At 32.9% G+C, this 129,040-nt stretch overlaps 2 protein-coding genes across 3 annotated transcripts; one reads left to right on the top strand and one right to left on the bottom strand.

Annotated features, from left to right (window-relative positions):
* Window positions 1-16,964: 16,964 nt before the first annotated feature.
* Window positions 16,965-27,101, bottom strand: LOC139492015 (chromosome partition protein Smc-like). The gene is made up of 2 exons (XM_071280050.1): window positions 27,054-27,101; window positions 16,965-18,668 (listed from the first exon to the last, which is right to left on the bottom strand). Exon 2 carries the CDS (start codon window positions 18,662-18,664, stop codon window positions 16,994-16,996), a length of 1,671 nt encoding a protein of 556 aa, XP_071136151.1. The 5' UTR covers window positions 18,665-18,668; window positions 27,054-27,101; the 3' UTR covers window positions 16,965-16,993.
* A 16,810-nt stretch (window positions 27,102-43,911) lies between these two features.
* On the top strand, window positions 43,912-123,040 carry LOC139492030 (kinetochore protein NDC80 homolog). 2 transcript variants are annotated; one of them, XM_071280092.1, is made up of 18 exons: window positions 43,912-43,992; window positions 45,766-45,846; window positions 95,162-95,406; window positions 97,183-97,193; window positions 97,598-97,698; window positions 98,553-98,639; window positions 100,000-100,185; window positions 101,957-102,037; window positions 102,452-102,545; window positions 102,823-102,917; window positions 104,210-104,354; window positions 107,972-108,177; window positions 113,292-113,411; window positions 114,418-114,507; window positions 115,135-115,227; window positions 117,866-117,996; window positions 118,527-118,629; window positions 122,793-123,040. In XM_071280092.1, the coding sequence occupies exons 3-18, from the start codon at window positions 95,183-95,185 to the stop codon at window positions 122,856-122,858; spliced, it is 1,833 nt and encodes a 610-aa protein (XP_071136193.1). In that variant the 5' UTR covers window positions 43,912-43,992; window positions 45,766-45,846; window positions 95,162-95,182; the 3' UTR covers window positions 122,859-123,040. The 2 variants fall into 2 exon arrangements, with proteins under 2 accessions (XP_071136193.1, XP_071136192.1); XM_071280091.1 differs by lacking the exon at window positions 97,183-97,193 and having other exon boundaries at window positions 97,587-97,698.
* The last annotated feature ends 6,000 nt before the right edge of the window (window positions 123,041-129,040 follow it).

Raw genomic sequence — 129,040 nt, 5'->3', positions numbered from 1 at the left:
AAACAGTACAAGACACGAGTTGAGTTTATGTGCATAATAATCAATTAAAGCAATAGAACTTTTGAAAACGGATTTTTAGCATGCTTTTGCAAGTCATTGGGTTCAAGTTGCTTAGTCTTCAGTTTTATATGTTATTGGTTTTTAGTTGATTGAGTATAAAATAAACAATACAATAAATAAGTAATAATCTTTAATTTGATACTTTTGAAATGATAAGAGCGTACGCTTGGTGTGTGTTTGTCATGATTAGTTAAATGTCCGTCGCAGATTTTCGATGATATAATATTTTTCATATACATATAGTACAAAGGAAATATACAATACAATTCGGCAATTTAATAGGATTGGGGAACAAAGGGGCGGAAAAGAAGAAGGTGACATATAAAAATTGATACAACTGACATTGCCGTGGAAAAAACGAAGTTTAAATGTTGAGTTTCTCAAATATCTGAATTAAAAGCAAATGGAATGAACTAAAGGAGTATAACTGGAATCTTTATCAATTAAGTCGATTTAACCTACCGTTTACATTGAGTAGTCAAGTATGAAATCTTTCCGCACCCCTGGTTTGATGTCCCCTAAAAGTTGTTGTTTAAATTTGTTTGGTGTTGTCAATTGGATTTCGGCTTATGAGTTTGAATGCAATCGGGTATCGTTGGCTTCTCTTTTTCAGTTTAATATAATCTTTAAATCAAACAGAAAACATTGAGTCTAGAACAATTCTGAAAAAAATGCACTCATTAATTTCTCTCCACGTCTAACATGAATGTACACGAAACTCGAATTTTTAATACAAGACTAGTACCCTTACCTGCTCGTAGACTAGTTTAATTTGTCAAACATGTTACCAAGTAAATTGCTTACAGTTAAAACCGGTTGATAAAATATGTCGGATGATAATTAAGGCACATTATCGAATTTGTGATGGTGTGTTAAGCACATATTGTAATCTACCTAGTAAGAGAAATGAATAATTATGAGTCAAAACATAATTATCGAAACTCGCCGTTCACAGTTTGACATAATTCAGGCAGAAACCAACTCTCTCCAGCAAAGTTATCCCTAGAAGAAATTTACTTACTCTCCATTTAAGTGTGTTTATAGTTGGGTACAAAAGATTCCGAAAATTCGGCCAAATTGCTCAAATACATTCTATTGAGTAACAAAACAAGATTTCATTGTAATCTGGAATATCATATTCGATTGACTTTATGTGTCCACTTATTCATCGAATAGTCTGACCAATATTAAAAAAAACAGGTATCTAAATGAATATTATCAATGAAACTAATTCCAGCAAAACACGAAGATGAGGAAAATGTCTTTTATATTTGTATTCCATTAGTGTTTGATAATTGATTTTGCAGTTAGTTTTTATCATTTACATTATTCACAATTTGTTACAATTAAAGAGTTATATAGCTGACTACGCAGTAAAATTGTTGCTCGAGGTTGAATGCAATACGATGACCTGTAAAGGCTTACATCCGCGTTCTTTTCAAATTTGACTAAGTTTGTATTGTCTCATTGGCAATTTTAATACTTCCTAGTTTGTTAATTGATGCAATATCTATATCAGGTATAATGGTATTGGTTTTGTTTTTGGTATAATGTTTTCATTGATAAAAGGGTGCTTCTGACAATTAAGACCAATAATACCATAATTGAAAATGACATAGTTGTGTTGGAGTTCTTATTTTTATAAACTTTTTCTATTGTTTTATCTATCTTGTACTTATTGGGGATACGAATTTCAGCTTTTGTGTCTTGAAACTCAGAAAATAAACAGTTTCTTACCTTTTTGTTCCGACCCTTATATTTGCAGATATGGTAACAGTGATATCTTGCTGGGTTGTTATTCTTTAAAATTCTTATGTATAAAAGCAACACATTTCATTGACCGTTGACACTAATGCGTATAGGAAAGAAGTGATAATGATAATACTCTGTCACATTATTTGCATGTGACTGGGTCAATAATTAGATCATCAGAATGTGTTACAACGAGTGCAATACAAATACGAATATCTGTTTATCTATAAAGTACAATCTAGCATTTAAATCTTAAATATATACAACACCCAACATACGTTCACATATGTTTCTATGTTATCTAAATGTATCTTATCAGTTAAAGTTGTCGGTACATACATAACTTTGCCCACTTTTTGGACATTTTTTTTTATCTATCAGTCAATAAGATGATCATTATAATAGATTTTTTCCCTGTTAAGAAAATAGAAAGTAAATTTTTCACCGATGATCTTGGTATCATTTCTCCCATTTTTTAAGATATATAAATAAAAGCAACAGTAGTATACTGCTGTTCAAAACTCATAAATCCATGGACAAAAACCAAATCGGGGTAACAAATGAAAACTGAGGGAAACGTATTAAATAAAAGAGAACAACGACACAACATTAAAATGTAACACAAACACACACACAAACACAGAAACGGACTAAGCATTAGACAAAATCCTTTGAGAATAACAAATATAACATCAAAACCAAATACATGTATTTGGGATAGATAAGTACCGTGACACGTCTTATAGTAATGTGAATTCACACTCAAAAATAAGAGAGAGAAAAACGACACAACGGAAACACAACGTTAAAATGTAACACACACAGAAACGAACTATAATATAACAATGGCCATATTCCTGACTTGGTACAGGACATTTTTAAAGGAAAAAATGGTGGGTTGAACCTGGTTTTGTGGCATACCAAGCCGAAACAAGTACAAAGTTGAACAGCATCCAGGACCAAAAGTTCAAAAAAGCCGTGCCAAAAACGGCCAGGGTTTTCTGTTAGGTACCAGAACATCTCTATTATTTAGAACAATTTATACTTTTGCAAAAAGTAAATTTTATAAAATGCCTATACAAAAGATGGAAATGATAAAACTGAAGTATTAGCTAATTACAGGAAATAACCGAAATACATTACATAATCCAACAAAATGCAACAAATCCGAATAAGTTTAAACCTCAACGCCAAGTGACGTCATATTAGAAATTGTAAAAAATGACAAAAAATGACGTCACATTTGAATTTGAAAACAGATCATCAAAAAATGAAAAATGACGTCACATTTGAATGAATAAGATAGAATTAGGATTGATTTAAGATTATATTTGAACTAAATATTGATATTACATTTAATAACAATGCACATTTCAATACTTATTGATAGCAAACTACGGTAGCAATTAACTGTATTATATAGCAATGTTCCGTTTGATTTGAATCTAACTTCAAACGTAAGATATAAAAGATTCGTAATAATTATGAGAATTTCCTGTTTTTCATTTGGCCGTCGTGTTTACTGTTTTTCGTTTGACCGTGGTTTTTACTGTATATCTTTTGATTCTCGTGATGACTGTTTTCCTTTTGGTTATAATGTTGATTGTTTTTCTTTAAGCTGACCTTTGATTTTTCTACTATCGCCTTACAATCTCCTGGCTCTTTTAGCTCATTGGTCTCCGACGGGCACCATGAAAGTTTATGACAACACTTGGCGTAAACTATTTCAAGAATAATCTCTGAAACTACATGGTCAAAATACCTTCAAAGTTTAACTGAATTTTCCTTATGGTATCTATTTTATAATTAGTTTCCGAAGTTTTGATCATCAAAAAACATGGCCGTCATGGCAAAAAACATAGAACATAAGGTCAAACCAGTTTTGGGTTTGATGAGTCTTATGTAGACGAAACGCGCGTCTGGCGTATTAAATTATAATCCTTGTACCTTTGATAACTATTTACACCACTGTGTCGAGGCCACTGCTGGTTGACGTTTCGTCTCCGAGGGTAATTTGAAGATAAGGTACACTATATAAAGCAAACATGTACACTAATGAAAATTAAAAAAGTTAATATGACCAAAATTTTCAATTGACCCCTTAAGAAGTTATGGCCCTTTGGTCATTCTCCTGTTGATACCTTTACCTCGGCAAGAAAATCCTTAGTTTTTCAAAAAGTTAAAAGTTTTGTATACAGGAAATTTATAAAAATGACCATATTATTGATATTCATGTCAGCACCAAAGTGTTGACTACTGGGCTGGTGATACCCTCGGGGACGAAACGTCCACCAGCAGTGGCATCGACCCAGTGGTGTAAATAGTTATCAAAGGTAAAAAAAAAGATAAAAAAAATCCTTAGTTTTCGGTAACTTCAAAGTTTTGTCAACAGGAAATTTATAAAATGACCACATAATTGATATTCATGTCAACACCGAAGTGATGACTACTGGGGTGGTGATACCCTCGGGGACGAAACGTCCACCAGCAGTGGCATCGACCCAGTGGTGTAAATAGTTATCAAAGGTACCAGGATTATAATTTAGTACGCTAGACGCGCGTTTCGTCTACATAAGACTCATCAGTGACGCTCATATCAAAATATTTATAAAGCCAAACAAGTACGAAGTTGAAGAGCATTGAGGGTCCAAAATTCAAAAAACTTGTGCCAAATACGGTTAAGGTAATCTATTCCTGGGATAAAAAAAAATCCTTAGTTTTCAGTAAATTCAATGTTTTGTCAACAGGAAATTTATAAAAATGACCACATAATTGATATTCATGTCAACACCGAAGTGCTGACTACTGGGGTGGTGATACCCTCGGGGACGAAACGTCCATCAGCAGTGGCATCGACCAAGTGGTGTAAATAGTTATCAAAGGTACCAGGATTATAATTTAGTACGCTAGACGCGCGTTTCGTCTACATAAAACTCATCAGCGACGCTCATATCAAAATATTTATAAAGCCAAACAAGTCCGAAGTTGAAGAGCATTGAGGGTCCAAAATTCCAAAAAATTGTGCCAAATACGGCTAAGGTAATCTATTCCTGGGATAAGAAAATCCTTAGTTTTCCGTAAATTCAATGTTTTGTCAACAGGAAATTTATAAAAATGACCACATATTTGATATTCATGTCAACACCGAATTGCTGACTATTGGGCTGGTGATACCCTAGGGGACGAAACGTCCATCAGCAGTGGCATCGACCAAGTGGTGTAAATAATTATCAAAGGTACCAGGATTATAATTTAGTACGCTAGACGCACGTTTCGTCTACATAAAATTCATCAGCGACGCTCATACCAAAATATTTATAAAGCCAAACAAGTACGAAGTTGAAGAGCATTGAGGGGTCCAAAATTTCAAAAAATTGTGCCAAATACGGCTAAGGTAATCTATTCCTGGGATAAGAAAATCCTTAGTTTTCGGTAAATTCAATGTTTTGTCAACAGGAAATTTATAAAAATGACCACATATTTGATATTCATGTCAACACCGAAGTGCTGACTATTGGGCTGGTGATACCCTCGGGAACAAAACGTCCACCAGCAGTGGCATCGACCCAGTGGTGTAAATAGTTATCAAAGGTACCAGGATTATAATTTAGTACGCTAGACGCGCGTTTCGTCTACATAAGACTCATCAGTGACGCTCATATCAAAATATTTATAAAGCCAAACAAGTACGTAGTTGAAGAGCGTTGAGGGTCCAAAATTCCAAAGAATTGTGCCAAATACGGCTAAGGTAATCTATTCCTGGGATAAGAAAATCCTTAGTTTTTGGTAAATTCAATGTTTTGTCAACAGGAAATTTATAAAAATGACCACATATTTGATATTCATGTCAACACCGAAGTGCTGACTACTGGGGTGGTGATACCCTTGGGGACGAAACGTCCACCAGCAGTGGCATCGACCCAGTGGTGTAAATAGTTATCAAAGGTACCAGGATTATAATTTAGTACGCTAGACGCGCGTTTCGTCTACATAAAACTCATCAGCGACGCTCATATCAAAATATTTATAAAGCCAAACAAGTACGAAGTTGAAGAGCGTTGAGGGTCCAAAATTCCAAAGAATTGTGCCAAATACGGCTAAGGTAATCTATTCCTGGGATAAGAAAATCCTTAGTTTTCGGTAAGTTCAATGTTTTGTCAACAGGAAATTTATAAAAATGACCACATAATTGATATTCATGTCAACACCGAATTACTGACTACTGGGCTGGTGATACCCTCGGGGACGAAACGTCCACAAGCAGTGGCATCGACCCAGTGGTGTAAATAGTTATCAAAGGTACCAGGATTATAATTTAGTACGCCAGACGCGCGTTCCGTCTATATAAGACTCATCAGTGACGCTCATATCAAAATATTTATAAAGCCAAACAAGTACGAAGTTGAAGAGCATTGAGGGTCCAAAATTCCAAAATTGGAAGTGTAATGATTAATATTTTAGACTGGGAAATAGAATGAGATAACCGTTTAAACATGTGACGTCAAATATTCTAAGTAACGAACACCGGTCAGATATCGCCTATGCCAACAACTTTTTCAAGAATAATCTCTGAAACTACATGGTCAAAATACCTTCAAAGTTTAACTGAATTTTCCTTATGGTATCTATTTTATAGTTTGTTTCCGAAGTTTTGATCATCAAAAAACATGGCCACCATGGCAAAAAACATAAAACATAAGGTCAAATCAGTTTTGGATTTGATGAGTCTTATGTAGACGAAACGCGCGTCTGGCGTATTAAATTATAATCCTTGTACCTTTGATAACTATTTACACCATTGTGTCGATGCCACTGCTGGTTGACGTTTCGTCTCCGAGGGTAATTTGAAGATAAGGTAAACTATACAAAAGCAAACATGTACACTAATGAAAATTAAAAAAGTTAATATGACCAAAATTGTCAATTGACCCCTTAAGAAGTTATGGCCCTTTGGTCATTCTCCTGTTGATACCTTTACCTCGGCACCTCAAAAGGTGGCACTGTTTTATTTTTGTATATAGTCTTAAACACTTAATATGTTGGAAGTGTAATGATTAATATTTTAGACTGGGAAATAGAATGAGATAACCGTTTAAGCATGTGACGTCAAATATTCTAAGTAACCAACACCGGTCAGATATCGCCTATGCCAATAACTTAGAATGATCCTGGCTGTGGGCCGCCATACGAAAAAGTGGGCTACATACATGTACACGGTTCAGCCTGGATATTTTCCGGCAGTTTTCAAGTTAATTATGAAAAAGTACCTTTTTCGACGTTTCGTAGTACAGCAGAGAAATATTGTAGTGCAAGGTTCATCAAGACTAAGTGTTTCAGAAGAAAATGTTCAAAGTGTTTTATGTTTGGTGACAAATGTATTAAGGTCTAGCCGTGGACGTTCGATAACAAACAACATAATGGACGATCCGGCGATTACATAGTTGATAGCAAGCGATGTTCAAAAGGCTGTACCGAGTTCTCAGCATTCCATGCTTTCCAGAATATACTATTTTATAAGCAATAAGCTAGAGTCTTTGAAAGAATCCAAGAGACAGCTCTCTAACGGACAAATTGCAAAAAATGAAATCTTAAAACAGACATTTACGATGAATTAAATGGAAGGGTAAAAAAGAACTTGTTAGTCTTGTATTATTTTAATTTTAGTTTCTTGTGTACAATTTGGAAATTAATATGGCGTTCATTTTCACTGAACTAGTATATATTTGTTTAGGGGCCAGTTGAAGGACGCCACCGGGTGCGGGAATTTCTCGCTACATTGAAGACCTGTTGGTGACCTTCTGCTGTTGTTTTGTTCTATGGTCGGGTTGTTGTCTCTTTGGCACATTCCCCATTTCCATTCTCAATTTTATTAACAACATAAAATTAACACCAAAATCATGAAAAAGATGAAAGAGCCCTCTTCTAAGTGTAACCTAAAAAAAACAGCCTAATGCACAACGAACAGATAAATTCAGCACCTCAAAGAACTGGTAAATTGATTGATTAACTAACAAAGTCAGATAGTGTGTAGAAGACGGTAGAAGAATACCAGACGAATAGTCTAAATGATAATTCCGAAGATCACCATATTGAGATACTTTCTGAACATAAAACATACCTCGAATCCTGAACGCTTTAAAATTAATTCTTAGTGAAATTTTCTGCAGAAAACTGTTAGTTTATAGTGTGCTCAAGGTTATTAGCTTCATAAGTAGGTCAGATATTTTCTATGAAGGCAGCTATGAGAATTTGGTTAGATTGAGAACTAAAGGTCCTTATGAATGCATAATTCAAAAAGCTAGTTGGGATTTGACAGTTTTAATTAAAGAATTGACATTTGATGCTTTCGTTTTCTGGACGAAAAACTCAAAGTCCCTCAATGGAAAGGAACTATTAAATTAAAACACGTGCACCAGTTTGGTGTACACCGATGCATCTGATATAGGCTTCGATGGGTATATAGTAGATTACGAACAAAGCGGTGTAAAAGGTTCATGGAAACCGGAAGAACAAGTGAAAAATTTAACATGGCATGAACTTGAGGCAGTTTACAATGCTTATGTCGTAATTGAACTTCATTGGAGGTCGAAAAGTTCTAAGGAAAACTGATTATCACATATTGCAGAGAGGTAGTTTTAAGTCAGATCTACAAAGAATCGTAATAAGTGTTGCAGGCATATGTACTAGAGTATACATTCAGTTAAGCCCACAATGAATACACAGAACTGATAATGTAATGGCTGATTTTTTTACTAAAAAATCAGATTGTTATGGCAATAAGATAAAAGAATATATTTTTAAGTATCTTAATAAAAAGTGGGGTAGATAATCAATTGACAGATTTGCGTCAGATAACAATAAAAAATGCATATGTCCAGTCGTTTTTTATGTGTTTTATCATTTCATTTTGCCATGTGATTAGAGACTTACCGATTTGATTTTCCTCTGAGTTCAATATTTTTGTGATTTTACTTTATAATTCAACATATTGGTGCATAGATACCAAATATAAAGCTGTGTTAAATTATGCATGGGTAATAGATATTAATTGGACAGTTCCACCTCTTAGTTTGATTGCAAAATGTTTTTTGAAAAATGCAAGATCAGGTTACATGTATATTAGTAATTCACAACTGGACATCAGCAGCCTTTTGGACATTGTTAGTGACTGAAAGGGGGAGGCTGAAAACTTTACTTTTAGAGTCGGTTACTTTTTCCACAAATCATACTTTACGAGGAAGAAGTAAAACACGGAATTAATCTGTGTCTCTATAGTTATTGCTGAAGGTCAATCCACAGCATGTCATTTTCTTTTACTTAAGGTAGCACAATACAAAGATTTTTTCACTCCCAATCAGACAACTTTAAACTGATGTAATTCATTTCATCCTTCTTTATACTTTATAAATGAGGTACCAAAAGAAAGAAGAAAGATTAATCTTTCAAATTGTGATAATTTCATTATGACATAATTATTACATAATCAATTATTATGTAATTAGTTGCTATATTGTGATGTCCACACTTGAATGAATTTAGCGTCTTTGTTCTTCGTAGCATCCCAAAATATTTTATAGATTCTTGTACAACACAGCTTGACCTCCAAAACTATGTCTCAGATTTCTAAAAACATCAATAGAACAAATTTTATACCCAATTGAATTTAGTGGTCTCTTATGAATCGATGTTGCAAACTTCATTGAAGATTTATGAGAGAATGAAATGCGATAGGAAAAATCTGAGACATAGTTTTGGAGGTCAAACTGTGTTGTGCAAGAATCTATAAAATATTTTGGGATGCAAGGAATAACAAAGAAGCTAAATTCATTCAAGTATGGACACCACAATATGACAACGTATTACATAACAAATAATTATGTAATAATTATGTCATAATAAAAATTATTACAATTTGAAAGATTAATCCTTCTTCTATCTTTTGGTACCTCATTTATAAAATTTAAAGAAAGATGAGTGGAATTACATCAGTTTAAAGGTGTCTGATTGGGGATGAAAAATCTTTGTATTTTGCTACCTTAAAAGGTATTTGAATAAATCAAATATCATTTGGTCTAATGAATTCATATTTAGACCCCTTTTAAACCAGGCAGAAATTATAGTTTGATATTTACAGAATAACTCATCAAAGAACTGAAATAGAGAAAAGTACCCAACGAGTGACCAAACAACACAGTATTGCGAATGCCTACAGTTTTTTTTTGTCAAGATTTGAATATTTTTTCGATTTTGTTATTTGATTAGTTATTTTTTATATTACATTGGAAAACGTCCTTTTTTCTGAAATTAAAGTAGAAAATGTAAGGAACTATATCTTTTTCTAAGCATTCACAATTTGTTTTGACCCGACGTCATGACAACGCCTATTGTTGTATGACGTCAGAGGAGTGAACTAACCACGTGTGTTTCACATGTAAATTAATCGATTTTTATTTCACTAGGAAATTAATACAATTTGTTGCAACCAATGTAATAAATAAAAACAAACCATTAAGTTACACTAGGACTAGATAATGTATTGTCAATCGTTCGAAGGAAGTTTTTGGAAATTTCAATATTAGTTTGCATTCACTGAGGAATAGTGGTGCTACAAAAGCAGCGAATTAAAATGTACGCGACAGGTGTTGGAAACCTCATGGTCGTTGTAAGAGTGACTCGGCATAGGAAGGATATGTCGCTGATTCATAAGAGCATATATATATAGATTAGGTATTTGACACTTTTGGGGATTTTATTTTACTAGAATGTATTTTTCGAACTATTCTGCGCCAATTCTTTGGGAATTTCTATAGCTCGTGCGCACTGCAAATCTTTGAGTAATGTTATTTTTATCTCTATATTGACAATTCTAAACATGATCACTACTCTTTAATAAATTATTAAGGCTTATTACATACGCTGTACTCAAAAGTGATTGCAGGTTAGAGAAAATTGACATGTTATATATTTTCTTTTTAATTTCCAGCATTGCAATATTTGAGTAGTTAAAAGAAAGCAGATTTTTTTACGAAATATATTAAGTATGAATTATTTGTATAGTCGAGTACGGTTAAGACTTGGGTCGAGTTATATCAAGTAAAATTCAGACCGATACAGACTGGTCTAGTAAAATCTGGTACTGTCGAGTACAGATAAAGGTCATTAAAGACTCTTCCTGGTTTGTAGTGTATCTTATGTACATATGCTAATGTTCTGAAGTTTCTGTCTGGAATATATGTCTGTTCTTTATGACCTCATGTTCTTGGTTCAGTGACTGTTAAAAAAAAAGAAAAGAATACTATCTAGTACTTTGTTCACTTGTAAATAGTAATAGAGAAACTATATTTTTGATATAAAATTATTCATGGAACACATGCATATTAGACAAAGTTCAGTTGAACATGAACTCATTTCACGGTTTAGAGGACTAAGTTGAGTTTCTAAGATACTAGTATTGTAAGCAGTTATAGATAAAGGCAACAGTAGTATACCGCTGTTCAAAACTCATAAATCCATGGACAAAAAACAAAATCGGGATAACAAACTAAAACCGAGGGAAACGCATTAAATATAAGAGGAGAACAACGACATAACACTAAAATGTAACACATATAGACAAAATCCCACGAGAAAAACAAATATAACATATATATATATAACATCAAAACCAAATACATGAATTTGGGATAGACAAGTACCGTGACACGTCTTATCGCAATGTGAATTTACACTCAAAAATAAGAGAAAACAAACGACACAACGTTATAATGTAATACACACAGAAACGAACTATAATATAACAATGACCATATTCCTGACTTGGTACAGGGCATTTTTAAAGGAAAAAATGGTGGGTTGAACCTGGTTTTGTGGCATGCCAAACCTCGCACTTTTATGGCCATGTGAAATATAACATCAAAATGACAACACAGGACTACAATATAAATAAATTGGAGAACACAATAGACAAAGAATCACACGAACAACAGCCAACAAGTTCAAAATTTTAATACGCCAGAAGTGTATTTTGTCCACACAAGACCTATGTGTGACGCACAGATACAAAAGTTTGAAAGCCGAAACGAGTACAAAGTAGAACAGCATCGAGGACCAAAAGATCAAAAAGGTTGTGCCAAAAACGGCAAGGGTTTTCCGTTAAGTTACCAGAAAATCCCTATAATTTAGTGTAATTTATACTTTTGCAAACAGTAAATTTAATAAAATGAATATTCAAAAGATGTACATGATAAAGCTGAAGTATTAACTAATTACAGGAAACAACTGAAATACATTTAGGTCAATGTAATGAAAATATGTAAATTATAGGTCATCCATAGTTGATGAATTAAATGTATTTGAGTACTGAATCTGATTTATTTTTGAGTGTGAATTCACATAACTATAAGACGTGTCACGATACTTATCTATCCCAAATTCATGTATTTGGTTTTGATGTTATATTTGTTATTCTCATAGGATTTTGTCTAATGCTTAGTCTGTTTCTGTGTGTGTTACATTTTAATGATGTGTCGTTGTTTTCCTATTATATTTAATGCGTTTCCCTCAGTTTTAGTTTGTTACCCCGATTTTGTTTTTTGTCCATGGATTTATGAGTTTTGAACAGCGGTATACTACTGTTGCCTTTATTTAAAGTAGTTGTCGTTTGTTTATATTATTTATACGCGTTTCTCGTTTCTCGTTTTTTATGTAGATTAGACACTTGGTTTTCCCGTTTGAAAAGTTTTACATTAGTAATTTTGGGGCCCTTTATAGCTTGTTGTTCGGTGTGAGCCAATCATCCGTGTTGAAGGCAGTACATTGACCTATAATGGTTTACTTTTATAAATTGTTATTGGATGGATAGATGTCACATTGGCACTCACATCACACCTTCCTATATCTATTGACGTTAACATGTCTGTCTGTCTGTTAAATTGTCATGGTTTATTTTGCAATGTTACGTTTTCATTGTTATGTCGTTATTGAAGATATAATTCGTCTTTGTTTCTATTGTTTTGTATGATTTCATTTAAGGGAAGTAGGTTGGCTAGTGGCTACATGTAGTGTATATCCTTTAAAAATCAAGCTGGAGCAGTCGGCTGTATATTTTATGTGTCAGTTTAAACCTGATCAAAACATTTTCACTCTACCGAGTACTTTATCTCTGTACCAGGTTTACATTTCAACCTATCTAGCAATACACACTTATGGTTATATAACATCACAGTATAAAAATTACACTCAGTAACCAATTTGCACATTTTCAACAACAAAAAAGCTGCGTAAATCTTGCAAGTTTTCTTTCACCATGTGAAGTTATCTAATTATCATCTTTTTAAAATGAGCAAATTAAATTTGTTACCAGCATCCATTTTTTTCCAAAAATAATAGTTGAAGCATGGAATTATTTCAAATTGTTTGAAATATTTGAAGAAATAAAACAAAACATCTGTTTATATTCCAGTTTTAAAGATTTGAAATTAAACATGCTGTGATGTATGGAATTTGGGTAGTGACCTCCTTACAGAATCAATTACAGTTCAAACCACTTTTTCTATGACTCTACATGGACTCAAAATCAAATTGGTGTAACTATATTGTAAACAAGAATAGTCTACAAAATATGCACAGAATGGACTTTTGTCTGGTTCATAAAAAAAAGTTGGTGAAAAAACTGACAATATATCTGCAATTTAGGTACTCTCATGTTAGCAATTTCACAACTACAAATTTATTTTCATGACAGTTGAAATCAAACATATTTTAATTTTGGACCCTTCAAACTTCAATATGGACTCATTTGAAAACAGGTATCAGGTGAATCCAAACATTTCTATTCAGCAGCAGTCTCTAACTACATATCTCCTTAATATTATATGATAGTCCAACAAAAATATTGAAAATATGTAAATTAATTTTTTTTCTAGCTTCCCTTGTGTGAAAGCGGGACTTTTTTGGTCACTATTTATGTGTTGCGTCTGAATAAGAATTGTAACACTTTATAGTGATTGAACAGGTTAAACAAAGTACTTCTCGAGAAACAGAAAAAAGGAGACAACTTGGAACAGCACCAGCCATACTAGTATATGTATGAATAAAAACTCAGATCAGAATAGCATTGAAGATATGTTAGTTATATGTCCTTGTGAATATATAGTGAAGAAAGTTATCAATAATTCTGCAGACAATGCAATTTTATCAAGTGTTTTGTACATTTTCTGTTAAAATTTTCACACAATCAGTGAAACATTCAAAAAGGCTTAATTTTTATGACTGAAAGTTTCAAACAATGACAAGTGTTTTATTTACCAAATAACTCGTGTTTTTTTTGTGAAAAAAAAATCATGTGCAATTTGGGAAATTAAAGGGAAAGAAGATCCCTTTGAGGCACACTGGGGCATGTCAATTGTGAATATACTTACCAACTATATTTTCTTTATCATAATACTGACGTCGACATTATCAAGGAGTACGCATCGTAGGACAAATGCACAAATTACAGATAAAATAATTAAACCACCCTATTTTGTGTGCATCTCCTGCCAAGTCAGTAATTGTTGCTTCTTTATATACTAGATGAGTAATAATCAATGTAAATATGGTAAAAAAATTTAAGAAAAACCCAAAATTTTGTAAAAAAAAAAACATTATTGTACCATAATTACCCCAAAATCAATTCTAATCTTCCTTTTGTGTATTGAACCTTTCAGGACAATTTCATAGAGATCCATTCAATTTAAGTTATTATCTGAAAACAAAATGTGTCTTCTTGAAAACAACTACAACATGGTTAAGCATTACTCGAAAGCAAATTTTTGACATGCTTGTATTTCCCATTGTCATGCTCAATTTTATTTTGCTGTCATAACCAAAACGATAATGCAAATGTAAATATTAAAAGAAGGGATATGTGGTTTGAAGCCTATTAGATAACAACAACCAAGAGTATATTTTGATAGATGTAAGACATGAAATGTAATCGTACGCCTTCAAAAATTGAAAACCTTATGCCGTATAGTACTTTTTTAAAGGCCCCAACAATAATATCTGAAACAATTCAAACGAGAAAACAAACCAACGTCAAGAAAGAGGGACGAAAGATTCCAAAGGGACATTCAAACTCATAAATCTAAAATAAACTGACAACGCCTTGGCTAAAAATGAAAAAGACAAACAGACAAACAATAGTACATATGACAAAACATAGAAAATTAAAGAACAAACAACACGAACCCCACCAAAAACTAGGGGTGATCTCAGGTGCTCCGGAAGGGTAAGCAGATCCTGCTCCACATTTGGCACCCGTCACGTTGTGGTAACAAATCCGGTAAATGGTATAATTCGATAGGTCACATTCATGAAATGGAAGGGGATTGTATTTACGACGTAAGGAACATATCCGATATCATTTGTTTAACGGTTATTCCATAACAGTCAACCAAGTCGTGATGGCGTCCGTAAAATTTACGAAGGTATGATTTCAACTGCACCATTTGGAACTCTTGGTTTAATAGTTACCTTGTGAGCAGCAACCCTCTATCAAGAAAATCATGATAGGAAATGCAAGCACGGAAATATCGTATCAATTGGGAGATATATATTTCGTATGCAGGTGCTGCTGGAATGTTGCTACTAAGAAATGGAATGTTCACAATTGGAAAGCTGAAATCATCTCTTTTGTCGTAAAGTTTTGTTTTCAACCGACCCTCATTGTCAATTTCTAGGTGAGGGTCAAGATATAAGGCCGACTTAACTGTATCTGTAGTATCCTTTATCTCTAGTTCGATGGAGAGATGCGTTCCACTTAGTCACCAAATTTTGAATTATTTAGTGAAAGAACATCATCTATATAGCGGAAAGTAGAGTTAAAGGATATTGCTAACTTCTTTTCTTTCTTCCTAAGAAGTTCCTGCATGAAGTCAGCCTCATAATAATAAAGAAACAAGTCGGCAAGTAGAGGGGAACAGTTTGTTCCCATATCAATGACAAATACGATTAAAAAAAAGCAATTAATCACATTCTCTTATATATGTCGTGTACATGTTGCAATTCTGTACAGGTTATAAAAAGTGCAAAAATATTATGTTATAATTTGTACAATGCCAAAATACAAATATAACATGTACAGAAGTACCTTGTACATGTTATAACATTTACAAAATATTGGTTAAAAATGGTTTCAACATGTACAAAATTTAATAATAATAATAAAGCAGAATATACATTCACGATTGAAATTTATCAAATAATAAAGAAAACAATCAATTGTAAAAGAAGGTGCATTATTTAAACTATGCACAAAAATACCTCATTTTCATACATTTAAGAAATAAGTTGTTTTACTTTACACACAACTTTCATTCTTTTACATTTTCAACTGCCTTTCTGACACTGACAATGCGCAAAACTGTGCCCTCCACGTAATGATATCTTACGCACCATCTCTTTCAAACTGATATCACTCATTGGGACTTCAGACAACTTTAAAGTTTGTAAGAAATTGAACCTGGTTTCTATTCAAGTATCACTTTATTGTGCAACTAAGTCTTTAGTTCCAATTTTATAGCCGCCATGTACATTCACATTCATCACCACGCCTGTTATGTTTTTTTTTTCTCATCGGCAGGGCCCATATCATTGGACGGAATAGGAATGATAACGTTATCGCATTGGAAAAGAACAGTTTATCTATTTATTTTTTTTGGTTTTTTGAGGCCTCAGCTTTTACCTGCTGGCCAGAAAAGGCCCTCTTTCGTGCACGCTTGATGTCAATATTAAAATTTTAGACAAACCCTCACTGTTTGCAGCAGTTATATCACCACAAGAAAGCACCCTCTTTGGAGGAAATATACCAGAAGTTGGCATGGTGATACTTCCTCACCAACCATGTTAGCATCACTTCATTCAGTTACCATTGTTTCTGTTTCTAACTCAACAGTTTGTTCAGGTACTTTTGTACATGTTGTAACATTATGAGGTACTTTTGTACATGTTGTACCTTGTATATTGGCATTGTACAAATTATAACATGTACAAAAACATTGTACATGTTATAACCTGTACAAAATCGCAGCTTGTACACGACATATATAAATACAATGATGTTTCGAACAAAATCATACCAATTTTTTGGATTGAAATATAATTCAATTCAATAATCTTAATGTTTTGTTAGGTAAGCTGATTATAGATTATAATTAACTTCAAACAAATACGCTTCATTGGTTCTTAATGCGACTAATAAATTGTTGGTAGATTGGTCATAGTGCAGAGCCTGAGGATTATCTAATCCATCTTTACGGGATAAAAGTTGTCTGAAGCTTTGCCCATCAGGAGAAATAACGACGACATTGCGAGAACCCAATCCCACAACAAACACGTTTCCATTCTTGTCTACAGATATACCGAAAGGAGACAGCAGGATACTTATATGACAGAAAGTCCACAGTATGTTACCATGATAATCACAACAAGTTACACTGTGAGTGTCACTGTTTGTGTAGAACAGTTTATCCCTAAATGTTGCAACGTACGAAAAGACCGAAAGTTTGTTACTAGTAACATTGGTAATGGATTCGTCTTTGAGACTGATCATTTGTAGTCCCTTTTCCTTGGCACAATAAATCAAATGTCCGTCTTTGTATACTACTCCATCATTGTCTGAATTTACTTTTATCGTTTTCTCGAGATTTTTGTTCTTTATGTCGATTATGTTTATCCTATCTGAATGGCCAGATGTTACAGCAATAGAACCATCACCGATAAATACTACATCAAATGTATCACCGATATTATTTATTTCAAAATCTTTTGATCCGTCTGTTTTCAACACTCTTATTAAGTTTGGTACACAACAGGAGAATACCGTCCGACCATCAGGTAGCAATGAACAACCTCTGACTTCTGACAACTCGGTATTGATACGTTTCTTTAACTTCAGAGTAAGACTTTCAATACTTCTGGTTGGAAGAGCTAGAATACTCTGGGCTTGACTATTTTTACGTTTCAGAGTTGGCCAATCGCATCGTTCAGAACTTATACTGACTCCTCCAAACTCCTGAATGCTGGCTGTAATTTGATCTAAAGACTTGTTAATCACAAATGAAATTTTGATTTGATTCAAAATGTGTTTTTTGTTCATTGATTGAATAAAGTTTTCTTCATCTATAATATCTTTTTCGAGTTGTTTCATGTACATAAATGCTTTTATGTCTGATGCATACTTTTTGATATTATCAAATCTAGCTTGGTATTTTGCTACCTCTTTCTTTTTCTTCCTAAGTGAGGTCAATGATGTTCTTATTTTTATGCTTTCTTTTTGTTCAATTGTACATAATTCATTCAGCAAATCATCCTGAAGTTTATCGAGGTGATTATTTACCTTTGTCCTGGTTAGTTTTATTTCTTCTTCAATTTCTCTTTTCTTGTTTTGTAGCGATTTTAAATTTTCTTCCCGGCTAGTACTGATTCGTTTAACATTTTCGACAATTTCAAGCAGATTTTGTTCGATTTCATAAAAGGCATTTGAACTTTTGATGTTCTGTATCATTTCATTGATGTCGGTCAAACCTATACAATCTTTGTGAGTTTTCCCACATATTTTACAGCATGGACAATCATGTTCTCTGCAGAATAGCTCGTATTTCTCATTATGTAGAATACAGAATTCAGCGTTTTGTAATTCCCTGTACTCGGCGATGGACACGGTTTCGTGTCTTTTTGTTCCATTGGAAATACTATGATGTTCGTTACAATCTGTACATAATCCTTCGTCACATTCGGAACACCAGACTATGGCTAATTTGATAAGTTGACGATTATCACAAACACCACAGAGACTCCAATTACTGGCCATGATTCTGCAAAACAAAAATCAAAACGATATTGTGTATACATATAATGATACGGTATATTCAAACATGAATTTATTATTAAACGTGCTTGTTATAGCTGACAAAGTAGTACGTGTTTTGCTCATTTTAAAGGCTGTACGGTGACCTATAGTTGTTTATTTCTGTGTTAGTTTGTCTCTTTTGGAAGGTTGTTTCACTGGCAATCATACCACGTCTTCTTTTTGATATTGTAAGAATGATATTTCAATTTTATTTACGTGTAGTCCAAGATTTAATGCATTTAAAGGATTTAAAAAAAAGAATCAAATAATCAAATAAAAGGATTGCCTAAAATGTTTCATCAACAACGGAGATACATCTATACAAAACCTAGACGTATACCATGCAGAAATGAGAGATTCATACTGTCATCATGTTTGTTTGTTTCTGTGAGGTTTCATGAATCTGAGTTTACAGTGTAGGAGACAATTTATTGATTTTGCAGCATTGGTACTATTTTAGTAAAATTTTCTGAAACAAAATCCTTCAAATAATGAAACAATTCAATAAGATAAGATGTTTTGCAACACAGAAAAAAGATAACAAGGGTACATTTTTATATCCAATAAAAAAAAAACAGATAACGTTATGACAAAACAACAGCAAGTCAAACAACAAAAAAATAGAAAATTAAAGAGTTTAATGACAACAATGGCAATATCGATATACAGGTTTAATTCAGGTGCTCTTGGAACAAGAGAGGCGAAAGATACCAAAGATATATTCAAACTCCTAAGCCGAAAAACAAACTGACAATGTCATGGTAGAAAGAGAATATCGACGGAATAAAATACAACAATTCACAAGAAGCAATCAACATGGACAACTAAGGACTGTGCAACACGAACCCCAAAAAAAACCGGGGTGAATTCAAATTCGAGAAGATTAGGATGGGATTGTGTTTACGAAAGGTGGGGGGGGGGAAATAATGAACATACTGAACTCTAAGAAAAATTCAAAAGGGAATATTCCTTAGCAAATGACAAAATCAAAAGCCAAAACACATCAAACAAATCTAAAACAACTTTCATGTTCTGTTATGTATAGATTACGGTATTTGCATTAAGCAAAACGTTCAGGAATATGGGTCCTCAATGCTCTTCAACTTTGTACTTCTTTTAGATTCGAGCGCACGTAAAAGCATTTTTTACGTACGTGTGCATAGATATTAATGATTTGTTTTTTATTTATATAAAATTGAGAATGGAAATGGGGAATGTGCCAAAGAGACAACAACCCGACAATAGAAATAAACAACAGCAGAAGGTCACCAACAGGTCTTCAATGTAGCGAAAAATTCCCGCACCCGGAGGCGTCCTTCAGCTGGCCCTTAAACAAATATATACTAGTTCAGTGATAATGAACGCCATACTAATTTCCAAATTGTACACAAGAAACCAAAATTAAAATAATACAAGACTAACAAAGGCCAGAGGCTCCTGACTTGGGACAGGCGCAAAAATGCGGCGGGGTTAAACATGTTTGTGAGATCTCAACCCTCCCCCCTATACCTCTAGCCAATGTAGAAAAGTAAACGCATAACAATACGCACATTAAAATTCAGTTCAAGAGAAGTCCGAGTCTGATGTCAGAAGATGTAACCAAAGAAAATAAACAAAATGACAATAATACATAAATAACAACAGACTACTAGCGGTTAACTGACATGCCAGCTCCAGACTTCAATTAAACTGACTGAAAGATTATGATTTCATCATATGAACATCAGGCACAATCCTTCCCGTTAGGGGTTTAGTATCATACCATCATAACATATATGAGAAGAACACAACCCGTGTCATGCCAACAACTGGTTTTTGAATAAATGTGTTTAGTTCCGATGCAAAGACCCTATAAGTGAATCAATATTAACGCCAAAATATGCAATATTTCATATTATTAATTTATGTTCTATAAAAATATTTTTAAGACTATTCATTGAAGAAATTAATAGATTAATAGCAATGTTATTTTGCACTCGATAATGTACGCGTGTTTATAGATCGTTAACCAGTTAAAAACGAAAGTTACGCAAGTAGAAATATCTGCGGCAACAATGCATCGGAATGCCCTCACGGTCATCGCGATGTAAAAATGGAAAATTCTATAAAAAGTTGATTTCAGAGTAAAATTTCAGGAAATGAAAGTAATATCTGTAGTTTGAAATGTTCATAACATGTAACTGGACTTTACACGTGGCACTTTGACACTTTGGCAAGTATCTATAAATTATTTCTAATTAATGTTTTGTAATATTTTTCTGATTACAGGTAAGGTAAGCGACTTTTGAAAGTTATTCTTCTTTATTAAATATTTTCAAAAAAAGGGTATTTGTTTTCAGTTTTGCTACTTCAGGAAATTTTCAATAATTTTGAAAATTAAAAAAAAACAGTATTCTGGATAATGATTCATTGCGATTATAATTTTTTTTTTAATTATTTACTTTAAACATATTTTACTTTTAAAAAACATGTACATGGCATATACATATAAATACAGTGATACAATGATACTAAGGGATTCGGAAACAAGGTTTCCCTTATATTAATCCGTCTCCCTGTAAATAAAAGGTAAAGGGAAATAACTGCAAATAACAAAGTTGATTTTTTCCCCGTCAAATCTTTCCTATATATATATGTACCGGCGACAGAGTGTGTTTTCATGACATTGCCAAGACTGTCTCAACAAACTACGATCCTAATCATGCCCGAAGGATGCTATAAGCCAAATCGCTTCGAATCTACGACAAATTGTTGCACTTGTTTAAACTCGAGTAGATTTTCCCATAGATTGAGGTTATTGCAGCCAAATAGGAGTGTTTCTATATTGTATGGGAACGGAATTTTTTCTATCGTACGTTGACGGACAAGGGAGTAATTATTCCACTTGAGAAGAAAATGCTTACTGCTCTCGATTCTACCACAGCTACAGTTTTTACTTTCTACAAGATTTCTCTTAAATAAATGATTGTTCAAATTACTAATATCCATCCGAAGTCTGGCATGAAGTATTTGTCCTTTCCTGTCTCCATAAAAATAATAATTTGGTATTTTACTTACATTTTGATTAAGGTAACTTTGAAGTGTAAAATTAGATGAACTTAGATGTTTATGGCTTTCTACTTCTGAAATCATATCATTATTCATATAAAGAGGTAGATGATGGGGTTTTACTGATTTCTTGGAAATTGTCATAGCTTCTTTTTTTTGCATTAAAGTGTACTAGCCATAGGACTGGCCAATTGTTGATAGTCTCTATATAAGAATTATGTTTGCTCGCTGCTGCATATTCATCTTCAACTACTATGAAAAGGGAAGTATCATCAGCATATAGTTTTATATTGCAGTCTTTGTCGTTTACAATGTCATTTACATATACTAAAAAAAGTAAGGGGCCTAATATTGATCATTGAGGGACGCCAGCATTATACCAAAAGTATCCGAGGATTGACCTGAAATAACAACTTTTTTGTATGTAACCCCGTTCACCAGTTTACATATTACTGCCAAAAAAATTAAAAATAAGCCCTATGTTTTTGTAGACAAATATATAACTTGGATTCGAGCGTCACTGGTGAGTCTTATGTAGACGAAACGCGCGTCTGGCGTATATACAAAATTTAGACCTGGTATCTATGATGAGTTTATTATACACATAAACTCACCCACACATCCACACACATTGTATAGACACATTTATTCCCAATTCAATATGTAAAGGTCCACTCGACTGAGTATCAGAGTGCATTATGTTTTAACAAATTATATGTCTTTTGAAAGTCTCAAATTTTATACAGTTTATACAGTTTTTTGTGCATGACTTACTAATTCTTTTCTGTCATTGGATAATTCAAAACAAAATGCTTATTCACATTATTTTACTGAAGATTCGACCTGATATATAAACACGTCTTTCCCATCCGAGCATGCGCGTTCATAGCATTATAGCATAATTATTTTACTGCTATCACTAAATTTCATTTAACTTGTCGGATTGACATGAATTTAGGCGAGTGACTTTAACCCTGAAATTAAATTTTTAGTGCACCTACTTAACACACGGCTAAATTATATATCATTTGAAAGCTACAAATCTGTACTATCTGTTTTGCCCGGTCGTAAAAAAATCGTACGGTGCAATTTCCGTCAAATCAAGATCAAAGGCCAAGGACGAATAAGGGCATATTGTCTAAGATTTCAGCTTGATTGCATAATATGACTTTTATATACTTAATTCACATATGCAAACAATTTAAACTTTTAGCAGAGAGATTAACAGTCATTAATCAAATGCATTTTATATATTTAAAGCGTGTTTTTAATAGACAGCACATGTTTCCTGAAATTCGAGTAAAAGTTAATAAAATGTGCAAAAACACAAATTTTTCTTTCTGATGCAACTGCTAATCACTTTAAACTAAGTAAAACCCTGTAATGACTATCAAAAAAGTTTTTGACATGATAAATTTCCTAAAATTATGCTTACTTCTAATCAAACAGCAAATCAAAACAACTCATACAGTTGCCCCAAATACCGCCATCTGCGAAAAACAGCTTTTAAGCATTTCTTGCAATTTAAACATTGTATGTGGTCACAATAAGATTTAATAAGCAAATTCTTAAGAATCTGAAAATTCAAGTTAAAAAATATGTGCGCGAATCATACTATTGCTTGAAATAAAGGGGGCGAAACTAAGAGATTGCAATCTGCATTGAAACTACTCGACTGAAATGAACATTTTTCGACTTTTCTAATTGTTTAATTTGTAGCTTCATTATAAATATTGATTTAGTGAAAAACCCTTTTATTTATTTAATGTGAACCATAAAAAAGAAATTGACAATCTAGACAAAAATAAATAGAAAATTAATTGATGAAAATATAAATTTCAAAGAATTAAAAAACCAGGAAACAAATTATAAAACTTTACTTCTTGAATGATTAAATTGCGTTGTTTATTGTTTAAATGCATTAATTCAGCAAATAAGAATAGTTTTAAAGAAAAAAAATCCATTTATACGCAATGATTCTAGTTACAACTAGACATCCTGAATAGCTTGAATGACTAGTGCATTTTTCATACGAGGATGAATTCATGCAAGAGTTTCTGATGACGACTGGAAAGAAGCACCATTATCTTGAAACTTCACTTTCAACTAATATATAGATGATGTCATCTCACTGAATAGTGCCAAATTTGTGAAAATGTTGGACTCATCATTTCCATTGAAATTGAAAATAAAAGACTCAACAGATATAGTTTACTCTATCACGTATCTTGAAAACGACGATGAGGGTTGGTTGAGAACAAGTTTAACGACAATAGATATGAGCATAAATCAACCAATAAAAACACTCCTTACTACCAAATTATAAATTAGTCATTTCTATGTTGCAACATTATATCAACGCCTGCATATCTCAACTACTAAAGGAGGAGACCGATTTCATTGAGCCTCAACTCCTCTGAGACAATAACAAGTCGGAAATATTTATGATATGTCGTATAAATGTAGGATTTTTTATTTCCTTAATTTGTCTTTGCATGCTCCGTCGACGTACTGCTCGCGAAATTAAACGAAACTATCTATCTAAACACTTGCCAAATTGTAACGCGATTTCGCGGCACCTTCCTGTGGAGTATATTTCTCCAAGTTGATACAATTTTCCAGAGCTTGCATGTATGTTCATGATTTATTTTCGTGATAATGCGTAACTGCTCACAATGAAGATGTTAAATAAATGCAACTATAGTATACCACTATTCAATAGTCATCAATTGATTTACTAGAAACTAAAACAAATCCGGGTCACAAACCAAAACCGAGGAAAACGCATCAACTATATATATATACAAGAGGAACATAACGATATAACAGAAACACTGAACTGCTACAAAAACAAACGCCAACATACAAAGAAACAGATTATTCGATACCAACTGCCATGTGCCTGACTTTGTACAGGACATTTGAAGAAAAGTGGTGGTTTGAACATGGTTTTAAACCAGAGTTCAAATGCAAAGTTGGAATCATCCCTTTGAAAATTTTATGGACGCCACTACGAGTTGTTTGACAATTATAAAATACTTGTTTCGCCAGATGACGACTTATAAGTTCCAATCGACGTTACCAAAATACCGTCATATCTGCCTTGAATGACACATACCCACTAAGACTTGGCACCGAGTTAGGAATTAAATGAGCCACAAGACGGGTGTCACATGTGGAACATGATCTGCTTACCCTTTTGGAGTCCCTGAATTCACCCCAAATATTTTTGGGTTTTTTTTGTTACTCAATCTGTAGTTTTATATGTTGTGTTTTGTATACTGTTGCTTTGTCGTGTTCGTTTTTTTGGCCGTTTTGTCAGTTCGTTTTAAATTATGAGTTTGATGTCCCTTTGATATATTTCGTCACTATTCAAGTAGTCAAAGGTTTTTTTGTTTTTTTAGATCATTGTAGCTAAATGTATCATAATAACGATTTTGTTCTATATATACATCACCGTGAGCAAATTAAGTTATTTTCGAGGATATTTGTCTTATTGCGTTATTCTTCTTCACATTACTTTGAGGCGATTTTTTTGCCGATTTTCATTACTGCAAGTTAATGTCTTTAAAGTAAATTAATACCAAAAGGACAACCAACATCTTAAACCATGAATCAGATAAACTTAATTAAAACCATGAACAAAATTAAATTAAAGTCTAAGAGACGAACAACAGTTCACAAAATACAGCACACCATGAAAACGATCACTGCCTAAAGCAGCGAATGAGCTTATGAGGTCAGGAAGGGTATTCAAGTTTTTAATTTTTTTATTTCACAACTGCTTATAATGTTTTACATACACAATGACCTGCATTTGTATTTTAAAAGTTTATGTTGAAAATACTCAAAGCATCTTTTATTCAAATAATTAAAGCGATTAAACTTTTAAACACACTTAATATTACTAATACGATTTTAGACTAAATAAGAAGCAGCAGCATTATATTTTGTTCGTTTACCTCCCGCTTTAGACAACCAAGTGTTTCTAAGCAAGGTCACTTTTTTCAATGTTACCTACGATTTAGTCGCAAAGTCATGTTTGCGTTTAAACATGATTACAAAAAGTTAATACGTTTGACTTCGTAAAAAACACATTTTTACCTCAATAAGCTCGTATATATTCTTTTCGAACTTTAAATACCCCTATTTTTATTATGGAACACCATTTTCCTCCCTGATATTGACAATAAGCGATGTGCTATCTTAACATAGAATAACAAAAAGATCGCTATTTGCAGATGGCAGATTTTTGGGCAACTGCAAACACTTCAATAGAAGGCTGTTCTATGAAAAATAATTATTAATTGCATCTTAAAATTCAAAACAAATATTCCCTGACCGAAGACATGTACATTTATCTATTTTTTTAGCATATAAATATCGATTCCCTAAGATATATTTTGCTTTTGGAACAATTTTTCATTTTTTTAAGATTTGCGATAAATTTCAATTTTCGGGAAGTATTGCGCATCTAACCTCTATTTTTTGTTTGATTTGGAAATAATGTATCAATGTTCCATAAAATTCATATGATAAAAAAAAAAATTATGGTACAAGAATTAGAAAATGGCTTTTTGTCTAGTAATCGCAAAAAATGGAATGTTTATTCATGACCTTTGACCTTGATTTAACAGAAAATGCACCGTACGATTTTTTTACGACCGGGCAAAACGGAAAGTACAGATTATTAGCTTTCGAATGATATATAATACAGCCGTGTGTTAGGTGGGTGCATTAAAGTCGTTAACTAAGCGTCTTTTTGAAATAAGTCACTCGCCTAATTGTTGTATGCTGGTTCGATATGAAATAAGGTTAATAACAGCACTTACGTTTCCTTCAATCATTGTGCACTTTTTCTTTATATCTTTTGTTTTCCTTCCTCATTCATTTCTATGTTTTTTATGGTTTTTGAAAATGTAGGTTGAGTTGAAAACAAAAAGAAAAAAATGTTTTGAAATGTCATCACCAGTAGGGGTGAACTGGCTTCATTTGTAAACTAGGTCAGTTCCATTTTATTATTTAATTAAAAAAAACCAAAATAAGACAAAAGTCCATGAAAATTCGAAGGTAACAAATAACTAAAGCTGAAATTGGCAACATTGTAAAAAATAGTAAAACTTTAACGTGTCGAAACATATACATGCTGGAAGAATTAAAACGAAAGTTAATAAAGAGAAAAGTAAAAAGTAAACAAACTCGACCATGTCGACATTAATTGTATTGTGTGCGTATTTTGTTTTGTATGTGTGTTTTTTATCAAATTGTTTTATACAGATACACGATGAAACAAATAACATACCTAAATCGACCTTATGAATAAGACATTTCTTTGGAATAGAAAGGTAAATGGTCACATGATTAAGCATGTTAAGCTAGTAGATATTATGTTTTAAATAAATCTAATAGATATAATGTTTCCTTTATAAATCACCAGTGCACAACCAGTTAAACATACTTTTAAAGTGATTGAAATGGTTCACTTTAGGTCAAATATAATGAGTTTTTAATCAGTTGATTTAAGATTTTTTAACAGTTGATTTGTAATGTATCAGGTGCACTTTTTTTTCATATTAACCGGAATCGGTTGTCTTTCGGCCTCGCTTTCTTATAAGGTTTTATTTAAGACAATCATTGTCTTTTCTTTTGTTTTTGTCGGCCCATTCTTTCCTGATCTTCGTATTTGAAAATATCCGCTTATCTTTTTTTATAGCCAAAATTTTAAATGGGTGAAATGAAACAACAACGATACCCGGCTTATATCCAGTTGAAATTTAACACTTTATTAGAGCAGATAAAAATTGCCTTGTTGGTATATTTTGATTGTTTATATCTGGTTATATGGCTTATAAAGTCAAATGTAAGTGCATAGTTTAGGATTTTATGCAGATAATGAACTTGCTTAAACTCAAATTATAGTATTAAGCTGAGAGATGTTCGGTAAACCTTTTTTTTCCTGAGAAGTTACTCGTATAGGTCAAGTGATATACCATACCTTTGGGTGACAAAAACAAATGTCTGAATAAAAAAAAATGCTTCGTACAACATTTGATCTTAAACTGTAAGTTATTTCTTACTGATATTCATTTCTGAATTAAAATTAACAGGACATTTACAACTTTTAGATGGAAGTTCGAGCCCTTGTTTAAGCTCCTCCGTTTCTTTGTTATTCATATGAGAAGCGGTCAACGGCGGGCTTTCGTTGTACTATAATTAAAAATCTGTCAAGTTAATGCACTATTCTTTGATAAAAAGTTAAGTCATACGAAAAACTAAGGCAAAGAGGGGCGAAAGATACCAGAGGAACAGTCAATCTCATAAATTGAAAATAAACTGACAACGCCACGGCTTTGAAAAAGACAATCAGACAAATAATAGTACAAAAGAAACAACACAGAAAACTAAAGACTGAGCAACACGAGTCCCCCCCCCCCTTTTTAAAAAAACTGGGGGTGATCACAGGTGCTCCAGAAAGGTTAGCAGATCTTGCTCTACATGTGGCACCCGTCATGTTGATCATGTTATTACAAACCCGGTAAATAGTCTTATTCGGTATGTCACATTTATGAAAAGGGAAGGGATTGTAGTTACGACGTTAGAAACATATCCGATATCATCTGTGAAACGGTTATTTCATAACGGTCAACCAACTCGTAATAGCGTCCGTAAAATTTACGAAGGGATGACTTCAACTTCACCATTTGGAATTGTAATATTGTAATATCAAAAGTAGGGATATGTGGTTTGATGGTAATGAGACAACAATAAATAAGAGTATAATGTTGGTCTTCAATGCTCTTCAACTTCGTAATTATATATTCAAGTGAACTTGAAATTAAAGATACTACCGACACAGATAATAGTTATCAGGATTATAATTTAGTACGCCAGACGCGCGTTTCGTCTACACAAGACTCATCAGTGACGCTCATATAAAAATATTTATGAAGCCAAACAAGTACAAAGTTGATTACGGCTAAGGTAAATAAATCTGCTTCATATCTAGACCTTTTTCTCGAAATGACTACTGATGGTAGGTTAAAAACTTTCCCATTCTGTGTAGCAACATCCCAGCGGCACCAGCATATGGAGTATATGTGTCTCAATTGATACGTTACTCTAGAGCTAGCTCAAAGTACGTTTATTTTGTTGAACGAGGAATACTGCTTTCTCAAAAGTTGCTAAGACAGGGCTATGAATCAATCAAATTAAGGTCATCACTTAAGTAAGTTTACGGTCGCCATCATGAGCTGGTTGGCCATTATGACAAAAGTGTGTCCGAAATCATATCTGATATTCTTCCTCAGTCATAATAACTTTCTATCATTACTATCTATCGAACTGAACAAAGAAATAACACGACTGGTGCCGTTTACGGTGCAGGAAATGCTTACCCTTCCGTAGCACCTGATTTCACTCCCGGTTTATAGTGGAGCTCGTGTTGTTTCTTATTTATTATTTATAACTGTCGATGTAAATGTCCTTTGGTTTTGTGAGTCTTTGTTCACTTCTTGGTTTTGATTATTATTAGGTCTTTCCACTTTTCTGTGGAAAGACCTCTTGTTTTTCTTCTGATTGGTTTTTTTTTTCTTTTTTTTTTTCTTCTGCCTAATTTTGTTCTTACGCTAAATATTTGTTTCGCAATATGTCGCTTAGATATTTGGTATATGATATCGAACAGTTTATGCGCTTTTGAAATTAACACTGCACAACCGAATACTTTTCTTTGTAGGAGTTATCTCCCCAAATTTGCACTGTTTTCCTTGTGTTCACTTCTCTTTTGCAACCGTAAAAGATTACAACAAATTTATTTTATGAAATTGCTCATTATATCCTTCGCATGATTTGTCCTATTTTGACCGAAGCAATATGAACACTCCATATGAGAGTAATTTTCCCTTATGCATTTGATGACAATAAAATATTTGATTTGATTTGATTTGATATAAGTGATATAAGTGATATGCATTTCTATCTTGTACACCATAAGTGATAGAGACCTAGGATCTTTTGATTTGAGGTCCTTGGTCCAAAAAATGAAAATTAGGTCAAGGTCAAAGTCAAGGTCATATTCTAATTTTTGAATTTGGCTTATTTTCACTTATTCCCAAACACCGTATAAGATATCAACAAATTATGTTTACTTAATTGTTAGTTGCGACATGTCGTAACACGTAAATTTTGATTGCAAGGGTACGTTGAACATAAAAGGGAGTTTTCTCCCCTCTTGTATTTAAAAATATGCGTATGGTGATATAACTCATTAACCAAACATAATTATGACCTATGGTCTTTTGATTTCAGGTCATTGGTTTATGGCCTTGAAATTGATCTCAAGGTCATAGCTCAATTTGACGTTCTAGATTTTGACCTTTGCTTTTACCTCATATGTATAAATGATAAAGCCATGAGACTTTTGGCTAAAGGTATCAAACCATTTAACCTTGAAAAAAATAACCGGAAGTGACCTTGTGTTAACCGGAAGAAGCAATTTTTGTTCTTTATTAACATAAAAGTATATAAAATAAGATATTTTTGGAATAGAGTGTCAAGTAAATATTCAAATATTATCGGAAGTAACCTTTTTCAAACCGGAAGTAACAAATTATCTCCCTTATATAAAAAAATATTGTATAGAAACCATATATTTATGAAATCAGCGTACAATAAGCTATCATTTGACGATTGAAATGACATTTTAAACTCAATTTTACAACTTTCATATTAAAATGCATTGTTTTTTGGTGGAAAGACCTTCAATTGTTCTGTGAACAATTGGTTATTAATTGTCTTTTTTGGGCTTTTGAATTTTTTTGGATTCGAGTGTCACTGATGAGTCTTTTACTTTGTTTATATTCTTAACAACGTGTTATATTGTTCTTTCATTTGTCTTTGTTCTATTATTAATATTACTTTTACTGTTGGATTGTTTTATGTGATATCCGTTTAACGTGGCTCGGTACTTTCATTTTTTGCTGATGTGTTTTGTATATGCGACTTTTTGTGTTTCTTTGGTTCTTATAACGTGACTCGGAAATTTAAAAGATCCCGTCAATATGGTATTGTTCTATGATATGTCATTATGATATATTTCTATTATGAATTAGAAAATACGTTGAACCACAAACGTCGCAATTATTCAATCGCGTAGTGGAATGAACTATTTGTGGATTCTTAAACATTCTATTTAACTTTTGGACTATTTTAAATCTCGGTATATTTCTGAAATTATTTCTTACATACTTTGATTTGTTAACCCTTAATGCTAACAATGCACATGTGAAATTTTTAAATTGTTCGTATATACATTGAACGACAAATTTATGTGATGTATAAAATTTTCTGACGTCAGACACGCGAATCAATTAATGTGTTTGTAGATAGATGTTTTCGTTGTGTTCTGTTAAATTGTTCCTTTTAAAATTGTTACACGATGATGACTGCTGTACCCATATTTTGACTATTGTATTTATTGTATTGTATTTATTATGTCTGTTTAGTTCATGCATCATTGTAAATATAACGGAATTTGATGAGACTGTCACCAAAGGGAGAGGTTTAGCGCTTTAAAACCAGGTTTTATCCACCATTTTCTACAATTGAAAATGCCTGTACCAAGTCAGGAATATGACAGTTCTTGTCAATTCGTTTTTTATGTCATTTGATTTTGCCATGTGATTATGGACTTTCCAATTGGATTTTCCTCTGAGTTCAGTATTTTTGTGATTTTACTTTTTATAGACGAAAGGAGCGTCTGGCCGCCAGGCGTAAATACAAAATTTAATCCTGGTATCTATGATGATTTTATTTTGATATCTGTAGGAAATGAAATTTAATCGTAAGCCTTCAAAAATTGAAAACTCCATGCCGTATAGTCATAAATTTTTAAAGGCCCCAACAATAATATTTAAAACAATTTAAACGAGAAAACAAACGAACGTCATGAAAAATACAATTTTATTTTAAAGAAAACCACTTAATTACATTCTCTTATATATATAAAAAAAAATGTTGTTTTTAACACAATCATATTAATTTTTTTTATTCAAATATAATTTAATACAATAATCGCAAAGGTAAGCTGATTATAGGTTATTTATATATAATTAACTTCAAACAAATACGCCTCATTGGTTCTTAATGCGACTAATAAATTGTTGGTAGGTTGGTCATAGTGCAGAGCCTTGGGATTCACTAATCCATCTTTACGGGATAAAAGTTGTTTAAAGCTTTGTCCATCAAGAGAAATAACGACCACATTGTGAGAACTCCATCCCACAACAAACACGTTTCCATTCTTGTCTACAGAAATACCGAAATACCTTTATTGATATAATCATAAACTGATTCATGTAAACTATGCAAAAGTTAAAAGACCATGACTGAGGGGTGGGTATAGAAATATGAGATCATACTAAATATCCTTGGCCTACCATGCACTAATGGTTCCCCTTAAACTGACCAAACCACAAACTTGTGTATGTAGACCAAGTGTAATTTTCAAAGTCCATAGACAACAAATCGGGGTGGGGCTAAATAATATATATGGAAATGAGATGTGCCAATGCTAAAATTACATCTGCAAACAGAGTATCATTGAGCTACCACTGTGTTTCCCTATAAATCTGACGTTGGGGGAGAAAAGGCGATTTTTGAAACGGTTTACGCACACAACAGACCCAAACACTGCGAATGCTCATAACAGTTTCGCTAAATAAGTAGCCACATATTTCATTTTTTTTACACTTCATTCCTCTCATATATACTTCCGTTCGCATTCGTTCTTTCATATTTTCTTTTTTTTTTTTTCTTATATTTTAAACTTTAATAATAAACAAACAAAGAAAAGCATGTTCGTTGCATATGTTTATTACATAAAAGCGTAGGAAGCTTTTGTCATCAAACCAAAAACATGATAAAATTCATCGCCCAGTGCAGCCTGATAAGACCGCAGAAGTCGAACTCTGAACAGCTTGTGCACGTTTGGACACAATATTCAAGTTTGAATTTTGTTTATGTAGTTCATACGTGTTTCTCATTTCTCGCTTTTATATAGACAAAATGATAGATTAGACCGTTTGAATGGTTTTACACTAGTAAGTTTTGGAGCCCTTTATAGCTTTCTGTTCGGTGTGAGCTAAGGCTCCGTGTTGAAGGCCGTACCTTGACCTATAATGTTTTACTTTAAATTATCACTTGGATGTAGAGTTGTCTCATTGGCACTGGCTTTTAATCATCATACCACATCTTCCTATATCTATTGATACTGTCTGAATTTGGATTGTGATCAAATTTTTTACATAATATAGGTTTCTGACACAAAATAAGTGTGGTGAAGATCTTAAAAATTTGAAATGGGTTGAAATATTTGTAATAATTTGCAATTGAAGATTTCTTGCTATGACGCAATTGGATATTTCTTGTTATTGCGTAATACTGAGCAATTGAAGATGTCTTGCTATTGCCAAATACTGTGCAATTGAAGATTTCTTGCTATTGCCAAATATTGTGCAATTGAAGATTTCTTGCTATTGCCACATACTGTGCAATTGAAGATTTCTTGCTATTGCCAAATACTGTGCAATTGAAGATTTCTTGCTATTGCAACATACTGTGCAATTGAAAATTGTTATAAAAAAAACATGCAAGTGCAAACATATATATTTAAGCGGAAAAGAATAAAGAATTTTGTTTGATCCAGTTATCAACAGCCACTTTAAGCGACAATGCCAAGGGATGAAGTGTAATAAAGATTAAATCGTTAGCGCCGGACTGTCTACTTCATACATTGCATTAATTAGGCAAAGTTAGCATCGTCCGTGCTGCTACATATATATGTACTGCTTTCACGAAAATAAACGCGCTGACAAGACAGCCTTGCCTTAAACCCCTATGAATATCTTTATAATTCTCCATGAAATCCTCAACGTCCCATGACTATAGGTGGCACCAAGACCCCTGCCTCACTGCCTGAGCACCTTCCTCCTGCAAAACTTACGTCATAGCCAACAGATAAAAAATATCAATGTGTTTTTTTTTCTTTCTTTTTTCCTGTCATTTTGTTTTAATTAATTAAGGCATTTATTACAGGCGTCAACATTTCTTTGCTTTCTAGCTATAAACAGGTTACTATCCATATCGGTACAATGAAAAAAACATTTTGGATTGCACAAATTAACCTACAGCCCGTAACAGAGAAGTGATCGAATTCGAGTTTCTTTACCGTCAGAATAAGCTACATTATCGACAAACTTATTTCAGAAGTGACATAATTCAATGTTCTTCATCAACAAAATATTTCATGTCTAACGTGTAAGTTTTCATTGTTTAAGTCGAAGTTTTTTTAACACAGTAGAACATTTTTTATAATCAACCTCTGTCATTGGCATTTTCATTTTAACGGTAAAGGATCAAATACGGGATCTTCGAAATTTCATCATTTGTTACGAGGAAATCATTATTTCATCGAACATATGTCTTTGTTCATGACACATATTATGAAATACAAAGGAGTCAAATGATCAAATACTTTCGAACTGACAGAAACAAAAATACATAAACTAGAATGTGTGTTCTGTCATTAACAATGGCTTCGTCTCGTGCGAATCGACGAGATCGTGTTACATGTAACTGATCTAAGCTGTAGAAACAGTTGGTGCGACCTCGATAAAATCTTTATCAATTTAATATAAGCGATAAATATTCATGACTACAATGATAACGAATTTATTGGAGTCACATCCACTGTTTCAACTGTAAACATGAACTCGTCGGTTAGTGCAATGAAGACACTTTTAAAGATTGAGATTGTTGGTTTACTCTTAACACCTTCGAGGTATTAAAATTATTTCAGTGTTTATTAAAAGTTAAATTTATTTTCAAATCTCTTCTGTTTAAAATTGTCGAAACTTCCGTTTAAGATTTCTGTGGTAAACTATCTATTCTATAGTGAGTACCATTTTATAATAAATACCCTTTTGTGCAAGAATACTTTCTTTATAGAAGTATAGATCTGCTGGTTATAGATTTTTTTTTTTATAACTTTCATTATTGTGACGACGCGCTATGAAATTTAGATTAATTTATAAATGAAGTTGTATAAAAATTGTTGGTCATAAACACAAATCTTTTAAACAGTTCGACGAGTGCGTCAATGTTACAGTAGTCTGTTTACTGTAAGTAACTAAGCTTGGCCCGATTCATCTGTCATTTATGGAAACTGATTCACCACTTTCTGAAAAAAACATTCATTTTTATTTTACCTTCAGACATGGAGCTACATTTGTAACTTAAGGAAAACTCGATCTCAAATTAAAGAAATTTGACATGATATACTGAAACTTTCAATTAAGCGACTGCTTTTCTTAGATTTTTTATGGTCAAACTTTTTCATTGTTAACGGACATGTTGAAATTTTTTATTGTAAAAAAATGGTGTTTTTTTAAAGAAATCAACATTTTTAGAACTTCGTGAACATGTACAGGAAGCTGAATTATTGCACATCTATGTTCTTCTTAAAATTGTACTTCGATCTGTTGCGTCCTTAAATGTTCTGACCGTCCTAAGATTTAATGTACGGAAATGTTTCGGTAAATTAAATTCAAATCCGTATTGAATGTTTATGACACACAAAAAGAGAAACCAGAATCTCTTGATGACCAAACGTATGTACACGTTGAGGCGATTTAGAGCTTTTCAGAAGGAGTGAAATTCCACCCTTGTTGAAAGCCTTGTGGAGACTTATAGATTTTTAAATTCCCTCCGTTTTTCTCATGGATGGAGTGTGGTCTCTCTGTAAATTACCCCATATCTTTTCATTTACCTATTTACCGAAGGTTCCATGTGAAAATTTCCATTGGATCATATCTGTTAAACTAAATGTACAAAACAGGCTCAAGAAAAGGCGAAATTTCTTTTTCAAACCCGAACTAGAAATCCATGTTTTTCTAATAGAGCACCTTACATTATCGTCAATGAGTTCAGGCATGTGAAAAATTATATAATCATACACAAGAAAGAAACCCTGAACAAGCTTTCAGCAATAATTTTACCTATTTATATTAAGTAAGTATTAACATGTACATGTATTTGATAAAGTACAGATATAACAAAGAAACTGCCCGGTATCCGACGTAAGAGTACACTTTTTACTGCACGCGTAGTCGGGTGCGTTCACTACGAGGACACTTGTACTCAACTACGCGTGAAGTATGAGTACAGAATCGTTCCATACAGGACATTTTCTATGTTATCCTAGTATATTATCCGACAGTTAAGAATAGAATCTGGTCAAATTTTGAAGTTGAACATGTGGGAATTTTTTATTTTTGCCACGGACCATTTAATTTTCATGGAGGAAGGGGCCTTATAGTTTTTAGAAAACAATATTCTGAAAATTCAGAAATACGGAATATTATATGTGAATGGTTAGGAAATCCGTTTTCCCTACATGTTTTAAAAGTCAAAGAAAAATGTTTTCCCTGATACAAACGTTTTAAGAACCAGCTTTGTATAACCTATAGACGAATTCGACTGTATATAAGGAAGTTAATATGTTTACTCTGATTTGAAATTATCTTTTAGAACTTTTTTTAGTAATTGAGAACCTATGTTGTTTATGGGTAATGGGTGAAATGTTGCATGATCCCTCAAAATGACAGCAAGCGCAGTTTTCCGAATGATTTTCATTTGTACACTGCTAAAAACTGTCAGGTCCTGGCCATGGTATATTTGGAAGAAATTTTGTTTTACTGATTTTTGCTAAAAAAAAATATTCTCTGTGTGTGCCATTGCAAGAAATAGTTTTGCTCTTTATTTTGTCATATTAAAAAAAAATCTTAACAAAATTTTCCCGTTTAAACTGTAATAGAAAAAGTTTGGCATGTGAAACGGACGAAGACATATTCTAAGAAGTACAAATACCAGTCCTCCCTTTTGTGTATACATATGAGAAAACATTTCAAAGTTATTGATTGAATTCAAATTATCACACATACGGTACACATTGTAGTCCGAACAAATAAAGGACTTCATTCCTATCAAACACCTTTTTAATTGTTTACCAGTATATTTCTTTTAGTTTAGGGTAAAATTGTGAAGGAAATAATACTATCAAGACGTCCTTCCATAAATCCTTTTTTTTTTCTGTTCTGACTTTGAAGAAATGACTACTTTTCGCCAAATCGAAATGGTGCATGGACATATTTTGTTTCATATTATTAGAATTATTTTCAATATTATCGGTATTAAACTTGATTATCGACACATGAAAGTTTGTCAGCATTGTCAATCTTTTTAACGTTAAAGTACCAATAGTTCGGTCACTACTCAATTAAGTTTGTCGATAACGTAGCTAATTTTGACGGTAAAGAAACATCAATTCGATCACTTCTCTGTTACGGGCTGTACCTTCTTTTTAAAAATACAACAATATTAGAATTATTTCTATATACCTTACGGAGACACCCATTTTACTTCCAAGACGACTCTTTTATCGGACATGCATAATTATGTTTTCCGATCCGTAACACAGTTGTTTAACTATCCTTTCTTCTGGTCAAAAACTCAAAATTCCATTATATACATGACTTTTCTTGGAAAAGGAAGGGAAATGATCACATGGTTGAAATAGTCTAAGTCAGGTGACATAGTGCTTTGCAGGATTGAATAGAGATAATAGTTCGTCTTAAATTCATATATTACATACATTTTACAAGTGTGGACACAGATGAGTGTGGATAGTATGTGTGGATGTTTGACAGTGTCTTATGACAAAAGGAGTTCTATGTTTTTCCTATATGGTGTTTTTAACTGTGTTGCACGGTGACAACCGATCTGAACATTAGGAGTGTTATTTATTAAATATTTTTTCAAGACAGGCATGGAGGAGACAGTAATTACATTAGTTACCAAATGGTTATGATAGAATATGTTCTACATCTTTGACTTATGATACATTTTGTAGCTAGGAGAGCAACACATAATAGGTTCATTTTTTTATTAATAGTCAAATTACACTTACCTGGTGCACTGGTGTCAATTTCAACATAGTATAACTATGTGATGTTGTTATTTCAGTGTGTGATGTTTTTTTTATAACATTACTTTCTCATTAATTGTCTAGATTGCATTACATATATTATGGTTTCTGCAAATGTAAAAGATTACATTGTTTATATGTTATATGCCCTCCTGTGGCATTAATTTAGTTTATACAAACTCTATAATATATAGACATAAGAAGATGTGGTATGAGTGCAAACATGGAAGTAATATTTAAATATTACTTCCATGGTGCCAATAAGACACAATTTGTAAAAGTAAACCATTATAGAACAAAGTACGATCTTCAACAATTACTAGTGTAAAACCCTTCAACGGGAAAACCAAAGGTCTAATTCGTGGCTTTCGGCTCTTGTCTGCTCTATGATCGGGTTATTGTCTCTTTGACACATTCCCCATTTCCATTCTCAATTTATTTATAATCTATATAAAAACATACTTCAATGAGAAGCAACCCAACGACAAAAAAAAAGATTTATATACATCCAGTTCATATGATGAAATCATAATCTTTCAGTCAGTTTAATGAAGTCTGGAGCTGGCATGTCAGATAACGGCTAGTAGTTTGTTGTTATTTATGTATTATTGTCATTTTGTTTATTTTCTTTGGTTACATCTTCTGACATCAGACTCGGACTTCTCTTGAACTGAATTTTATTGTGCGTATTGTTATGCGTTAACTTTTCTACATTGGCTAGAGGTATAGGGGGAGGGTTGAGATCTCACAAACGTGTTTAAACCCGCCGCATTTTTGCGCCTGTCCCAAGTCAGGAGCCTCTGGCCTTTGTTAGTCTTGTATTATTTTAATTTTAGTTTCTTGTGTACTATTTGGAAATTAGTATGACGTTCATTATCACTGAACTAGTATATATTTGTTTAGGGGCCAGCTGAAGGACGCCTTCGGGTGCGGAAATTTCTCGCTACATTGAAGACCTGTTGATGACCTTCTGCTGTTGTTTTTTCTATGGTCGGGTTGTTGTCTCTTTGGCACATTCCCCATTTCCATTCTCAATTTTCATGAGGGGAACATACAGCTGTGAGTCAACAGCAATAGTCAAGTGTCTATGTAGTGTCAAGTTATCTATATGGATAATAGCCTCACATCGCATTTACGTCACGAGAGGCTAGACGAAATTGAATGGTACTTATTGGAGCAGGAACACCTTGGGACCCTAACTAGCCTTTATTAGGGCTCCCGAGTGTACTTAAGAGCGTGACAGGGTACTTATACACCCTACAGCAAGACTGATACTTTTTGGAGGAACACCTCGGTACCAGATGGAACAGAAATATCGCATTCACGTATGGTTCTTGCTACTCTTTTTTTGAAGTTTTATGATTCTATCTGAACCTTTATAAAACTGAACTACAATACTCTATATGTAGTCGAATATATGCATTTTAATACTTTTCTTGTGTGTTATTTAAATTTATACCAAAGTGATATTCTAGATGTGATATAATCTTACAGATACGATCAACATAATCGTTCAAGTTTAAATTTTCATCAGGCTTCTGACTTGGGACAGGAACATACACACAGAATGGGCAGGGTTAAACATATTATCAGGATCTCAACCCTCCTCTAACCTGGGACAGTGGTGTAACAGTACAATATAAGAACGAACTATAAAAAACAGCTGATAAAGGCTTAATTCATCAGATGGATAACAAGAACTATCTTTAAAAAAAGATATCCGACGTATTTAAATTTGAGTATATGTTTAAAACTATCATTTCGATAACCTTCAGAAGCACAAAGATACCATTTAAATAACGTTATCTCTGTTTGTGTTCAGTATTCTCGGTCCTCGTATCTTTCTGTTTACATTTGTAGAATTTAATAATGTCCCCAATGAAACAATATCCATCGGACACATTTTCCTAGTAAATACTGTCCATGGACAAAATTTACTTATTTAAATGTGTTCTGGGCAAAATTTCCTATGAAAATATGTCCTTAGTTATGAAAAAGTGTCCATGAACATAGACATTATTCACTACCATAATATTGTCCAGGTGGACATTTTTTCACAGGATATTGTGTCCGCCTGGGCAATTTTTGATATGCTTTAAATATCAAATGATATCCATTGCCTTGTTATTACTGGACGCATTTTAACTTTAATTGTGAACTTTAATTAATTGTTACTTTGACATAGAGTTGTCTCATTGGCACTCATACCATCCTTACGTTCATATTTATATCTTTTAATATAATTATATACATGTATAATTCAAACTCAAATAAGTAACAGATGCTGTACAGTATTATTTTCCTTGTAGGACACAATCTGATAACATTGACTACGAAAATTTGTTCTGTAGATGGACCATATTTGATAACTGTTGCTGTAAAATGCTGTCCACTTAGGAGACAATATTTCATGGCAATGGACATTATTTATTTTCTATTGCCTTCTTCTCTGACATAATAAATATAGTAAAGTTCTTCAGATTTGATTATGCACTTCCTTCTTCTTGTTATTATTTCATTGTCATTAAGATTTGCTGGAAATTTTTTAGAACTTAAATTTCTCTATATTCACTTCTATCCATTATTGGTTTGTTTACATTTGTATATTTATCAATTTCTCATCAATCCTTCATATTTTAATTATAATTTAAGTATAATAAAACTTTTTAATGACCTTTGTATTACTTCCCTTGGAGGACACAATTTAATAGCAACTACTATGAAAATTGGTCCTGTGGGTGGACACTATTTCATTTCTTTTGCAGTAAAAATCTGTCCATTTGAAGGGACACTATTCCATGGCAATGGACATTATTGAATACCAAAATTCTATGAAAAACTGTCCACATGGACATTTTTTCACAGGACACTATTATGTCTTACACATTCACCAAAACCCCGCGGAAATCTCACATGCGTAGGTGCGTTCTAAAAGTCATGTACGTTCGTACAACAAAGTTTACATTAAAAATTATATAATTGTCCCGAATAAACAGCTGTCACGGATGCAAAGAGCTATTGAAGAAACAATTATTTTAATAAAAATATAAATCTTTGTCAAGATCCAGTTCAAATATTTATAGTTTTTCACTTGCTTTCCATCACGATATAATTAACGAGACGTTTTTTCAAACACAACCAAATCACCCACCATGACAGTATTTTGTCCAATCACAGAAAGGATTTTCGAGCATGCGTATTCTGTTGCCATAGTTAAGCTTCCTTGAGTTCGAAGGGCACAAACCGAAACTATACCGACTACGTCGGAAAAATACAAATACTACAAATACAAGTGGACGAGGCCGGGTAGTTGTACAACCCAACAACAAAAAAGACACTAAGTAAATATCTGAGAGTACTCGCAGTTACTGACAGCTAGTTCAAAGCTATTAACAACTAATAAAAAAAATCATGCATCTAAGACTAAATCATCAATCAGTAAACATCCAACATCAAATGGCTTAATTTAGTGTAAAGACGTCATAAACAGTCAGAAACCAAATGAAACCGAAATAAACAACTATAGTCACCATAGGACCTTCAACTATGTGCAAAACCCATACTGCATAGTCAGCTATAAAGGCCCCGAAATGACAAATGGAAAACAATTCATTTTATGAAAATGTTTTTTCTAACTGAAGTCTGTTGAAAACTTAAAAAGCATGGTAAAAGTCGACAAGCAGAGGTCGATTTAGTGTTTTCCGGCTTTTCAAACCTCTTCTCATTCGTAGATTAAAATACAAATGAATACACATCTTTAATAAAATACAAATAAAGTGAGTCGTTTTAAAACACTTTACCGGCCATTTCTCAATAATGTGAGTCCAGCAATCCGCCTGGGTTAACAGACTTGTCATGCTTGTGATAGACTCATAGATATAGGAAGATGTGGAGTGAGTGCCAATGAGACAACTCTCCATCCAAATAGGTCAATGTGCGGCCTTCAACACGGAACCTTGGCTCAAACCGAACAATAAGCTATATAGGTCCACAAAATTACTAATGTTAAACCATTCAAACGGGAACGTCTTATCTATATAAAAAACGAGAAATGATCGAGGAACATGGTGAGTTTTACATTGTATGACCGCTAGGGTCATTCTGGTGTATTTTTGCCACACTCATTTCTACAAATGTGAATTTCGTTTTTGCAGGGCCGTAACTACATTGAGGCAAATGAGGCAAATGCATCATGTTAGAAATCCCTCCCCCCCCCCCCCCCAAAAAAAAAAAAAAAACGTGCAACAAAAGATTGTTTTTATATCAAATTGTTTTTTCACGGAAAGTGTCTTTCTGCACTCTTTGGTGTCGCCCCTAGCTGCATGTTTTTTTTGTTGTTGTTATCCATGTTTCTATTTTCCTTTTAGTTTTCAGAGTTGATGGTCAATTGTTTGTACTTCTGTGTCCCGGGTTTGTCTTTTGTTCATTTATTGTCCTACTTAATGACTATAGTCTGAGTGTTGATTTTCATTTGCAAACGTGGTTTGCAATGTTGCATGTCCACCGATGTCCAGACATTGTGCGAGAAAATATTTTTAAAATATACGATGCTACTGGACACAAAAAAATGGTCCTTTCTGCATGGATAATTGATACCAAAGAATACGAAATAGTTTTTTTGTAAATAAAACTAGATAGCTGACATGGTTTGAATTAAAGTAAGGTCACCTATTACCCGGTATCAAATAATTAGAAAAAAACCAACAACAAGGTATTGCCATATATGACCTTTTACATTGAAGGGTTAAACTTGCATTCAGTCGTGTTGAGAAAATAAAGGAATATGGGGTACACTTTCAGAGGACCTAATCGCACACAAAGTCAATGCATAGAAAAAATACAAATGATCAATAGTCAAAGATTTTGATCCTGTTCTTCATCTTGATAGTTGCTGGAGGGTCTTCAACAATACTTTGAGAGAATCATTAATACCGTAAAACAAAGTGAAGAATTGTCCCTAGTGTGGACTTAAGCAGAACTAGTACTGAAATTATAATACTGCACTATATTTAGATCTAGTCATAAAAAAATCACCAAAGTCTAAGCACAATACAAGACAAGAACAGACAGACAGATCCGGTATTTAATAATTATCAGAATTACAATTTTTGCTTTATCCTACATATCGGTCTTTTAATGTTGTATCTAGAACCTTAAAGTCTTAAATTACAATGAATCTATGTTTTTGCTTTGGGACCAGAATATTATTGAAAAAGAAATAGCCAAAAAAATTAGCCAAAAATTAATTAAGCCGTTTCAATGCAAGGAGAGTCTAGGAAACGCTCAGAATGCACGATTTTGCGTTATTTTTCTCAGAGCTTCGCCAAAATTTTTTCGCCTCGCTATGCTCGGCTAAAATTTATTTGGCCTCACTATGAAAAGAGGCTAGTTACGGTCATGGAGAGGAACAGACTGTTTTCGCTCTGCCTGTAGGTAATTTGTGTCACAGTTATTTGTGCTCTTTATGCTGCATTAACAGCTTGCATTGCAACTAAAATTTACGTTTTAATAATTCATGCCAAGAGTTGAACATGTTGAAGTTTTAATCATTTTAAATTTAAAAAAAAAAAAAAATTTAGCTGCAATGTTTTAGAATTATTTCTGTATTAGTGCTTCATATTTATGTTTTGATATTAGCAAGCTACATGTATATGCTAGAGTTAAATGTGGTGCTGTTTTATGAATTACTATTCAAGTTATTTGCATGCTGTGCCACGGCCGGTTTTATTTGTTATTGCCGCCGATATGTTTTTATATTCGGTGTTGTAATATGTTTGTCAATATGCCGAATCAATATAAATTTTACTTAATTACTTACTTATAATATTGATATTAAATAACAGTATCTAAAGTAAAACCTGTTCTTCTCAAGTCAAAAGAACGACCAATAAAATCACATGTTTTCCCCATATAGGCCATGATTTGAAAATTCGTATATACAATTTTTTCTAGAATTAGAATAATGATTTAAATTCTATGTATTATATCAATGAGAGTTTAATGATCTTCTTCCAAGCAAGGATCGCAGATCGTACACTATACAGCACGGTAGCGAAAAATATATATGTACTATTTAAAAATATAATCTGTGGGCTATTTCCGGAAATTAAAATATCCGTCATACATTCTGAACTTTACATGTTTATTGTTGTTTTTAGTATAGCGCCTTTTTTGAAAATCATCAACAGATTTCTGTTTATACGTAAGTTATAAGATTGATTTAACACAGTTAAATACCATTTTTGATCATATCACTTATGCACATGATAGATAGGAAATTGCAGTGCTCGTCGCAGCTTCATTGACCGAAATAGGTGACCCTTTTAATTCAATAAATTATTCGAATATCAACTGACCAACACCCATTCATTAGCTCAGGAATAACAATTAACATTCAGTTGATGAATTATCCTTAATGCCCCCTTAATTCTGGTAAAATCTACCCGCTTTCATGTAACGTGAAGGTACCTAAATTAAATTGCACCCACGTTTATTTTCTTTTTTTTTTTTTTTGCATTTGAACACTGTGAACTTGTAACGGGAGTGGAAGTTTCCACTGGCTTCGTTTTCCCGTTGTCTATACCCAAGTTCTGGGATATTGGACAACTACGTAAAACTACGTGAATATAAACAAGATGTTTATTTTAAAGACATATATGGTTGAACATACAATTACATGAATAAATATACTAAAATACGGTGGTGGCTAGTCTACTTGTATAAATAAAGGTTCCATATTCGTAAGCCAAAGTATGAGCGTCTGCTCATTTCAAATCCTTAGTGTAGACTGCCCCGAACCCGGTGAGTGACGTCATACTTATAGTTCCTAGGGACAACGAGCCCGGCCGGGCACATGCCAGAACAGGAAGTCCCGACAAGGATAATTTCATGGCCGGTCTCGGAAGAAAGAGTTACGGAACTATAAGTAATTCTAAAGTTAACCAATATCCCCAAATAAATAGAATATAGACAAGTAAACAAAGTGACCACCATTACACTCTGAATTGAATATCTAGTCCTCAATCCTCAATCTTATGGCCTTATGGCACAACTCTTCTCATTGGTGCATATTACGCCCTATGTGTATCTTCCTCCATGTACTTTAATTTTGTTTTTGCTGTTACGATTGAGGTTGCGGATGTTCGGTTAAGTCGAAACGTCCTGTTTTTGAAATAAAGGCCGAAATGATTTACAAGACTAGCATGACTAGTGTAAATTATGATTCCAACAAAAGACAAACATGACAAAGTGCTGTTTATTTTGTATATGGACATGATTTCGTATGAAATCCTATTATGCATGCCTTTTCAACATAAATTGTGAAGTCACATTTGCATTCTTACACTAAATATTATGAAAACCAATGAGACAATGAAATTAATATATAACTAGTGATAACGTTATTTTGCATTCGATTATCAGTCAAAAACATGAGAAATGTGGGTAGAAATATCTGATTTTATAACATTTCATAAGACGGGAATTTAGAAATTAAAATTCAGAAAGTAGAGTTATTTTAGTTTTTATGTTTCTCTAACAAATTGATGCATAATGTGTCAGAATCAATTACATGTCATCACTAACATGACTAAATGGTCATCATACAAATGTACATTGTAGCTTGTTGTGGTAATTGAAAAATATGCTGACATATTTTTTTTGGGGATAAAAACTGCATTATACCTCAATTGGTGTATCTTACTGTATGTAAAATGGTAAATATACCTGAATTGAGGACTTTGAGGTATAACCAAGTATTTGTATAGTAAGGCTATACAAATCCTTGGTATAACCCTTCAAATAATTGTATACATTTTTTGTACCTGTTCATGTCAGTAGAACTTTAATCATTATTTCCCCCTTATATCTGATTCCTTACCAACTGTTTGGTTTGGGAAGATCATGATGAAGATACACTTAAATTAAAAATCAATTAATTTATATTTGTATATACAAATTTCACTTTTTGCCACAGAATAAAAAAGATACCACAGTCTGGTACAGAACTACCCCAAAACAAATACAGACAGATATAGTTCTACAGTGCATGGAATAAGTGAGTATTCATCACAGAAAGTTTGTTTCTATTTATTTCATATCAATTTCAAATTGCATTTTTTCAAAAAAAATATTTTACAAACCAAAGCTGTGTGGAAAATGCTGAATTTGTCTAAATTGTCTAAATTTATTTGTTTATTCGACTTTATTATATTGAGAATGAGTAACAACAAATGACCCTTGAGGTCAATCATCATGAAATACATCATTGAAAAATTGTATCTTTTATCATGTTTATGACTTGATAAGTTTTGCATGTATGGTGTGACAGCTGAAAACATACATTGTACAAATTTGAAAGTTATCTATATCATTTTCTTAAGGTTTAATCATATTAATCATGTTCATGATGTTAATAAAACATTTTGATTAAATCATGTTTTGGAAAATGACAATGGTTCATATAACAAAATTACAACCTAAACATGCATGACATGTTTTAAAATATTCCATGAGTAAACATGGTAAAAATGCAAATTTATCATGTTAATCAAAATTTCACCGGAAATTCAAAATGACCCCATACTATAAATAATAGATTTTTTTTATTGTCTACTGTAACATGTGTAAAGAAAATTGCAGTATGGGAGACATGGTGATGATTATTTGTGTAAAACTTTGAATTTCAGAAGGTACAATGTAGATTAGAAGACTATATATAATGCTTCAAACTTCGTGTTGCTAAGTTTCTGTATGTCATAATTCCAATGGCAATGTCCTTGACCTCGTTTTCATGTCCTTGTTTCAAAAATTCCAATAGGGAACATATATTACATTATTGTAGTAATAAACCAAAAGATGTTTCAGCCAATGTTGGCCTTCTGCAGTTTCTTTATTTTTCTTCTTAACTACATGGTAGACATTTTTCCTTTCACAATGATTAAGATTTTATCATAAAATTGAGAATGGAAATGGGGAATGTGTCAAAGAGACAACAACCCGACCAAATAAAAAACAACAGCAGAGGGTCACCAACAGGTCTTCAATGTAGCACCCGAAGGCGTCATTCAGCTGGCCCCTAAACAAATATATACTTGTCCAGTGATAATGAACGCCATACTAATTTCCAAATTGTACACAAGAAACTAAAATTAAAATAAAACAAGACTAACAAAGGCCACAGGCTCCTGACTTGGGACAGGCGCAAAAATGCAGCGGGGTTAAACATGTTTGTGAGATCTCAACCCTCCCCCTATACCTCTAGCCAATGTAGAAAAGTAAACGCATAACAATACGTTATATACATTGTATATATAATTTTATGGTTCAGTGACTTGACTTCTTGTATTTTTTTTTATTAAGTAAACCCTTCAATATTCTTGATTGGCTGTATTCAAGGTCCCTTTTCCTTTATGATTTACATTTATGTTTATTTCCTCTTCCATTTCTTTCACTACTACAGTAATTTTAGACATAATATCAAAAAAAATTTATGCAACAACATTTTTGTTTCAATACTTCTCTTTCAAATCATGATCGTGTCAAAATTTTTGTAAAAAGAACTTAAGGAATCTTTGGGCAATTAGAAATGATTAAATACATTTTTTTAGTAAATATATATTATAATGAAATAAAACCTCAACTTCAGTGTCATACAATTTTTCATCAAAAATTAATTAATGATCCTAGAGGAGGACCTTTCTAGGGCCTTCAGAGTCTGGTGTTTTGAAGCTCAAATTTTGGAATTGATCCTTTCCGGAAATGGGAATTCTATTTTTCAAATTTAGGGATTTTGGGATTTAAATTTCTTTAAAATCTGAACCTCATGATTCCATTTTTTACATCATAAGATAAGTGAAAAAACTAACATAAAATTGAAAATGGGGAATTTGTCAAAAATACACTAACCCCGAAACAAGAGCAGAAAACAGCCAAAAAGTCTTCAACACATCAACAAGATGTATGTGTTGTAAGTTTGCAGTAAATATAAGATAGCAGCTATCTTGTGTGAGCAGTCCAAGTAAGCACCTTATTCCAAGCACATGTAAGTGCTAGTACTATAATACAGACCAGCACAGTACATGTACTAAGTATAAGACAGCTTTGTAACTTAAGTCTCTCATTAAAACAATGAAAAGAAAAAAATATGAAAAAGCAGCTATATTTTGCAAGAATTTGAAGTAAGCACCTTATCCCAAGCACATGTAAGTGCTAGTACTATAACACAGACCAGCACAGTACATGTACTAAGAATTAGACAGCTTATTGACTTCTGTCTTTAAAAAAAAAAAAAAGAAAATATTGAAGAGCAGTTTTCTTCTTTTGCATGTGTTGTAACTTTGCAGCTCATTGCTAGCACATGTAAGTGCTAGTACTATAACACAGACCAGCACAGTACATGTACTAAGAATAAGCCAGCTTAGTGATCAGAAAAAATCAATTAGAAAGAAAGGGAAAAGTAAAATAAGATCAGATTTCACCTTTTGCATGTAGCTTCAGATAGCAGCTTATTCCCAGCACATGTAAGTGCTAGTAATATAACACAGACCAGCACAGTACATGTACTAAGAATAAGACAGCTTAGTGACATATTTATTTTATTAAAATATTAAAAAAGATAAATATATAAAATAGTAGCTATCTTTTGATATCCCATGCACATGTAAGTGCTAATACCACAACACCAACCAGCACAGTACATGTACTAAGAATAAGATAGCTAAGAAACTAAGAAAATAGTTAATCAGATAGAAAGGAAAAAGGGAAAAGTAAGAGATCATATTTCTTCCTTTGCATTAAGTTTTAGATAGCAGCTTATCCCAAGCACATGTAAGTGCTAGTAATATAACACAGACCAGCACAGTACATGTACTAAGAATAAGACAACTTGGTTACCTTAAGCCGTGTATCAAAATATTGAAATAGGGAAAATATTAAATAGCAGCTATCTTTTTCAAGCAGTTTAAGTAAGCACCTTATTCCAAGCACATGTAAGTGCTAATACTATAACACAGACCAGCACAATACATGTACTAAGAATAAGATAGCTTAGTGGCTAAGGTCTTTATTACAAAAATTTGAAATAGGAAAAATATTGAAGACAGCTTACTTCTTGTGAATGTGGTGTAAGTTTGCAGCTCATTGCTAGCACATGTAAGTGCTAATACTATAACACAGACACAGTACATGTACTAAGAATAAGACAGCTTGGTTTACTTTTACCTTGTATCAAAACATTGAAATAGGGAAAATATTAAATAGCAGCTATCTTTTGCAAGAAGTTAAGTAAGCACCTTATTCCAAGCATATGTAAGTGCTATTAAATAATATAACACAGACCAGAACAGTACATGTACTAAGAATAAGATAGCTTAGAGACTAACAAAATAGTAAATAGAAAAAAAAAGGAAATGTGAGTAATTAAAGATCAGATTTCTTCTTTTGCATATAGCTTCAGATAGCAGCTTATTCCCAGCACATGTAAGTGCTAGTACTATTACACAGACCAGCACAGTACATGTACTAAGAATAAGACAACTTAATGAATAAGGTCTTTAAAAGAAAATTTGAAAAGGGAAAAATACTGAAACAGCTCACTTCTTTGGCAAGTTGTGTAAGTTTGCAACTCATTGCTAGCACATGTAAGTGGTAGTACTATAACACAGACCAGCACAGCACATGTACTCAGAATAAGACAGATTGGTAACTTAGGTCTTTTCTTGAAACATTGAAAAGGGAAAAAATACAGGAAAGCAGTCCTAAGTACTAAGAATCAGACAGCTAAGTAACTAAGGTCTTTTATCAGAACACTAAATAAGAAAATATTGATAAGCAGCTTACAGCTTGTGCATGTGGGGAAGTTTGTAGCTCATTGCTAGCACATGTAAGTGCTAGTACTATAACACAGACCAGCACAGTACATGTACTAAGAATAAGACAGCTTAAGGACTTAATACTTAAATGAAAGTTTTAAAAGAAAAATATTGAAGACCAACTTTTTTCTTGTGCTTGTGGTGTAAGTTCGCAACTCATTGCTAGCACATGTAAGCGCTAGTACTATAACACAGACCAGCACAGTACATGTACTAAGAATAAGGCAGCTTAATGACTTAAGTCAAAACATTGAAAAAGGAAAAAAGTATAAGATAGCAGCTATCTTGTGCGAGCAGTCCAAGTAAGCACCCTATCCCAAGCAGATGTAAGTGCTAGTACTATTACACAGACCACCACATTACATGTACTAAGAATAAGATAGCTTAAAGACTAACAAAATAGTAAATAGAAAAAATGGAAAATGTGATAAATTAAAGATCAGATTTCTTCTTTTGCAACAGCTTCTGATAGCAGCTTATTCCCAGCACATGTAAGTGCTAGTACTATAACACAGACCAGCACAGTACATGTACTAAGAATAAGACAGCTTAGTAACTTAGGTCTTTTATCAGAACACTAAATAAGAAAATGTTGATAAACAGCTTGTACATGTGGGGAAGTTTGCAGCTCATTGCTAGCATATGTAAGTGCTAGTACTATACCACAGACCAGCACAGTAAATGTACTAAAAATAAGGCAGCTTAATGACTTAAGTCAAAACATTGAAAAAAGAAAAAAATATAAGATAGCAGCTATCTTGTGCGAGCAGTCCAAGTAAGCACCCTATCCCTAGCACATGTAAGTGCTAGTACTATTACACAGACCAGCACATTACATGTACTAAGAATAAGATAGCTTAGAGACTAACAAAATAGTCAATAGAAAAAATGGAAAATGTGATAAATTAAAGATCAGATTTCTTCTTTTGCAACAGCTTCTGATAGCAGCTTATTCCCAGCACATGTAAGTGCTAGTACTATAACACAGACCAGCACAGTACATGTACTAAGAATAAGACAGCTTATGGACTTAATATTTAAATGAAAAATTTAAAAGAAAAATATTGAAGACCAACTTTCTTCTTGTGCATGTGGTGTAAGTTTGCAACTCATTGCTAGCACATGTAAGTGCTAGTACTATAACAAAGACCAGCACAGTACATGTACTAAGAATAAGGCAGCTTAATGACTTAAGTCAAAACATTGAAAAAGGAAAAAAATATAAGATAGCAGCTATCTTGTGCGAGCAGTCCAAGTAAGCACCCTATCCCAAGCACATGTAAGTGCTAGTACTATTACACAGACCAGCACATTACATGTACTAAGAATAAGATAGTTTAGAAAGTAACAAAATAGTAAATAAAAAAAATGGAAAATGTGATAAATTAAAGATCAGATTTCTTCTTTTGCAACAGCTTCTGATAGCAGCTTACTCCCAGCACATGTAAGTGCTAGTACTCTAACACAGACCAGCACAGTACATGTACTAAGAATAAGACAGCTTAGTAACTTAGGTCTTTTATCAGAACACTAAATAAGTAAATATTGATAAGCACCTTACAGCTTGTGCATGTGGGGAAGTTTGTAGATCATTGCTAGCACATGTAAGTGCTAGTACTATAACACAGACCAGCACAGTACATGTACTAAGAATAAGACAGCTTATGGACTTAATATTTAAATGAAAAATTTAAAAGAAAAATATTGCAGACCATCTTTCTTCTTGTGCATGAGGTGTAAGTTCGCAACTCATTGCTAGCACATGTAAGTGCTAGTACTATAACAAAGACCAGTACAGTACATGTACTAAGAATAAGGCAGCTTAATGACTTAAGTCAAAACATTGAAAAAGGAAAAAAATATAAGATAGCAGCTATCTTGTGCGAGCAGTCCAAGTAAGCACCCTATCCCAAGCACATGTAAGTGCTAGTACTATTACACAGACCAGCACATTACATGTACTAAGAATAAGATAGCTTAGAGACTAACCAAATAGTAAATAGAAAAAATGGAAAATGTGATAAATTAAAGATCAGATTTCTGATAGCAGCTTATTCCCAGCATATGTAAGTGCTAGTACTCTAACACAGACAAGCACAGTACATGTACTAAGAATAAGACAGCTTAGGAACTTAGGTCTTTTATCAGAACACTAAATAAGAAAATATTGATAAGCAGCTTACAGCTTGTGCATGTGGGGAAGTTTGTAGCTCATTGCTAGCACATGTAAGTGCTAGTACTATAACATAGACCAGCACAGTACATGTACTAAGAATAAGACAGCTTATGGACTTAATATTTAAATGAAAAATTTAAAAGAAAAATATTGCAGACCATCTTTCTTCTTCTGCATGAGGTGTAAGTTCGCAACTCATTGCTAGCACATGTAAGTGCTAGTACTATAACAAAGACCAGCACAGTACATGTACTAAGAATAAGGCAGCTTAATGACTTAAGTCAAAACATTGAAAAAGGAAAAAAAATATAAGATAGCAGCTATCTCGTGTGAGCAGTCCAAGTAAGCACCCTATCCCAAGCACATGTAAGTGCTAGTACTATTACACAGACCAGCACATTACATGTACTAAGAATAAGATAGCTTAGAAACTAACAAAATAGTAAATAGAAGAAATGGAAATTGTGATAAATTAAAGATCAGATTTCTTCATTTGCAACAGCTTCTGATAGCAGCTTCTTCCCAGCACATGTAAGTGCTAGTACTATAACACAGACCAGCACAGTACATGTACTAAGAATAAGACAGCTTATGGACTTAATATTTAAATGAAAAATTTAAAAGAAAAATATTGCAGACCAACTTTCTTCTTGTGCATGAGGTCTAAGTTCGCAACTCATTGCTAGCACATGTAAGTGCTAGTACTATAACACAGACCAGCACAGTACATGTACTAAGAATAAGGCAGCTTAATGACTTAAGTCAAAGCATTGAAAAAGGAAAAAAATATAAGATAGCAGCTATCTTGTGCGAGCAGTCCAAGTAAGCACCCTATCCCAAGCACATGTAAGTGCTAGTACTATTAAACAGACCAGCACATTACATGTACTAAGAATAAGATAGCTTAGAGACTAACAAAATAGTAAATAGAAAAAATGGAAAATGTGATAAATTAAAGATCAGATTTCTTCTTTTGCAACAGCCCCTGATAGCAGCTTATTCCCAGCACATGTAAGTGCTAGTACTATAACACAGACAAGCACAGTACATGTACTAAGAATAAGACAGCTTAGTAACTTAGGTCTTTTATCAGAACACTAAATAAGAAAATATTGATAAACAGCTTGTACATGTGGGGAAGTTTGCAGCTCATTGCTAGCATATGTAAGTGCTAGTACTATAACACAGACCAGCACAGTACATGTACTAAGAATAAGACAGCTTATGGACTTAATATTTAAATGAAAAATTTAAAAGAAAAATATTGCAGACCAACTTTCTTCTTGTGCATGAGGTGTAAGTTCGCAACTCATTGCTAGCACAAGTAAGTGCTAGTACTATAACACAGACCAGCACAGTACATGTACTAAGAATAAGGCAGCTTAATGACTGAAGTCAAAACATTGAAAAAGGAAAAAAATATAAGATAGCAGCTATCTTGTGCGAGCAGTCCAAGTAAGCACCCTATCCCAAGCACATGTAAGCAGACTTGGGGTCAATTACATTGGAATGTAATTAATTAAATTACACATTACATTGCAAAAATGATCAATTACATCAATTACACATTACACTGTTTTTGAAATGTAATTAATTAAATTACAATTACTTTACTAAAGTAATTAATTAAATTACACATTACATTTCATCATAATATTTTTTAACAATATTATATATACATGTATATATAATGCATGTGTAAACTATTCATGTAAGCATAGTAAGGGTTGCATTTGATGAACATTTGTAATTTTAATGTTATTTTCATTTAGTTTACAACCCCCTGGTCTGAACACTTTGACATCACTTCTAAATAGTCTTTTGACAGGAGCTAATGTGACAGATGTTGCTTTATTAGAACATGGAAGTAATCCCGCTGCAAATGTTTGCACCTGTCCTAAGTCAGGAATCTGATGTACAGTAGTTGTTGTTTGTTTATGTAATTTATACGTGTTTGTCGGTTTTTTATTTTATATAGATTAAACTGTTGGTTTTCCCGTTTGAATGGTTTTACACTAGTAATTTTGGGGCCCTTTATAGCTTGTTGTTAGGTGTGAGCCAAGGCTCCGTTGTGATGGCCGTACATTGACCCATAATGGTTTACTTTTTTTAAAATTGTTATTTGGATGGAGAGTTACCCATTGGCACTCACACCACATCTTCCTATATCTAATTAATATACTTCCATGATAAAAAAAAAATGTGTTGATTGCACATGGAATTTGTTCATATTAACTTGCCAATACATTAAGGGGTATTTTGATAACTATTGACATCTCAGAAATGAAGTCATTTAAATTAAACATAATATAAATTCAGAAATGATAAATAAATCATTTTTTTTCTTTTTTTTTACTATGAAAATATTTAAAAGTATGCTTGTTACAATATCAAAAATATTTGTAGTGCAAACAATGTAAATAATGTCTAAATATTAGCAATATTTTGCTAATTAGATAAAATACATGTAATAGTGACATTGTCCCTTGGCATTTTAATCTGATTAATTGCTGTTTGTTTTTACAGCGGTTTATTTTTATTTTCATAATCCTTTTTGTGTCTATTAATTTGACAAAATGATTGTATACAGTGATTTTAAATTCTAAATGAACTGTCTAAGAAAGATTTTTCACACATTTTGTTTTGTTTTTGTTTATATTAACAAGGTGATTAGTTACTTATCAATCTATTTAGTTAAACATCTTTCTTAAAAACTGAATAACACTGTTATAAAATTCTCACATTTTTTTTTAGATAATAAGGCTATATATTCAGAAAAAAAAAATCTGTAGATTAAAGAAAAAACTTCAGAATAAATTACAGACTTCATATATTTAAAAAGTATGTGATATCAAGATTTGAAAAATAAAAATAATTTTACCATTCATATTGTAACCGGAGAGCACGAATTTCATTACAAAACTGCTTGTCTCCACCGGGACTCGAACCCGGGACCTCTGTGTTACAAGGCAGCGCGTATACCGACTGAGCTAAAGAAGTACTTCCTTAGCTCAACCGCTTACGGCTGACTAAGTATCTACTAAGTTTTTTCTAAGGGAAGCAATCCCGTCACACTTCCCCCACCTCAAGAGTCATCATACCATTATGACTCTCACACAAACATACCCTAGCTAGAATTCCTCTCTAACTACCGTGGGTTTTTTAGTTGGGCGCCAATGTAACCGGAGAGCACGAATTTCATTACAAAACTGCTTGTCTCCACCGGGACTCGAACCCGGGACCTCTGTGTTACAAGGCAGCGCGTATACCGACTGAGCTAAAGAAGTACTTCCTTAGCTCAACCGCTTACGGCTGACTAAGTATCTACTAAGTTTTTTCTAAGGGAAGCAATCCCGTCACAATATTATTGAAAATAAATCTGTATCATTAACACCATAAAAGTACATGTAATTGAAATGTAATTCAAAAGTAATTGAGCATTACATGCTTTTTAGCTCACCTGGCCCGAAGGGCCAAGTGAGCTATTCCCATCACTTTGCGTCCGGCGTCCGTCGTCGTCGTCGTCGTCCGTCGTCCGTCGTCGTCCGTCGTCGTTAACTTTTACAAAAATCTTCTCCTCTGAAACTACTGGGCCAAATTTAACCAAACTTGACCAAAATCATCATTGGGGTATCTAGTTTAAAAAATGTGTGGCGTGACCCGGTCAACCAACCAAGATGGCCGCCACGGCTAAAAATAGAACATAGGGGTAAAATGCAGTTTTTGGCTTATAACTCAAAAACCAAAGCATTTAGAGCAATCTGACATGGGGTAAATATGTTTATCAGGTCAAGATCTATCTGCCCTGAAATTTTCAGATAAATCGGTCAACCCGTTGTTGGGTTGCTGCCCCTGAATTGGTCATTTTGAGGAAATTTTGCCGTTTTTGGTTATTATCTTGAATATTATTATAGATAGAGATAAACTGTAAACAGCAATAATGTTCAGCAAAGTAAGATTTACAAATAAGTCAACATGACGGAAATGGTCAGTTGACCCCTTTAGGAGTTATTGCCCTTTATAGTCAATTTTTAACCATTTTTCATAAATCTAAGTAATCTTTTACAAAAATCTTCTCCTCTGAAACTACTGGGCCAAATTAATCCAAACTTGGCCACAATCATCTTTGGGGTATCTAGTTTAAAAAATGTGTGGCGTGACTCGGTCAACCAACCAAGATGGCCGCCACGGCTAAAAATAGAACATAGGGGTAAAATGCAGTTTTTGGCTTATAACTCAAAAACCAAAGCATTTAGAGCAAATCTGATGTGGGGTAAAAATGTTTATCAGGTCAAGATCTATCTGCCCTGAAATTTTCAGATGAATCGGTCAACCTGTTGTTGGGTTGCTGCCCCTGAATTGGTAATTTTGAGGAAATTTTGCCGTTTTTGGTTATTATCTTGAATATTATTATAGATAGAGATAAACTGTAAACAGCAATAATGTTCAGCAAAGTAAGATTTACAAATAAGTCAACATGACGGAAATGGTCAGTTGACCCCTTTAGGAGTTATTGCCCTTTATAGTCAATTTTTAACCATTTTTCGTAAATCTTAGTTATCTTTTACAAAAATCTTCTCCTCTGAAACTACTGGGCCAAATTAATACAAACTTGGCCACAATCATCTTTGAGGTACCTTGTTTGAAAAATGTGTCCGATGACCTGGCCATCCAACCAAGATGGCCACCACGGCTAAAAATAGAACAGGGGTAAAATGTAGTTTTTTGCTTACAACTCTGAAACCAAATCATTTAGAGGAAATCTGACAAGGAGTTTAATTGTTAATCAAGTCAATATATATCTGCCCTGAAATATTCAAATGAATTGGACAACCTGTTGTTGGGTTGCTGCCCTCCAATTGGTAATTTTCAAAGAAATTTTGCTGTTTTTGGTTATTATCTTGAATACTATTATAGATAGCGATAAACTGTAAACAGCGATAATGTTCATCAAAGTAAGATCTACAAATAAGTCCACATGACCTAAATGGTCAATTGACCCCTTAAGGAGTTATTGCCCTTTATAGTCAATTTTTAACAATTTTCATTAATTTGGTAAATTTATGTAAATTTTTACCAAATATTTTTCTCTGTTACTAATGGGCAAAGTTCATTATAGATATAATTGTAAGAAGCAAGAATGTTCAGTAAAGTAAGAACTTCAAACACATCACCATCACCAAAATACAATTTTGTCATGAATCCATTTGTGTCCTTTGTTAAATATGCACATAGACCAAGGTGAGCGACACAGGCTCTTTAGAGCCTCTAGTTTCATTGTAATTAATTAAATTACCATTACATGTAATTGAAAAAATGCTCAATTACACATTACATTCAATTACATGGAAAATTGTAATGCATTACACTTAATTACCATTACATTTTCAATTACCCCATCCCTGCATGTAAGTGCTAGTACTATTACACAGACCAGCACATTACATGTACTAAGAATAAGATAGCTTAGAAACTAACAAAATAGTAAATAGAAGAAATGGAAAATGTGATAAATTAAAGATCAGATTTCTTCTTTTGCAACAGCTTCTGATAGCAGCTTATTCCCATCACATGTAAGTGCTAGTACTATAACACAGACCAGCACAGTACATGCACTAAGAATAAGACAGCTTATGGACTTAATATTTAAATGAAAAATTTAAAAGAAAAATATTGCAGACCAACTTTCTTCTTGTGCATGAGGTGTAAGTTCGCAACTCATTGCTAGCACAAGTAAGTGCTAGTACTATAACACAGACCAGCACAGTACATGTACTAAGAATAAGGCAGCTTAATGACTTAAGTCAAAACATTGAAAAAGGAAAAAAATATAAGATAGCAGCTATCTTGTGTGAGCAGTCCAAGTAAGCACCCTATCCCAAGCACATGTAAGTGCTAGTACTATTACACAGACCAGCACATTACATGTACTAAGAATAAGATAGCTTAGAAACTAACAAAATAGTAAATAGAAGAAATGGAAAATGTGATAAATTAAAGATCAGATTTCTTCTTTTGCAACAGCTTCTGATAGCAGCTTATTCCCAGCACATGTAAGTGCTAGTACTATAACACAGACCAGCACAGTACATGTACTAAGAATAAGACAGCTTAGTAACTTAGGTCTTTTATCAGAACACTAAATAAGAAAATATTGATAAACAGCTTGTACATGTGGGGAAGTTTGCAGCTCATTGCTAGCATATGTAAGTGCTAGTACTATAACACAGACCAGCACAGTAAATGTACTAAAAATAAGACAGCTTATGGACTCAATATTAAAATGAAAAATTTAAAAGAAAAATATTGCAGACCAACTTTCTTCTTGTGCATGAGGTGTAAGTTCGCAACTCATTGCTAGCACAAGTAAGTGCTAGTACTATAACACAGACCAGCACAGTACATGTACTAAGAATAAGGCAGCTTATGGACTGAATATTTAAATGAAAAATTTAAAAGAAAAATATTGAAGACCAACTTTCTTCTTGTGCATGTGGTGTAAGTTCGCAACTCATTGCTAGCACATGTAAGTGCTAGTACTATAACACAGACCAGCACAGTACATGTACTAAGAATAATGCAGCTTAATGACTTAAGTCAAAACATTGAAAAAGGAAAAAAAATATAAGATAGCAGCTATCTTGTGTGAGCAGTCCAAGTAAGCACCCTATCCCAAGCACATGTAAGTGCTAGTACTATTACACAGACCAGCACATTACATGTACTAAGAATAAGATAGCTTAGAAACTAACAAAATAGTAAATAGAAGAAATGGAAATTGTGATAAATTAAAGATCAGATTTCTTCTTTTGCAACAGCTTCTGATAGCCAGAGGCGGATTTAGGGGGGGGGGGGCCTAGGGGGCCCGGGCCCCCCCTTTTTGGGAAAAACTTTGGTTGCTTATATAGGGAATCACTGAAGCATGACTGGAGCGGGCCCCCTCTTAGGTCAGTCAGTGGGCCCCCACTTATGAAATTTCTGGATCCGCCACTGATAGCAGCTTCTTCCCAGCACATGTAAGTGCTAGTACTATAACACAGACCAGCACAGTACATGTACTAAGAATAAGACAGCTTATGGACTTAATATTTAAATGAAAAATTTAAAAGAAAAATATTGCAGACCAACTTTCTTCTTGTGCATGAGGTGTAAGTTCGCAACTCATTGCTAGCACATGTAAGTGCTAGTACTATAACACAGACCAGCACAGTACATGTACTAAGAATAAGGCAGCTTAATGATTTAAGTCAAAACATTGAAAAAGGAAAAAAATATAAGATAGCAGCTATCTTGTGCGAGCAGTCCAAGTAAGCACACTATCCCAAGCACATGTAAGTGCTAGTACTATTAAACAAACCAGCACATTACATGTACTAAGAATAAGATAGCTTAGAGACTAACAAAATAGTAAATAGAAAAAATGGAAAATGTGATAAATTAAAGATCAGATTTCTTCTTTTGCAACAGCTTCTGATAGCAGCTTATTCCCAGCACATGTAAGTGCTAGTACTATAACACAGACCAGCACAGTACATGTACTAAGAATAAGACAGCTTAGTAACTTAGGTCTTTTATCAGAACACTAAATAAGAAAATATTGATAAACAGCTTGTACATGTGGGGAAGTTTGCAGCTCATTGCTAGCATATGTAAGTGCTAGTACTATAACACAGACCAGCACAGTAAATGTACTAAAAATAAGACAGCTTATGGACTTAATATTAAAATGAAAAATTTAAAAGAAAAATATTGCAGACCAACTTTCTTCTTGTGCATGAGGTGTAAGTTCGCAACTCATTGCTAGCACAAGTAAGTGCTAGTACTATAACACAGACCAGCACAGTACATGTACTAAGAATAAGGCAGCTTAATGACTTAAGTCAAAACATTGAAAAAGGAAAAAAAATATAAGATAGCAGCTATCTTGTGTGAGCAGTCCAAGTAAGCACCCTATCCCAAGCACATCTAAGTGCTAGTACTATTACACAGACCAGCACATTACATATACTTAGAATAAGATAGCTTAGAAACTAACAAAATAGTAAATAGAAGAAATGGAAAATGTGATAAATTAAAGATCAGATTTCTTCTTTTGCAACAGCTTCTGATAGCAGCTTCTTCCCAGCACATGTAAGTGCTAGTACTATAACACAGACCAGCACAGTACATGTACTAAGAATAAGACAGCTTAGTAACTTAGGTCTTTTATCAGAACACTAAATAAGAAAATATTGATAAGCAGCTTACAGCTTGTGCATGTGGGGAAGTTTGCAGCCCATTGCTAGCACATGTAAGTGCTACTATTACACAGACCAGCACAGTACATGTACTAAGAATAAGACAGCTTATGGACTTAATATTTAAATGAAAAATTTAAAAGAAAAATATTGAAGACCAACTTTCTTCTTGTGCATGTGGTGTAAGTTCGCAACTCATTGCTAGCACATGTAAGTGCTAGTACTATAACACAGACCAGCACAGTACATGTACTAAGAATAAGACAGCTTATGGACTGAATATTTAAATGAAAAATTTAAAAGAAAAATATTGAAGACCAACTTTCTTCTTGTGCATGTGGTGTAAGTTCGCAACTCATTGCTAGCACATGTAAGTGCTAGTACTATAACACAGACCAGCACAGTACATGTACTAAGAATAAGGCAGCTTAATGACTTAAGTAAAAACATTGAAAAAGGAAAAAAAATATAAGATAGCAGCTATCTTGTGTGAGCAGTCCAAGTAAGCACCCTATCCCAAGCACATGTAAGTGCTAGTACTATTACACAGACCAGCACATTACATGTACTAAGAATAAGATAGCTTAGAAACTAACAAAATAGTAAATAGAAGAAATGGAAATTGTGATAAATTAAAGATCAGATTTCTTCTTTTGCAACAGCTTCTGATAGCAGCTTCTTCCCAGCACATGTAAGTGCTAGTACTATAACACAGACCAGCACAGTACATGTACTAAGAATAAGACAGCTTATGGACTTAATATTTAAATGAAAAATTTAAAAGAAAAATATTGCAGACCAACTTTCTTCTTGTGCATGAGGTGTAAGTTCGCAACTCATTGCTAGCACAAGTAAGTGCTAGTACTATAACACAGACCAGCACAGTACATGTACTAAGAATAAGGCAGCTTAATGACTTAAGTCAAAACATTGAAAAAGGAAAAAAAATATAAGATAGCAGCTATCTTGTGTGAGCAGTCCAAGTAAGCACCCTATCCCAAGCACATGTAAGTGCTAGTACTATTACACAGACCAGCACATTACATGTACTAAGAATAAGATAGCTTAGAGACTAACAAAATAGTAAAAAGAAAAAATGGAAAATGTGATAAATTAAAGATCAGATTTCTTCTTTTGCAACAGCTTCTGATAGCAGCTTATTCCCAGCACATGTAAGTGCTAGTACTATAACACAGACCAGCACAGTACATGTACTAAGAATAAGACAGCTTATGGACGTAATATTTAAATGAAAAATTTAAAAGAAAAATATTGCAGACCAACTTTCTTCTTGTGCATGAGGTGTAAGTTCGCATCTCATTGCTAGCACATGTAAGTGCTCGTACTATAACACAGACCAGCACAGTACATGTACTAAGAATAAGGCAGCTTAATGACTTAAGTCAAAACATTGAAAAAGGAAAAAAAATATAAGATAGCAGCTATCTTGTGTGAGCAGTCCAAGTAAGCACCCTATCCCAAGCACATGTAAGTGCTAGTACTATTACACAGACCAGCACATTACATATACTTATAATAAGATAGCTTAGAAACTAACAAAATAGTAAATAGAAGAAATGGAAAATGTAATAAATTAAAGATCAGATTTCTTCTTTTGCAACAGCTTCTGATAGCAGCTTCTTCCCAGCACATGTAAGTGCTAGTACTATAACACAGACCAGCACAGTACATGTACTAAGAATAAGACAGCTTAGTAACTTAGGTCTTTTATCAGAACACTAAATAAGAAAATATTGATAAGCAGCTTACAGCTTGTGCATGTGGGGAAGTTTGCAGCCCATTGCTAGCACATGTAAGTGCTACTATTACACAGACCAGCACAGTACATGTACTAAGAATAAGACAGCTTATGGACTTAATATTTAAATGAAAAATTTAAAAGAAAAATATTGAAGACCAACTTTCTTCTTGTGCATGTGGTGTAAGTTCGCAACTCATTGCTAGCACATGTAAGTGCTAGTACTATAACACAGACCAGCACAGTACATGTACTAAGAATAAGACAGCTTATGGACTGAATATTTAAATGAAAAATTTAAAAGAAAAATATTGAAGACCAACTTTCTTCTTGTGCATGTGGTGTAAGTTCGCAACTCATTGCTAGCACATGTAAGTGCTAGTACTATAACACAGACCAGCACAGTACATGTACTAAGAATAAGGCAGCTTAATGACTTAAGTAAAAACATTGAAAAAGGAAAAAAAATATAAGATAGCAGCTATCTTGTGTGAGCAGTCCAAGTAAGCACCCTATCCCAAGCACATGTAAGTGCTAGTACTATTACACAGACCAGCACATTACATGTACTAAGAATAAGATAGCTTAGAAACTAACAAAATAGTAAATAGAAGAAATGGAAATTGTGATAAATTAAAGATCAGATTTCTTCTTTTGCAACAGCTTCTGATAGCAGCTTCTTCCCAGCACATGTAAGTGCTAGTACTATAACACAGACCAGCACAGTACATGTACTAAGAATAAGACAGCTTATGGACTTAATATTTAAATGAAAAATTTAAAAGAAAAATATTGCAGACCAACTTTCTTCTTGTGCATGAGGTGTAAGTTCGCAACTCATTGCTAGCACAAGTAAGTGCTAGTACTATAACACAGACCAGCACAGTACATGTACTAAGAATAAGGCAGCTTAATGACTTAAGTCAAAACATTGAAAAAGGAAAAAAAATATAAGATAGCAGCTATCTTGTGTGAGCAGTCCAAGTAAGCACCCTATCCCAAGCACATGTAAGTGCTAGTACTATTACACAGACCAGCACATTACATGTACTAAGAATAAGATAGCTTAGAGACTAACAAAATAGTAAAAAGAAAAAATGGAAAATGTGATAAATTAAAGATCAGATTTCTTCTTTTGCAACAGCTTCTGATAGCAGCTTATTCCCAGCACATGTAAGTGCTAGTACTATAACACAGACCAGCACAGTACATGTACTAAGAATAAGACAGCTTATGGACTTAATATTTAAATGAAAAATTTAAAAGAAAAATATTGCAGACCAACTTTCTTCTTGTGCATGAGGTGTAAGTTCGCATCTCATTGCTAGCACATGTAAGTGCTCGTACTATAACACAGACCAGCACAGTACATGTACTAAGAATAAGGCAGCTTAATGACTTAAGTCAAAACATTGAAAAAGGAAAAAAATATAAGATAGCAGCTATCTTGTGTGAGCAGTCCAAGTAAGCACCCTATCCCAAGCACATGTAAGTGCTAGTACTATTACACAGACCAGCACATTACATGTACTAAGAATAAGATAGCTTAGAAACTAACAAAATAGTAAATAGAAGAAATGGAAAATGTGATAAATTAAAGATCAGATTTCTTCTTTTGCAACAGCTTCTGATAGCAGCTTCTTCCCAGCACATGTAAGTGCTAGTACTATAACACAGACCAGCACAGTACATGTACTAAGAATAAGACAGCTTATGGACTTAATATTTAAATGAAAAATTTAAAAGAAAAATATTGCAGACCAACTTTCTTCTTGTGCATGAGGTGTAAGTTCGCAACTCATTGCTAGCACAAGTAAGTGCTAGTACTATAACACAGACCAGCACAGTACATGTACTAAGAATAAGGCAGCTTAATGACTTAAGTCAAAACATTGAAAAAGGAAAAAAAATATAAGATAGCAGCTATCTTGTGTGAGCAGTCCAAGTAAGCACCCTATCCCAAGCACATGTAAGTGCTAGTACTATTACACAGACCAGCACATTACATGTACTAAGAATAAGATAGCTTAGAGACTAACAAAATAGTAAAAAGAAAAAATGGAAAATGTGATAAATTAAAGATCAGATTTCTTCTTTTGCAACAGCTTCTGATAGCAGCTTATTCCCAGCACATGTAAGTGCTAGTACTATAACACAGACCAGCACAGTACATGTACTAAGAATAAGACAGCTTATGGACTTAATATTTAAATGAAAAATTTAAAAGAAAAATATTGCAGACCAACTTTCTTCTTGTGCATGAGGTGTAAGTTCGCATCTCATTGCTAGCACATGTAAGTGCTCGTACTATAACACAGACCAGCACAGTACATGTACTAAGAATAAGGCAGCTTAATGACTTAAGTCAAAACATTGAAAAAGGAAAAAAATATAAGATAGCAGCTATCTTGTGTGAGCAGTCCAAGTAAGCACCCTATCCCAAGCACATGTAAGTGCTAGTACTATTACACAGACCAGCACATTACATGTACTAAGAATAAGATAGCTTAGAAACTAACAAAATAGTAAATAGAAGAAATGGAAAATGTGATAAATTAAAGATCAGATTTCTTCTTTTGCAACAGCTTCTGATAGCAGCTTCTTCCCAGCACATGTAAGTGCTAGTACTATAACACAGACCAGCACAGTACATGTACTAAGAATAAGACAGCTTAGTAACTTAGGTCTTTTATCAGAACACTAAATAAGAAAATATTGATAAGCAGCTTACAGCTTGTGCATGTGGGGAAGTTTGCAGCCCATTGCTAGCACATGTAAGTGCTAGTACTATTACACAGACCAGCACAGTACATGTACTAAGAATAAGACAGCTTATGGACTTAATATTTAAATGAAAAATTTAAAAGAAAAATATTGCAGACCAACTTTCTTCTTGTGCATGAGGTGTAAGTTCGCAACTCATTGCTAGCACAAGTAAGTGCTAGTACTATAACACAGACCAGCACAGTACATGTACTAAGAATAAGGCAGCTTAATGACTTAAGTCAAAACATTGAAAAAGGAAAAAAATATAAGATAGCAGCTATCTTGTGTGAGCAGTCCAAGTAAGCACCCTATCCCAAGCACATGTAAGTGCTAGTACTATTACACAGACCAGCACATTACATGTACTAAGAATAAGATAGCTTAGAAACTAACAAAATAGTAAATAGAAGAAATGGAAAATGTGATAAATTAAAGATCAGATTTCTTCTTTTGCAACAGCTTCTGATAGCAGCTTCTTCCCAGCACATGTAAGTGCTAGTACTATAACACAGACCAGCACAGTACATGTACTAAGAATAAGACAGCTTAGTAACTTAGGTCTTTTATCAGAACACTAAATAAGAAAATATTGATAAGCAGCTTACAGCTTGTGCATGTGGGGAAGTTTGCAGCCCATTGCTAGCACATGTAAGTGCTAGTACTATTACACAGACCAGCACAGTACATGTACTAACAATAAGACAGCTTATGGACTTAATATTTAAATGAAAAATTTAAAAGAAAAATATTGAAGACCAACTTTCTTCTTGTGCATGTGGTGTAAGTTCGCAACTCATTGCTAGCACATGTAAGTGCTAGTACTATAACACAGACCAGCACAGTACATGTACTAAGAATAAGACAGCTTATGGACTGAATATTTAAATGAAAAATTTAAAAGAAAAATATTGAAGACCAACTTTCTTCTTGTGCATGTGGTGTAAGTTCGCAACTCATTGCTAGCACATGTAAGTGCTAGTACTATAACACAGACCAGCACAGTACATGTACTAAGAATAAGGCAGCTTAATGACTTAAGTAAAAACATTGAAAAAGGAAAAAAAAATATAAGATAGCAGCTATCTTGTGTGAGCAGTCCAAGTAAGCACCCTATCCCAAGCACATGTAAGTGCTAGTACTATTACACAGACCAGCACATTACATGTACTAAGAATAAGATAGCTTAGAAACTAACAAAATAGTAAATAGAAGAAATGGAAATTGTGATAAATTAAAGATCAGATTTCTTCTTTTGCAACAGCTTCTGATAGCAGCTTCTTCCCAGCACATGTAAGTGCTAGTACTATAACACAGACCAGCACAGTACATGTACTAAGAATAAGACAGCTTATGGACTTAATATTTAAATGAAAAATTTAAAAGAAAAATATTGCAGACCAACTTTCTTCTTGTGCATGAGGTGTAAGTTCGCAACTCATTGCTAGCACAAGTAAGTGCTAGTACTATAACACAGACCAGCACAGTACATGTACTAAGAATAAGGCAGCTTAATGACTTAAGTCAAAACATTGAAAAAGGAAAAAAAATATAAGATAGCAGCTATCTTGTGTGAGCAGTCCAAGTAAGCACCCTATCCCAAGCACATGTAAGTGCTAGTACTATTACACAGACCAGCACATTACATGTACTAAGAATAAGATAGCTTAGAGACTAACAAAATAGTAAAAAGAAAAAATGGAAAATGTGATAAATTAAAGATCAGATTTCTTCTTTTGCAACAGCTTCTGATAGCAGCTTATTCCCAGCACATGTAAGTGCTAGTACTATTACACAGACCAGCACATTACATGTACTAAGAATAAGATAGCTTAGAAACTAACAAAATAGTAAATAGAAGAAATGGAAATTGTGATAAATTAAAGATCAGATTTCTTCTTTTGCAACAGCTTCTGATAGCAGCTTCTTCCCAGCACATGTAAGTGCTAGTACTATAACACAGACCAGCACAGTACATGTACTAAGAATAAGACAGCTTATGAACTTAATATTTAAATGAAAAATTTAAAAGAAAAATATTGCAGACCAACTTTCTTCTTGTGCATGAGGTGTAAGTTCGCAACTCATTGCTAGCACAAGTAAGTGCTAGTACTATAACACAGACCAGCACAGTACATGTACTAAGAATAAGGCAGCTTAATGACTTAAGTAAAAACATTGAAAAAGGAAAAAAAATATAAGATAGCAGCTATCTTGTGTGAGCAGTCCAAGTAAGCACCCTATCCCAAGCACATGTAAGTGCTAGTACTATTACACAGACCAGCACATTACATGTACTAAGAATAAGATAGCTTAGAAACTAACAAAATAGTAAATAGAAGAAATGGAAATTGTGATAAATTAAAGATCAGATTTCTTCTTTTGCAACAGCTTCTGATAGCAGCTTCTTCCCAGCACATGTAAGTGCTAGTACTATAACACAGACCAGCACAGTACATGTACTAAGAATAAGACAGCTTATGGACTTAATATTTAAATGAAAAATTTAAAAGAAAAATATTGCAGACCAACTTTCTTCTTGTGCATGAGGTGTAAGTTCGCAACTCATTGCTAGCACAAGTAAGTGCTAGTACTATAACACAGACCAGCACAGTACATGTACTAAGAATAAGGCAGCTTAATGACTTAAGTCAAAACATTGAAAAAGGAAAAAAAATATAAGATAGCAGCTATCTTGTGTGAGCAGTCCAAGTAAGCACCCTATCCCAAGCACATGTAAGTGCTAGTACTATTACACAGACCAGCACATTACATGTACTAAGAATGAGATAGCTTAGAGACTAACAAAATAGTAAAAAGAAAAAATGGAAAATGTGATAAATTAAAGATCAGATTTCTTCTTTTGCAACAGCTTCTGATAGCAGCTTATTCCCAGCACATGTAAGTGCTAGTACTATAACACAGACCAGCACAGTACATGTACTAAGAATAAGACAGCTTATGGACTTAATATTTAAATGAAAAATTTAAAAGAAAAATATTGCAGACCAACTTTCTTCTTGTGCATGAGGTGTAAGTTCGCATCTAATTGCTAGCACATGTAAGTGCTCGTACTATAACACAGACCAGCACAGTACATGTACTAAGAATAAGGCAGCTTAATGACTTAAGTCAAAACATTGAAAAAGGAAAAAAAATATAAGATAGCAGCTATCTTGTGTGAGCAGTCCAAGTAAGCACCCTATCCCAAGCACATGTAAGTGCTAGTACTATTACACAGACCAGCACATTACATGTACTAAGAATAAGATAGCTTAGAAACTAACAAAATAGTAAATAGAAGAAATGGAAAATGTGATAAATTAAAGATCAGATTTCTTCTTTTGCAACAGCTTCTGATAGCAGCTTCTTCCCAGCACATGTAAGTGCTAGTACTATAACACAGACCAGCACAGTACATGTACTAAGAATAAGACAGCTTAGTAACTTAGGTCTTTTATCAGAACACTAAATAAGAAAATATTGATAAGCAGCTTACAGCTTGTGCATGTGGGGAAGTTTGCAGCCCATTGCTAGCACATGTAAGTGCTAGTACTATTACACAGACCAGCACAGTACATGTACTAACAATAAGACAGCTTATGGACTTAATATTTAAATGAAAAATTTAAAAGAAAAATATTGAAGACCAACTTTCTTCTTGTGCATGTGGTGTAAGTTCGCAACTCATTGCTAGCACATGTAAGTGCTAGTACTATAACACAGACCAGCACAGTACATGTACTAAGAATAAGACAGCTTATGGACTGAATATTTAAATGAAAAATTTAAAAGAAAAATATTGAAGACCAACTTTCTTCTTGTGCATGTGGTGTAAGTTCGCAACTCATTGCTAGCACATGTAAGTGCTAGTACTATAACACAGACCAGCACAGTACATGTACTAAGAATAAGGCAGCTTAATGACTTAAGTAAAAACATTGAAAAAGGAAAAAAAATATAAGATAGCAGCTATCTTGTGTGAGCAGTCCAAGTAAGCACCCTATCCCAAGCACATGTAAGTGCTAGTACTATTACACAGACCAGCACATTACATGTACTAAGAATAAGATAGCTTAGAAACTAACAAAATAGTAAATAGAAGAAATGGAAATTGTGATAAATTAAAGATCAGATTTCTTCTTTTGCAACAGCTTCTGATAGCAGCTTCTTCCCAGCACATGTAAGTGCTAGTACTATAACACAGACCAGCACAGTACATGTACTAAGAATAAGACAGCTTATGGACTTAATATTTAAATGAAAAATTTAAAAGAAAAATATTGCAGACCAACTTTCTTCTTGTGCATGAGGTGTAAGTTCGCAACTCATTGCTAGCACAAGTAAGTGCTAGTACTATAACACAGACCAGCACAGTACATGTACTAAGAATAAGGCAGCTTAATGACTTAAGTCAAAACATTGAAAAAGGAAAAAAAATATAAGATAGCAGCTATCTTGTGTGAGCAGTCCAAGTAAGCACCCTATCCCAAGCACATGTAAGTGCTAGTACTATTACACAGACCAGCACATTACATGTACTAAGAATAAGATAGCTTAGAGACTAACAAAATAGTAAAAAGAAAAAATGGAAAATGTGATAAATTAAAGATCAGATTTCTTCTTTTGCAACAGCTTCTGATAGCAGCTTATTCCCAGCACATGTAAGTGCTAGTACTATAACACAGACCAGCACAGTACATGTACTAAGAATAAGACAGCTTATGGACTTAATATTTAAATGAAAAATTTAAAAGAAAAATATTGCAGACCAACTTTCTTCTTGTGCATGAGGTGTAAGTTCGCATCTCATTGCTAGCACATGTAAGTGCTCGTACTATTACACAGACCAGCACAGTACATGTACTAAGAATAAGGCAGCTTAATGACTTAAGTCAAAACATTGAAAAAGGAAAAAAAATATAAGATAGCAGCTATCTTGTGTGAGCAGTCCAAGTAAGCACCCTATCCCAAGCACATGTAAGTGCTAGTACTATTACACAGACCAGCACATTACATGTACTAAGAATAAGATAGCTTAGAAACTAACAAAATAGTAAATAGAAGAAATGGAAAATGTGATAAATTAAAGATCAGATTTCTTCTTTTGCAACAGCTTCTGATAGCAGCTTCTTCCCAGCACATGTAAGTGCTAGTACTATAACACAGACCAGCACAGTACATGTACTAAGAATAAGACAGCTTAGTAACTTAGGTCTTTTATCAGAACACTAAATAAGAAAATATTGATAAGCAGCTTACAGCTTGTGCATGTGGGGAAGTTTGCAGCCCATTGCTAGCACATGTAAGTGCTAGTACTATTACACAGACCAGCACAGTACATGTACTAACAATAAGACAGCTTATGGACTTAATATTTAAATGAAAAATTTAAAAGAAAAATATTGAAGACCAACTTTCTTCTTGTGCATGTGGTGTAAGTTCGCAACTCATTGCTAGCACATGTAAGTGCTAGTACTATAACACAGACCAGCACAGTACATGTACTAAGAATAAGACAGCTTATGGACTGAATATTTAAATGAAAAATTTAAAAGAAAAATATTGAAGACCAACTTTCTTCTTGTGCATGTGGTGTAAGTTCGCAACTCATTGCTAGCACATGTAAGTGCTAGTACTATAACACAGACCAGCACAGTACATGTACTAAGAATAAGGCAGCTTAATGACTTAAGTCAAAACATTGAAAAAGGGAAAAAAATATAAGATAGCAGCTATCTTGTGTGAGCAGTCCAAGTAAGCACCCTATCCCAAGCACATGTAAGTGCTAGTACTATTACACAGACCAGCACATTACATGTACTAAAAATAAGATAGCTTAGAAACTAACAAAATAGTAAATAGAAGAAATGGAAATTGTGATAAATTAAAGATCAGATTTCTTCTTTTGCAACAGCTTCTGATAGCAGCTTCTTCCCAGCACATGTAAGTGCTAGTACTATAACACAGACCACCACAGTACATGTACTAAGAATAAGACAGCTTATGGACTTAATATTTAAATGAAAAATTTAAAAGAAAAATATTGCAGACCAACTTTCTTCTTGTGCATGAGGTGTAAGTTCGCAACTCATTGCTAGCACATGTAAGTGCTAGTACTATAACACAGACCAGCACAGTACATGTACTAAGAATAAGGCAGCTTAATGACTTAAGTCAAAACATTGAAAAAAGAAAAAAAATATAAGATAGCAGCTATCTTGTGTGAGCAGTCCAAGTAAGCACCCTATCCCAAGCACATGTAAGTGCTAGTACTATTACACAGACCAGCACATTACATTTACTAAGAATAAGATAGCTTAGAAACTAACAAAATAGTAAATAGAAGAAATGGAAATTGTGATAAATTAAAGATCAGATTTCTTCTTTTGCAACAGCTTCTGATAGCAGCTTCTTCCCAGCACATGTAAGTGCTAGTACTATGACACAGACCAGCACAGTACATGTACTAAGAATAAGACAGCTTATGGACTTAATATTTAAATGAAAAATTTAAAAGAAAAATATTGCAGACCAACTTTCTTCTTGTGCATGAGGTGTAAGTTCGCAACTCATTGCTAGCACATGTAAGTGCTAGTACTATAACACAGACCAGCACAGTACATGTACTAAGAATAAGGCAGCTTAATGACTTAAGTCAAAACATTGAAAAAGGAAAAAAATATAAGATAGCAGCTATCTTGTGCGAGCAGTCCAAGTAAGCACCCTATCCCAAGCACATGTAAGTGCTAGTACTATTAAACAGACCAGCACATTACATGTACTAAGAATAAGATAGCTTAGAGACTAACAAAATAGTAAATAGAAAAAATGGAAAATGTGATAAATTAAAGATCAGATTTCTTCTTTTGCAACAGCTTCTGATAGCAGCTTCTTCCCAGCACATGTAAGTGCTAGTACTATAACACAGACCAGCACAGTACATGTACTAAGAATAAGACAGCTTAGTAACTTAGGTCTTTTATCAGAACACTAAATAAGAAAATATTGATAAACAGCTTGTACATGTGGGGAAGTTTGCAGCTCATTGCTAGCATATGTAAGTGCTAGTACTATAACACAGACCAGCACAGTAAATGTACTAAAAAAAAGACAGCTTATGGACTTAATATTCAAAATGAAAAATTTAAAAGAAAAATATTGCAGACCGACTTTCTTCTTGTGCATGAGGTGTAAGTTCGCAACTCATTGCTAGCACAAGTAAGTGCTAGTACTATAACACAGACCAGCACAGTACATGTACTAAGAATAAGGCAGCTTAATGACTGAAGTCAAAACATTGAAAAAGGAAAAAAATATAAGATAGCAGCTATCTTGTGTGAGCAGTCCAAGTAAGCACCCTATCCCAAGCACATGTAAGTGCTAGTACTATTACACAGACCAGCACATTACATGTACTAAGAATAAGATAGCTTAGAAACTAACAAAATAGTAAATAGAAGAAATGGAAAATGTGATAAATTAAAGATCAGATTTCTTCTTTTGCAACAGCTTCTGATAGCAGCTTCTTCCCAGCACATGTAAGTGCTAGTACTATAACACAGACCAGCAGAGTACAAGTACTAAGAATAAGACAGCTTAGTAACTTAGGTCTTTTATCAGAACACTAAATAAGAAAATATTGATAAGCAGCTTACAGCTTGTGCATGTGGGGAAGTTTGCAGCCCATTGCTAGCACATGTAAGTGCTAGTACTATTACACAGACCAGCACAGTACATGTACTAAGAATAAGACAGCTTATGGACTTAATATTTAAATGAAAAATTTAAAAGAAAAATATTGAAGATCAACTTTCTTCTTGTGCATGTGGTGTAAGTTCGCAACTCATTGCTAGCACATGTAAGTGCTAGTACTATAACACAGACCAGCACAGTACATGTACTAAGAATAAGGCAGCTTAATGACTTAAGTCAAAACATTGAAAAAGGAAAAAAATATAAGATAGCAGCTATCTTGTGCGAGCAGTCCAAGTAAGCACCCTATCCCAAGCACATGTAAGTGCTAGTACTATTAAACAGACCAGCACATTACATGTACTAAGAATAAGATAGCTTAGAGACTAACAAAATAGTAAATAGAAAAAATGGAAAATGTGATAAATTAAAGATCAGATTTCTTCTTTTGCAACAGCTTCTGATAGCAGCTTCTTCCCAGCACATGTAAGTGCTAGTACTATAACACAGACCAGCACAGTACATGTACTAAGAATAAGACAGCTTAGTAACTTAGGTCTTTTATCAGAACACTAAATAAGAAAATATTGATAAACAGCTTGTACATGTGGGGAAGTTTGCAGCTCATTGCTAGCATATGTAAGTGCTAGTACTATAACACAGACCAGCACAGTAAATGTACTAAAAAAAAGACAGCTTATGGACTTAATATTCAAAATGAAAAATTTAAAAGAAAAATATTGCAGACCGACTTTCTTCTTGTGCATGAGGTGTAAGTTCGCAACTCATTGCTAGCACAAGTAAGTGCTAGTACTATAACACAGACCAGCACAGTACATGTACTAAGAATAAGGCAGCTTAATGACTGAAGTCAAAACATTGAAAAAGGAAAAAAATATAAGATAGCAGCTATCTTGTGTGAGCAGTCCAAGTAAGCACCCTATCCCAAGCACATGTAAGTGCTAGTACTATTACACAGACCAGCACATTACATGTACTAAGAATAAGATAGCTTAGAAACTAACAAAATAGTAAATAGAAGAAATGGAAAATGTGATAAATTAAAGATCAGATTTCTTCTTTTGCAACAGCTTCTGATAGCAGCTTCTTCCCAGCACATGTAAGTGCTAGTACTATAACACAGACCAGCAGAGTACAAGTACTAAGAATAAGACAGCTTAGTAACTTAGGTCTTTTATCAGAACACTAAATAAGAAAATATTGATAAGCAGCTTACAGCTTGTGCATGTGGGGAAGTTTGCAGCCCATTGCTAGCACATGTAAGTGCTAGTACTATTACACAGACCAGCACAGTACATGTACTAAGAATAAGACAGCTTATGGACTTAATATTTAAATGAAAAATTTAAAAGAAAAATATTGAAGATCAACTTTCTTCTTGTGCATGTGGTGTAAGTTCGCAACTCATTGCTAGCACATGTAAGTGCTAGTACTATAACACAGACCAGCACAGTACATGTACTAAGAATAAGGCAGCTTAATGACTTAAGTCTTAAATTAAACATTGAAAAAGGAAAAAAATATAAGATAGCAGCTATATTGTGCGAGCAGTCCAAGTAAGCACCCTATCCCAAGCACATGTAAGTGTTAGTACTCTAACACAGACCAGCACAGTACATGTACTAAGAATAAGACAGCTTAGTAACTTAGGTCTTTTATCAGAACACTAAATAAGAAGATATTGATAAGCAGCTTACAGCTTGTGCATGTGGGGAAGTTTGCAGCTCATTGCTAGCACATGTAAGTGCTAGTACTATAACACAGACCAGCACAGTACATGTACTAAGAATAAGACAGCTTATGGACTTAATATTTAAATGAAAAATTTAAAAGAAAAATATTGCAGACCAACTTTCTTCTTGTGCATGAGTTGTAAGTTCACAACTCATTGCTAGCACATGTAAGTGCTGGTACTATAACACAGACCAGCACAGTACATGTACTAAGAATCAGGCAGCTTAATGACTTAAGTCAAAACATTGAAAAAGGAAAAAAATATCAGATAGCAGCTATCTTGTGCGAGCAGTCCAAGTAAGCACCCTATCCGAAGCACATGTAAGTGCTAGTAGTATTACACAGACCAGCACAGTACATGTACTAAGAATAAGACAGCTTATGGACTTAATATTTAAATGAAAAATTTAAAAGAAAAATATTGCAGACCAACTTTCTTCTTGTGCATGAGTTGTAAGTTCACAACTCATTGCTAGCACATGTAAGTGCTAGTACTATAACACAGACCAGCACAGTACATGTACTAAGAATAAGGCAGCTTAATGACTTAAGTCTTAAATTAAACATTGAAAAAGGAAAAAAATATAAGATAGCAGCTATATTGTGCGAGCAGTCCAAGTAAGCACCCTATCCCAAGCACATGTAAGTGCTAGTACTATAACACAGACCAGCACATTACATGTACTAAGAATAAGATAGCTTAGAGACTAACAAAATAGTTAATAGAAAAAATGGAAAATGTGATAAATTAAAGATCAGATTTCTTCTTTTGCAACAGCTTCTGATAGCAGCTTTTTCCCAGCACATGTAAGTGCTAGTACTATAACACAGACCAGCACAGTACATGTACTAAGAATAAGACAGCTTAGTAACTTAGGTCTTTTATCAGAACACTAAATAAGAAAATATTGATAAGCAGCTTACAGCTTGTGCATGTGTGGAAGTTTGCAGCTCATTGCTAGCACATGTAAGTGCTAGTACTATAACACAGACCAGCACAGTACATGTACTAAGAATAAGACAGCTTAATATGGACTTAATATTTAAATGAAAAATTTAAAAGAAAAATATTGCAGACCAATTTTCTTCTTGTGCATGAGGTGTAAGTTCACAACTCATTGCTAGTACATGTAAGTGCTAGTACTATAACACAGACCAGCACAGTACATGTACTAAGAATAAGGCAGCTTAATGACTAACAAAATAGTAAATAGAAAAAATGGAAAATGTGATAAATTAAAGATCAGATTTCTTCTTTTGCAACAGCTTCTGATAGCAGCTTATTCCCATCACATGTAAGTGCTAGTACTATACCTCAGACCAGCACAGTACATGTACTAAGAATAAGACAGCTTAGTAACTTAGGTCTTTTATTAGAACACTAAATAAGAAAATATTGATAAGCATCTTACAGCATGTGCATGTGGGGAAGTTTGCAGCTCATTGCTAGCACATGTTAGTGCTAGTACTATAACACAGACCAGCACAGTACATGTTCTAAGAATAAGACAGCTTATGGACTTAAGATTTAAATGAAAAATTTAAAAGAAAAATATTGAAGACCAACTTTCTTCTTGTGCATATGGTGTAAGTTTGCAACTCATTGCTAGTTCTATAACACAGACCAGCACAGTACATGAACTAAAAACAAGGCAGCTTAATGACTTAAGTCTTAAATTAAACATTGAAAAAGGAAAAAAATATAAGATAGCAGCTATATTGTGCGAGCAGTCCAAGTAAGCACCCTATCCCAAGCACATGTAAGTGCTAGTACTATAACACAGACCAGCACATTACATGTCCTAAGAATAAGATAGCTTAGAAACTAACAAAATAGTAAATAGAAGAAATGGAAAATGTGATAAATTAAGGATCAGATTTCTTCTTTTGCAACAGCTTCTGATAGCAGCTTATTCCCAGCACATGTAAGTGCTAGTACTCTAACACAGACCAGCACAGTACATGTACTAAGAATAAGACAGCTTAGTAACTTAGGTCTTTTATCAGAACACTAAATAAGAAAATATTGATAAGCAGCTTACAGCTTGTGCATGTGGGGAAGTTAACAGCTCATTGCTAGCACATGTAAGTGCTAGTACTATAACACAGACCAGCACAGTACATGTACTAAGAATAAGACAGCTTATGGACTTAATATTTAAATGAAAAATTTAAAAGAAAAATATTGCAGACCAACTTTCTTCTTGTGCATGAGTTGTAAGTTCACAACTCATTGCTAGCACATGTAAGTGCTAGTACTATAACACAGACCAGCACAGTACATGTACTAAGAATAAGATAGCTTAGAGACTAACAAAATAGTAAATAGAAAAAATGGAAAATGTGATAAATTAAAGATCAGATTTCTTCTTTTGCAACAGCTTCTGATAGCAGCTTCTTCCCAGCACATGTAAGTGCTAGTACTATAACACAGACCAGCACAGTACATGTACTAAGAATAAGACAGCTTAGTAACTTAGGTCTTTTATCAGAACACTAAATAAGAAAATATTGATAAGCAACTTACAGCTTGTGCATGTGGGGAAGTTTGCAGCCCATTGCTAGCACATGTAAGTGCTAGTACTATTACACAGACCAGCACAGTACATGTACTAAGAATAAGACAGCTTATGGACTTAATATTTAAATGAAAAATTTAAAAGAAAAATATTGCAGACCAACTTTCTTCTTGTGCATGAGTTGTAAGTTCACAACTCATTGCTAGCACATGTAAGTGCTAGTACTATAACACAGACCAGCACAGTACATGTACTAAGAATAAGGCAGCTTAATGACTTAAGTCTTAATTTAAACATTGAAAAAGGAAAAAAATATAAGATAGCAGCTATATTGTGCGAGCAGTCCAAGTAAGCACCCTATCCCAAGCACATGTAAGTGCTAGTACTATAACACAGACCAGCACATTACATGTCCTAAGAATAAGATAGCTTAGAAACTAACAAAATAGTAAATAGAAAAAATGGAAAATGTGATAAATTAAAGATCAGATTTCTTCTTTTGCAACAGCTTCTGATAGCAGCTTATTCCCAGCACATGTAAGTGCTAGTACTATAACACAGACCAGCACAGTACATGTACTAAGAATAAGACAGCTTAGTAACTTAGGTCTTTTATCAAAACACTAAATAAGAAAATATTGATAAGCAGCTTACAGCTTGTGCATGTGGGGAAGTTTGCAGCCCATTGCTAGCACATGTAAGTGCTAGTACTATTACACAGACCAGCACAGTACATGTACTAACAATAAGACAGCTTATGGACTTAATATTTAAATGAAAAATTTAAAAGAAAAATATTGCAGACCAACTTTCTTCTTGTGCATGAGTTGTAAGTTCACAACTCATTGCTAGCACATGTAAGTGCTAGTACTCTAACACAGACCAGCACAGTACATGTACTAAGAATAAGACAGCTTAGTAACTTAGGTCTTTTATCAGAACACTAAATAAGAAAATATTGATAAGCAGCTTACAGCTTGTGCATGTGGGGAAGTTAGCAGCTCATTGCTAGCACATGTAAGTGCTAGTACTATAACACAGACCAGCACAGTACATGTACTAAGAATAAGACAGCTTATGGACTTAATATTTAAATGAAAAATTTAAAAGAAAAATATTGCAGACCAACTTTCTTCTTGTGCATGAGTTGTAAGTTCACAACTCATTGCTAGCACATGTAAGTGCTAGTACTATAACACAGACCAGCACAGTACATGTACTTAGAATAAGGCAGCTTAATGACTTAAGTCAAAACATTGAAAAAGGAAAAAAATATAAGATAGCAGCTATCTTGTGCGAGCAGTCCAAGTAAGCACCCTTTCCGAAGCACATGTAAGTGCTAGTACTATTACACAGACCAGCACATTACATGTACTAAGAATAAGATAGCTTAGAGACTAACAAAATAGTAAATAGAAAAAATGGAAAATGTGATAAATTAAAGATCAGATTTCTTCTTTTGCAACAGCTTCTGATAGCAGCTTCTTCCCAGCACATGTAAGTGCTAGTACTATAACACAGACCAGCACAGTACATGTACTAAGAATAAGACAGCTTAGTAACTTAGGTCTTTTATCAGAACACTAAATAAGAAAATATTGATAAGCAACTTACAGCTTGTGCATGTGGGGAAGTTTGCAGCCCATTGCTAGCACATGTAAGTGCTAGTACTATTACACAGACCAGCACAGTACATGTACTAAGAATAAGACAGCTTATGGACTTAATATTTAAATGAAAAATTTAAAAGAAAAATATTGCAGACCAACTTTCTTCTTGTGCATGAGTTGTAAGTTCACAACTCATTGCTAGCACATGTAAGTGCTAGTACTATAACACAGACCAGCACAGTACATGTACTAAGAATAAGGCAGCTTAATGACTTAAGTCTTAAATTAAACATTGAAAAAGGAAAAAAATATAAGATAGCAGCTATATTGTGCGAGCAGTCCAAGTAAGCACCCTATCCCAAGCACATGTAAGTGCTAGTACTATAACACAGACCAGCACATTACATGTCCTAAGAATAAGATAGCTTAGAAACTAACAAAATAGTAAATAGAAAAAATGGAAAATGTGATAAATTAAAGATCAGATTTCTTCTTTTGCAACAGCTTCTGATAGCCGCCTATTCCCAGCACATGTAAGTGCTAGTACTCTAACACAGACCAGCACAGTACATGTACTAAGAATAAGACAGCTTAGTAACTTAGGTCTTTTATCAGAACACTAAATAAGAAAATATTGATAAGCAGCTTACAGCTTGTGCATGTGGGGAAGTTTGCAGCTCATTGCTAGCACATGTAAGTGCTAGTACTATAACACAGACCAGCACAGTACATGTACTAAGAATAAGACAGCTTATGGACTTAATATTTAAATGAAAAATTTAAAAGAAAAATATTGCAGACCAACTTTCTTCTTGTGCATGAGTTGTAAGTTCACAACTCATTTCTAGCACATGTAAGTGCTAGTACTGTAACACAGACCAGCACAGTACATGTACTAAGAATAAGGCAGCTTAATGACTTAAGTCTTAAATTAAACATTGAAAAAGGAAAAAAATATAAGATAGCAGCTATATTGTGCGAGCAGTCCAAGTAAGCACCCTATCCCAAGCACATGTAAGTGCTAGTACTATAACACAGACCAGCACATTACATGTACTAAGAATAAGATAGCTTAGAAACTAACAAAATAGTAAATAGAAGAAATGGAAAATGTGATAAATTAAAGATCAGATTTCTTCTTTTGCAACAGCTTCTGATAGCCGCCTATTCCCAGCACATGTATTTGCTAGTACTCTAACACAGACCAGCACAGTACATGTACTAAGAATAAGACAGCTTAGTAACTTAGGTCTTTTATCAGAACACTAAATAAGAAAATATTGATAAGCAGCTTACAGCTTGTGCATGTGGGTAAGTTTGCAGCTCATTGCTAGCACATGTAAGTGCTAGTACTATAACACAGACCAGCACAGTACATGTACTAAGAATAAGACAGCTTATGGACTTAATATTTAAATGAAAAATTTAAAAGAAAAATATTGCAGACCAACTTTCTTCTTGTGCATGAGTTGTAAGTTCACAACTCATTGCTAGCACATGTAAGTGCTAGTACTATAACACAGACCAGCACAGTACATGTACTAAGAATCAGGCAGCTTAATGACTTAAGTCAAAACATTGAAAAAGGAAAAAAATATAAGATAGCAGCTATCTTGTGCGAGCAGTCCAAGTAAGCACCCTATCCGAAGCACATGTAAGTGCTAGTACTATTACACAGACCAGCACATTACATGTACTAAGAATAAGATAGCTTAGAGACTAACAAAATAGTAAATAGAAAAAATGGAAAATGTGATAAATTAAAGATCAGATTTCTTCTTTTGCAACAGCTTCTGATAGCAGCTTATTCCCAGCACATGTAAGTGCTAGTACTATAACACAGACCAGCACAGTACATGTACTAAGAATAAGACAGCTTAGTAACTGAGGTCTTTTATCAGAACACTAAATAAGAAAATATTGATAAGCAGCTTACAGCTTGTGCATGTGGGGAAGTTAGCAGCTCATTGCTAGCACATGTAAGTGCTAGTACTATAACAGACCAGCACAGTACATGTACTAAGAATAAGACAGCTTATGGACTTAATATTTAAATGAAAAATTTAAAAGAAAAATATTGCAGACCAATTTTCTTCTTGTGCATGAGGTGTAAGTTCACAACTCATTGCTAGCACATGTAAGTGCTAGTACTATAACACAGACCAGCACAGTACATGTACTAAGAATAAGACAGCTTATGGACTTAATATTTAAATGAAAAATTTAAAAGAAAAATATTGCAGACCAACTTTCTTCTTGTGCATGAGTTGTAAGTTCACAACTCATTGCTAGCACATGTAAGTGCTAGTACTATAACACAGACCAGCACAGTACATGTACTAAGAATAAGGCAGCTTAATGACTTAAGTCTTAAATTAAACATTGAAAAAGGAAAAAAATATAAGATAGCAGCTATATTGTGCGAGCAGTCCAAGTAAGCACCCTATCCCAAGCACATGTAAGTGCTAGTACTATAACACAGACCAGCACATTACATGTACTAAGAATAAGATAGCTTAGAAACTAACAAAATAGTAAATAGAAGAAATGGAAAATGTGATAAATTAAAGATCAGATTTCTTCTTTTGCAACAGCTTCTGATAGCCGCCTATTCCCAGCACATGTATTTGCTAGTACTCTAACACAGACCAGCACAGTACATGTACTAAGAATAAGACAGCTTAGTAACTAAGGTCTTTTATCAGAACACTAAATAAGAAAATATTGATAAGCAGCTTACAGCTTGTGCATGTGGGGAAGTTTGCAGCTCATTGCTAGCACATGTAAGTGCTAGTACTATAACACAGACCAGCACAGTACATGTACTAAGAATAAGACAGCTTATGGACTTAATATTTAAATGAAAAATTTAAAAGAAAAATATTGCAGACCAATTTTCTTCTTGTGCATGAGGTGTAAGTTCACAACTCATTGCTAGCACATGTAAGTGCTAGTACTATAACACAGACCAGCACAGTACATGTACTAAGAATAAGGCAGCTTAATGACTTAAGTCAAAACATTGAAAAAGGAAAAAAATATAAGATAGCAGCTATCTTGTGCGAGCAGTCCAAGTAAGCACCCTATCCGAAGCACTTGTAAGTGCTAGTACTATTACACAGACCAGCACATTACATGTACTAAGAATAAGATAGCTTAGAGAGTAACAAAATAGTAAATAGAAAAAATGGAAAATGTGATAAATTAAAGATCAGATTTCTTCTTTTGCAACAGCTTCTGATAGCAGCTTATTCCCAGCACATGTAAGTGCTAGTACTCTAACACAGACCAGCACAGTACATGTACTAAGAATAAGACAGCTTATGGACTTAATATTTAAATGAAAAATTTAAAAGAAAAATATTGCAGACCAACTTTCTTCTTGTGCATGAGGTGTAAGTTCACAACTCATTGCTAGCACATGTAAGTGCTAGTACTATAACACAGACCAGCACAGTACATGTACTAAGAATAAGGCAGCTTAATGACTTAAGTCTTAAATTAAACATTGAAAAAGGAAAAAAATATAAGATAGCAGCTATATTGTGCGAGCAGTCCAAGTAAGCACCCTATCCCAAGCACATGTAAGTGCTAGTACTATAACACAGACCAGCACATTACATGTACTAAGAATAAGATAGCTTAGAAACTAACAAAATAGTAAATAGAAGAAATGGAAAATGTGATAAATTAAAGATCAGATTTCTTCTTTTGCAACAGCTTCTGATAGCCGCCTATTCCCAGCACATGTAAGTGCTAGTACTCTAACACAGACCAGCACAGTACATGTACTAAGAATAAGGCAGCTTAGTAACTTAGGTCTTTTATCAGAACACTAAATAAGAAAATATTGATAAGCAGCTTACAGCTTGTGCATGTGGGGAAGTTTGCAGCTCATTGCTAGCACATGTAAGTGCTAGTACTATAACACAGACCAGCACAGTACATGTACTAAGAATAAGACAGCTTATGGACTTAATATTTAAATGAAAAATTTAAAAGAAAAATATTGCAGACCAATTTTCTTCTTGTGCATGAGGTGTAAGTTCACAACTCATTGCTAGCACATGTAAGTGCTAGTACTATAACACAGACCAGCACAGTACATGTACTAAGAATAAGGCAGCTTAATGACTTAAGTCAAAACATTGAAAAAGGAAAAAAATATAAGATAGCAGCTATCTTGTGCGAGCAGTCCAAGTAAGCACCCTATCCGAAGCACTTGTAAGTGCTAGTACTATTACACAGACCAGCACATTACATGTACTAAGAATAAGATAGCTTAGAGAGTAACAAAATAGTAAATAGAAAAAATGGAAAATGTGATAAATTAAAGATCAGATTTCTTCTTTTGCAACAGCTTCTGATAGCAGCTTATTCCCAGCACATGTAAGTGCTAGTACTCTAACACAGACCAGCACAGTACATGTACTAAGAATAAGACAGCTTATGGACTTAATATTTAAATGAAAAATTTAAAAGAAAAATATTGCAGACCAACTTTCTTCTTGTGCATGAGGTGTAAGTTCACAACTCATTGCTAGCACATGTAAGTGCTAGTACTATAACACAGACCAGCACAGTACATGTACTAAGAATAAGGCAGCTTAATGACTTAAGTCTTAAATTAAACATTGAAAAAGGAAAAAAATATAAGATAGCAGCTATATTGTGCGAGCAGTCCAAGTAAGCACCCTATCCCAAGCACATGTAAGTGCTAGTACTATAACACAGACCAGCACATTACATGTACTAAGAATAAGATAGCTTAGAAACTAACAAAATAGTAAATAGAAGAAATGGAAAATGTGATAAATTAAAGATCAGATTTCTTCTTTTGCAACAGCTTCTGATAGCCGCCTATTCCCAGCACATGTAAGTGCTAGTACTCTAACACAGACCAGCACAGTACATGTACTAAGAATAAGACAGCTTAGTAACTTAGGTCTTTTATCAGAACACTAAATAAGAAAATATTGATAAGCAGCTTACAGCTTGTGCATGTGGAAAAGTTTGCAGCTCATTGCTAGCACATGTAAGTGCTAGTACTATAACACAGACCAGCACAGTACATGTACTAAGAATAAGACAGCTTATGGACTTAATATTTAAATGAAAAATTTAAAAGAAAAATATTGCAGACCAATTTTCTTCTTGTGCATGAGGTGTAAGTTCACAACTCATTGCTAGCACATGTAAGTGCTAGTACTATAACACAGACCAGCACAGTACATGTACTAAGAATAAGGCAGCTTAATGACTTAAGTCAAAACATTGAAAAAGGAAAAAAATATAAGATAGCAGCTATCTTGTGCGAGCAGTCCAAGTAAGCACCCTATCCGAAGCACTTGTAAGTGCTAGTACTATTACACAGACCAGCACATTACATGTACTAAGAATAAGATAGCTTAGAGACTAACAAAATAGTAAATAGAAAAATGGAAATTGTGATAAATTAAAGATCAGATTTCTTCTTCTGCAACAGCTTCTGATAGCAGCTTATTTCCAGCACATGTAAGTGCTAGTACTATAACACAGACCAGCACAGTACATGTACTAAGAATAAGACAGCTTATGGACTTAATATTTAAATGAAAAATTTAAAAGAAAAATATTGCAGACCAACTTTCTTCTTGTGCATGAGGTGTAAGTTCACAACTCATTGCTAGCACATGTAAGTGCTAGTACTATAACACAGACCAGCACAGTACATGTACTAAGAATTAGGCAGCTTAATGACTTAAGTCTTAAATTAAACATTGAAAAAGGAAAAAAATATCAGATAGCAGCTATATTGTGCAAGCAGTCCAAGTAAGCACCCTATCCCAAGCACATGTAAGTGCTAGTACTATAACACAGACCAGCACATTACATGTACTAAGAATAAGATAGCTTAGAAACTAACAAAATAGTAAATAGAAGAAATGGAAAATGTGATAAATTAAAGATCAGATTTCTTCTTTTGCAACAGCTTCTGATAGCCGCCTATTCCTAGCACATGTAAGTGCTAGTACTCTAACACAGACCAGCACAGTACATGTACTAAGAATAAGACAGCTTAGTAACTTAGGTCTTTTATCAGAACACTAAATAATAAAATATTGATAACAGCTTACAGCTTGTGCATGTGGGGAAGTTTGCAGCTCATTGCTAGCACATGTAAGTGCTAGTACTATAACACAGACCAGCACAGTACATGTACTAAGAATAACACAGCTTATGGACTTAATATTTAAATGAAAAATTTAAAAGAAAAATATTGCAGACCATCTTTCTTCTTGTGCATGAGGTGTAAGTTTGTAACTCATTGCTAGCACATGTAAGTGCTAGTACTATAACACAGACCAGCACAGTACATGTACTAAGAATAAGACAGCTTATGGACTTAATATTTAAATGAAAAATTTAAAAGAAAAATATTGCAGACCATCTTTCTTCTTGTGCATGAGGTGTAAGTTTGTAACTCATTGCTAGCACATGTAAGTGCTAGTACTATAACACAGACCAGCACAGTACATGTACTAAGAATAAGACAGCTTATGGACTTAATATTTAAATGAAAAATTTAAAAGAAAAATATTGCAGACCATCTTTCTTCTTGTGCATGAGGTGTAAGTTTGTACCTCATTGCTAGCACATGTAAGTGCTAGTACTATAACAGCACAGTACATGTACTAAGAATAAGGCAGCTTAATGACTTAAGTCAAAACATTGAAAAAGGAAAAAAATATAAGATAGCAGCTATCTTGTGCGAGCAGTCCAAGTAAGCACACTATCCGAAGCAAATATGTAAGTGCTAGTACTATTACACAGACCAGCACATTACATGTACCAAGAATAAGATAGCTTAGAAACTAACAAAATAGTAAATAGAAGAAATGGAAAATGTGATAAATTAAAGAACAGATTTCTTCTTTTGCAACAGCTTCTGATAGCCGCCTATTCCCAGCACATGTAAGTGCTAGTACTCTAACACAGACCAGCACAGTACATGTACTAAGAATAAGACAGCTTAGTAACTTAGGTCTTTTATCAGAACACTAAATAAGAAAATATTGATAAGCAGCTTACAGCTTGTGCATGTGGGGAAGTTTGCAGCTCATTGCTAGCACATGTAAGTGCTAGTACTATAACACAGACCAGCACAGTACATGTACTAAGAATAAGACAGCTTATGGACTTAATATTTTAATGAAAAATTTAAAAGAAAAATATTGCAGACCAATTTTCTTCTTGTGCATGAGGTGTAAGTTCACAACTCATTGCTAGCACATGTAAGTGCTAGTACTATAACACAGACCAGCACAGTACATGTACTAAGAATAAGGCAGCTTAATGACTTAAGTCAAAACATTGAAAAAGGAAAAAAATATAAGATAGCAGCTATCTTGTGCGAGCAGTCCAAGTAAGCACCCTATCCAAAGCACTTGTAAGTGCTAGTACTATTACACAGACCAGCACATTACATGTACTAAGAATAAGATAGCTTAGAGAGTAACAAAATAGTAAATAGAAAAAATGGAAAATGTGATAGATTAAAGATCAGATTGCAACAGCTTCTGATAGCAGCTTATTCCCAGCACATGTTAGTGCTAGTACTCTAACACAGACCAGCACAGTACATGTACTAAGAATAAGACAGCTTAGTAATTAGGTCTTTTATCAGAACACTAAATAAGAAAATATTGATAAGCAGCTTACAGCTTGTGCATGTGGGGAAGTTTGCAGCTCATTGCTAGCACATGTAAGTGCTAGTACTATAACACAGACCAGCACAGTACATGTACTAAGAATAAGACAGCTTATGGACTTAATATTTAAATGAAAATTGAAAAGAAAAATATTGCAGACCATCTTTCTTCTTGTGCATGAGGTGTACGTTCGCAACTCATTGCTAGCACATGTAAGTGCTAGTACTATAACACAGACCAGCACAGTACATGTACTAAGAATAAGACAGCTTATGGACTTAAGTTTTAAATGAAAAATTTAAAAGAAAAATATTGAAGACCAACTTTCTTCTTGTGCATGTGGTGCAACTCATTGCTAGTTCTATAACACAGACCAGCACAGTACATGTACTAAGAATAAGGCAGCTTAATGACTTCAGTCTTAAATTAAACATTGAAAAAGGAAAAAAATATAAGATAGCAGCTATATTGTGCAGAAGTCCAAGTAAGCACCCTATCCCAAGCACATGTAAGTGCTAGTACTATAACACAGACCAGCACATTACATGTACTAAGAATAAGATAGCTTAGAAACTAACAAAATAGTAAATAGAAGAAATGGAAAATGTGATAAATTAAAGATCAGATTTCTTCTTTTGCAACAGCTTCTGACAGACACAGACCAGCACAGTAGATGTACTAAGAATAAGATAGGTTAGTGACTCAAGTCTTTAAACGAAAATTTTGAAAAAGGAAAAATATTGAAGAGTAAATATCTTCTTGTGTCTTTGATGTAAGTTTGCAGCACATTGCTAGCACATGTAGAAAAGGAGACATCTTTTGCTAGCAGTCTGAAGTAAGCAACTTTTTAAATAGAGAGAAGGAAAAAGAGAAAAATTAAAAAGCAACTTTGATCCTGGAACAAAGCACATGTAAGTGCTAGAACTATTTAACAGAACAACACAAATTTAGACAACTGATTGACTGTAAAATTAGAATTGATATTTGCAATTTAAATTAAAATTGATATTTTCAATTTAAATTAAAATTGATATTTTCAATTTAAATTAAAATTGATTAATATTTAAAGACTTTGAAATATTTTTTAGTATCTGGTTTTTTTATTAGTGTTATTTGCAAATAGATAAATGCAAAAAAAAATAAGAAATGATAAGAATAAATAAAAATGGAATAAACACTCTCTGTTGTAACAAAGAGGTCAGCAGTACAAGTTCTGGATAGAAAGGCTACATTTAGAAATATTTTGGTTTGCCCAAACCCTACCCAAAGGTTGAGACACAGAAAGAAATTGAAGTATAGGGTGTAACCCGTGTTTATTTTTCTTCATGCCTATCTAAAAAAAAATAGAAAAAAAAAATTTCCTGGGTAGGTAGGGTTTGGGCAAACAAACCTATTCTTTTTTATGGCCAAATATACAATAAATAGCATCAGTTTCAGTACAATTATAAGTTGAATGTAACATTGAAAATGTTTTTTTGTATTGTGAAAATGTTATACTACAAATGTATAAGACAGCATTGTCCACTAGAGAACATTTAAAGAAGTAAGGAGCTATAGGTTTATACTAGGTTATTGTAATCTTCAATAGTGAATAATGCATAAAATCTGACCCTGATAAAACTAAATTTCAGTTTAAACCAAACAATTTCTTAAATTGTATAAATGTAAAACTTACTTAAAATCTTTGGAAATACAAGTTGCTATTATGATTTTAGCCTCTCTCTGGCTTAATTACAAAAAAAAATGGTGTGCATGAAGCACATGTAACAGCAGGTGAAAAAACACTTTAAGCGGAATCGATGGTACAATTCAAATATGTTTTTTTAAATATAAATGTTTCTTTTTTTCTTTAACCCTTTCCTGCATAATGACGCCTTTTGACGCCACCCCCCTTACTACATAATGACGCCTTTTGACGCCTGTGTAGTACCTCAGTTGAAACACTTTGACTACAAAGTGTCTGCAGTTGACTTAAAAAAATTTGTATCCAATTTGAAAAGGAATATCATTTCAATGGAGGAAAGGGTTAAATAAACTTTATCATATAATTAATAGAAAAATAAAATTAAAAAAAACGGGGTAACCATTCATTTACGCTCACAATCTGCCTTTGCATTTTTGTTCAAGTTATTTTTTTCTGTTGAACTAATAGGAGAAAAAGAGGTAATTTCAAAAATAAAAAAATAAAAAATGTTTACTTTAAAAAAAAAAACATATAGGTCATTGGCATTTTTGCACCATAAGTGATATGATTTTGAGCTTTTTCATTAATATGAACATTATAAAAGTCATCTCATGCCAAAACAATTTATTTTGGTTGATTTATATACCATAAAGTAACTGACTGATAGTGTAATAAATAAAAATTTTAATAAAAAAAAGTTTTTGATGAAATTCTTGTACCAGCAAGCCTCCTTTTATTCAGAAGTACATATAATATAGACATTTCGTATGCCACAACACAACTCATCATATAAGACAAGGATTAGGGCCAAGTTGAAATTAGGACAAGTTTTTCATTAATAGGTTGTAAAAATGAGAAATTAAAGATGCATTGTTTTTTTTTTGTCATATATTTTTTTTCTTTTTTGTAATGTCTTCAATTTTTTAGATTTTTCAATTTTCAATACAAGTTTACATGAAATTTTTGGGTTATATTTTTTTATGCTAACCTTCGAAACAATTTTGTATTTTCAGAAGAATAATCTTTTTTGCCTTTTACAGAGAAATCATGTATCACAAATTATTGAAAAATAACTAAAAAAAGTTTCTGCAGGAAAACATTTGTCTTTTGAAAGTTTTGGTTAAAATTATTGACTTATCTCCCTTGATGCAATGTTTTAGAAGAAATTTAAGGATATCTGATATTGACTACAAACTGAAACGAGGTAAACTCTCTGAAATAATTAAATAAGCATGAAATCTGGACCTTTCTTTTTTATGCAAAAGGGTTTAACAGCTTACATATTTTTATCATGTAATTTATTTGAAGGCTAATTTAAAAAAAAATTGTTTCAATGTTAAGGATGTACAGGTGAGGTGAGGTAAAAATTAAGAAATTAAAATGAATTCTTTACGCTGGTAGGGCATCAATTAAGGACAAAGATAAGCTAAAAATATTCATAGGTCATGGACCTCCTTTTCGAGATATTTGAGATTTAAAATATGGCAGCAAAAGGCTGACTCAGACTTTTACTTTATATTTGCATTGGTACTATTTTGGTCTCAAAACAAAAGAAAGAAAATCAAGGATCTTCTAAAAATTTAGTAAATGACCTTTCATGAGCTGTTAAGTCTTATATTAAAAAATAAATGGGTGTTATGGGGCAAAATATTTTACATTGTATTGTATTGAAAAACACCAAGGAGTCTGAACATTTGACACAAATTCCAAAACCTCACCTAAGTACATTCTGAAGGTGAAATAATATGAATTTTATGATGATTAAAAAAATACATTCTATTCTAATATTCTTAGTATAAACCAAAAAATTAAGATTTTATTAAATTTTAAAAATAGATACTTTATTCTCTATATAATATAATAAGGATATAGTTCCTACCTTGATCAGCAGGTCTTCAATCTTCTCTTGAACAATTAAATGTACCAATTTTTTTAAATTTATAATATTATAATTAGTAGCAGTAGGTCAGGTGATTTCTATCTGATTGGTCATGTGATTTCTATCTGATTGGTCATTGTTATTTACTCAAACTAATTAAGGTATGGCTTGGGAAAATAACAACCAATGGAAAAAAAGACAAAGAAGCCATAATGTCTTTTTTAGTAAAAGAAATCAAGAAGAAGCCATACCTAATAATAAAATAGAATTTGTGATTTGAAAAAAAAATAAAAAATTAATAGTTTAAATAATTCATGTTAGAATAGATAACAAATGAGAAAAGCAGAAAACAATGAAACCTAAAAAAACAAAAAAATAAATCTGCCATAAAACATTTAAAACAACCAACCAAAAAATTGTTTATAAAAAAATAGTTATTTTGTGCATCATCACAAATTTTGGTATTTTTTCTATGACTTTGTTTGTCTGGGACAATTACACTAGTATTTATAAGAATTAGTGACCATAATTTAAATATAGAAAAAGGCAGACATACTAATATTCCTAGAGAGCAGAGATTATGCCTTAAATGTAAAACATTAGAAAACGAAAAACATTTTATATTAGATTGTAAATTAAATATGGAACTAAGAAATAACTTTTTTAACAATTTGGATTTTAATTTTTCTGTTAAAGATTTATCTGATGAAGAAAAGTTGATTTTTATACTCAATCCATCAACACCATCACAAGTAAATAAATTGGGGTCCTACATCAAAAGGTCATTAGAACTGAGGACAGGGGACACTGGAATATTTACTGTAAATGAATGATTGTGTATATATATATATATGTGAAATATAGTTATATTGTTTATTATTTTGTATGTCACAAACTTAATGTTTAAAGTTTACATGGCAATAAATATTTGAATTTGAATTTATTATAAGTGCATGTGATGTTTCGTGTTTCAATTTGTATACTAGGTACAATCTGGTCAATTTATATAAACCAAAGTCATATGTACACTATCATAAACTTTAGCTTATCTTGTACTCATGTTAAAAGCCAAGTAATTAAATTAATTTCGTGAAAAATATTTTATTTTATATTTGAATTTTCCAAAACCATTCAGTCTTAACCCTCTCCTCCATAATGACGCCTGTGTAGTACCTCAGTTGAAATGCTTTGACTACAAAATGTCTGCATCAGACTTGGAAAAAATTGAATACATGATGAAACGGATATTCATGAGAATTATCTGATTTGAATTTCATTGATGAAATATTGGTTTTCACAATGCATTAACACTTTAAAACTGATGATTTTTTTTAACTGAAAAAAATCCTATGCGAATTAAGTATATTAAAAAAAAAATCTATGGAGGAAAGGGTTAAACATGTATATGTATATATGTTAACTTATAATAGTTTTATTGATAATATATCATAAAGTTTTGAAGAACAAATGGAACATTTGATATGTGAAGTTGAAAATTCTCTTCTCCCCTTTTAATTAAGATTTTTTTATGGTAGTTATACCTTATTGATTTGTTATAATTGCTTTCATTATCTAAACAGTAATAATATTTGCCACTGAACATACAGCAAATAAATGTCAATATAAAAAAGAAGATGTGGTATGATTGCCAATGAGACAACTATCCACAAAAGACCAAAATGACACAGACATTAACAACTATAGGTCACTGTATGGCCTTCAAAGCAAAGCCCATACCGCATAGTGAGCTATAAAAGGCCCCTATAAGACAATGTAAAACAATTCAAACGAGAAAACTAACAGCCTTATTTATGTAAAAAAATGAACGAAAAACAAGATCATATTTATAATGTTAAATAGTGTTGTGCTGTATACTTTTTCATATCCATGCCTGTCAGTAACCTTAGCATGACCAACATAACAAGATATCCATTACTGCATTAGTTATCTATAATTTCAGTTCTATATATAGATATGGTTATGAAATATGCAAAAGGGAGTAACAGATTGAAGTGTTACATTGTTTTGGATGGCAAACTTAGCCCTAAGAAATTTTCTCTCTTGGCTTTTGAAAAGTCTTTAACGCTTTCAGTTGCCCCATGTTCATTTATACCTGTGTCTTTACCTTAATCACATAATGACAAACATTGAACATTATTATATTTTTTGATAAACAGAGATGTGCACAATGTCACAGAGAAATTATCATAAAAACTGAGAAAACTTTCCAAAACCCATCAGATTTAAAGAACATTGATAAGATTGGAGATGTTGAGGGATTGACCATGATACAACAGTCTACCAATTTGTATACCAGGGTCCAAATGAAAAGCATGTAGATAGGTCACTGTATGGCCTTCAACAATGAGCAAAACCCATAAATTTTTTAGTCAGCTTTATGATTATATATGAAAAAATTCAATAGAAAATACTAGCTGCCTAATTTATGACTTAACATTCTAAACAGAAAACATGAATACCAGATGACAACAAAAGATGTCTTCTGATCTTTTTTTCATGTGTAGCACTCTTGTTGTCAGGTGCTGAAACTTACGTTGGCTTTATTTGAATCTTTAACATTGGAGAATTATCCCTACTTCCATAATTTGAATACTTACAATTTTTCATTATAGTTTAAATCTAAGTCATAAAAGTTATTTTTTGAATTTAGAAATTTTACAGTTGGGGAAAAATGTATTCATGAATATAAAATATTAGTATTGAATAAAATAAATTCCACACCTTTAATTTTGATAGAATTGTATGTTTTCATAGTATTGGAATCATGGTGATAAAGTTTTTTTCTAATATTAATGTTGGTGAATGTTTTATTTAAATCAATTCTTGATCTTCAATGTTTTTATCAATTTGTTCCTGTATGTGTTTTATTCATTTTTTTTTTTTTTTTGTTATTAATTTGTAAATGTTTTGTACACATTTTAATTTGCTTGTATTGTCATGATTGTTGTAATGCATAAGTTTCTTGTAAAACTTATTTTTGTAATTATTGTTTTTTTTTAATTTATTTCCATAAATTTTATTTGTTTTATTAAAAATTGAAAACAAGAAAAAAATATTTGAAACAACTAAACAATACATGGCTTCACAATTTGTGTTTTCACTAGTATGTCTAATTAAAAAGGAAACTTGTAGGGTTTGGTTATTTTTGATTTGTATGGTTTCAGAAACAAAGAGAAAGTTTATTATGGCTTCATTAGGGCAGTGATGGGTATAGTATGGGCTTGGGGTCAAAAGACAAGCTTGTGATTGAGTAAAATGGCTTTGGAATGGTAGCTTGTATCTTGTTAAATTTAGGGCTTTGTGGTTCAAAGAAAATTACTTTTTCTCAAAATTTAGGGCTTGAAAGGAAAAAAAAACATGTTTATCTAACCTAAAGAAATTTATGTCTTGAAAATGCAGTTTGTTAGATTAATTAATATCAAGGAAAACTTGAATAAACTTATGTTTGCACATAACATAATTAATTTTGAAAATAGAATACAAACTGAAATAAAAATGAATATTTTTAAAGATTTATAAAAAAATAATAATAATAAAATTATCAATCACAAAAATTTGAAAAATAAATGCATTGGTATTAATTATAATAATTTCTAAATAAAACTCAAGCTTTGAATATGTAGAAGTCTTAAACCAACTATTTATTTCTTAAAGCAATTAAAACAAGTAATGTGTTGCCTTTCTTTGCCTACCATTTTGTTTTGTTTAAAACTTGTTGAGAATGCAGTTAATTTTTTACATATATGTGGATTATAGTAAGCATTGAACTATTAGAGCAATCCAATCAAATATCTTTCAGTGTCCCATTTTGATTTTTAAAAAAAATCTGCCAGATTAAATTGTGGAAAGTGACATATTTTATATCTTCACAATACTTTTCCTTCAAATTTAGATATTTTTATGATATTTAAAAATGAGTCTAAAATGTAGTTTTCTATTTCTCCACTCTTTTTATTCTAGTATAAAATGTTTGCTGGATTTATATAAAGAGTCAGATGGTTCACATTTTTTGGAGAGCTGCCAACTTCTCAATTACAAATTTAAAGCAATACTAGAGAATCTGGAGCTTACTGTTTATACTGTAAATAAAGATTTTATACAATGTTTTTATCTATGCGAAAAATGTAACATGTAACACATATAGATTTCACTACTGCAACAAGTGTGTTACAATATTTCTCACCTCAAGAAAGTTGTGCACTTTATATGTGAAGTTATCCGTCATGGTCGCCTTATTTCCTGCCGTCACAATAGGAAAATTCAGAAGAAACCATGAAAATTAACGTCACTATTAAATTACAACTATAAATCAGTACAATTCATTCTTTTTTCCGCCTTTATTTTTATTAGAGAATCCTCCCAGACCAGAGCTAAATGTGTTACAATTTGGAAAAATGATTTATTTTTTTTTTAAATGTTTGCTTACATGGTCTCATGTTGAGTTATTTCCCTTTTTCAGATTGCCTGTATAAGTTTATAGAATTACTTGACTGTATAATGGGACCTGTTGTAAACTACAAATGTTTACAACAGTCAATTACTAAAAATGACAAGTCATATTGATAGAACATCAATTTAGGAGATTAGAGAATATATCATTTTTATGCCCCACCTACGATAGTAGAGGGGCATTATGTTTTCTGGTCTGTGCGTCCCTCTGTCTGTTCCTCCGTCCGTTCGTCCCACTTCAGGTTAAAGTTTTTGGTCAAGGTAGTTTTTAATGAAGTTGAAGTCCAATCAACTTGAAACTTAGTACACAGGTTTCCTATGATATGATCTTTCTAATTTTAATGCCAAATTAAAGTTTTGACCCCAATTTCATGGTCCACTGAACATAGAAAATGATAGTGCAAGTTTCAGGTTAAAGTTTTTGGTCAAGGTAGTTTTGGATGAAGTTGGAAGTCAAATCAACTTGAAACTTAGTATACATGTTCCCTATGATATGATCTTTCTAATTTTGTATTAATTAATCCAATTTAATTTTGCTGTATATATTCCTTTTTATGAAATAAGACTGACCCTGGTAAGAAATTGTTCTCAATATTTTGATGTCTTTCAGTAAAAAATTATCTATTGTGATTTCAGCTGTTTTCCAGCTTGAACCGTCTTTGGAATTTGATTCCCAAACAAAAACTCACTCAAAATTTGAAGCATGCCTGAAATATCAGTAATAAGTCCAAAATCATCAATTTTCCGTTAACCTTATAAGAGTACCTGAGATCAACCCCATTTTATTTTTATTTTGAGTTTTGTGTGACTCAGTCTTTATTTTTATAATGTAGTGTTTGGTTTACTGTTCTTGTCTTTTAGTAGATTTATCATGTTTGTCCTCTTCTTTTTTTCAAAGTTAATTTTATAATAGCTATAAAATAGCAAGTGAATTTTGCCAAGCATGACACTTGTAAAAACTCAAAACTCTAAATCAAAAGACCGACAGGGCATTGTTTTAAAGAACGAAGTGACAAACAAGTCCTCAATTTTCAACTCACCAATAATGATGGTATGAGCAACACCAACATATCCCATAAAAACCGTGGGTAACCTCAGGTGCTTAGAATTGTTTTATCACTTCCTTTTACATTTATGACATCAGTTTAAGGACTTTTTGAGCTGATGCAGCGTAAACCAATTAATCCACTAATGACGTCCAATTTTCTACAAATATCACATGACATTGTAACAAATTAAACAACAATCTTCCATATTTTTCAGTTCTTAAACAAGTATCTTAAAATGAGGAAATCCAGTATTGGAGGGAACCGACTGAGTAGTCATGGTAGTAGTAGTAGCAGACGGTCATCTTCTGTGGCCCCTCTCAGAGTTCGTAATGACAACACACATAATACACAGCACCAGAGCAGACTGTCCTCCGGAACATCTCGGTTGTCATTCGGCAGGTCTGCTAGCAGTGGTTCAGGGAAGAGTCCTTTAGGCAAATTTGGAATGCCAATGGGCAGGTATGTAATATTATTATACGACCGCAAAAAAACTTTGGGATCATATAATGGTATGATGTCATTGTCGTCCGAAGACACATTGGTTTCCGGACAATCACTTTAGTTTAAGCAAATAGATCTTAATGAAATTTTTTCAGAAGGTTCAATGCCACAAAAGGAAGGTTGGGATCTATTTCTTGGGATGATGGTCCCAACTGTTTAGGAATTAGGGGCCAAAAGGGGCCCAAAACAAGCATTTTTCTAGTTTCAGGCTAATAACTTGTGTCTAAGTATTTCAATTGCTCTGAAATTATACCACAATGTTTAAAACCACAAGTAGGTCTGGATTCATTTTAGGGGTTATGGGGCCGAAGTTTAGGATTTAAGGGCCAAAAAGTGTCCAAAAACAAGCATTTTTCTAGTTTCCAGACAATAACTTGTGTGTAATTTATGGATATCTCTGAAATTGTACCACAGTGTTCCATATATCAAAGGGGAGGCTGGGATTAAGTTTTGGGTTAATTGCCCAAAATATATAGGAATTAGGGGCCAAAAAAGGGCCAAAAAGAAGCATTTTTCTAGTTTCCAGGCAATTACTTGTGTTTAAGTGTATGGATCTCTCTGAAATTGTACTACAATGTTCCATACTACAAAGGAAAGGATGGGATTGATTTTAAAGGTTATTGCTCCAAGGGGGGTTTCATTAAGTGGGGGGGGGGAGGATTTTTTGTTTACAATTTTTTTAAGGGATTCCTTTTTTTCAAATTTCGAAATAAGATTTTTACCACATTTATTTTGTGACAAAAACCTATATTATGTAAAAAAATTGGATCACAATCCAAATTCAGACAGTATCAAGCATGAATATTGTGACCAAATTTGCCCCAACTGTTCAGGGTTTCGACCTCTGCGGATGTATAAAGTTGAGCCCTGGGGAGCACTTGGTTTCCTACATTTATTGTATGTTAAAAGAGAGAAAAAAGATACTAAAGGGATATTCAAACTCACAAGACAAATAAACTGACAACGCCATGGCTAAAAACAAATAAACGATGGAAAGACAAACAGTACACAAAACACAACCTCAAAACTAAAGACTGAGCAAACTAATTGTTTGTGTCATTGGGTTGCTGTCTCAATTACAAATATCCCACTTCTGTATTTTCATATCAACCTGTAAGAATCTTTGACCTTATTTTGATAATTGTTGCACAAGTATTGGCGACAAAAAAAATATGTACTTTCATCCAGTAAGAGCAAAGTTTTTATTTGACCCCTGAACACAGACCGCATGTCATACTGTAGATTCATTTTTTTTCGTGGGCACCAATTTTTTTGTGGACAGATAAAAATCTGCCTTTTCGTTGGTATTTGATTTCTTGGTTATGCCAAAGACCCTATAGAAAATTTCACCTGAACCCATGACATCCACAAAATTTTGTATCCAACGAATAATAAGGTATTCACAATACATTTGTACTATTCTACATACATATTTTATATTTTCAAATTTTTATGTGATTCACTTGACAAAACCAAGCTTACAAGAAGAGAAGTCCCATATTATACATAGATATCTTCTGATGTTTTTCCAGGTTGTCCAGAGGTAGTAGTGTTGGTCTCCGTGGACAGAACTGTGTACCAAAAGACCCTAGACCTGTATCTGATAAATTATTATGTTCTGATGTTTTTCCAGGTTGTCCAGGGGTAGTAGTGTTGGTCTCCGTGGACAGAACTGTGTACCAAAGGACCCCAGACCTGTATCTGATAAATTATTATGTTCTGATGTTTTTCTAGGTTGTCCAGGGGTAGTAGTGTTGGTCTCCGTGGACAGAACTGTGTACCAAAGGACCCCAGACCTGTATCTGATAAATTATTATGTTCTGATGTTTTTCCAGGTTGTCCAGAGGTAGTAGTGTTGGTCTCCGTGGACAGAACTGTGTACCAAAGGACCCCAGACCTGTATCTGATAAATTATTATGTTCTGATGTTTTTCCAGGTTGTCCAGAGGTAGTAGTGTTGGTCTCCGTGGACAGAACTGTGTACCAAAGGACCCCAGACCTGTATCTGATAAATTATTATGTTCTGATGTTTTTCCAGGTTGTCCAGAGGTAGTAGTGTTGGTCTCCGTGGACAGAACTGTGTACCAAAGGACCCCAGACCTGTATCTGATAAATTATTATGTTCTGATGTTTTTCCAGGTTGTCCAGAGGTAGTAGTGTTGGTCTCCGTGGACAGAACTGTGTACCAAAAGACCCCAGACCTGTATCTGATAAATTATTCCAGAGAAATTGTATAAAGAAATTAGTAGAGGTAACATAATTAAAGGACTCTTTGTTTGAATAATGGCTTAGTTAAAATTTGTCTTCATCACCTACCTAGCTTTGCATTCCCACTCAAATTGAACCCTCAAATTTGTCAAAAAGTTAGTTTTAGAATCATAAGTTCAATTATTACCTGCCCCAGAACTTTTTCAATCGAGAAGCTGTATTCATTTAATAGCAAATATAAATATCGCAAAAATTTGAAACTTGGATCTTTCCTTTTCTAATTTATACATAAAGTATTTTTGAAAATCATAAAATTAAATTGCTGCAATTTGGGCAGAAAAGGCTAAACAAGAAATAAAGTGTGGAAAGTAAGTTGGTTTACAATAAACCAAAGTCTCAATATTATCATATTTTTTGTAACCTTGATAAGTCATATGTGTGAAACTTGAGTTACAAAATTGAAATATGTATAAAAGGGGATGATGGGTATACATTAATTTAAACTCCTATTTTAATTGACTATTATTGCCAGTTTTCCTGTTTGTGGTCAGCTGATCTCTCTGGGCACTCAGGACCCTTCCAACAATAAACAAAAGTGGTGAAAGTGGCATTAAACACCCAAAATCAACTAATCAGTTGTTAAGATTATGAAGTGTATTAGATATTAGATTTACCGTAACATGCCAAAATGTTTACTGTATCATGAACTTAACTGAACCACCAGATCACTGATATCCGCTGGTTACCATGGCTACCGTATCTATATAAATAGGAAACAAACATTAATTCAACATTCTGCCTCCGATGAAGGTCCCTTTTGGACCGAAACCGGTCAGCCTATGAAGCGTACAAATGGTGTATGACAGTCCAATGTTAATCCTTGTTATTATATTTCAGTTTTTATCTGAGAAGTTGTACCCTCACAGTATATCTGATAAATTACTGCAGTCTCCGACCAGCAAAGACTTCTTCAGGATATTTGAGGTATTTATATTGTAGACAAAAAGTTCTGGAAGAGTAGGTTTAAAATATGTCATCTTACTTCTTAAAAATATGTATTTCTTAATGATAATGCTGTTTCTGCAATGAAATATTAATATGTACATGTTTTAAAGGGCTTTTTGGAGCGAGAGCTATGAATTAGTTTACACATCAATAAATTCTGTAAAGGTACCTTTATTTCTTAAAATTGAAGAAAGTTTTACTTAAAATGATGTCCAGAAAACATGTTTAATCAACATTATCAGAATTTATACATCTGAATACTCCTCACAGGATTAATATGAACAAAAGGTTTATACATGTGTAAACTTTTTTGGTTCATTGACCCTCAACAATAAAAAAGACAATGTATATAAACATTAATTTCACTTGCTTTGGCTTTTGAGTTTCATTGACTTAAATTGGGTTGGGGTTACTTACCTCCCTTGGATATCATGTTGAAGGTAAATTGATCGATTTTGACACATTTAATATTAAGCAAGTCTGTAAGGATGCATGTCTGATAATATAGACAATGTAATTTCCCATAGGAACTCCTATTACACCTAACACAGTGGTGTTTTTACTATATGAATTTCATTGACTTAATTTAGGTTGGAGCTACTTCCCTTGGGTGCCATGTTTGGGGGTAATCTGGTTCATTTTCTTTTTTCAACTTACTTAATTGGCACATTTTGTATTAAGCAAGCCTGAAAAGATGCACTTCTGTAAATATGGACAATGCAATTTCCCATAGGAGCTCCTATTATGATAATGCTATGAAGTTTTAAAAAAAATCATACCTTGCCCTTGGACTAGAAAATTCACATAAACTATTATTTTGAAAGGTCTAAATACAGGGTTATGCTACATATTTTCAATATTTATATGCATCAAACTTTTAAGAGTTTAAACTTAAACTAAAATTCTGTAAAACAACTCCCTTTACCCCCACCCCCAAGTCCTCCTGAGAATTTAATGTGAGGGCTATCCAACTGTATTTATTCTAAAAAAGGGAAATAAGGCTATTCAAGTTATGTCAATGGAAAAATTATTTTGATAATACAAATTGTCATTTAATTTCCAGTTCATAAATTTATTGATGGTAGACAATTTACGTTTATCGGTAATGTCTCTTTTCTTTTGGTTATCATGCTCTTCAATTAGATGATATTTATGCCCTTAAAATTTTTGCGTACTTCAAAATCTGTGTCATTGGTTCAAGTCATGTAAGAAATACAAAAAAAATATGGAACATATTTCAATCCTGAAAAAAAATATTTAACACTAATATTTTATATTCAAATTTTACATTACTCCCTGACTGATATGAAGTTTATTATTGTTATACTTTTTTTTCCAGTTCCTGTATGGTTTCCTAGTTCCAAAGTTCAAGTTGGATAAGAAGCCAGAAGAACAGATACCTAAGATATTCAAGCAGATAGGTTACCCATTCATGATTTCTAAGAGTCAGATGTTTGCCTTGGGATCACCACACACATGGCCACACATTCTGGCTGCAGTCTCCTGGCTTGTGGACTTAATCCATGTATGTGTTGTTTTGTAACCAATTGGAATCCTTATTTGTTTTTTTCTTGAATACCCCTGTTTACTGTAGATTTTTAATTATTTGTGGAATATGAATTTTCATTGGAATACATGAACCTCAAAGGAGTAGGTCCAGTAAGACCCCTTTTTGGCCCCAAAATACAGCAGTTTTATAAAATTGTTAAAATGTAAACTTTTAGCTAGTTATTTGAAAGTACAATGCTTCTGCTACCTGAATATGTGCTGTTTTTGACAATACAATGCACATATATAGGGTACTAGCATCATTAAGTCATGCTAAATTACTGAAATCGCCATAATTTGAGCATTTTAGTTAAAATTTTGACGGTTTCGTCTTAAATGAAAGTGGCCGCATCCGTGTTCATTCTTAATATTGAAATGTAAGTTGTATTTGATGATAATACAAAACATATATAAAGGTTGAGGATGAACACGGATGTGGCCACTTTCATTTTTGACAAAAATCATCTGAAAAGTGACATTTTTTGGCATATTTGATAGATTTTTCCAATTTAAGCTTGAATTGGAGCCTTTTTAATGACAAAATCAGTTAAATCTTTCACATTAATAAATTGAATCCCCTGAAATAGACACTTAAGAGGCTGTCCAAGTACATATCAGACAAATCCTATGATATGGGTTGCGCAACATAATTTTTTTCCCACTGAATTTTTGTTTCCAATGCAATGTTTATATTATACAAAGGATATACATGTATATGTCAAAGATATTTTTCAATCAACAGTGGATGGCTCAGAAAATGATTTTAAAGTTCACTAACAATGCAACAAAATTTTGTACAAAATGAAAAGTTATTTCCCCTTTTCAATGAATTTTCAGTGCTTTATATGTATTTTTTTTTCTCTTTATTTGTTGCAGTTAAGAAAAAAAACAAAATTTAACTTTGAGAAAGAATGAATTTGTGATATGAAATAGATGAAAAAATTTTGAAAACAAAATATGTCATTTTCCTACTAAAGGGCATGGTTCTCTCTCACTCCAGCTTTCTCCAGCAATAAAAATTGACTTCCACTAAATAGAACAAAAGTGTTGAAAGTGACATTAAACATCAACTAATCAATCATAATACTTGATATTCTGATTTTCTTTAATAAATCTGTTACCGTCATGTATGTATCGTGCTGTTTTCTATAAGAAAAAATAATTGACATAGCATGAACAGATAGCACCAATCACTAGCAAAAACAAAAGAGACTAAAACAAAGACAAATAACCAACTTTACATGGTCTAAATGGCCAGACTTTGTACAGACATAAAAAAGGATAGGATAGACAAGTTTGGAATTTGCATACAAAAACTCCCCTCTTTCTATTTTGAAGGCACCATAAAAAAAACTTGCACATTCCTGCTACAAATAGAATGACCACTTTTACAACTTTGTTCCACAAAAATTATAATAGATATATAGAGACAAATTCCATACTCCTTTAAAATTAAGATGAAAATGTTTTTCAAGGAGCTTGATCACTCATTTTTGGCTCTGGGAATCTGAAAAAAATTAATTGAATTGCCAAAATTTTGTTTAGAAAGGCTGAATCATAGATACCACGTGTTTTTTTTATTTCAGTCAGGAGAAACTCTGTCTAGCTCTATAGATACCACATGTTTTTTTTTATTTCAGTCAGGAGAAACTCTGTCTAGCTCTATAGATACCACATGGTTTTTTTTATTTCAGTCAGGAGAAACTCTGTCTAGCTCTATAGATACCACATGTTTTTTTTTATTTCAGTCAGGAGAAACTCTGTCTAGCTCTATAGATACCATCATGTTCCCTCCAGATGACGATTTTGATACAAAGTCTGAGAAGAAGGTATTATATTTTTTAACATGGAGATTTTTATTGCAGAGTTATGTCAGCTTTTTTTACCTTTTCTGTTTTTTGTCAAGATTTGAGCAACCTTCAATTTTACTTGCTCAAAAGAATTGACCAGCCAAATTTTTACATAGAATTTAATTTTCTATTGTATCCATCTGCATTTTTCGGTTGAATCTGAATTTATTAGAATCCTATGCTGTTTCAATTAATTAATTCCAGAACTTTGATTAGGGAACTACTTTTCAACTTTGCATAGGAAAAAAAAACATTTTTGAAAACAAAATATTAAATTTGTTGGCAAATCCTTTCATTAAGAATATTTTTTATATTAATTACCATAATCTCTCCCCTCCCTCTTTTTGAGTAAAATTACTGTTTCCTAAATATTATTTGTAATTGTGATTTTAGATAGAGTTTGATTACATAGAGTCTACATATGTGGCCTACATGAGAGGACAAGATACATTTGAAGAATATGATGATAAACTGGCTGATGTTTTAAGTAAGTTTACTGCTATTCTCCTTACCATACATGCAGCATTTAGGGAGTAAAAGGAAAAACTGGTCAGCTTGGATTAGAAAAGTGTTTTCTTTCTGACTTTTACTTTGTGACGCCATACAAATGAATATGTTTGTTTGCCCTAAACCTACCTACTCAGAAAATATCTGCCTTCTGAAAATCTTTTATTGTCCTCATGTGAAGTTTTTTTTTTGTTTAAGATAGGCATGAAGACTTAAAAACGCCTGACACTTCAATTTTTCTTTGCATTTATTTTTAGAACAGAAATATTATGGTATATCTGGAGGAAAAGAGACATTAGAAAAGGAAAACAGAAGGTTGTTACAAGAACTTGAGGTTCTGGAACAAGATAGCGTAAGTGAACAAGATTGGAGTACACAAATATTATCCATTTTGATGGAGTTATTTCCCTTTACTGGATGGCAAGGGTACACAAATAGCTTGATAAACCAATATAATTGGACTTTTTATACATGTTGCTATATTTTATAATAATTTGATATTTGAATTCCTATTAACTAATAGATATAGGAAGATGTGGTATGCGTGCCAATGAGACAACTCTCCATCCAAATAACAATTTATAAAAGTAAACCATTATAGGTCAATGTACGGTCATCAACACGGAGCCTTGGCTCACACTGAATAACAAGCTATTAAGGGCCCCAAAATTACTAGTGTAAAACCATTCAAACGGAAAAAACAACAGTATTATCTATAAAAAAAAACGAGAAACGAGAGACACGTATAAATTACATACGTATGACAACTACTGTACATCAGATTCCTGATTCTTGATCCTAAGTCTTGATTAACTCATTACATCTACTCAGGATCTTAAGCTCATTTCAAATTGAGAATGGAAACGGGTAATGTCAAATTGATCAAAGAGGAGATAACAGCAGTTTGCACTGTTTGTTTAAAAGAGAAGATCAGGTAAGGACTTTTTTGGCTTAAGATTCAAAATAAATCTGATGTCTACTTCAGTCAATTCAATTAGTTTATAAATAAACTTTGAACTTGTCAAGTCATTAAAGGCAATCAAATTCAAGCTTTATTATGAAAAATCTATCAAATATGTTATAAAACTTCCCTTTTCAAATGGATTATGTTTAAAATGTAAGGTTCTGTATTCATGTTCAAAGACAACCTTTATATATATATATGTTATGTGTTATCCCTAATACAAAAATATGCTTAAAATATTAAGACTGAAAACAAGTGTGTCAACTTCCAGTTTAGACAAAAACAGTTTTGAAATGAGCACAAATGCTAAAATTGTGAAGATTTCTGATTTTTTGCATGAATAAATTATGCTAGTACCTGATGCATGTGCAAAAAAACGAGCCCATATTTATGTAGCAAATGTGAGATACTTTCCAATTTTAAGCAAAAAGTTAACAATTTAACAAATTTGTAAAAATTCTATATTTTTGGGCCAAAAAGGGGTCTTACTGGGCCTACTCCTTTGTAAAATAAGAATATCAACCAGTTTGTGCTAAAATACATTGATCTGACTTTACTGTTGCCTTATTCATGTTGTTATTCACTCCTTATTAAAAGGTTACATTTCTTTCCATTGTTGATGGAAGAAAATCACCATCTTGTTAAACTTGTATTAATTAATCATCTGCAATTGGTTTCAGGATAAATTAAGAAGTCTGCAAGAAAAAGAACATTCTCTTAAGTCTGATATAAAGATATTTGAGTCCTATATAAATGAATTAGAGATTCACAGACAAAATCAAGAAATTATTTACAAAGAGGCAGAGGATTCACATACAAATACAGGTAGTTAGACTTAAATTATACATTAATTACTGGGCTAGAACTATTCACAAATACAGGTAGTTAGACTTAAATTATACATTAATTACTGGGCTAGAACTATTCACAAATACAGGTAGTTAGACTTAAATTATACATTAATTACTGGGCTAGAACTATTCACAAATACAGGTAGTTAGACTTAAATTTTACATTAATTACTGGGCTAGAACTATTCACAAATACAGGTAGTTAGACTTAAATTATACATTAATTACTGGGCTAGAACTATTCACAAATACAGGTAGTTAGACTTAAATTATACATTAATTACTGGACTAGAACTATTCACAAATACAGGTAGTTAGACTTAAATTATACATTAATTGCTGGGCTAGAACTATTCACAAATACAGGTATTTAGACTTAAATTATACATTAATTACTGGGCTAGAACTATTCACACATACAGGTATTTAGATTTAAATTATACATTAATTACTGGGCTAGAACTATTTACAAATACAGGTATTTAGACTTAAATTATACATTAATTACTGGGCTAGAACTATTCACAAATACAGGTAGTTAGACTTAAATTATACATTAATTGCTGGGCTAGAACTATTCACAAATACAGGTATTTAGACTTAAATTATACATTAATTACTGGGCTAGAACTATTCACACATACAGGTATTTAGACTTAAATTATACATTAATTACTGGGCTAGAACTATTTACAAATACAGGTAGTTAGACTTAAATTATACATTAATTACTGGGCTAGAACTATTCACAAATACAGGTAGTTAGACTTAAATTATACATTAATTGCTGGGCTAGAACTATTCACAAATACAGGTATTTAGACTTAAATTATACATTAATTACTGGGCTAGAACTATTCACACATACAGGTATTTAGACTTAAATTATACATTAATTACTGGGCTAGAACTATTTACAAATACAGGTATTTAGACTTAAATTATACATTAATTACTGGGCTAGAACTATTCACAAATACAGGTAGTTAGACTTAAATTATACATTAATTGCTGGGCTAGAACTATTCACAAATACAGGTAGTTAGACTTAAATTATACATTAATTGCTGGGCTAGAACTATTCACAAATACAGGTATTTAGACTTAAATTATACATTAATTACTGGGCTAGAACTATTCACACATACAGGTAGTTAGACTTAAATTATACATTAATTACTGGGCTAGAACTATTCACACATACAGGTATTTAGACTTAAATTATACATTAATTACTGGGCTAGAACTATTTACACATACAGGTAGTTAGACTTAAATTATACATTAATTACTGGGCTAGAACTATTCACAAATACAGGTAGTTAGACTTAAATTATACATTAATTACTGGACTAGAACTATTCACAAATACAGGTAGTTAGACTTAAATTATACATTAATTACTGGGCTAGAACTATTCACAAATACAGGTAGTTAGACTTAAATTATACATTAATTACTGGGCTAGAATTATTTACAAATACAGGTAGTTAGACTTAAATTATACATTAATTACTGGGCTAGAACTATTCACAAATACAGGTAGTTAGACTTAAATTATACATTAATTACTGGGCTAGAACTATTCACAAATACAGGTAGTTAGACTTAAATAATACATTAATTACTGGGCTAGAACTATTCACAAATACAGGTAGTTAGACTTAAATTATACATTAATTACTGGGCTAGAACTATTCACAAATACAGGTAGTTAGACTTAAATTATACATTAATTACTGGACTAGAACTATTCACAAATACAGGTAGTTAGACTTAAATTATACATTAATTACTGGACTAGAACTATTCACAAATACAGGTAGTTAGACTTAAATTATACATTAATTACTGGGCTAGAACTATTCACAAATACAGGTAGTTAGACTTAAATTATACATTAATTACTGGTCTAGAACTATTCACAAATACAGGTAGTTAGACTTAAATTATACATTAATTACTACTATTCACAAATACAGGTAGTTAGACTTAAATTATACATTAATTGCTGGGCTAGAACTATTCACAAATACAGGTAGTTAGACTTAAATTATACATTAATTACTGGGCTAGAACTATTCACAAATACAGGTAGTTAGACTTAAATTATACATTAATTACTGGGCTAGAACTATTCACAAATACAGGTAGTTAGACTTAAATTATACATTAATTACTGGGCTAGAACTATTCACAAATACAGGTAGTTAGACTTAAATTATACATTAATTACTGGGCTAGAACTATTCATAAATACAGGTAGTTAGACTTAAATTATACATTAATTACTGGGCTTGAACTATTCACAAATACAGGTAGTTAGACTTAAATTATACATTAATTACTGGGCTAGAACTATTCACACACAAATACAGGTAGTTAGACTTAAATTATACATTAATTACTGGGCTAGAACTATTCACAAATACAGGTAACTTGGCTTGATCTGATAACGCCATTGCTAAGAAAGAATAGGACATGCAGAAAAACAATAGTACAGTGAATTCATAATTATTCGTTGATACCAATTTTCGTGGATTTCATGAGTACAGTTGAACCATGAAATCAAATGTTCAACGAATATCATCTTTTCAATAGGCTTTGTATACAGAGATTGACAAAACAACGAAATCCAATATCCACGAATATGCAAGTTTTCAGCAATCCACAAAAATTGATACCCACGAAAATAAATGAATCCACAGTACACAAAACACAACATTCAAAATATAAAGACTGATTGACACAGGCAACACAAACCCCAACACAAACTGGGGGGTGATCACAGGTGCTCTGGAAGGGTAGACAGACCCTGTTCCACATGCAGCACCTGTAAATAGTTTTTTAGACAGCTTTTCTATGAATTAATAACATGAGTATTGTAACATATATATATATATAGGAAATTTAATGGTAGAATTATACACAAATAACGGTAACTTGCCAAGAATGATACACATACACACAGGTCACTTACTTGAAATTATACATATATAGCATGTACAGTTCAAATTGTTGAGATTTTGCATTATTTTGTCATTTAACTGAATTTAGTTGCATTCCATGCCTGTATTCTTACTCATGAAAAGGGGAGTTGTTCACCAAACAAGCATTCTTTTTATCAAAGTACATAATTCTATTTTATATATGAGATAATTGAAATTGTATTGGATTTTAATGTTAACTTATAACTTCTCTTATATAAAGGAATGAAACCAGGCATACAATTTCATAAGCATCATTTATCAAGGGACATGAGAAACACATAATTTCTAACCTGATATAGAAGAAAAGTGACCCCAACCCCTAATTAGAAATAACTGTAAATTCAGAAATTATTTCAATGTGTTTATTATCACAAGAAATCAACAGGGTATTATAATCGCAATAATTTAAACTTGCATGTTGAATTTTTATAAATTAATTAATTAGGATTTTTCTCAATATCGCAAACATTAAAATTGCATATATAGTTAAATAAATGCATTTTTAAGTCTCAAATGATAAAATCGCAATAATAAATGCAAGCAATAATTTCTGAGTTACTGCATTTTCATAGAATATGTAGTGAATTATTTTACATTACAGCTGCTGAATATGATGAATGTCTGCACCAGCTACAGAGAATGAAGTCAATTTACGAGACTCAAGAGTTTAGTTCTGCTGATATTGATAGAATCAAGGCTAGCGGCATGGAGTTAAAACGTCAGATTGATGAGATGGAGAACAGAGGGGCTAATGTTGACCAGGATATCTGGAGTGTGGAGATGAAACTTTCAAAGGAGAGAGAAAAGGTAAATAATACTTGTTAAAAGATTAGCCCCCTTTTCACTGAATGTGACCTACTGAATTAGACTTAAGGATGTACTTAGGTGAGGTTTTGGAATTCCTGTCAAATTTTCAGACTCCTTGGTGTTTTTCCATACAAAACTAGGTAAAATATTTTGCCCCATAACACCCATTTATTTTTTCATATAAGACTAAATAGCTCATGAAAGGTCATTTACCAAAATTTTAGAAGATTCTTAATTTTCTTTCTTTTGTTTTGGGACCCAAATGATACCAATGCAAACATAAGGCAAAAGTCAGAGTCAGCCTTTTCCCGCCATATTTTAAATCTCAAATATCTTGAAAAGGAGTTCCCTGACCTATCAATATTTTTAGCTTATTTTCATCCTTGAAGAATGCTCTACAAGCTTATAGTATCAGTTTTAAATTTCTTGATTTATTTAAAATTTTCACCTAACCTCACCTAAGTACATCCTTAACACTGGATTATTTTTTTTATTATTCAACAATATATTGCTGTTAACAATTTACTTCACTAATCTATCAATCACTTGGATTTAAACTAACATGAGCAACACGATTGAGATGACCCCTGATTTTTGGTGGGTCTTTATATTCTGTCTTGTGTTTTGTGTACTGTTGTTAGTCCTTTGGTCTGTTTTGATTTTTAGCCATAGCCTTGTCAGTTTATTTTGAACAAATAAGTATTGAATGTCCCTATGGTATTGGTTGCAGGATATGGCATGAAGTATTTTATGAGAACATTTGATTTATTGTATTTTTATACCCCCGCTTTAAAAAAGGGGGGGTATACTGTTTTACCTCTGTCTGTCCGTCCGTCCGTCCATCAGTCCGTCAGTCCGTCCGTCAGTCAGTCCGTCCCATGAAACTTTCGTCACATTTTCTCAGGAACTACACATCCACCCTTTCTGTAATTTGGTATCAACATTTATATATGTCAGCCATACTGTGTGATGCGTTTTCAGATTCATCACTTGACAACTTCCTGTTTACCGAACACTTGTCTGATTTTACACATGATAAAGTTGAAAATTTTCGTCACATTTTTCTCAGGAACTACAATACAAGGATTTCTGAAATTTGGTTTCAGGATTTATATAAGTCAGCTATACCGTGTGATGCGTTTTCAAATTCATCACTCGACAACTTCCTGTTTACCGAACACTTGTATGATTTTACACATGATAACCAAGTTAAAAATTTTCGTCACATTTTTCTCAGGAACTACAATACAAGGATTTCTGAAATTTGGTTTCAGGATTTATATAAGTCAGCTATACCGTGTGATGCGTTTTCAGATTCATCACTCGACAACTTCCTGTTTACCGAACACTTGTATGATTTTACACATGATAACCAAGTTAAAAATTTTCGTCACATTTTTCTCAGGAACTACAATACAAGGATTTCTGAAATTTGGTTTCAGGATTTATATAAGTCAGCTATACTGTGTGATGCGTTTTCAGATTCATCACTCGACAACTTCCTGTTTACCGAACAATTGTATGATTTTACACATGATAACCAAGTTCAAAATTTTCGTCACATTTTTCTCAGGAACTACAATACAAGGATTTCTGAAATTTGGTTTCAGGATTTATATAAGTCAGCTATACCGTGGGATGCGTTTTCAGATTCATCACTCGACAACTTCCTGTTTACCGAACACTTGCATATTTTTACACTATTAATATTATCCACTTGCGGCGGGGGTATCATCAGTGAGCAGTAGCTCGCAGTTTCACTTGTTTTTTACATGAGTTTGCATTGAGTTGTCTTTCTTGGTAATAGATACTCTGTTTATAGGGTGTGATTTTTATATAGCTAGCTTTTTTATGAGGAAAATTTGTATGTATTTGATTTACCCTGCTTTAAAAAAGTGGGGGTATACTGTTTTACCTTGGTTCCGTCAGTTCATCGTCCATGCCATGAATATTTTCGTCGCATCTTTCTCAGAAACTACATAACAAGGTTTTTTGAAATTTAGTTTTAGGGTTTATATAAGTCAGTTATACCGTGTGATGCATACCTGCCAACTGTCACTATTTGCAGGGGATTTCCCCCATGAAGGCTCCCCAGTGGAAATTTTATAAGAGCAATTTTGTCCACTATTTTAAAGAAAACAATTGATTTAACAATGGCTATGAGCTTGTTAAAGCATGAAGAAACCAAAAAACCACATTAGAATATATTTGAAGGCCCCCTTGAAGGTTTTGTAGGACTATAAGAACCATCTCTCATGTAAAACCCCCATGGGCATTTTAAAAAGTTGGCAGGTATGGTGATGCGTTTTCAGATTCATCTCTTAATAACTTCCTATTCAATACTATTTTTGTGAAAATAAGTTCTACAGTGGCTTGACTGTTAGTGTGTTGCTCTCCACCAATTGCAACTCATTTAAAATTCTGACCAAATTGCAATTTGTTTTATTAAACCAAACTGTTCAACTGGTCAGAATTTTGAACAAATTATTCAGTCAAAATGTGAAAGTGGCCCGAGAACACAGTTATTTCGTAGTGCATTTCTTTTAGACAATAAATTCAAATTAAAAAAATCGCACCTGCTCTTTCTTCAAAATAGTTTTACAGTGTAGTGTACTACCAGTGAGACAAATAATATCAAAATTATAGAAACTTCTACCAGCTCTAACTCAAAATATTGGCAATTCTGTGTTAAGGGGGTGTAAAATTCAGTTTGACAGCTTCAGACGTGATAAAATCTGACCTTTCAGAACTGGACCAATTCACTCCTTAACATAAAGTTTCAGCACCCAAATTTTTTTGACATGTAATTACATCCCCCTACTTAATATTTCATGCATTTAATATAAATAAATAAATTGGGAAAGTGTATTAAATAAAACATGCAAGTTATACACTGTTTACACTAGGGACTATATTCGTAGACAACGAAAACCAAAGGACGATAACTGTGTCATTGGACCTAATAGGACAGAAAGACTTGACCAATCTTTATAAAACTTTGCATAACCTAAGCTTGGGCAATAATGAGATGGTTTGCCAAGTTTCATGGCCATATGTCATATATAACAGAAACTGGGGTCATTTTAGTATTGACATTTGGATGTTTATTTTTGACGTATAAATTAAATATCTTCAACTGTCAAGATTTTGGCCTAAAAACTTGAAATTTTGCAAAAATTTACTTTTTAAATGCTCTTGAATATTAGATATTAAGTATTAAAAGCATCTGCACACTCATTTTATTTATCAGATGTATTGTATTTATTCCAAAGTCAAATTTATATGCGCCTATGCCTGAAAATAGAGATTTTCCAATTCAGGGAAGCCTTATATAAATATGCATTTTTGTTAGCCAATTTGAAGTTTTTGAAGTTTTTTAAGCCTAAATTATTCTTTCATATATATTAAATGTACTTTAAATGTATAGAAAAGTTACAAAAAGTATACCACATGAGTATAAAATGGTCTTGGACCATGCAGTACTGAGAATTATTTAGAGTCAATTTAGGCGGTAGTCCATATTGACATATAAAAATGCACACAGAAGCTATCAGAAGTGAAAATGTGTTACTTTTTGTTCATTTCTATGCTAAGGTGTTATCATACAAGAAGTCTAAATGCAAAAGGACTCTTGCATTTAAATTTTTTGAAAGACAATATGGTCTGGCGGCCAGTTTTTTCACATTTCGATGGAAAACTTGCATTTAGTTTAAGTCTCAAAAGGTATAAATTTGGACCACTTACTATCATACAGGAAAAAAATATGGTAACCTTTAAAGGAGTAAGGTGTACTGAATATAGTAAAAAGCTTTCTTTTCAGATTTAGTGAAATTTTTGTGATGGACTAGAGATTTGATGTACAAAGCGCTTCACATTTTACATACATCAGTTAGGCTGTTTAACCAGGGCCATGAAAACAAAATATTCTGCACTTTTTTTCTGTGATAGTCTACTTTTCTCTTTATTCAGAGTTCACAAATGGTTAATTAAATTTGATTTAAGCACAGAAACACAAATATCAGGAACAAAAAAGCTGTCAAATAGAAAGTCAGCATGCCTCTTAGGCATAAAATGTAAACTTCTTTAAAATCCTTATTATAGCCGTAGAATGCCAAAATGTCAATTTTTAACAGAATTTCTGTAAACCAAAGATGTAAATCCTTTACTTTTATTGAGTTTGACAAATTGAAACCAGCAAATCATTCAGGAAAGTTCCCAAAGTACAGAATCTAGATTTCAGTAATCCATCTCTTAGGCCCGAGAACACAGTTATTTCGTAGTGCATTTCTTTTAGACAATAAATTCAAATTAAAAAAATCGCACCTGCTCTTTCTTCAAAATAGTTTTACAGTGTAGTGTACTACCAGTGAGACAAATAATATCAAAATTATAGAAACTTCTACCAGCTCTAACTCAAAATATTGGCAATTCTGTGTTAAGGGGGTGTAAAATTCAGTTTGACAGCTTCAGACGTGATAAAATCTGACCTTTCAGAACTGGACCAATTCACTCCTTAACATAAAGTTTCAGCACCCAAATTTTTTTGACATGTAATTACATCCCCCTACTTAATATTTCATGCATTTAATATAAATAAATAAATTGGGAAAGTGTATTAAATAAAACATGCAAGTTATACACTGTTTACACTAGGGACTATATTCGTAGACAACGAAAACCAAAGGACGATAACTGTGTCATTGGACCAAGTGCCAGGTGATAAAATAAAACATACTTACAATCCTAAATGATTTGTGTCCATTTCAATTTTGATGTGACAAAATCAGTCGAACAGTTTGTGTAGGTATATTATAGTCATTACCATGCAAAAGGTGAACTGTTGTAATTTTGAATTGCTATAAAAATGTCCAAACTAAGCTTTCATATAATTTTTCCTATGAAAAGTCTTCTCTATTCATAAAAATCAGACATCATTTTAAATAAAATATCATATTCAGTAAAATCAAGTCCTGTCAATATATGTTAGCTGATGGTACATACAAAATATGAAAATTACATTAAACGCAATTAACCAAATAATTAAATTCATTTATCTGAATCTTGTATGGAATTGTTGGAGTTGTACTTTAAATTTTATATGTGTATAATTTCAGTTTGAACAGAGCTTACTACAGTACAATAAACTAGCCCAGCAGTTAAAGTCATCAGATGTGGACTTTCAGATTGGCTTCTTGGATGCCAGTGCTTTGGAAAGACTCAGAGATGTAATCAAGGTAAGTTTGGTGGGAAAATTTTAGTGATTATAACATCATCTTAACACTGAGGTTGTGAATTTTAACCCCCCCCCCCCCCCCTTTTGTGGGTGCACTTGACTCCAATCTTAATTGTCTAAGATTGTCAGTTTCCTATTGAAAAAAATTATTTAGTAATATGGCTTCCTTGAAAATTTCTTCAGTAATATGGCTTCCTTCACCAATAAAAACTGGCCGCCTCTAAAAAATCTATATAAAAAAATGGAAACGACAAACACTTATGAACCACACCAACAAACGACAACTAATGAGCATCAGGTTTCTATATATTTAAAAATGTTACAGATTGTGTTGTCGCTGTAATTTAAGATTTGACAGAATACGTATATCATGGATTGAATGTTGCTATTTCCAATCTTTTCATGCTCCTCTTAGTGGCATTATTTTTTTTAGGTCTGTGCGTCCTTTCATCCATCTGTTCCACTTCAGGTTAAAGTTTTTGGTCAATGTAGTTGTTGATGAAGTTGAAAGTCCAATCAACTTGATACCTAGTATACATGTTCCTTATGATATGATCTCTCTAATTTTAATGCCAAATTAGAGTTTGACCCCAATTTCACAGTCCACTAAACATACAAAATTATTGTGGAATTGGGGCATCTGTGTACTATGGGCACATTCTTGTTGCAAACAGCAATTGTTGTCAGTCTTTGAAACAAACAAAAATGCAAAGATATATCTAAAACGAAAGAGTGGACTTATAACTAATAACCTGTCAAGGTATAGCAAAAATGAAAGAAAATGAAAGACAAACATAGAAAACAAAAGACTTAGCAATTTGAACCCCACAAAACATTCGGGTGATCTGATGTGCTCCAGACTGTAATCATAACAGATCCTGCTTCACGAATGCCACCTGTTGTGTTTCTGATGGTTATACAAATTTGGTGATAATTTTGTGATATAATTTAAAATGTATAATATTATTTGACAATGATAAGACTTAACAATCATGACTTTATTTCAGCCTGCTGTTGTCAAATGTAGTAAACAGTGTCAGGATTTCATCATAAAGAAAACGTCAGAAAAAATAACCAATCTTGATTCTCTAGAGCAGGTTAGTACATTATGGTCATATCATTCTAAATCTTTATTCAAAGAAGTACAGTCAAACCTGTTTATAAATGGCATCTCTATTGAGAAAAAACAGTCTGGTCAGGTCACCATCTTCTTATCTTGTTGTGATACTTTTGCCTTTTTCGATCTCAATGCCAAGGTCACCTCACTTAAAGGGTTAGTTTCCTCTGGACCTGTGACCTTTATAAACATGTTTGCTGTACATTCAAAGAAAGGAAGACATAGTTATTTGTATTTCACTGACAATTTTGTTAACAATTTGAAAATGACCTCAACAAGTCTGAGTTTTCTAAAAAGCTGTGGACTGCTTTGCTCTATTCCAATTTAAGGAACAGTAGACTCCACCTAATCTGATATTGGCTAAACAGATATATTGGCTATTGTTATACATGTATCATTTTATACCCTTTGGGCAAATGTACATGTATAACATATATGGGTTCAACACTCATGTTTTTCAGACGGTAAATAGACCCAGAAGTTCGAAATTACAATCTTGCAGACAAAAAAATTTATTTTTTTATTACATGACTTTATATTATAAAACACTAACACTCATTTCATAATACTTTAACCCATGTTTTGATTTTTACTGTTTATTTTCCAGTTAACGGAATACGTAGCAGAGTGTCAAGCTGAAGTCGATTCTGTAGAGAAAAAAATCAAACTGATAGATGAGGAAATTAACATTAAAAAACAGGTAGGATATAGTATTGCAATATATGTAAAATTGATCTTAAAAGATACCGTTAAAGGGAAAAAATAATTAAAATAAAAGGTAAAAATTAATATGTAGAAAAATTGGTCAAAATTTATTTTGAAAATAGGAAGAATTAAACATAAAATGACAGGGATAAAAATGAACATTGCAAAGTATTCTCTGGAAGAGAGATACTGTTTTCATTGTTTTAATACTGTTGAAGATGAATATCATGTAATTTTTCAGTGTCCTGTTTATACAGATCTTAGACAAGTTCATTAATGAAACATCCATTCCTACCCTCCCACATACATTTTAATTAAATAGCCATTACAACAAAACATATTTGAGGTGTGTTCATTTCTAAGCAACTTTGTGACAAACATATTTTTTCCATGTTTACTGTTTTTGATGGATATTTATATAGAACAGGGCTCACGCTACCAGGCGACTTGGGCAAAGAAGTCGCCTTCCCGACCGTCACTTCGCTTTCCCCGACCCCCAAAAGCGAAAACAAGTCGCCCTGTTCTTGACGATAGTCGCTTTCAGTCGCTTCCGTCATCGGACATTTTCAATTTTTACCAAGTTGATGAAACATCAATTTTTTTATTGATAATTAAAGAAATTCAGACATAAACGATTCATTATCTTTAGAAAAGAGGTTGAAGCATTGTCTTCGTAGTGTGTAGCAGGTTATTTGATAAAAATACAACTTTTTATCACTTCGTACATTTTCTGCAAGTTCCGGTGCTTGTTACTCGAAAACGTACATCAACCTCAAATTCGCCGGCAACATAAGTTTGTTACTTCATTTAAACGTGATAAAAGTTGCCTCCAGTAAATTTTTGATCCATTTATTGCATTAAAAACGTCATGTTCCTTTCCAAATAACTTGTCAAACATCGTTTATTTTTGTAAATTTTTTTGCATTCGTCCGCCATTGACCGATTTCTAAACTCCGGATCTGAACCGGACCAGCTATGACCGAAATCCGTACTTTTACAATAATTACTACGGACGCACGGACGGAACAGCTGACAGAAGAATATTGATCCCAAAGGGAAAAATTACGCATTCCACACGCATTAAGAGACTTTTGGTAACATCTAATTGATTGGTGTATATAATTCCCTATATTTTTTATGGATTGTTTCAAACTATTGATTAAAGTTGTTTAACTCTGAGACTATTATACTAATATCAATATATTCTGGCCCAGCTTAATAACTTTTATATTTTTTTTATGAGAAACACTGAATGTCATACACAAGATAATTTTCAATTAAATTGTAATTGATATATTATAATTTCTTTACATTTTTTAAAATATTTTTTTTTTTTAGTGCTAGATATTTAGTTGGTAGTTTCTCACAAGAACCTTAGTAAAACTTAAACAACTTTTAATTTCAAATGTTACTTTAATTGTAATTTTTTTACTCAGATATGAATTGAACAATATAAAAAGAACATTATTTACATATGGCCCTTTATACTATTGTAAAATCCAAACATTGTATCGCACCGTGCGAATGAGCACTTCTCTTTCAAATCTCACCACTTCTCCCTATCAGTTTCAAAAAGAGAAGTCACGTCTCCCTATAATTCTGAAGTAGTGTGAGCCCTGAAGAAAAGATCCATAGATACTCGATTTGAGCGTTGCAGTCCAGTGAAAATCATTAAGAAATTAGATGTGACTTGAAATTTTGGCTAAGGGAGGTAACCATAACCCTTTAATAAGTGTCATGTACAAATCTACCCCTGACTCCCCTGACTGACTAGATTTATTATTTTATGTATCAATATTCCAGTTGAGAGCTGTGGTGTAGTGCATCGGACTACTAACACTAAGGTTCCTGGTTCTATTCCCGTTCCAGGATGAAAATTTCACATAATGAATTTTCAGCTCTCCCTTGACACCATTTAGGAGTATGATCTTGAGGAAACAATGATAGTCTGTCGAAAGGGGACGATTAATGAATGGCTGACCCATGTTAAGAGAAAACCATATCTCTTGCACATTAAAGACACCTTTGTAGATTTCGAAAAAGAGCAAGCAAATGCCACTACAAGACAGCACTAGCACCTGCAAAGTGGAAAGGGATTAATATAAGTTGCAAAACTTGTTTCCCTATCCACTATAAATAAAGATGTTTAAACTAATATTCCAATGGTACCTAACTTTGTGGTTTTATCATATGCTCCTATCAAGTTACTTAACATCAAACTTCTAAACATACTGAAACATCAAATTTAGGACCACCTCTACCCACTAAATTGATGAAAATTGAAACTGCCATGAATGCCCTATGATTCTAAGGTACTATGGTTTCTTTGAAAAATAGTATAAAATTGAGAATGGAAATGGGAAATTTAAAATCCAGACCATAACAAATTTCATGGAAAAGCTAACATCTTTGGGGCTATTTCAGAAAAAAAATTATAAATTATAGATTTTGCCCCATGATATATATTTTTTGTGGGAAAAAGGAGTGGAAGCAATACAATTCTGTGACAAATGAAATTAAAAAATAATGTGTGTTGAGGTATAAAAAAAGTGCAAAATTATGCTGTCCAACCTACCCTCCTATCCCAACATTGTTTTCTTTCCATAGACCTTAACAACAGTTTTTGATTTTAGAATTACCAACAAGAAATACAGATAAAAATACAAGAGGAAGAAGCAATGCAGAGAGAAATTATGGAAATTCAAACCCAATGGAAATCATCTGTACCTGATGCTAAAAAAGTTTTAGTAGAAAAAGAGCAATGGTTTGTTTTTATTTGAAACTTACTAAGAAATACACGTATGCTAATTTCCTACAATATACCACAAGGCTTAAATTTCAGAATGGCCCTGTTATTTTTCCTTTGTTAGTTATAATGGCCTTTTAGGCTGTAAATTCAACTGATGTTTCCTCATGCCATTATAAAAGACTATAACGAATTAGCTGCAATACAGAGTCATTAACTTATGCAACTGTTATTGTTAATATAACATATCGTAACGCCATATGATTATTACGTATAAGCATAATATGTTAAGTCAGTATAGTAAACAGTTTTGTAAATACAAGTCTATTTATAATTCACAAAAGCAAAATACAACCACTATGACTAAACCTAAGCAAGGACATGGTTAAAAAATATATACTTATTATAGGAAAGAACATTGTTGGAAACACCCTCCCCCTTTTTTTTCAATCCTAGGTTGGGAATCCCCTCTTTTGAAAATTGTTGGATCCGCCGGTTTCTTGACTGTTAGAAAAAATTGCTTTTGAACATATACTGTATGATTACAGGGCAGCTCAAAAGAGATGGGAGATTAAGAAGGAAGAAAGTCAGTTAACAGACTTCTTGAGGAAAGTAGTAGAAGAAGTTATTGATCATAAAACTAAGATTCAGGTTTGTACTTGATCCACTCCCCTCCCCCAACTTTATTTGGGGGACCATTATTTGGTCAATTCTTTTGATGCTATCATGTAGATTTCTTGTAATCACCAAGGTCATCATGATAAATTTGAAGTTCAAGTTTGAAATCATCCTGGCAAAAAAAAAATGAAGTTTTTGCTCACAACTGTTGTCTAGGATTTTTGTTTTACTATAATTAGGCCAATCTTTGACATTGAGAATACTTATTTTGTTTTTAGCTCACCTGGCCCGAAGCGCCAAGTGAGCTTTTCTTATCACTTGGCGTCCGTTGTCGTCCATCGTCGTTTACTTTTTACAAAAATCTTCTCCTCTGAAACTGCTGGGCCAAATTTAACCAAACTTGGCCACAATCATCATTGGGGTATCTAGTTTAAAAAATATGTTCCTTGACCCCGCCAACCAAGCAAGATGGCCACCATGGCTAAAAATAGAACAGGGGTAAAATGCAGTTTTTGGCTAAAAACTCAAAAACCAAAGCATTTAGAGCAAATCTGACAATGGGTAAAATTGTTTATCAGGTCAAAATCTATCTGCCCTGCAATTTTCAGATGAATCGGACAACCCATTGTTAGGTTGCTGCCCCTGAATTGTTAATTTTAAGGAAATTTTGCTGTTTTTGGCTATCAGTGTTCTCCCCAGATATTTCATATAGCATACTGGTAAACAAGGAATTTTGAAATACCATCTTGTTTTAAAAATTATAGCATCACATCCATAACACATTTTATAAGAAAATCAATTCATATAGCATCATAATCAGAAATAGAGCATCACATTACCATGATGCTCAAAGTCCCTGGGGAGAACACTGGCTATTATCTTTAATATTATTATAGATAGAGATAAACTGTAAACAGCAATAATGTTCAGCAAAGTAAGATTTAAAAATAAGTCAACATGACCATAATGGTCAGTTGACCCCTTTAGGAGTTATTGCCCTTTATAGTCAATTTTTAACCATTTTTCGAAAATCTTAGTAATCTTTTAGAAAAATCTTCTCCTCTGAAACTACTGAGCCAAATTAAACCAAACTCAGCCACAATCATCATTGGGGTAATTAGTTTTAAAATGTGTCCGGTAACTCAGCCAACCAACCAAGATGGCCACCATGGCTAAAAATAGAACATAGGGGTAAAATGCAGTTTTTGGCTTAAAACTCAAAAACCAAAGCATTTAGAGCAAATCTGACGGTAGTGAAATTGTTGATCAGGTCAAGATCTATCTGCCCTGGAATTTTCAGAAGAGTCGGTTAAACGGTTGTTAGGTTGCTGTCCCTGAATTGGTAATTTTAAGGAAATTTTGCTGTTTTTGGTTATTATCTTGAATATTATTATAGATAGAGATAAACTGTAAGCAGCAATAATGTACAGCAAAGTAAGACCTAAAAATAAGTCAACATGACCAAAATGGTCAATTGACCCCCTAAGGAGTTATTACCCTTCATAGTCAATATTTAATAATTTTCATAAAATTTGTAGATTTTCACTAACATTTTCCACTGATACTACTTGGCCAAGTTCATTATAGATAGTGATAATTGTAAGCAGCAAGAATGTTTAGTAAAGTAAGATCTACAAAACATCACCATCACCATAACACAAATTTGTCATGAATCCATCTGTGTCCTTTGTTTGATATTCACATATACCAAGGTGAGCGACACAGGCTCTTCAGAGCCTCTAGTTCACTTATAGGAGCATGAATTTATATTATTTCATTCATTTTCTCACCTTAGTTTTTTTTTACCTAGTCACTTACTGTAAAAAAAAAGTATTTGACCATAATCAACAATTAGCAAATATTGACTTTTTGAAGTTGAAAAATTGGCTAAATTTGGCACAAGTCTAGTTCAATGTGAAAAGCCTTGCATGTATTTAATCTTCATTTAAGTTTATTGAAAGGTAAAAAATTAATTGTTGATAGCCAAATAAATGTAGGGTCAACTTTGCCTTATGGAACCAAATTTTCTTAATAATTTCTTAATTTATAAAGGGACATTATAAGATCAATGTTAAATAAATCATGTCAGTTCTATAAGATGAAAATAACAGTTTATAGATTTAATGCATCAGAAGAAAAATAGTTGAGCCACCCAGACTTTTTTTTATAGTTATGTTTTTGATCCCTTTTGACTTAGTAACAAAAGGCATTCAAGATAATGATTAGGATCTTTTAACAAAGACTGACATAAAAACAATTTATTGCTATTTTGTTCATTTTTCCTTAGATCTTTTTTTGTGATAATATTTCATATCATGCTACTAGCTTGAGATGGAAAATTATCGCTAGAAACTAAGGAGGCAAGTGGCGTTGCTAATGAAATTGACAACATCGTCATCAGTAAAATAGCGATAAACAGATTATCATTGATCGTCTCAACTCCATTCTTCTTGCTTTCGCCCGCACCAACTCAAGCAAGAAAATCAATCTCGTTGAGATGATCAACGATAATCTATAAATATAAGTTCTGAAGTTAACTGTGACATTGACAGTGAACTATACAAAAAGCCGCCCAAAACCAGAGACAAATACGTATATCATGTGTACGTTTTAATAGATGTATATTTATTTTTATCACATATTTGGTATGAATACCTTAGGTATTACATATGCAATAACCTCAAAATTACCTGGGGCAAAAAAGAGTATATTGATATTGTGCCTTTCCTCCATATGACGTCACGTCATTGCATCTTAACGACACTTTTGTGATAAAATCTACAAAAGATTTTTACCAGTTATGTTTCATTAAGGATGTATTCTTCTGACTTTTCAGTCTCATTCAGTCTCGTTGAAATCTCGTTCTTGAATTATTCCCAAAACATGTGATAGAAGTGGAAAATATCAATGAATTTTAAAAATATTATAAGCAAACATAAATCTGTGAAAAAATTGTGTATTTACAATGAAAGGTTTTGCGTAATCTAGTTTTCAAATTTAAAGACCAATTAAGTCAGTATTTTTAGCCAAAATTTTGAGAAAATGGGTGAGGATACAAAAAATGATTTTACAAGAATCATGTACATCCCATATCATTTTGGTCTTTTCAAATTTCTTAGATATGTCTTTTTCCAATCATTTATAACAAAAAAAGTTGAAATAATATGCATTTTGTTCTTAAAACTGAGAAAAATCACAAAAATACCAAATTGACAGCATGGTAAATTTTACACAAAAAAGCTTCAAAATATGATAAAACTTTCTTATATTAACACCTACCTATAGTTTTTGTAAGTAAAATTTATTCAGATTGGTCCACTTCATCTTTATAGAAAGTATGAGAAAAAGTTTAATTGTGGAACTGTGATTTTTTTCATTATAATAGCCCAAAAATAGGTAAAGATCGATGAAAAATGGGAAAATCATCAAAATTGGGCATTTTCAAAGGGCCGTAGCAAAAAAAGAAGTGCACCACCATATGATTTTTTCTTCACCAATTATTTTGTTACAGTCTTATAAACCCAAAAATCAGGTTAAGAAAAAAAGTTTAATTCTAGAAATTTTTGGCTCCTCAGAGGTGTACATCCTTAAATTGTTATAATTGAAATTTGTTTTCTCTTTTTTGCAGAACTTATATATGTAATATATAGATTATAACATTTATTTTCCAAATTGGCCCTGGTATCATCCCTCGACCCATATTGTCCCTCGACTAAAGCCTTGAGGCTGATATGGGAGTCTCAGGATGATACCAGGGCCAAGATGGAAAAGGGCATGTTATAATCTATACCTACTTAACAAGTCAACTGATAACTTTTTATAAAGAATTTCTAAAAGTGTGTTTTATATGATTTTTAATAGCATTTTATATTTAGTAATTTTGAAATTTGCAAATTAACATTTAGTTTACATGTATGTTTATGAAATGTCTCAGTAAATTGTTTGGCTTGTCATTTACTTCATTTGAAAGATACTACTTAATATCGTCTTGCCTACGAGGACAGTAACACTCTTTGAGACATAGATATTACTTGCCAGTGGTGGCGGAAATCTATTGTATTGATGACTTTCAATGATAGCAGGTTTTACATTCTTATTTAAATGTAAAGCATTCATTATACACTTTGTCCTATAGCTCACAATGTAACAGTAAGATGTTTTTAAATGAGGAAATAATAGTAAATTTTCTATTTCAGGAAAGATTAGAAACAATGTTAAAAGATGTGACTACCTACAGAAAAGAGTGTGAAAAAGAAAAATGATGGAACTGAAGAAAATTGTCTTGATGAGCATGTCTCTAATCTTACAAGACTATTTGATATTAGTTTCTGACTTTAGTGAAGTTTTTCACAGAAAAGAGGAACACAATGTGTATATGTATATATATTAAACAGCATGAATTGTATTTCCTTTCTTGACACTATAAACCAATCTTTTAATTTAAGGTGTTTTTGTCTTGATTGCCAGGAATGTAGCTTAGGAGAGACAAGGTGATCTTAGATTTTGTTGTAAAAACCAACAAAGGCATCCACAGTTTACTATAGACTGAACTGATGTCTGCTTAAAATGACAACCGTTGATCAATCCAACTCAAAAAGAAATGTGTATGAAAACTTTGAATAAGATTTCTGTACCTAAAACAAAAGTAAAATCTGAAATTATTGTATGCATTCACTGTACTTAAGTGTATAACTGCCTTTTTTGAAGAATGGACAAAAATGTGAAATTAATTACAGAAATATATATCTTTTTACTACAATACTCATCTAGTTGCATTATTCCGATTAAAAAAATGTTGTACTGGTAAATAATTGTAAAGACTGGAGATGAGTGCACCTGCCAAGTACGTGATTCGAACTCACAACCTCAGTATTGACAGAGTAGTGATTTAGTAATTGGAATTCTTATTACTGAATCAATTGGAACCTCCAGTTTTTGTCGAGCCTGCAACTTTTGTTGCAGAAAGCTCGACATAGGGATCGTGATCCGACGGCGGCTACGGCGTTAGCTCACTTCTTAAAAGCTTTATATTTTAGAAGGTGGAAGACCTGGATGCTTCATACTTTGTATATAGATGCTTCATGTTACGAAGTTTCCGTCAGTCACATGTCCAATGTCCTTGACCTCATTTTCATGGTTCAGTGACCACTTGAAAAAAAAGTTAATTTTTTGTAATGTTGAATTCTCTCTTATTATAAGTAATAGGATAACTATATTTGATATGTGTGTACCTTGCAAGGTCCTCGTGTCTGTCAGACAGTTTTCACTTGACCTCGACCTCATTTCATGGCTCAGTGAACAAGGTTAAGTTTTGGTGGTCAAGTCCATATCTCAGATACTATAAGCAATAGGGCTAGTATATTCGGTGTATGGAAGGACTGTAAGGTGTACATGTCCAACTGGCAGGTGTCATCTGACCTTGACCTCATTTTCATGGTTCAGTGGTTATAGTTAAATTTTTGTGTTTTGGTCTGTTTTTCTCATACCATATGGCAGATTTTACAATAAGAAGGAATTATTGTTTTTTGTATCCATCAAAAAAGCAATTGCTGAAACTGTGAAACAGACTGTGTAATGGAGTAATGCATTATGTTATTGAATAAAATGTGTCTTTCTGAGTAAATAAAAATAAAAATTACTCTGTGTTTGTGTTTTATGTTAGAATTAGAGGGTTTTCAATTTCAAAATATTGGACATGGAATAGACATCATGACCTACTTTACTGACATCCAGCTTATTTGGAGTGGAATTTTGAAGTATTATTTATAAGTGGAGCCTAATAACATGGACTTATATTTTAATAAAAAGTCTTCTTTTGTGTTTTAATCATAACTTTAAGGCAGATTTTTATTGGTAAAGGCTAAAAAAGGTAATTTAATAATATTGTTGCTAACGTCACGTCTTTTCCGTCCATTGTGGTATGTCACGATCGCAATTTTCTTGTTTGTTCTCAGACAGCCCATTGTAGTTATTTTTATCCCGGGTTTTATAAATAATTGAAAATAGCAATCATATTAAATTTGGATGACGTAAGGGGGTCAAAGGACTTGAGGAATCAATATCATTGGCTGTTTATTTTTTGCGAACGTTACTGTTCGAGGTTTCCGTCCAAATCAGTGTCACGTGAGCAACATATATTTATATCTGTAACTCTCCTGTATAGGAGTTACGATATCGCCCTTTGCAGAAATAGATTCGGAGTCAGTTCCTTCACATGATGGGGAAGCAAAGAAGGTAAGTTGTATGTAATATCGTTACAAGAGGACCTTAAATGTATTCCGTCCATCAAAAAGACGTTCGCAACAAAACATAATGTCATGATAGTAGATGTTGCTAATGTTACTATTACGAATTGGTTTCTTGTGTATTCATTTGATATAAAGTACACCTGCAAATGACATTCTGTATATTTAGAAATTCTAAACCAGACTGTACAATTTTATTACTCCAGGCATATTTTAAACATCACTGTGTGCATACATTTTAACTTTTAAAGATGTTGTTGCTCATGTGACATGTCCAAATGTCGCTAACGTTACTAATTTTTTGGTTTCTTGTGTATTCATTTGATATAAAGTACACCTGCAAATGACATTCTGTATATTTAGAAATTCTAAACCAGACTGTACAATTTTATTACTCCAGGCATATATTAAACATCACTGTGTGCATACATTTTAACTTTTAAAGATGTTGTTGCTCATGTGACATGTCCAAATGTCGCTAACGTTACTCATTTTTGTCTCCGTCACATTAGCAACATGAAAGTAGGAGACAGAACACAATACTGTAAAATCTGCCATATGCAATAGGTCTACTATATTTGTTGTATGGAATGATTGTTAAGTGTACATGTCTAGCGGGCAGATGTCATGTGACCTTGACCTCATTTTCATGGTTCAGTGGTCAAAGTTCAGTTTTTGAGTTTTGGTCTTTTTATCTAATGCTATATGCCATAGGTCAACTATATTTGGTGTATGGAAATATTTTATGATCTTTATGTCAGTCGAGCAGGTTTTATTTAACCGTGACCTCATTTTCACGGTTCATTGCACAGTGTTAAGTTTTTGTGTTTTGGTCTATTTTTCTTAAACTATAAGCAATGTGTCAACTATATATTTTGTATAGAAGCATTGTTAGCTGTACCTGTCTGCCTAGCATGGTTCATCTGACCTGGACCTCTTTTTCAAGGTTCATTGGTCTTTGTTTAGTTATCTTGGTTAATGCTAAGTTTATGTGACAGTTGTAATAAAGCTTAGCTTTATACTTAGGACTATCAACATAATATCAATGATTAGTATAGAAGGCGAGACATTTCAGCGTGTGCACTCTTGTTATTGTAGCTAAGTATTTGAGTACTTAAGTCTGAGATACATGAACTAATCCTATGTTGTTATCAGCTTCGAGCTAGCTTTCTGTAACTGATAATATTTTTAAATTGGTTCTATGTGTCATTTGTCTTTAGGATAATCAATGTTTGCTGCTGAGTTAATTGATTTCCAACTGATTATCACAGATTGTTCTTACGTTGTGGTGTAACACAGTTGTTCCAGGTTAGGGAACGGTGGAAAGCTCACAAACATGTGAAACTCTGCTGCTTCTATAATGTTCCACTCCAAAGTCAAGAGTCTTGGTTGCTGTCTGTCTCATTTGTTATTATTCTAAATCAAGTTGTTTAGATTGAATTGTTTCACATTTTGTCCTGCAGAACCAGACTCTATGGTATAGGATTACTCATTGTTAAAGGTCATACTTATGGCACATGGTTGCTTAAATCTGATTCATTTGGATATATGTCTCATTGGTTATTATAAAACATCATAGTATTATTGTCGAAAAAGCAAGACATAGCGATCCTCCATTCCATTGGCGGCATTCCACAAATATTCACTCTGTGGTTAAAGTTTTTAAAATTTTAATAACTTTCTTATACTATCCTGGATTTGTACCAAATGTGGACGATGCTTGTTTATGATCATAAGATAGTATCCAGAAGTTAATTTTTTTTTTTTTTTTAAATCCTGTTTTTCAGTATTTTACTTATAAATGGACTTAGTTTTTTCTGCCAGAAAACATAACATTCCCTCTGTGATTAAAGTTTTTATAATTTTAATTACTTTCTTAAACTATCCTGGATTTGTACCAAACTTGGAGAGAAGCTTGTTTATGATCAAATGCTAGTATTTAGAAAGAAACTTTGTAAAAATTGGTACCTGTTTTTCTGTATTTTACTCATAAATGGACTTAGTTTTTCTTCCAGTTAACAATGGTTAACATTACATACAGTCTGCAGTTAAAGTTTTTAATAGTTATCAAAGGTACCAGGATTATAATTTAATATGGCAGATGAGTGTTTAGTCTACACAAGACTCATTTATTTAATTAGATTCATAAACTATCCTCGATTTTAACCAAACTTGGACAGAATCTTCCTAAAGTTGAAACTATTCAACGAAGTGAAGAAATTATAAAGAAATGTCTACCATATTGATACATACATATAGTGCTTATAAGATGGTGAAATAAAAGAAATTTGAAATGTATTTCTTCACCCTTATATACAAATTTTGAGACGTGCTGTGCATATTTTTTCACAAACAAACGTTACTTTTCTTGTTTTTGGAATGATGCTCTGTTGTCATTTCAATGAAATAAGCCATTTGTAATTTATTTGTGAGGAAAACTGTTTTGATATTTACTGTTTCGGTGAATATAAAGCCTCTCACTTAATCTTTATTTATTAACTAGAAACAGCAACCCATTTCCTGCATTATCAGGAATAATTTTCTTTTTTTGATCAACTGTAGAAAAATATTTTACAGACTCCAATATTTACTTGTTTGGAACAAGTGAAAGGTTTAGCTTGCTATAAAACTATGTTTAATCCACCATTTTCTGCTTAAGAAAATGCCTGTACCAAGCCAGGAATATGACAGTGGTTATCCATTTGTTTGATGTGTTTGAGCTTTTGATATTGCTATTTGACTACAGACTATTTTTGCATTTACATATAATTTAAGAAATCACTTGAAATGTACATTATATTTGCGAGCGTGTATGTGATACCTTATCCAAAGAGCTAGGCTTATACTGTCATGGCACGTCAATAGTTTGCTACATAAATAGTTCCAAATTGTACAGTTAAAAGTTTTAGTAGTGACATGTCATTGTTACGTATACTACAATAAGGAAATGATGAAGGAATTGAAATGCAAAACATCTTTTATTCTTAATGCAATTAAATCTACTCATCATAGATACTCGTATTGAAATTGTATATGACATGGGGTTGCGTCTACGTAAGACTCATCTGGGACACTTGAATAACAAAATTTCAAAAGGCAAAACAATACGAAGTTGAATGCATTGAAAACCTAAAACTTCTAAAAGTTTTGCTAAATACAGCTCCAGTAATCGATTCCTTGGTTAGAAAATCCTTGATATTTCGTAGAATTCTGGTTGAGGATTTGTTTACAGTCAATATATGATGATAATGACTACTATTAAATCAATGATAATTCAAGTCAACGCCGAGAAGTGCTGACTACTGGACAGGTGATTCCCTCGAGGAGAAAAACAATTCAGCAGTGGCATCGAGCCAGTGTTTGTAAATAAACTCATCATAGATACCAGGATTGAAATTTTCTGAACTTACCGTTCAGTGATTAAAATACCCGGTAGTATATGCTATCCAGTTAGACAGTTTTTCATTTAGTCATTAGAAAAAAAAGGTTATGGTTTTTATTGTCCCTTTGGTAACACATTTTCTGTTCAAGTTTGGGAATGCCATGTTCGGCACACCTCGCATTTTAAAAGCAATGGTTCCGTCAAATTAGTTGTAGAAAAAAGAACACAACGAAAGAAAAACAACGAATGACAAGCAGCAATTTTGATACACTACACAGAAAAACCAATGATCGAGAAAAAAAGGATCCCACAAAAACTGGCAGCAATCTCAAGTGCTTCAAGCAGATACTGCTCCATAGTACCCATCGTGTAAGTACAGACTCTGTGATAAGTTCGTTGGAGTATCATTAGAGGGAAAGATGACGGTATATTGAGATTATGACACAATTGGAAACATATCTATTGTCATTTATGAAACAAATGCATGTATTCCATAAAGGTCAACCAACCCGCTATGGCATACGTAACATTTTCACTACTTGGAACCCTGCTTTAAGGGCATACGATACAGTTTTGATCCCATATTTAAATTTTGTTGAAAATTTCAATTTAGGCTATTTTTTACCTGATCAAATCAAATATGTAATAAAAAATATACCTGCATGTGCTACTTTTCGAGTAAAATGAGGTTGAAATTTCAGATATTTCCTCAAAATTCAGATTTGTGCACATATTTTTTCTTTCAATAGAAATACACAACTTTTTGAAAGATAAACACAAGCTGGTTTTTTTATAAATTAATTGTAATTTCTGTACA

Source organism: Mytilus edulis, chromosome 10 (assembly GCF_963676685.1).
Source record: "Mytilus edulis chromosome 10, xbMytEdul2.2, whole genome shotgun sequence".
Lineage (NCBI taxonomy): Eukaryota > Metazoa > Mollusca > Bivalvia > Mytilida > Mytilidae > Mytilus > Mytilus edulis.
This window is presented reverse-complemented; position numbering and strand designations above follow the sequence as displayed.

Bases quoted from the DNA above. Each gene is read 5' to 3' on its own strand.
- LOC139492015 (XM_071280050.1), bottom strand. From the start codon at position 18,664: ATGGCCAGTAATTGGAGTCTCTGTGGTGTTTGTGATAATCGTCAACTT.
- LOC139492030 (XM_071280091.1), top strand. From the start codon at position 95,183: ATGAGGAAATCCAGTATTGGAGGGAACCGACTGAGTAGTCATGGTAGT. The intron at 100,186-101,956 runs GTATGTGTTGTT...TTTTTATTTCAG, and splicing joins GGCTTGTGGACTTAATCCAT to TCAGGAGAAACTCTGTCTAG. The intron at 113,412-114,417 runs GTAAGTTTGGTG...ACTTTATTTCAG, and splicing joins GACTCAGAGATGTAATCAAG to CCTGCTGTTGTCAAATGTAG.